This window comes from Myodes glareolus, chromosome 8, assembly GCF_982192425.1.
Source record: "Myodes glareolus chromosome 8, mMyoGla1.1, whole genome shotgun sequence".
Taxonomy (NCBI): domain Eukaryota; kingdom Metazoa; phylum Chordata; class Mammalia; order Rodentia; family Cricetidae; genus Myodes; species Myodes glareolus.
This window is the reverse complement of record NC_142033.1, coordinates 72121114-72233443: the sequence shown is the minus strand read 5'-3', so window position 1 is coordinate 72233443 and position 112330 is coordinate 72121114. Positions and strand designations below refer to the sequence as shown.

The following is a 112330-nucleotide window of genomic DNA, read 5'->3' as shown; positions in this document are numbered from 1 at the left end:
AAAAGTTTCTTATCCTGCCCTATAAATCCCCCCAAACCCCTGCACTGGACTTAACTGTTATGGGATATTTGTCCACTGTGTGAAAGTGTATTTTGCTGTGACTAGTTTAATAAAAAGCTGAACAACGCTCCCCTGTCCCAAAAAAGCACTAAGCCTAGCAGTGGTGGCACATGCCTTTAATATCAGCACTTGGGAGGCAGAGGCAGGCAGATCTCTGTGAGTTCGAGGCCAGCCTGGTCTACAGAGTGAATTCCAGGACAGGCTCCCAAGCTACAGAGAAACCCTGTTTCGAAAAACCAAACAAACAAACAAAAAGCTGGCAGACCAATAGCTATTTAAGAAGTATAGGCAGAATTTCTGGAGAGAGAAAGGAAGAGGAAGAGAAATCTAGGTACAGGGGAGACACCAGGAGATGCAGAAAGGAAACAGGAGGTGCAGGATGGAAGAGAGGTATAACAAGTCTTTCTCTGACTCACCAGTCAGCTCCCAAATAATGACATGGAGACTTTTTATTAATTATGAAAGCTCAGCCTATAGCTTAGGCTTGTTTCTAACTAGTACTTATTAATTAAATTAACCAGTTTCTATTAATCTGTTATGCCTCATGGCTTTTTACCTTTCATTTCTTCTGTATGTCTGACTACCTCTGTGTTTCATTTGGCGTCTCTCTCATATGCCTAGATTCATCCCAAGTTCCTCTTTTTCTATCTCTCTTGCCTACCTATTGGCCATGCAGCTTTTTATTACACCAATCATAGAAATATATCTTCACAATAGTGCACAAATATTCCACAACAGAGTGGTAACACCATGTGATAGGACATAGGTTTATGTAAATGGGTTAATTTAAGTTATTAGAGATAGTTAGGAACAAGCCTAAGCTATAAGCTGAGCTTTCATAATTAATGAGAGTCTCTGTGTCATTATTCGTGAGCTGGCAGCCTAAAGGAAAGTCCAACTACATATAGCATCCAACATATTTCCACATAGAACCTGAGAAAGCTTTAAACAAAAGCTTTAAAAAAAGTTTTAAACACACAAACATGGAAGCAAACACAGCTTCCTAGTCCTGTAGTCTCTCAAGCAGGCCGCGGTGTATAGAACATGGCCCCCAGCCGCTGCCTTCTGGCTTGAGCCAGCCAGCACCATGTGCAGAGCCATATGGTGAGTTTAAGGCTCAGTTCATATTGTCAGAAAAGACTGCAGGTGCACAATAAAGCGGTCCAGACTGAGAAAGTCTCTAAACAGGTACCGTTTAAAAAAAAAAAAAAAAGAGTATAGACAGTCATAGAAAAAAATAGTTTAAAAATAATGAAGTCTTTAAAGAGAGAATAATCTCAAAAGAATAAGACACATAAGGATGGGAGATATACAGGACATCTGGATCCTGTATGGTGCTTTCTTAACTTTGAATTTTTAAATGCTAATGAACAAAAACAATAGCTTCCAAGAGACATTGGATTATGGAAACTACTAAATTAAATCAACCTATATATTTTAAGAATGCCTTAACTTCAGAATGGAAGTCAGGAAATGTGTGTGTTGGGGGAAGAGGCAGTACTTTTGTTTCCACAGGAAATGAAAAGCTATGGATTTCTTCAGAATTAATGAATATCAGATTTGATTGAGGGAGACTTAAGTCTTGACTATAGACATAAAGGAAAAAAGCCAAGAAAGACTACAGAACAGTGACTCATATGCCGATCCCTCAACATGGGAACACCTGAAACTGGGTGAACATGATAAATCTTGTTGGTCACAGAGGACTCATGACTTATTATTACATGCCATTCTTTCATATGGCATGAATAGAGGTTTGGTTGTATAGTCAAAACCAACTTGTAAAACAGATGCCTTTTCCCTGTTCAAACATAAAACAGGGGCTGGAGAGATGGCTCAGAGGTTAAGAGTACTGACTGCTCTTCCAGAGGACCCGGGTTCAATTCCCAGCACCCACATGGCAGTTCACAACTGTCTGAAGATCCAGTTGCAGGAGATCTGACACCTTCACACCAATGAACATAAAATAAAGTTAAATAAACCATAAAAATATTAAAAAAAAATAAAACAAAAGCTTATCTTTAGCATACCGCATATTCCCTACATGTGTTAATACAGATATATATTACCTTTAAAATTTATGTCTTTTCAGAGAAAAAGGACCAGACACCTGTTGTGGAATAGAATATTTGTTTAACTAAGTAAAGATGCGTTACATTTGTTTGTGTTGCAGAATATTTGTTTAACAATACAGAGGTGTTGCTTTTGTTTATGCTGCATTTGCTTAACTATGTAAAGATGTGTTGCTTTTGTTCATACTGTATTTATTTAATTAAGTAAAGATGTGCTCCATTTGCTTGTGTTGCAGAATAATTGACTATGTAAAGATGTGATGCTGTTTTACTTTGTTTACCTAAGGCACCTGGTAATAATTGGTCTAATAAAAAGTTGAATGGCCAATAGGCAGAGGAGGGATAGGCGTGACTGGTGGGCAGAGAGAAAAGGGGAGCCAGCCAGCCAGCTGGGGGCCAGCAAACTAGGGACCAGCCAGCCAGACATGGAGGAAGCAGGAAAGCAGGATGGATAGTATGCAGATGAGGTAAGTGAGCCTCAGGGCAGCACATAGATGAATAGAAATGGGTTAATTTAAGTTTTTTTTTAAAAAAAGAGCTAGGGGGCTGGAGAGATGGCTCAGAGGTTAAGAGCAATGCCTGCTCTTCCAAAGTCCTGAGTTCAATTCCCAGCAACCACATGGTGGCTCACAACCATCTGTAATGGGGTCTGGTGCCCTCCTCTGGCCTGCATGCGTACACACAGACAGAATATGGTATACATAATAAATAAATAAATATAAAAAAATAAAATAAAAAGAGCTAGCTAGAAATGTGCCTAATCTAAGGCCTGGTATTCATGATTAGTAAGTCTCCATGTCATGACTTGGGAGCTGGCGGTCCAAGAAAGCCTGCTACAGACGCCAATAAAGACAAGTAGCCCGGGTGATCCAACCTCTCAGAGTGACTCTGTTACAGTTTCTTCACAGTTCTGCATCCAGAACAATTTCAAGGCTGCTAGCTGAGATGGTCCAGCCTCACAGACTATCCAAACAAGAATTAAGATAAGCTCTAGACTTTCCCATCACACAGAGACTAAACAAAAATAATACAACTAGCTCTCCCAAGACTTGACCCCTATCTCAGTTTTCTCAAGGTCGCCTAAAGATGTCGTTGCCCTCAGACAACAGAAAGTAGGTTTTTTTTTAAAGTTTTATTTATTTATTTACTTATTATGTATACAACATTCTTTCCATGTATGCTTGCATGCCAGAAGAGGGCGCCAGATCTCATTATAGATGGCTGTGAGCCACCATGTGGTTGCTGGGAATTGAACTCGGGACCTCTGGAAGAGCAGTCAGTGCTCTTAACCGCTGAGCCATCTCTCCAGCCCCCAACAGAAAGTAGTTTTAAATAATGACACCCACATTTCCAGGAGGTGGGGTGATGGCTTTTTTTTTTTTGTGGGGTATGAATGTTTGTCATCATTTAGGGGGGTTGTTTGTAAGTCATTATTGGTTATGGTAAGGAAAGAAACTAAGCAAGGAAGGCGAGATTCAAGGATCTCTTTCTAAGAAGGAAGGGGAGGGGATATAGGAATGGTAGGATAAAAGGGTATTGTTGAATCTACTTTGAACTAAAAAGCAACTATTAATATCAAATATTTAACACTGGTATGGATTTTTAGTATATTGATATCAATTTAAGGTTGTTTTTGTTAGGAAATACTCTATATATGTTTCTACTCTTGTTTAAGGTATTTTTGTATTTTAACTAAGTTTCTCTCATAGTAGGGACATTGACCTGCTGTTTCTTATGAAATTCTGAGGCTTCTATTTCCTATTGATAGCTAATAAATTTCATCATTACCTTGAGCTAGAGGGACTGGTAGACCCATGTAGGATCTGATGTGTGTAAAAAGGTGCGGGCCCGCCTGCTTGCCCTCTCTCTCCTCTCTCTCACTGGATGCTGGGTTTGGTTCCTGTTCCTGGTTCGTACAGAGGCCTATGATCTGTGAGTTCCCTCTAAATAAAGAACCCTTTACTACACTCAATTCTTGGCTACTGTGGGATTATTTTATTTGCGTTCACCTTCATTTCTCTATACTGCCAGCTCCCACATAACCACATGGAGACTTCATTATAAAAGCTTGATCTTACCTTAGGCTTGTCCCGTTAGCCCTTATAACTCAAATTAACCCATTTATTTTAATCTATGTCCTGTCATGTGGCTCATTACCTCATCTCTCTTTAACGCTCTCGCTGCTTTCTCTGCGTCAGGCTGGCAACCCTGCCTTTCTTCTTCCCCAAGCACTCTCTGTCCCCAGAAGTCCCACCCAACCTCTTCCTGCCTAGCTATGGGCCATTCGCAATATGAAAACGATCACAGTGACACATCTTTACACAGTGTAACGAAATATTCCACAACACTTAACCTGCCAGGCTTTCCTCTGGCACCCAAAGAAACGTGTATTGATTATTGCCAAAACTTTGAGAGTCATAACATCCTTATCAACCAAAGGTTTCAATCATAAAATTGTGCCCCCTCACAGGTATTTACAAGTCCTAAGCAGGGCACCTGACCTCACTTGGGAATAGGACCCTGGCATACTGTCTTCATAGGAAGAGAAATCAGAAACAGGGTTAAGCGGGCAAGAGGCCATAAGAAAACATGGGCAGAGATTGGAATGATGCTCCCAGGAGCCAGAGAGTGCAGGTAACCATGAGATAGCTGGAAAGAGGCAGAAAGACCCTGCCCAGAGCCTCCTACACCGACATACCGAGGTGTGGAGCATTAGCCTCCACATCTGAAAACCAGTAGCTTTCTTGTTGGGCAAATTCTAATTGGTCTTACTAATAAAAACCCGGAGCCAGATATCGGGGTAAATGCTGAAAGATCAGAGAGACAAAGGAGCAAGCCACAGCCAACTCTTACCTTGCTAACTCCTCAGCTGAAAAAAGGGTTCCGTGCCTGTCTCCTCCCACCTTCTATTCCTCTGTCCACCCAGCCATATCATTTACTGTCTGTCTTTACAGACAGACCTGTCCATCCTCCAGATCTCTATGGTTAACTAGTGGCTAGCTCCACCCCATGAGCTTCAGGCAAGCTTTATCTGTTAGAACGAAAACAAAATATCACCACACTTTCTGTTGTTCAATATCTAAGAAACTAGAAATGGGGAAACCAGATTCCAAATCCAAAGGTAATGCTGTCATTTGGAGATGAACACCTAGAGCTGGGATCCAGCTAAGACTAGAAGGGTATCAGGGAAAACTTTGGAGGCAGGCCTGGTGGGAGCATATCTGTGATCTCAGCACTAGTGTATTTGTAAGTGTATGTAAGACAGAGTTGGAGGCCAGCCTAGACTAGATAGTAGGCCCTGTCTCCAAACAAAACAAAACATGAAAAAGGAAAGAAAGGGGCTCAGAGGTTAAGAGCACCTGCTGTTCTTGCACAGTATTGGAGTTTGATTCCTAGTATTCACATGGTGGTTCTCAACTGTTTGCAACTCTAGTCCTATATAACCTCTTCTGACTTCTGCAGGCAGCAGGCATGCATATGGCACATTTATAGACATACAGGCAAAGCAGCCATACACATTAAATAAAAGAGGGCCAGGGAGATGGCTCAGTATAACCACTGAGTGCTGCTTCTACAGAGGACCTGAGTTCAGTTCTCAGTACCCACATCAAGTGGCTTACAACAGTCTATAACTCCAGTTTCGGGTGGTTGTTGTGGTCTATTTGTACACTGAGAAGAGGTATTGCTGTGGTTGTAAATAAATTTTTACAATTTATTTTTTATACATTTACATTTATAATTTATAAAAAATTTATTAAAAATTTATTTTTTATACATTTACATTTATACATTATACATTTACAATTTTATTTGTTTTTTTGTGTAATAAAAATCTGAATAGCCTATAGCTAGGCAGGAGAGATAGGTGGGACTTCTTGAGAGAGAGGAAGAGGATAATCGAGGCACAAAGGAGACACCATGGAGATGTGGAATGAGACAGACACACAGAACGGGAGAGAGGTAAGAGCCATGTAGCAGAACATAGACTAATAAAAAATATGGGCTAATATAAGTTATAAGGGCTAGTGAAACAAGCCTAAGCTAAGGCCAAAATTTCACAATTAATAATAAGTCTCTGTGTTATTTGGGAGCTGGCAGCCCAAAGAAAAGCTTGATTACACACGGCATACAATATGGGGGCATGTATTTTCACATAGGACCCGAGAAGTTTTAATAAGTTCCCATGGTGACTCACAAACATCTGTAGTGAGATTTGGTGCCCTCTTCTGGCCTTCAGGCATACATGCAGGCAGAACACTATATATAACAAATAAATCTAAAAAATTCCAAACATGCAAATGTACTGATATTTCATTTGTATTGTATATTTAATTATTTGTTTGTTTGTTTGTTTTTCAAGACAGGCTTTCTCTGTGACTTTGGAGCCTGTCCTGGAACTAGCTCTTGTAGACCAGGCTGGCCTCGAACTCACAGAGATCTGCCTTCCTCTGCCTCCCGAGTGCTGGAATTAAAGGCCTGGCTCCATTTGTATTTTAATAAATAAAGCTTGCCTGAAGATCAGAAAGCAAAACAGTCACACTAGTCAGTCATACAGGCCAGGCAGTGGTGGCACACACCTTTAATCTTAAAAGAGAAATGTATTTCCCACTTTAAAAAAACTGGGGAAAAAGCATTACACTGGAGGGATTTGGGTCTCTGTATGATAATATGTTAGACAGTTTGAAAATGCACCCATTAAATGAGAGTATATCTAATTCAGATGGGATTTATGTAATGTCAATTGTAAACACTACCAGCTTTATTATTTTTGTTTTATCACTAAAAATGTGGTTAATCTGAGTGCTAAGATACAGGCCTTTTTGGGAACGTATTCTCTTCGGATGCATACCTTGCTCAGCCTAGATATAGGAGGGAGGGCTTTGGATCTTCCACAAGCAATGTGCCTTACCTTCTCTGAGGATTGGATGGGGGTGGGGTGGGAGGGTATGTGGAGGGAATGGGAGGAGGGGAAGGAGTGGAAACTTGGATTGGTATGTATAATAAAAAAGACAGTTTGTTTTCTTTTTTAAAAAATAAATAATAAAAAAGAAAAATGATATCATTGAAGGTCTGGTAGACACAGATGTGGATGTAACAATAATTTCATCAGAATCTTGGCATCCAAATTGGCCTCTTCAGGATGTAAATTTCAGTTTTTAGGGATTGGAACTTTATCTCTGGTAAAGCAGAGCACGAGATGGGTTGAATGTATAGGGCTAGAAGGAGAGAGAGAAATATTAAAACCATATGTGGCTAACATAGCAATGAGTTTGTGGGGACATGATTTGTTACAACAACGGAATACTCAGATTAACATCCCCTAAATCTCAGAAACTAACCATAGATTAACATATTTCTGGGAAAAATATTAGAAGGTTTTATAATGAACAGTCACTGACCATTTAGGTTCTACAAGAACAGGGCACAGCAGCTGCTGATCTTCCAAAGGCACTAACAGCCCTACCTTTAAAATGGTTGACAGACAAACCTGTATGGGTTAAGCAATGGCCTTTAACTATAGAGAAACTGCAGGCTTTAGAACAGCTGATAGAAGAGCAACTAGATGCTCAGCATATTGAAGAATCACCCAGCCCTTAGAATTCTCCTGTATTATTAAAAAGAAATCTAGAAAATGAAGAATGGTAACATGAGCAGTTAATAAGGTGATTCAGCCAATGAGCTCTCTACAGTCTCACATTCCTTTACCTTCTCTATTACTAAAAGGATGGCCTCTTATGGATTTAAAAGATTGTTTCTTCACTGTACCTTTACAAGAAGACAGAGAAAAATTTGCCTTCATAGAGCTTACTTCTAATAATTCTCAGCCTGCTGAGAGATATCAATGGAAGATTCTCCCACAGGGAATATTAAATAGCCCCACCCTGTGCCAATATTTTGTAAGTCAGTCATTGGAAATGATACATAAGCAACTTCCTCAATCTATAGTTTACCATTAAATGGACAACATTTTACGGCCTGATTCAAACGTAGATACTTTAGAAAGAATGTTTGAAGAAGTAAAGAAAAATTTACCTTTTTTTTTTTTTACAAGTTGTGCCTGAAAAAATACAAAGAGAAGATTCTATTAATTATTTAGGCTATAAAATAGGTTCACAAAAAATTAGACCCCCAAGAAGTGCAAATTAGGAGAGATTGATTGCAGACTCTTAACGACTTCCAAAGATTGTCAAGAGACATTTCCCATCTATGGTCCACTATTGGGATCGGTCCTGATGACCTGATTAATTTAAACAAAACTTAAATGGTGACAAGGACTGAAATAGTTCCAGGGAATTATCAGCTGAAACTGAGGGAGAATTGGCTTTCACAGAAGGCACATGTGGATTATGTGACCCTGAATCTTAATTGCATTCTGGTCATATTACCCTCCAAGCATTCCCCCATAGGAATGCAGAGGGAAGGTATCATCTTAGAATGGATTTTTTTTTACCACACAAACTAAGTAAAAAGTTAAAAATGTATGTGAAAAATGTCTCTAAGTTAATTCTAAAAGGAAAATTGAGACTTTGTCAATTAGCACGAATAGACCCAGCAGAAGTTATAGTACCTTTTAATAATGATGAAATTGACAAATTATGGGAAGAAAGTGGATCATGGCAAAGAGCTTGTAGTGATTTTTTTTGGAAGATCTTAACAACTATTCCAAAAGCAAGAGAATTCAACTTATAAAGAGAACTTACTGGATCCTTCCTGGCATTGTATAGGACATACCAATAAGTAGAGCCCCTACATTCTATACTGATGCAAATAAATTAGGAAAAGCAGGTTACAAATCAGAAAATTTAAGTAAAGTGGATAAAAGACCTTATGATTCTGACCAAAAGTCAGAATTGTATGCTATTCTCATGGTACTAAGAGAGTTTAAAGAACCTTTAACATAGTTACTGATTCACAATATGCATAAAGGGTTGTTTGCATATTGAAACTGCTGACTTTATACCAGATGATACAGAATTGATTTTATTATTTATTTAGTTACAAGATATCAAGAATAGGACTCATCCCATATACATAATACACATCAATCCCATAAGGGTCTGCCAAGTCCTCTAGCACAAGGAAATGCAGAAATCAATCAATTATCGATTGGAAATGTGCTGAAGGCCTCAGAATTTCATAAAAATATCATGTCAATGGAAAATGTTTAAGAAAAGACTTTTGCCTCACATGGCAATAAGTCAAGGAAATAATATAGAAATGTCCTACTTGCTCTTTTCTTTATACCTCCACTACCTCCAAGAAGTAACCCAAAGGGTACTCAGAACAATGAAATATGCCAGATTGAGGTGTTCCATTTTGTAGAATTTGGAAAACTAAAATATGTACACCACACTACTGATACCTATTCAGGTTTTCAATGGGCAACTGCTCGGAGTTTGGAAAAGGCTGATCTGGCAATCACACATTTGCTAGAAGTTATGGCCATCATGGGTATGCCTGTACAAATAAATACAGACAATGCTCCAGCATATATCTCTAAGAGAATGAAAGGTTTTTGCTTTTTATAAAAAAAAAAAAAGCATATTGCAGGTATACCACACAACCCTACAGGCCAGGCAGTTATAGAAAGATCAAATTGAACCCTGAAGGATATATTAAATAAACAAAAAGGGATAATAAATAATCCCAGAAATATGTTGCATAATGCTTTATTAACTTTGAATTTTCTAAATGCTAATGAGAAAAGAACAACAGCAGCATAGAGACATTGGATAGTAGAAAAAAACTATGGAATTAAATCAGTCGATATAAAGATGTACTAAACCTCAGAATGGAAACCAGGGTATGTGTTACATTGGGCAAGTGGTTTTGCTTTTGTTTGCACAGGAGAAGAAAAGCAATGGGTACCATCAAAATTGATAAAGAATCAATTTGAACAATAGACACCTCTTAATTAGTAGAGAAGATATTAATGGTTTATTTCATTAAAACATCAGCATGGTTGTTTAATCTAAATTAACCTATAAAACTAAAAAATGCTTTTCATTTGATCAGATATAACTTGTCAAAAGAGGATATCCCCAAAATTAGGGTTGGAGAAGGGTTTTGTTTCTGTCTGTTCAGGAGAATAAAGGAATGCAGCTAAGGAATCTGAAGACCACTGGACAAACGAGGCATCTGAAGAAAAATGACAAATCATTCAGAAAAAAAAGTCTCGAGAAAAAGACTTAATTGGCCTATTGGTATATCACATTCCTAACATGATAAAAGTTTATAAATCTCCCAAAATCTTTGTTTCTGCTGTTCTTTACAGACATATAATGCAAATGGTCTTTTTGTAATTCCAGTCCAATTAAAGATTAAGGCTGGCTTTGGAGTTGGAGCATGGCTCTCTCTTCTCTAAAACCAAGCATGCTTATTAAAGTAAAATACAAAATCTATGTCTTATGTCAGAGGAGCCACTTGATATGGGACAGAAGAAAAACAAATATTTAATCACCACTTTATTGCCACTTATAATCCTTTGGTTTATAATGACTCTTTAACAGCCTTTCTTACACTTGATCTTAGCCAAAAGGCCAAGAAGCGATTTTTAACAGCCTTTCTTAAGGTAAAAAGACTTATAAGATTAATATGTATATATAGTTAAAGTTTTTATGATGATATTAATGGTCATAAAGAGTACTAATTCTAGAAAATGGTTTCATCTACATTTCTGTACATAATTTTGGATCAGTTTTCTGCAGTGAATCATAAGCACACCTAACAATGACCTTTGAAGTTTCCAAAAGAAAGATGGGGCCCCCCAACGATGAATCCTTCAGGACCATGATAACACCACTAAGTTGAAAAACACCACCTAAAGATTGGCTTTGGAATACAAACTGCCCAGAACAATTTTGAGGTGGCTAGCTGAGATGATCCAGCCTAAGAGACTATTCCAGCCAGGACTCAAGTCCTGCACTTTCTCAGGACTTGACAATTAACCCAAATTTTTCTTTTCAGAATCCCTAAAGATACTGTTGCCTCAGACAGAAGGAATTAAATTTAAGAATATAAAGCCCACATTCCCAAGAGGTGGGGTGAGTGTTTTTTGGTTATTCAATGGGTTATGGATATTTGTCGTTGTTTAGGGTGGTTGGTTACAAATTGTTATTGGTTAGAGCCAGGAGGAAAGTTGAACAAAGATTAGATACAGAGTTTTTGTTTTGAAAAGAGAAAAGGGGGTATAGATATGATAGGATAAAAGGGTAGATTATTGAATCTACTCTGAAAAGAAGAAAGGAAGGATATAGATATGATAAGATAAAAGGTAGATCATTGAATCTACTTTTAAAAAGCAACTACTAGTTTTAAATGGTTTACTTTGGATTGGATTTTTGTATATTGTATACAAATTTTGTATATTGATACAAATTTGAGATTATTTTTCTGGAACATACCATACAAACATTTCTACTCTTTTTCAAAGTATTGTACCTATACAACTCATTCAACAATGTAATGCAAATTTCTAGCCCTTGAAAATTATTATTACCGGGCTGGAGAGATGACTCAGAGGTTAAGAGCATTGCCTGCTCTTCCAAAGGTCCTGAGTTCAATTCCCAGCAACCACATGGTGGCTCACAACCATCTGTAATGGGGTCTGGTGCCCTCTTCTGGCCTGCAGGCATACACACAGACAGAATATTGTATACATAATAAATAAATAAATAAATATTAAAAAAAGAAAATTATTATTACCAACTGTTCAGGATAATAAGGAAATGTAGGTTAATAGTTAATCAGCTACAATAATCGAACTTGTAGTCACATTAGGCATGTTTTCAAAGTCAAACAAAGATATATTTTAGATAAACAGATCATCTTCAAACCCTTCAGAGATAAAAAGAATATGGCATTTAAGATGTTTTAATAACATAGGTTCTTTTTTTATGACAATGAGATATGTCTGCTCCTGGCAGCACCAATCTACTTCAGAGAAGATAACGGATATCGAAGAAACTCCACTTCGAGTCTACTTTCTTTGTGGCAAAAGTAAGCAAGAGCAAGAAAATGCCCTTGCCTCGATTGCTGTCAGTGTGCTGTCTGAATTGGACAGGTAGGACACAAAAGAAAGTGACTGCCAAATTGTTAAGACAAGGATGGAGAGCCCTTCAGAATATCCTGCTTCACAGGAAAGTCTGTCAGATGTGCTAGGCTGTAGGCTGAAGGTGGATGCTCCAACATTTCAGAGGAACATTGGTGACTGTCTATACAGCCAGCTGTTTCTGTCATTTCTCACACTTTTTGGAAGTTGCTTGCTTGAACTTCCTGCTTACTCAGTTAATATTATCTCCTTCTTGTGTCTCTGAGGGAGTTGAAACTAGATAGTTAATAGTTTTTCTTGTTTACTAGATGCAGAAAGCAAGTTATGATAGAAAGTAAATTAGGTACAAGACTTTGGACTCACAAAATAGGATAGATATGGAGTATTTTCTCTGAATTTGTCAAATGTAAATGAACTAGCCATTGTTGATGTATTTATTGTCTGTATATATTGCATATAGTCATTGTACTTATTGTATATACTTTTTCTTATATATTAATTAAAGTCTTTTTATGTTAGAGAAAAGGGAAAATATTGTGATATTTCATTTGTATAATTATTATTATTATTTTGTTTTTTCAAGACCGAGTTTCTCTGTGTAGCTTTGGAACTAGCTCTTGTAGACCAGGCTGGCCCCGAACTCACAGAGATCCACCTGCTTCTACTTCCTGAGTGCTAGGATTAAAGACGTGTGCCACCACCACCTGGCTCATTTGTATTTTAATAAATAAGGCTTACCTGAAGGTCAGAACACAAAGCAGCCAGACTAGTCAGTCATATATGCCAAGCATTGATGGTACACATTTTTAATCCCAGCAGCCACACTAGTTAACCATACAGGTCAGGTGGTGATGGTGGTGTATGCCTTCAATCCTAGTACTAGAGAGGATATGGCGGAATGAGACAGGAACTCACTCTCCTTCAGTGTGAAGATTTCATAGAGGTCAGAGCTCTCTAATGGCTTGGTTGCTTTGCTTTTCTAATCTTCAGGTTGAACTCTAATATCTGTCTTTGGGTTTTTATTATTTGTGTTACAATCATTAATCTCAAATATTTTACAATGGTATGAATTATTTGTATATTGATACAAATTTTTTTAAAAAATATTTATTTATTTATTATGTATACAATATTCTGTCTGCATGTATGCCTGCAGGCCAGAAGAGGGCACCAGACCTCATTACAGATGGTTGTGAGCCATCATGTGGTTGCTGGGAATTGAACTCAGGACCTTTGGAGGAACAGGCAATACTCTTAACTGCTGAGCCATCTCTCCAGCCCATATTGATACAAATTTAAGGTGTATGTTTCTACTCTTGTTTAAGGTATTTTTGTATATTAATACAAATTTAAGGTTATTTTTGTCATACTGTATATATGTTACTACTTTTGTTTAAGGTATTGTACCTATGCAGCTCATTTAAAAACATAATTGGGGGTTACAAAGATGGCTCAGTGGTTAAGAGCATTGACTACTCTTTCAGAGCACCCAAGTTCATTACCAGTACCCACATGGCAGCTCACTACTGTCTGTGACTCCAGTTCCAGGGGACCCAACACCTATGGTAAAATACCGACGCATATAAAATAAAAATAAATAAATTCAAGAAAATGTAATGTATAACTAAGAAATACAGGTTAGTGGTTAGTCATCTATGATCATCCTGTAGTCATGTTAGGTATGTTTTCAAGGTTAAACAGAGATGTACTTTAGAAAGACAGATGGTCAGCATTTCAGATATGGCATTTGAAATGTTTTATTTTTATTTTATTTTTTTAAAGATTTATTTATTTATCTTTTATTTATTATTATTTATCATATATACAATGTTCTGCCTGTATGTTTGCCTGCAACCACAAGAGGGCATTGGATCTCTTTGTAGATGGTTGTGAACCACCATGTGGTTGCTGGGAATTGAACTCATAACCTCTGGAAGAGCAGTCAGTGCTCTTAACCTCTGAGCCATCTCTCCAGCCCCATTTGAAATGTTTTAATACATGACTTTCCATGACAGTGAGACATGTCTGCTCCTGGCTACACCAATTTACTTTAAAAAAGGATAGTAGACATTGATAGTGGACTTTGCTTTTATTGTGGCAAACTTAGCCACGGGAAAAGAAGCTACCCTTACCTTGACTGCTGACAGTATGCTGTCCAAATTGAACAAGCAGGTCAATAAAGAAAGTGACTATGGAAATTTGCCAAGACAAAGTAGAACAATTCTTTAAACTTCCTGCTTTACATGAAAGTCTATCAGATATTCTAGGCCTGTAGGCCAAAAATGGATGCCCCAATGTTGTAGAGGAAGCTTGGGCAACTGTCCAGGCAGTCAGCTGTTTCTGTTATTTATATAGTTTTGGAAGTTTTTTGCCCTGCACTTTCTGTTTACTCAGGTAAAATTATTTGCAATTTGATGTTTCTCTTCTGCCCACCTGTTCCCACATGCCTGACATCAGCTTCCCAAATTAGCACACAGTGGCTTATATTAATTGTAAATGCTCAGCCAATAGCTCAGGCCTGTTACTAGCTCTTACACTTTAAATTAACCCATAATTCTTATCTATGTTTAGCCACATGGCTTGGAACCTTTTCTCAGTACAGCATTCTCATCTTGCTTCCTCTGTGTGACTCCTGGCTCTCTGCCCCTTTCCTCCCATTATTCTTTGTTTGGTCACCCTGCCTATACTTTCTGCCTGATCAATGAGCGTTTTATTAAACCAGCTCAAGTGACATATCTTTACAGTGTACTAGAGGATTATTCCACAACTTCTCCTCCTTTCTGTCTAATTAAAAAGGAAGGTTTTGCTTTAACATAGTAGGATTATATGCAACAAAATAGTTATCAAGTAAGAATTTCAGTTAAAATATCCAGTCTATTTCTATTTGGCAAAATTAGAGAAAATCCTCTATTATCTATTTTATCTTTGTGAGTTTAAAGTTTTGTACCTAATTTATCTTTTATCATAACTAAAGAAAACCATAACTATCTAGTCTTCAGTATACAGGAGGATTATTCCACAGCAATTATATCCTTCTTGGGTCTTTGATGGGGTTGAAAACTAGGTAGTTATAGTTACAGTTTTCCTTGTTACCAAATTTAGAAAAGAAACTTACAGAAGAGATTTTAAGTTTGTAATGTTGAGAAACATAAAACCTTACATTGTCTATTTTAATGTTTTAGGTCCAAAAAGATATTTTTAGGATGATAATACAAATTATGATAGAAAACAGTTTAGGTATAAAACTTTGGACTCACCAAGAAAGGATAGATAACACAACACTTTCTCCAAATTTGCCAAATGTGGATATATTTCTTACTTGATAATTGTTCTTACTGTGCATAGTTTTACTGTGTTAGAGTTAAAACCTTCCCCTTTCCTTTTCTTTTTTTCTTTCTAGACAGTTTCTCTGTGTAGCCTTGTGTCCTGGAACTCATTCTATAGGCCAAGCTGGCCTTGAATTTACAGAGATCTTCGCATCTCTGCCTCCCAAGTGCTGAGATTAAAGGCGTGTGTCACCACCACCCAGCAAGTCTTACTGTTTTATTTAGAGAAAAGGGAAAATGTTGTGGAATATTTGTACACTGTGAAGAGGTATTTCTTTGACTGGTGTAATAATAAGCTGAATGGCCAATACCTAGGCAGGAGAGAGAGGTGGTCCTTTGGGCGCAGAGAGGAAGAGGACAATTGAGGCCTACTGGAGGAGGCACCATGGAGACTTGGAATGAGCTGGATACACAGAGTGGGAGAGAGGTAAAAACCACATGGTAGAATGTAGATTAATGAAAATAAGGGTTAAGGTGGTATAAGAGCTAGTGTGGTAAGCTTAAGCTAAGGCCGAGCTTTCATAATTAATAAGTCTCCATGTCATTATTTGCAAGCTGGCGGGCCAAAGAAATGTTTAATTACTGGTGGCCTGACACTTCTGACACCTGCACTCACACGCACATACCTACAGACATACACATAATTAAAAAAATAAAATTAAGAGGTTTTTCCTTTTTTGTTTTTTCAAGCAGGGTTTCTCTGTGTATCTCTGACTATCCTGAAACTCACTCTGTAGACCAGGCTGAACTTGAACTCACAGAGAACCACCGGCCTCTGCCTCCCTGAGTGCTGGGATTAAAGGTGTATGCCATTGTTGCCCGGCTAAAAAATTCTTTTGAGACACGATTTCTCTGTGTGACAGCCCTGGACGTCTTGGAACTAGCTCTGCAAAGTCAGCTGGATCCCAGCTCCAGGTGTTCATCTCCAGATGGCAGTATTATCTTTGGATTTGGAATCTGGTTTTCCATCACTTGTTTCTTAAAAATTTACTGGTTTACAGTTGTGGAGGCTAATGCTCCACACCTGGGTATGTTGGTGTAGGATGCTCTGGGCAGGGCCTTCCTGTCTCTTTCCAGCTATCTCATGGTTACCTGCAATCTTTAGCTCCAGTGAACGTCATTCCTATCTGTAGACCGGGCTGGTCTTGAACTCACAGAGATCCGCTTGTCTCTGCCTCCTAAGTGCATGTGTCACAATGACTGTCTAAGAGAATAAAATACATCTTGGAAATAAAAAAGGCAGTCTCTCATGTAAGACCTAGATGAATGGGAGAGCAGTTTAGTTTTTTCTGAGTGACACCCAGTAGGAGATTGTTCTCCCAGGGCCTCTGATGGGTTGGGTGATCACCCTAGGAAGCAACCTTGGTAAGAGATGGGTCTGCAGATGTTCTGGGCTGTGGTTTGTGTCTGGAAGCAACTACTGAATCCCAATGGCAGATATCTCAGGCCTCTGAGCTAGGACTTGTATGTGTGAAAAGGGGTTCTCAGCCAAAGTTCTGTCACGTGTTGTGTTCTTCTGTCTGATAGGGACCTTCAGTAAGTGGAAAAGCCTTGCAGAGCTGCCCAGGAATCCAAGAGTGTTCCCATAGAACCCTAGTGTCCCTTGCCTGGGTGGGACCTCAGATGGAGCCTTGGTCTGGAGAAAGTCACTCTCCAGTCTAGAAAGCAGAATGATCAGTTCTGGGGAGGTGGGGGGGTAGGAAGTCCTTCATTGCTTCTGCCTGGGCTCAGGGCCTTCCCCCAACCCCCCTTTTGGAGATAGAGGCTACCTAGGGCTTGGGAGGAGGGGCAACCCAAGCTGCATTTCCACTTGGAAGCCCTCTTTATTTGGCCTGGGACAGAGAAAGACTGGGGTCAGAGTGCACACATCTCCATGGAAACAGCAATGAGCCTGGCCCCTAGGGGACCCTAACCATAGTAGGGGGTCTTAGGAATTTTTTTTTTTTCGTTTTTGGCTAATGGGCCTGGGCAACAGCTTTTTACAAAGTCCCAGTCATGAGGTCTGGAGGAGCAGGCAGACAAGTGGACTTTAGTCAGGGCCACACGGAGCAGAGACTGAGCCTTTTAGGACTGCAGGCTCCAGGTAGGAAAACAGAGTGCAACAGCTAGAATGTGTAGTCTTTAGAGACAAGCGCTGGAGATCAAAGAAGGGTTAGCTGTGCTGTTGTTCCCGCGTCCTGCTCCACTCATGGTCCACCTGGGATCTGAGTCCCACCAGCCTGCCTAAGGCGTCTCTCCAGGAACAGCTCCTCTGATGGTCTCAGAACTTCCATGCTGCTGGTGCATCTAAACAGGCGCCCTACAGAAAGAAAATATTGACTTGGATCCTCTTGGGAAGGATGCAAACCTTGCTGGATGAATTATTTTTTTTTCAGGATTCTACCCGTGGAGTCCTATGTAGGCACCTTTTCTTCCTGGGAGAATTATAACATATATAAAGTACTATAACTGCTCAGGAGTCCTAGGTGAGGTTGGCTAGACTCACTGAAGGAGGCTTATGAAGGCTCAAGTGGAGCAGGCAAAGAACAGCCTCAAATAACATTCAAGATAATTCAAACACACTTGCGGGTTTTGAGTACATCTGCGTGCTGACTGCAGTACTCTAAACGCAGGTTTCTTTTTTTCTGTGTGTGTGTGTTATTTTTTAAATGCTTCTACAGCCAAATCTGACATCAAGTAAGCTACATGGTATCCTACATGTGCTGCAGGAATCTAAAAGGGTCTAGGGAGTAACGCCGAGAGTGGGCCTAAGGGAACAGAGGAGACTTCTTTTCCACTGCCAGAGGAGTTTGACCATACCTTGGTAGATACGTTCCAGGGGTCATGGTGGCCCACGGTAAGCACTGGCATGGACATGGTGAGGCTAAGCATCTCATTGTAACACCCATTCTGCCTGATGAAAAGGGAGGAAAGCTAATAAGGAAGGCCTTGAGCTAGTGTGCTTTGGCCACTGTGATAGCATTAAGCAGACAAGTCTGTTCCAGCTGGGCTCTGCAATCCCGCCCTCCACCCCACCCCCAGCCTTTCCTGGACTTAGAACCTCACGGTTTCAGGTCTTGCTTAGTTTCCCGGACAATGCTTAAGCTTGACAGTTTTTTTTTCCCACACCCTCTCAGTCCAAAGCAGTAGACCAGGAATATTCCTGAGGATTAGGGGAGATTTGTAGGCTGTGGAAATAGCAAGTAAGTATCCTCAGGGATACTGCAAAGGGATGGGGCTTAGTCCTAGGCCATAACCCACAGCAGCACCCAGAGTTGGAGTGTGGACACCAGGTGAACCTGATAGGAAGTGGAGGCAGGAGGAGAGCTGACAGAACGGAGCAGTGGACAATAAGCTTCCAGTGGTCAGAGGGGGCCTGCCTGAGTCCCAAGATCTGAGCGGTCTGGGAGCCGTCTTCGAGAGCCTGAGAACATTCGGCGGCAGGCTTGATCCAGGGAACACCTGGAAATAGAGACTTGGGCCCCGGACTCCAGGGAACCTAGAGACTTCCTTGCGAGTCAGACCTCCCAGGACCACCGCCCTTCTCGCTTCTCCGATCCCACTTCCCCAACTCTGCGCCACGCGCACGCGCTCCGCGCAAAGTACTCGGGCTACCCCGACCGACCACGGGGCTACGTTCCGATCAGACGTAGCAACGCCTCTCTGGAGACTCTGCTTCCTGACGCCTTGCCGGGACGCAAGTCATTCATCTTTGACAAGTGATTCTCCCCGGCTTCTGACAGCCGGTCCGGACCGGCGTCTCAGGACGAGGCCAGGCTCTGACCGCTGGACCTGGAGCACCCCGCGAGCACGCTCAGGGACGCGCGACCCGCCCGCGGACAACTCCGCGCCGCCGTGTCCAGCTGTCCACGCCGGGAGGCGGGCGAGCTCCGGCGCACCACGCGCTGCTCCCGCCAGGCGCTGGAGCTGGAGGCCCGAATACTGGGCGGGGCCGCGGCCTCCCGCGCTCCCCATCTGCCCGAGGCCGTGTGCCCGCGTCCGCGCCCACGCCGGGCTCCGGGGCCGCGCGCGGCGATTGGGCGGTGGGCGTGACGTCACCGCGCCGGGGCTCGCCGCGGTTGCGGAGCTGGCCGCCGCCCTCGCGCCGCTCGAGGAGCGGGAGCGGGAGGCGAGCGGAGCGGGCGCGCGCCCGGCTCCTCAACACCCGCGCTCGGGACCACTGCCTGCCCCGCGCGTCCCACCGTCCGTCGCCCGCCGCCCTCCGCCCTCCGCGCGCGACCCCGGCGCGGATTTGAAAAGCCCGGTCCGCGGGCGCCTAGAGGCGGCAGCCAATCAGCGGAGCGCACTTTTCCCGCGGCTTCTGGAGGCGGCGGCGGCCCCGGCGGCGGCGGCGGCGGGCGGGAGGCGCGGGGGCGGGGTCGGCGCCGCGCGCGGAGAGCCTCGGCCTGGCCGCGCTGCGCCCGCCGCTGCCGCCGCCGCCGCCCCCTCCCGCCGCCCTGCCCTCCGCGGCCTCGCACCCGCCGCCGCCGCTGGACAGCTACTGCCGGACAGCCGCCGGAGGATGCGACGCAGTGCAGGTCACTGGGGCCGCCGGCCAACCGCCGCGGGAACTAACCGCTGGCCGGGGAAGGGAGGTCGGGCGGTCGAGGCCCGAGGGCTGAGGGGGCGGCCTGAGGGGCTGTGGGCCGGGCGGCGCGGGCAGGCCGGAGGTGGACGCACGGCCTGAGACGAGGGCGGAGGATCTGGAGGCTGGGAGGACTCGGCCTGAAGCGCCGGCCGGACGCGCACGACCGGCGACGGCTAACGGGGCGGCGGGCGCGCGGCCATGTTGGGCCCGCTGGCCGGGGCTGCACCTGTGCCGGGCCGGCGGGCGGCCGCCTTTGTTCCCGCGGCGCCGGGCGGGACGAGCGGGCCTTTGTGCGGCGCGGGGCGCGGGGCCGGGAGGCGCGGTGGGAGGGGCGGCCGGGTGGACCAAGAGGCGCTTTTTGTGTGCGGAAGCGTCCGGCGTTGACATTCGGGGCGCCGGCCGTTGGTCAGTGCGGCGCCGAGGTCGCCGGTCCTTGAGTGGCCTCGCAGGTGGAGACGAGGCTGGCTGGACCCGCGGACCCGCCCGGGGCTGTGGCCGCGCCTCATGGGGCGCGCTCCCTCGCTCGGGATGCAGCTCACAGCCTAGAAAGCGCAGGGCGCGGCGAGCCGGACCGTGGTGACCGAGCGGCTGCCGATTGCCTTGGTTTAAATCTCGGCATTTAAAAGATGCTTGGGTTTGACTTCTGGTGAGAAGAAAATGGATGAGGATATTGCTTAGGACCCGTTGCAACACTGAGCTTTTCTCCTTTCTCAGCTCAGGACGAGGTTTGACATTGACGACGAAACGGTATGAAATCGGATGTTCTGACAGGAATCATTTCCAGGTAGATAATTGGGGTGTGCGTGTGTTATAACGGACCCTGTAAGGAGACCAGTCCGATACCGAGGGAGTTCAGAATTAGGGGAGAGAAGTGCCTGAGTACTACCAGCCTACTCACAGACTTTGAAGGCCTTGGCTTTTAAAGGCATTAAATTACAAGATTGTGCATGGATTATTTCCATGTATTTGAAATAAGATCATCACTACAGAAAAGTTATGAAACATTTCAGGAAACTGAGACTTTGAACTCCTACCTTTCCCATGTTTTAAATTCTGGTTACATATTTAAGTTGATGTATATATATATATATATGTATACACATACATACATATATACATACACACACATATATATGTGTACACACATATACATATGCACGCACATATATACACACGTGCACATATATGTATATGCACAGTTACTAAAAGTAGCACAGAGGGAGCAAATCCTGTAAACACTGCTTTTTCTGTGTGTTCTCCTATTCCCCAGACCTAGAGTTCAAATCTTAACTGCCGGCCAGGGACGAATAAGTATACACTCTATTACTTTGAGTCATTTCCTTTTCTTTCCTTCCATTTTCTCTTCTGCCCAGCAGCCTTTATTTTTGGGTTGATGGCTTATACTATGTGGACTTAATATTTGCTTGTGAATTTGAGTACGTTTTTGTGAATGACTCAACATATTCAGAACAAAAATCCTCCCATTTTGGCCTCTGATTATAAGGGTCAACATTCCATTTTTAAAGAGTATTTAGATAATTAACTTAATTTCGAAATATTAATGGACAATTCTTATGTCTCCACAGATGGGGTGTGTTCACTTTAATGTTATAAACTATCATAACTTGAAGTTTGTGGAGACATATAGAGAAAAACAGTCAGGCTACAAGTGAGATTACTAAGTTGTTTTATGCAGCCAAGCTATATGGGGCTTTTAAGCCACTGTCTGCAGAAATGTGAGGAACCAAAAGAAGACTTAAGTCAGAACTGCAGAATGAGTCAGGCGTTAGAGACCCTGTGGGTTACTTAAGGGAGGAGTCTAGCCTTTCATCTACTCAGGCATCCTTTCCAAGAAGTACTCAGGCTTTAAAAAGGTTTACTCACATGGCAGAATGTGAACTAATTAGTTACTTCCTTTTTTACAGTTTTGACAATTCAATGTAAAACGTGAATGTAGGTGGAATTAGACTAAGAAGTGCTGGTGAGAAGATAGGAAACACTAGTTAAATGTGCCCTATATGAGCTGTAAAATTGAGTCTCCTTACCAAGTAATTGCACATGTAAAAAACTGCTAAAATGATCTGAAGAATATAATTTGAATATATTATTCTTTTTAATTTAGCAAGTAACTTTTTTGATAAATTACAACTTTAAGTGGTGAGAATTGAAAGCAGATTTTTTTTGAGACATGGTCTTGATAAGTAGCTATGGCTGACCTAAAACTTGCTATGTAGACTAGGATAGCCTTGAACTTTGAACAATCTTTGTGTACTGAAATTACAAGCATGAAATGCCCAGGTATTGTGTATATGTGTTGCAGACCCTTGACCCTTAGGCAAGCTTTTAACCACTGAGCTACATTTTTATATTGTGGTTTTTTTTATGTATGTATGTATGTATGTATTTATTTATTTTGAGGTAAGTATCTTGGTCCCCTGACTGCACTTTCCTCTTTCTCTTCAGTCAGTAAAATCAGAGTCTCTCTCTTCCCAAATTTGTGGTGTTCTGTCCTCACTCGGGGTCTTCGTGCAGGTTGTTTGGCACGGGCCAGTGATTGTTGTCACTTTCATAGCACAACACACAGCCTTTTAATAACCTCATCTTTTGAATAAGTTCTTGGATATGGGACTCTTGTTAGTCTTGGACTCCCTGGTTTCTGCTTTCAACTTTTCATGTCAGAAATTAGTTAAACTACTAAGTGGGCATATGGCTTAGGGTAAGCAACCCATTTAATGTTAGAATATAACCTCTTTGACTCTCTTTAAGTCATATTGGAGTAGGAAAGTTCCAGAAAGCTGAATATGGAAGAGAAAGAATTGAGCTGAGGTCCCCCTTCAAGTACATCTTAGCTTGAGTTTCATCCTGGAAGCCAAGCCCTGTGGTTCCTACCTGTTTTGTTTGGAAGGCTCTTGTAGGTAGACTACTTCTTGGGGCTTCCCTTGTCTTTATCTGGTCTCTCTTCTAGCTAAATAATTAACAAACAAATAAGTAAATGTTTTAGCTAATGAGGCCAGCCTCTGTTTGCTAGTTTTTGCTCATCATGCTAAATGGAGATAAGTTCTTGAAACATTGCAAGTATGTAAGTGCAGTAAATGACAACAAGAAGTAAGAGTTTCTGTTTTCTTGTTGATTTCTCTATATCACTGGGTTAGGAAAAAAGAACATAAAATATAGAACTATAAAAGCAAAAGGAGTCACTTATGCAACTAGATTAGGCTCAGTTTGCCTATCGGTATGGTTTGTTAGTTTCTCTGGAAATTGTTATTTATAGTGAATATTGTGGGAGACAAGAGATTTAATGTTAGTCCCTGGAGATCTGACACACCTCTTCTGGTTTTCTCTGTCACCAGACATGGATATGATTGCATATACATACATGGAGGCAAAAGGCTTATCCATATAGAATAATAAATCTTAAAAAATTTTAATTAAAAAGATTTATGTATGTGTTTGTGTGAATGTAGACTGGGAGTGTTTGCTAATGTGTGAATGTAGACGGGGTGTATTTGCTGCTCTGGAACTGGAGTTAGAGGTCGTTGTGAGCCTCCTAACATGGATTTTGGGAAGCAAACTCAGGTCTTTGGGAAGAGCTGCAAGTGCTCTTAACACTCGGTGTGTGTGTGTGTGTGTGTGTGTGTGTGTGTGTGTGTGTGTGTATGCAAGTAGAGGTCAGAAAACAATTTTTAGGAGTTCTTCCACTGTGGGTTCTAGGTTTGAACTCAGGACACCAGGCTTGCACTTTTGTTCTTTTATTTGCTTAGACATCTTGTCAGCCCCATCCCATCTCTTTTTGCCATGTTTCCTCTTGGTTAATTTTTATTCCTGTTTCCTACCTTGTATGCATACTCTGCCATGTATGCATGGGTTTTTTTCTATTAAATTCCTTCACTATATCTTAGCTTGAGCCTCATGCTGGAAGCCTGTTTTAGAAGCAGCCTGTTTGGGAAGGCTCTAGTAGGTAAGATTTTAGTATTTGTATATTCCCTCATCTTATTATCTGGTCTCTTACTATCATCTGTTCTAACTATACCTCTTGCCTGCCCTAAACCCTAATCCTGCTGTGCCTCAGACCACTAGAATACTATTTGTTCTTTCTGGAGTGTTTTACAATTGATTTTTATCCTCAGAGGCTTTTGCTCAAACTTCTTAGGCATTGTTGCTGACTGCTAGTTTAAAATACACCCTTGATGCTGGGTGTGGTTGCTCATTCTTTTGATCCCAGGACCCAGGAGGCAAAGGTAGGATAATCTCTGAGATCAAGACCATCCTGGCCTACCTAGTGAGCTCTAGGTCAGCCAGGACTACATAGTGATACCCTGTCTCAAAAAGCAAACAGACTTGTCTGGCAGTCTCTTCAGTCTTATCATTCTCTCTCTCTCTCTTTCTCTCTTTCTCTCTCTCTCTCTCTCTCTCTCTCTCTCTCTCTCTCTCTCTCTCTCTTCCTGGTTTTTTGAGATAGGATTTCTCTGTAGCTTTAGAGTCTGTCTTGGAACTTGCTCTGTAGACCAGGCTGGCCTCTAATTCACAGAGATCCGCCTGCCTCTGCCTCCGGAGTGCTGTGATTAAAGGTGTGTGCCACCACCACCTAGCCCTTGTGTGATATCTTAAAGTGATGTGGATGAAAGGGTTGTGTGAGTGTAATTACTTATCTTGGTATGTGAGAAGAAAGAAGAGCAAGGACTGGTAGCAGAGGTCAGTGAGGAGGTCTGTAGACCAGGACTAGAGTAGAGCACTAGACATAAGAGATGAGCGTAGGAAGAAAGCACAGATGCAAGAGTATGAGCTGATGTGTATGTGTTTTTAAGTTACTTATTTGTGCGTGTGTCCTTATGTGCTCATGCCACGATTCATGTCACCATGCCGTGGTGTGCATGTAGAAGTTAGAGGACGACTAGCAGTTGTCTCTGTCTACTGTGTGGAATGCAGGAACCAGACTCAGGTTGTCAGGCTTGGTGACAAACACCTTTACCTCTTGAGCTGGATGTTGGATCCCTGATGTACTTTTGAAAGGCTGGAAAGGTAAAAAGGAAAAGTGGCCAGATATTATGGTAATTATAGTATGAAAATTGGTTAGTATTGGCCCATTTTTACCTTGCTATAAACCAGTCTGACAGAAGAAGGGCCTAGTTTGTGACCTACCTTTGTTCTTTCTGAAAGGAGGCTTTGATCTTTTTGTTTTGGAAAGTACCCTAGATCCCTCCTAGTGTTCCCAGGGTAATCAGAAGAATCTTTAGGTCTGGAGAATTCCCTTTATTCCTGGACCATCGTCTAGTTAGTCTTTTGTTGTCTTAAGATTACACTGTCATGCTTCCTATTTCTCTTAAAATAATCTTGATTTATTTCTTGAACTTCAGTGGTATTTTCACTTTTTATTTATTAGATTTTTTGTTTGTTTGTTTTTCGAGACAGGGTTTTTATGTAGCTTTGGAGCCTATCCTGGAACTAGCTCTTGTAGACCAGGCTGCCCTCGAGCTCTCAGAGATCTGCCTGCCTCTACCTCCCAAGTGCTGGGTTAAAGGTGTGCGCTACCACCACCTGGCTTACTTATTAGATTTTATTTATGTGTATGGGTGTTTGTTTCATTTGTATGTTAGTACAGAGATCAAAAGAGGTCATTGGATCCCTGGGACTAGAGAGAATTATTGGTGTTTGTAAGCTACCGTGTTGGTGCTGGAAATAACCCAGATCTCTGCAAGAGCAGCAAGTCTCTTAACTGCTGAGCCATCTCTCAAGCCCCCTGCAGTAGTTTTGAATGGCTCATATCTTGTCTCTGGAAAGCCTGCTTTCACTGGTGTTGCATATTTGGAACTGAAGCCCAGATATACCAGATGTACTTGTGCCAAACTTGTTATGGTTGTGTCAGGCCTCCAGCATATTGTCCAGGTTCCTGTATTCTTTTAAAATAGTTTTTTCAAGGGAAGGATCCTGTCTGGTAGCTTGGTACCTTTAGCACCTGGATATAGAAGGGACTCAGTTAACAAATGGAGGCCGGTTTGGGGTATTTTCCAAAGGATTTTTATTTCATATTATTGTATAGGTTTAGTCATCTCCCCGCCCCCCCCACCCCCCAATTAGAAATAGAGGTTTGGCTGGGTGTGTCGGCACATGCCTTTAGTCCCAGCACATGGGAGGCAGGGGCAGATGGATGGATCTCTGAGTCCGAGGTCAGCCTTGAAAATCGAATTCCCTGACAGTCAAGACTGTTACATGGAGAAATTTTGTTACAAAAAAGCAAAAAAGAAAAGGAGAAAGAAAGAAAGAAAAAGAAATAGATTTGTATTGTTTCCTTTTAAATATTTAAAGTTAGAAGTTTATGTCATCTATGTGGAGCTTTGTTCTGTGCAGCTTACAAAACCCCTTTGTGTGTGTGTGTGTGTGTGTGTGTGTGTGTGAGAGAGAGAGAGAGAGAGAGAGAGAGAGAGAGGGAGGAGGAGGGTGGCTTTTGGTTTGCATGTAGGGATCAATTGTACAATTTTAAGGATCCTGGCCCCTCTGCAGCTTTTGAGTTGCAAATCTTTCTTCTTCTTCTTCTTCCTCCTCCTCCTCCTCCTCCTCCTCCTCTTCTTCTTCTTCTTCTTCATCTTCTTCTTCTTCTCCTCCTCCTCTTCCTCCTCCTCCTCCCTTCTTCCTTCCTTCTTCCTTCTTTCTTCTTCTTTTTGATTTCTCTATATAGTTCTGGTTGTCCTGGAACTCTACACCAGGCTGGTCTGTAACTCAGGGATCTGCCTGTCCCTGTCTCAGTGATGTTTCGACGATGGTTTTTTTTTTTTTTAAATTTACTTTAGTATTTTATGTCTGTGAGTGTTTTGCTTGCATGTATATAGATAAACCAAGTGTGTGCCTGGTGCCCAAAACTGTCAGAATAGGGCATTGAATACCCTGGGATGGAATTCAACATAGTTGTGAGCTACAATGTAGGTGCCAGGATAGAACCTGAGTCATTTTTAAGACTCTTGACCACTGAGCCAACTCTCCACCCCTGCAAAATCCTTACCTCACCTTAACTAAATATCACAGCAGAAAATCCCAAAGATGTTAGTTAAATAACTTGCCCAAAATCACTATGCTTTATGTGATAAAGATTGAGCTTTTGCAGGACCTGGAAAATTACTGTTTTGCTGCTCTAGATTTTTTTTGTTTTTTTGTTTTCTTGAGACAGAGTTTCTTTGTGTAGCCCTGGTTGTCCTGTAACTTGCTTTGTAGACCAGGCTGTCCTCGAAATCACAGAGGTCTGCCTGCCTCTGCCTCCCAAGTGCTGGAATTAAAGGCATGTGCCACCACCTGCTGGCCAGGAAAAAGTTTTAACCTAACTATCTGTAAGTGAGGGGTAGAAGAGGAAAAGCCATTACAGTTTTATTTATGCCTCACATTTCCTTTCTCTATATATTTATATTTATATACGTATATTATTGATTTTGATTTGTTTATTTTTAGTTTTTGAGAGAATCTTGCTATGTAGCTCTGGCTGGTTTGGAATTTGGTATGTATAACAGGACAACTTTAAACTGAAGTGATTGGTCTTCCTGTGTCAGATTTCCAGGTGCTAGAACTGCAATCATGTGCCATCATACCTGACTCCTGCCATTCCTTATTTCTTCTTTTATTTTATTATTATTACTGTTAACCGTGTATATGATGCTTGTGTATGAGAACATGTATTCATGTGCCATGGGGTGCATGTAGAGATTAATTCTCCCCTTTCTCGTTGAGGTAGGGTTTCCTTTGCTGTTTCTGTCGCTCTGCATGCCTCAGTCTAGCTAGCCCTAGATCTTTCAGGTGGTTGTCCCATCTCTGCTTCTTATCATGCTTGTTAGAGTGCTAGGATTATAAATGTGTGCCACTGTATCTAGCCTTAAAAAAACAAAACGGTCTCACTGTGTACTTGCTGGCCTGAACTCATTATGTAGACCAGACTAGCCTCAAACTCAAAGAGGTCTACCCGCCTGGGATTAAAGGTAGGCACCACCACACCTGCCCCCAGGTTTTTGTGTTTCCAAAGATGGAATTCTTTGTTAGGTTTGCTTGGCGTGTGCTTTTATCTGCAGGGCTTTCCCCTTTGCCTGCCTGCCTGCCTACTTGATTGATTGATAGATTCATTTTTTTCCCTCCCTCCCTCAACTAACCTGCATGCCTGCCTGCCTGCCTGCCTGCCTGCCTGCCTTCCTTCCTTCCTTCCTTCCTTCCTTGAACAGGGTCTCATATATCAGGGCTGGCTTTGAACTCACTCTGTAGCAGAGGATAATTTTGAACTTCAGATCCTTGGGCCAGAGAGATGGCTCATTGGGTAAAAAAAGTACTTGTGCACAAGTTTGATGACCTTAGTTGATCCTCTAAACTACAATGGAATGAGTGAATTTATTTCCAAAAGTTGTCCTCTGACATACTTGATGTGATATGTTTGCTGTATCAATTATAAACACACATCATATATAAATGCAATAATAAAAATAATAATAGTAATAATTACTGTTTTTTGGACTTCTAATTCTCTTGCCTTCACCTTTCAAGTGCTAAGATTAGTGAATATACTACCATATCCAGTTTTGTGGTCCTAGAGATTGAGTCCCAGGCTTCCTGCATACTATGCTGAATGCTATATAAGCCCTCTACTACCAGTTGAGCTATTTCCCCAGCGTTCTGTCTGATATTTTTTTCTTTTTTGAAGAACTGAGATAAGCCCTGTGACAGTAATAAGCCAGAACCCTTGACCATGAAGTTTAGTGACCCATGAGAGAACAAAACAGGAGGGAAAAAAAGACAAAAGATTTTGTTTTTGAAAACCTGTGGGATAGTCGTGGGGAAAAATATCAACCCCAAGTTTGACGAAATATCTACTTTTAAAAACTGATAAATCTGCTGAAGAGGGAGGAACATTTTAAATTGTGCCATAGTAGTGCCATTGGCAGAAGTTAAGGACACAGGAAACCTCAGGACTAGCAACCTGTTATCTTCTACAGGGAAAGACAGGAGAGGACTGTAGATGGCAAGGGGTCAGTACTACACTGACAATGTGTAGGGCTTATTTGCATTTGTGTCTGGTCAAATATATGACTAAATACCGTTTATATTTGAGGAAATTAGACATTAGAGTGCTGAGTACTGAGGATATAGCTCCGTAATAGAGCTAAAGGCCCTGGGTTCAGTTTCTTTTCACCCCAAATAAAAAGAATTTGGAACAATGTCTAGATTTGTTACTAAGGAAAAAAAATGTTAAAAAATTCTGTAAAGTGTTATAAGCAACACAAGAATGTCTACTTTTAAAACATGCACACAAACATTTACTAACAATGATTTGCAATCTGGGATTTATTTCACATTCTTAACAGGAGAGAGGGTGAGTATGTGGTTAGATCAGAACTGGCCTGTGTGGATGACAATATGAATATGCAGGTTCTGCCTGCTCTGTTCATTTTATGTGTATTCAGAATTCCCAGAACAAAAATGTAACTCTTGAAGGAAAGATCTAGGTACATCTACTAGAGAGGTTATACTGTTGGTATCAGGAAAAACTTCCTCATGGGTTGATTTGGAGCAGAGCTAGAAGTGGTCTGGGGTGTCGACTCAGTAGAGGGTAAGTAGGCATATTCAGGAGGGAGAAAGAAAGCCTGGTATGACTAGAATAGATAGTGAGACAGGAGAGAATCTGGGCAGATGTATGAAATGTTGAAGAGTATCTTTTAGCTGTTGGTATTTTTATCCTGAGACAGTGTTAGGTTCCAGTAGTGTTTTAAGGGAGTTAGGTTATGTGTGCAACCTTTTGTTTTGAAATAGAGTTTCTCTGTGTAGCCCTGGCTGTCCTGGAACTGACTCTGTAGACCAGGCTGGCCTCAAACCTACAGAGATCCCTGCCTCTACCTCTTAAGTGCTGGAAAATAAAGGTGTGAACCACTACTGCCCCCAGGTTTGAAAGCCTGTTTTTTTTTTTTTTTTTTAAATTGTCTCCCAAAAATTTATTTATTTATTTATTCAGTCATTTTATTATTTATATATGGTTTTCAAAACAGGGTTTCTCTGTGTAGCCTTGGCTGTTCTAGAATTCATTTTGTAGACCAGGCTGTCCTCGAACTCAAGAGAGATTCACCTGTCTCCCAAATGCTGGGGTATTAAGGACATGCACCACCATGCCTGGCTTGGAAAGCCTATTTAGAGGGCTCTGGATGGAGGTGATAGGAGGAATATTTTGTTTAGTTTTTGGTTTTGTGAGACAGGGTCTCTTACTGTGTAGCCCTCACTATCTTGAAGCTTACTATGTAGACCAGGCTGGCCTCAAACTCACATACATCCTCCTGTTTTCTGCCTCTTTTTTTTTTTTAATATTTATTTATTTTATTATGTATACAATATTCTGTCTGTGTGTATGCCTACAGGCCAGAAGAGGGCACCAGACTCCATTACAGATGGTTGTGAACCCACATGTGGTTGCTGGGAATTGAACTCAGGACCTTTGGAAGAGCAGGCAATGCTCTTAACCTCTGAGCCATCTCTCCAGCCCCTGTTTTCTGCCTCTTGAATGCTGGGATTAAAGGCATATGCCACCATTAAAAGAGTACTTAGAAATAACCAGTTTACAGTAACCATGTTTGTTCAGGTTAGACACTTTCCAGTTTTCTCTGCTTTATGTGTCTGTTTGAACACCTCATCTCTTTGAAATTTGATGTGGCTGTGTGGCTTGCTTTGGTTAGTGAAAAGTGACATATTAGGAGCTAGAGAGATTGATGAGCAGTTAAGAGTATTGGCTGCTCTTCCAGAACACCCAGGTTTAATCCCTAGCACCCACAAGCTTCCTGTAACTCTATTTCCTGAGGAACTGATGCCCCTTCTTTACTTTATGGGCATTCCATGGGTGTGGTGCACAAACATGCAGGGAAAAATACCCATACATGTAAAAATAAATAAACTAAAAAGGAAAAGGAGTATATTTATATATGTTTGTATTTATATCTATAGTTTTTTGAATGCATGTTATTCCCTCTATGGAAGCCAGAGGTTACCTTGTAGGAGTGAGTTCCTTTTACCATGTGAGTTCTGGGGATTGAACTCAGGTCATCAGATTTAGTGAGACATGTTTTATCTTGCCAGCCCTGTATATGACTTCTAAGTGAAAGGGTTGTTTGTTTGTTTGATTTTTTAAAACATTTTTTTGATCCTATGAGGAAAATCACAGTCTCACAAGTGCACATGAGTTCATGCATGTGTACATGAGTGTGTGTGTGTGTGTATAAAAGGTTGACTTTGGCTGTCTTTCTTGATCAGTTTTCATATTAATTGAAAACATTTTTTACATTCATTTATTCTCTGTGTGTGAGTGATTACATGTTTGACTGTGCATCACACTCATTCAGTGTCGATGGAGGCCAGAAGAAGGCATTGAATCTCTTGGAACTGGAATTAAATTCCTCACCGCTGGAGTTGTGAGCCACCATGTGGGTTCTGGGAACCAATCCTGGCTTTTCTGTAGGAACAAAGTGTTTTTAACTATGTAGCATCTCTCTAGACTCACTGCCTCATTTTTGAGAGAGAGTCTCTTTGTAATCCGGGTTGTCCTGGAACTTGCTGCCCTCCAACTTGCAGAGATATGCCTACCACTACTTCCCAAGGCCTATCCTGGACTTAACCTTATTTTTTGAGTGTTTCTTAATGTTTTTGGGCTAGATTGGTTGGCCAGTGAACCTCAAGGGTCCTCTTATCTCCCCTCCCTGATGTTAAAATTACTGGCACACACCATCACACCTATCCTTTAAAGTAAATGTTAGGGATCTGATCTCAGGTCCTCATGCTTGCAAAACAAGCACTTTACCAAATGAATTATCTCAATGCTTGTTTGAGTGAAAGTTTAAAAAAAATGTATGTTTTATCATTTTCCCATCTTTTTTCTGTTTCTTACTGGAAATAATGGATGTGTACCATGAACAAGAAAGAATCCTTCAGGGGCTGAAGAAATGGCTCAGTGGTTAAGAGCACTGACTGCTCTTCCAGAGGACCCGGGTTCAATTCCCAGCACCCACATGGCAGCTCACAACTGTCTGGAAAATCCAGTTCCAGGGGACCTGACACCTTCACACCAATGCACATAAAATAAAAGATAAATAAATCATAATTTAAAAAAAAAAGAAAGAATCCTTCAGTGTGAGCCACATAACAAATGGTTTTGGGGCTGGAGAGATGACTCAGTGGTCGTTCCAAAGGTCCTGGGTTCAATTCCCAGCACTTATGGGGTGACTCATAACCATCCATTTGAAATCTGTTGCCCTCTTCTCTGCAGGCATACATGCAGGCAGTACACTGTATGCTTAATAAATAAACAAATAAATCTTTTTAAAAAAATAGTTTTGGGTCTGCTGCTATACCATAACCTATATCTGTTTTTCTCAAAGTCTTGTCCCCAATCTGGCAGTATCAATCTGCTCAATAATTCATTAGAAATTCAAATTCCTTGGTTCCATCCTAGACTCACTAAGACATGGGCTCTTGACCATCATCTGTGGTCTAGCAAGTCCTTATTATAGTTCTGACACCTAGGAGTTTGTTGATTGATAAACTAGTTAGGAGATTACAATGTTAGACCTGGTAAGAGATGATGACTGGTTAGTGTTGTAACTAGAATATGGAGAAATGGGGTTTAAGTAGGCAAAATTTTATGTTTTGGTTTTCTTGAGACAGGGTCTTGCGCTATATATATATCTGTTCTGATATCTATCTATTTTCTGGAATTCACTATGTAGACCAGACTGGCTTTGAACTCGCAGAGATCCACTTGCTTCTGCATCATAAGTACTGGGACTAAAAGACGTGACATGACTCAAGATTTTTTTTTGTCTAATTTTATGTATATGAGTGTTTTGTCTGCATGTATGCTGTTGGTGAGGAGCCTCCATGTGGGTGCTAGGAATTGAACCTTGGGTCCTTTGGAGGAGCAATCAATGTGCTTAATCATCTCTCCAACTTCCGGCCTTGGTTTCTGATAAGTCATCATCTATGTTACTGTTTGTAGTTGGACTTCTTTTGGACCACCAGTTCACAAATAACGACATGGATACTAATGAAAGCTTGGCTTTAGCTTAGGCTTTTCCCCAACTAGTTTTTATAATGTAAATTAACCTGTTTCTATTAATCTACTTTTTGTCACATGGCTCCGTTACCTCTCCTCTGTACTGTATGTCCAACCTTTTTAGTGCCTCCTTGGCATCTCTTGGACACCTAGGTTCATCTCTCTGCCCGGAGGTCCTATTCTCTCCTGTCTACCTATTGGTCATTTAGCTTTTTATTAAACCAATCAGAAAGTGCCTTGGCAAAGACACATCTTCACATTATATAAAAAACAGTTGTATTCCACAACTGTTTTGTATTTGAAAGGATATTTGAATTTTTGTTGCTGTAGATTGAGTCTAGATAGAACTGTATACATGCTAGACAAACAAACACTCCACTAGTGAGCTATATCACCCAGTCGATGATATATCTATTCATTACTTTTTTCCACAGCGTGATGAAATTGTATTCTTCCCTCTCCTAATTTTTTTCCTGTTTTTTTTGTTGTTTGTTAGCTTATTTTTGTTTTTTGAGACAGGGTTTCTCTGTGTAATAGTCTTGACTGTTCTGGAACTCATTCTGTAGACCAGGCTGGCCTTGAACTCATAGAGATTCATCTGCCTCTGCCTTCTGAGTGCTGGGATTAAAGACGTGGGCCAGCACTGGTCAGCATTTTTTTTTCCCTGTTTTTAAAGTTTGTGTATTTTAATCTATTTTCAGTGTTTTTGACTTCTGTTTTCTCCTATGTGCTTTAATTGTTTTGTTTTTTGTTTTTGAGATAGGGTTTCTCTTTGTAGTTCAGGTTGACCTTTGAAACTATAGACCATAGGGCTGAAGAGATCACTCAGTGGTTAAAGATGAACATTGTTCTTCTTCAGAATCTGAATTGAGTTCAGCACTCTTGTCAGGCAGCTATAAGCTAACTGATAACTCTAGCTCCAGGGGATCTGACACCACCTGGCCTCTGCAAGCTCATGATGCCTGCATGCACGCACGTGCGCGCACACACACACACATGAATAAAAAAATAAAATATTATTTTAAAAAAAGGAATCTATAGACCAGTCTGCTCTTAAATGCAGAGAGATCCTCCTGCCTCTGCCTCCCAAGTGCTGGGATTAAAGGCTTATACTTCCACAACTAGCTTCCTGTGTGCCTTTATCTTAAGATAGTCTTTTAAGGGGTTGGAGAGATTGCTCAATGGTTAAGAACATTTGTTCTTTTTGCAGTGGACCTAGGTTCCTATTCCAGTACCCACATGGTGGCTCACAATCTAATTCTAATCCTTTGGATCCAGTGTCCTCTTTTGAGCCCCATGGGTACTGGGAACTAAACGCTTCTGTGGTACGTGGACATATGCAGGCAGAACACTGATGCACATAAAATATATCTTTAAAAGAAAATCATCCATTGACATTTTGAATTTTTTTGATACAGTATTTCTAAGTTACAGATTTTCCACTCTCTTCTCTCCCTTTTATCTTTCTCAGTATTTAAGATTGGTGCATACTAGATGGTCAGCCTACTACTGAGTACATCCCTAGCTCTCTATACTTTTTATTTTGAGACAGAGTATCACTAAGTTAACTAGGCAGGTTCTGAATGTATTCTGTAGCCCAGAAAGGTCCTGAACTCATCATCCTAACTCAACCTCCAGTGTAGTTCGGATTATAATCCTACTCTGGTATGACAACATACGGTCTTTTTTAAATAATGTCTGCTTCACTCTTGTAATTTTTAATTAATTTTAATTTAAGTTTTTAAATGTGTTTGGCTATTTTGCTTGTTTATTTGTGTATCACAAATATTCCCAGTTCCTGCGAAGACCAGAAGGGGTGGCAGATACTTCCACTGGAGTGGAAGGTGGTTGTGAGCCACTATGAAGTTACGGGAACTGAAACTGGGTCCTCTTCAAGAGCAGTTAAATGTTCTTAAACTGCTGAGCCAACTCTCTAGCCTACAAATTAAATTCTTAAGTTGGGCATCCTGCCATATTGGTTGTTGGTGATAGTGATATACCTGAACTTTGCTCTCCTGACTCAGTTGTATTTTCCCTTTTACAAATGATTTGTCTTTCCAGTTGTATTATTTGTGATATTAAAATTGTCATCTGTAGCCTAAATTACTATATACAACATCATAAATTACCTCAAAAGACAAAACAGAATAAAATTCAATTTCAACAAAGCTATACAGATATTGGCACATTTATCCTAGCTTTAAATGTAATATGTTGCTTTTTTTTTTTCTCTTTAAACATTTGTAGAGTTCTGAGAACCAAAGCATCTGGGCTGGATGGAATTTAGCATCAGAAAAAGCTCTCTTTCTGTTCAGAAAGTTGTAAAGTGCATGAAGATGAAGCAAGCACCAGAAATCCTTGGCAGTGCAAATGGGAAGACTCAGAACTGTGAAGTGAATCATGAATGTTCTGTATTCCTCAGCAAAGCTCCTCTTTCTAACAGCCTACAGGAGGGGGTCATGCAGAAATTTAATGGTCATGATGCACTTCCCTTTCTTCCAGCAGAGAAGTTGAAAGATCTTACTTCATGTGTGTTTAATGGAGAACCTGGTGCTCATGATGCTAAATTGTGTTTCGAGTCCCAGGAAGTGAAAGGAATTGGGACACCACCCAATACTACCCCTATTAAAAATGGCTCTCCAGAAATTAAACTGAAAATCACAAAAACATACATGAATGGAAAACCTCTCTTTGAATCTTCAATTTGTGGTGACAGTGCTGCTGATGTGTCTCAGTCAGAAGAAAATGGACAAAAATCGGATAAGACTAGGAGGAACAGGAAGAGGAGCATAAAATATGACTCTTTATTGGAGCAAGGCCTTGTGGAAGCAGCTTTAGTGTCCAAGATCTCAAGTCCTGCAGATAAAAAGGTATGTGTGAAGGATTCTTTTCGGTTATGTGACAGTAAATGGTGAGCTTGAGACCCATGTGCCCTACCTTAAAAAGTGTGATGGAAAATGGAAGGGATGGATAACAACCCTGGTGCTGGCAGTCACTGTCTTTTGCCTTGGTCCTGTGCAGGTACTGATTGAGGCTTGGCTCTTGGTTGGTTGTTGGGCTTCCAAATACCTGGAGATACCTGGAGATTACCATCTTTAGACACCATAGCCACTAGTTTTGCCACTTGAAAGGCCTAGTTGGGTTTACCATTCAAGATTAAAATGGCAAAAAAAAAAAAAAAAAAGCAAGCAAGCCAGGTGTGGTGGGCCAAACTTTTAATTCTAGCTCCTAGGAGACAGGGATAGGCAGATCTCTGAATTCAAGACCAGTCAAGGTTACATATTAAGACCTTGTCTAAAAAAAAAGAACAATTATTTCTGAATCTAGGTTTGTCACTTTTCATGACCTTGCTAGGTCTACTGTTTCTTTGGGTTCCATGTCCCAGGTGTTCTAGACCAGCTAGTCAGCGGAGATACATTAGACTTAAGTAGATGCCATATAGTGTATGACGGAGCAGAGCTGTGTTATGCAGAGATACTCGTGTCATGTTTTCTGCATACAACACTGTCTACTTAGTGGTCTCCTCAGTCAAGTGGTTCAGCAGTTGACTGCCTCCTTGACAATTGGGCTATGTTGCACACCTTATTCTTGGTTTTTACTGCAGAGCCCAATACTTTGTATATAAGTGGGCATGTACTGGTTAATCCATCAAAGACTGAGGAGGAAAAGTCCTGACTTCAAGTGGAAAAACATGTGGTTCTTACTCTGTTTGTGTTGCCAGTGTCCTAAAAATGACCTTCAGGGTGGTCCTGATGCTTGAGTTAATATAGATGATCATATAAGACAACTAAGTGACATTGGCCTTGGTGCAAAGAAATAGGGACACCAAAGCAGATCCTTACTCATCCAGGCCTGGAGAAAACTAGGTATTTGTTGACGTTAGTAGCAACAGTGGTAACACAGGCAAAACTCAAGAGCAGGTAAGTTGAAGTTCATAATTTATAATTGTGGACATCATGAAAGTTGAAATATTTATTTTCAAGTTGTAGTTGTGAAAAATTTTGTTACCACAAATAAAGAACAGTTGAAATTTCCTTCAAATCCTTAAATCCACGAAGTACTTTCAGGGTTTAAAAACAGTAGTTTTGAAGATCTATTCTACTCTTGCTAATGTAATTCCAAAGGTAAATCTGTGTTCTTCCTTTTTTTTTTGGAGGGGAGGGGAACATGATCTTAATATGTAGCCCTTGCCTGGAACTCATAGATATCTAACTATCTCAGCTTCCTAAATGCTGGGATTTGGGATTAAGGGTATGTACCACCATGCCCATCCCAAAGGTAAATCTTTTAAAAGGCAAATATAACAATCTGGGCTGATTTAGAGTGTTTTGGATATGCCTGTAAATGTGGTTGACCTTATGCTTTCACAGTTCTTTGAAGAGGCCTCTGAATGTTGTCACAGACCAGACTTTTATTACTAGTTCTGCCACTTGATTTGGTTAAAATTACCGTCTACTTACACAGTGAAGTAATACTGAGATGCTGTACAATCATTTGAGTACTAATATCTCATGGAAGAATAATATGATTCTCTAGTAGCCTCTAGTGCCATGCTTACAAATCTGTAACAGGCAATGAGATTTGAGAGTAATTATGCAGCAGGAGCAGGACCTAGAGTGTCTTGGACCTAGAATTGCCCTAAAAGGATGTTCAGTTTACCCATGTTCCAGAGATTGAGAAACTGAGCTTAGTTGAGCTTTGAGCACTCAAAACACATCCTCACATGTGGGTACAGAGCACTTGTCTTTATTGGTGGGGCTAGGACCCCTGCTTCAGCACAAGAGATTGGTATGTTGATTGAGACACGTATTCTCAAAGACCATCTAACAGATACATATGTGGTCAGAGTAGGGGGCAATATGTTTTGAGAGTTTTTGGATAAAGCACACTGCTATGTGTCCAGCTTTGTGATAATCCTTGAGATGAGAATGAGAGAAAGCAGTTGTGAGAAATGATTGATATTGAAGATGAAATCTAAAATACATTAAGGGGGTCATTCTCTGAAGGTTGAATTCAGGACCTTAAGCATAAAGACAAATGCTCTTCCAGTGAGTTATACCCCCCCCCCAGTCCTCTCCATACATGTTTTCGAACCTTTAATTAACTTCTGATTTTAAACCTCTGATTAATGCTTGTTCTTTATAGATAGAAGACTGAATTTAAGGTAAGTTACTGAATGTTAATATTTGTCTTTTGTTGTTCACTTTTCAGATTCCAGTTAAGAAGGAGTCCTGTCCAAGTACTGGCAGAGATAGCCTCTTGTTGAAATACAATGTGGGTGATTTGGTGTGGTCCAAAGTGTCAGGTTACCCTTGGTGGCCTTGCATGGTTTCTGCTGATCCACTCCTTCACAGCCATACTAAACTTAAAGGTACTAAATTTTGACTCTTTTTTCCATATTCCTTTTCTACACCAAACCTTTCTAATTTGCATGTTTTTCCTTCTTTGCTAAGTGACCTTACTGGCCACTTTTTTAACTTTGCCAAAGGTGGGTGATTGGTTCCAATGTGACACTTTTATTTCCTATGTGTAGTCTTCATCTGATTGAACTAGTACTAACAGGGAAACAAGTGTTGAAGAGAAATTTTTTAGATTTATTTATGTGTGAGTGTGTTTTGCCTTCTTTTTTTTTTTTAGTTTTTTTTTTTTTCGTTTTTTTCTTGTTTCTTTTTCTTTTTGTTTTGTTGTTGTTGTTTGTTTGTTTTTGTTTTTCCAGACAGAGTTTCTCTGTGTAACAGTTCTGGTTGTCCTGGAACTCGCTTTGTAGTCCAGGCTGGCCTCAAACTGACAAGAGATCTTCCTGCCTCTGCCTCCTGAGTGCTGGGATTAAAGGTGTGTGCACCACTATTGCCTGGCGTGTTTTGTCTTCTTGTATGTACATGAACCACATGTATAACTGATGCACATAGAAGTCAGAAGGTATTGACTGTCCTGAAACTGGAGTTAGGGATGGTTGTGAGCTATCACATAGGTACTAAGAACTGAATCTGTGTCTTCTGCAAGAACAGGTGCTCTAAACTACTGAGCCATCTATCTCTAGCTGGGGAAACAGTCTTTACCATTGTATTAGCTCCCAAGTTTTATGACAAAAATTACTACTTAAATGTATAGTGCTTGCTTATTTATAGACTACTATTTTATGATACTAAGTTTGAATTACAAAAATCTCCATTTTACACTTGGGAAGGGACAAAAGTTAGAAATGCTAATCTTTGACTTAGAAAACTTAAATAGATAAATTTGCTCATGAAATAGCTAAGTAATATATTTAAATTGTAGTGTTATTGATACAAAGCAAATACTTAAAAATGATTTAGCACATAAGTATGTTAATTGCATAGGAACAGGTTTGAGAGGAAAAGTAACAAAGGATCTCTAAGTTTGAGTGGGTTTGGTTTTTGTTTGTTTTGTTTGTTTGTTTTAGACTTGGTCTGTGTAGCTCAGACTGGCCTTGTCCTTAAGATCCTTCTGCTTCAGCTTCTGGTGCTGGGATGTGTGGTACTATGCCCCACCAAGGTCTCAATCAAACCTCAAGCATGTTGATGCCTATCTTGTCCTTTGAACCTCTGTGGTCTTTTGTTCATGTGACTTTCTCTATGCTTTATTTTTATTTTGTACATAGTTGGCCTTGCTTGCATTTAGTGCTTCTCTTCGTTCTCAGATTTAGCTCTGAGGTAGTCTTGTGTCTTGTAGAATTGACTGTGAGTACATAAATGCCTACTGTTAACTCAAGAGCTCAGTAGGCTCCACAGAATCTGGAGAGTGTCTCGGCATACTTCTCTCTAGCTCAGAGGGCCAGGGGTTGCACAGTATACAATTGGACTCCTGGATGTTTAAAGGGGACAGGCTCTCTTAAGTACACGTATGGGCAGGGGTCAGTGATGAGCATTTTCATACAAATTGTGATTCATGAATACTAGATTTGCAAAAGAAAAGATTACTAATTAGTGATGCTGAGTAACTGGCTAATTATGTGGTAAAAAATCTTGATGATCTGAGTTTGTTTCCTGGAACTCAAGGTAGAAGGACAATAACTTATGTTGTCCTGGAAAGTTGTGTGTTCTCTCTCTCTCTCTCTCTCACACACACACTCTCTCTCTCACTCTTTCTCTCTCTCTCTCTCTCACACACACACTAAAAATTTCAAAATATTTAGAGTAGAACATCAACTTACCATATGTTAAAATAAATTTCTTTGATAAAATTAAATATTTACTTTTTCTGTTTCTTTGTTTTGTTTGGAGAAAGGTTTTCTCTGTGTAGATCTAGCTGTCCTAGAACTTGCTCTGTAGATCTGACCTCAAGATCAGAGATCTACCTGTCTCTGCCTCCTGAATACTATGCGCCATCACTAACTGCTTTTATTATCTTAATTATGTGCATTTGGTGTGTGTGGGTGTGTATTTATGTGGAAATATGTGCACATGAGTGCAGGATTCTAGAAGGCCAGAGGCCTAGGATCCCCTTTCAGACAGTTGTGAGCTACTATGTGGGTGCTAGGAATTGAATTTGGATCCTCTAGAAGAACAGCAAGCACTCTTAACTGCTGAGCCATCTCTTCAGCTCCCAAATAATTATTTTTTTCAAGGCAGGGTTACTCTGTGTAATAGCCCTGGCTGCCCTTGAACTCAACAGAGATCCTCCTGCCTCTGCCTCCCAGGTGCCTGGATTAAAGGTATGTGTCACCACCGCCTGGCCCAAATAAAGTTCTTACAGGTTAAAGATACTCATAAAAAAGAAAAGTGTGTTGAGGCGTGTCTTTAATCCCAACACTCAGGAGACACAGGCAGGCAGGTGTCTGTGAGTTTGAGGCCAGGCTGGTCTACATAATAAGTTCCAAGGTAGCCTGTCTCAGTGGGGAGAAAAAAAATTAGATTATGTTGGCAAATTTTTAGATAGAAAAGAACTTCAGAAATACTATACTTGACTTCTCTTAGAACTGGAGAGCGAGGTGGGGGGAATGGGGAGAGTGGGAGGGAAGTGGGAGGATGGGAGGAGGTGGAAATTTTTAATAAATAAATAAATAAGAAATACTATACTTAAGCTAAGTGTGGTGGTTTATGCCTATATTTCTAGCACTGAGAAGGTGCTATAAAAAAAAAAGGTTTAAAGTTGAAGTCAGCCTAAACTGCATAGTGAGGTTCTGTCTAAAAGGGAAAAAAAAAAAGTATTAGGGTATGGTGACACACATCTTTAGTCCCAGTACCAAGGAAGCAGAGATGATTAATTCTCTGTAGGCTTGAGCCTGGTCATGACTGCATAGTGGGACCTTGTCACAACAAGGAAAAGTAGGAACTTGAGAGATGACTCAGTGATTAAGAGCACTGGTTTCTCTTCCAGAGGTTCTCAGTTCAATTCCCAGCACCCATATGGTGGCTCACAACTATAATTATATTTAATTCTATACAGAAGCCAGGTGGTGGTGTACGCCTTTAATCACAGCATTCAGGAGGCAGAGGGGCAGAGGGGCAGAGGGGCAGAGGCAGAGGAGGCAGAGGCTTGTTTCTAGTTTTTTTTTTTTTAAACTTAACCCATTTTTATTGATTTATGTACTGCCCTGAGACTTGCTTACTTCTACTGTCTTTCCTGCTTTTTTGTTTCCTTTGTGGCTGGCTGACTGGTCCTTGATTGACTGGTGGCTCTTGACTGACTCCCCTATTTTGTCTGCCCACCAGCCCCCCCCATCCTTCCTTTATCTAGCTATTGGCCAGCTAGCTTTTTATTAGACTAATCAGGTGCCTTAGGCAGGCAGGGTGAAACAACAAAACATCTTTATGTAGTTAAACAAATGCAACACATCTTTACAAAGGAAATAATTATTCTGCAACACATCTTGACATAGTTAAACAAATTTCTATTCCACAGCAGCCAGAGCTACACAGAAAAACCTTGTCTTGAAAAAAACAAAACAAAAACCTTCTATACATTCTTTAACTGAAGTCTCAAGGGATCTGATGCCCTCTTCTGGTGTGCATATATGCAAACAAAGCAGACTTACACATAAAATACATAAATAAGATTTTTTGTTTTTTTGAGATGGGGTTTCTCTGTGTATCTTTGGAACCTGTCCTGGCACTTGCTCTGTAGATCAGGCTGACCTCAAACTCACAGAGATCCATGCTTTGCCTCCCAAGTGCTAGGATTAAAGGCATGCACCACCATGCCTAGCTATAAATAAATTTTTTAAAAGTAGCATGATTTTATAAACTTTGGGCCAAGCTATAGTAATCTGTTTTATCAACAGATAGATACATCAAGATTTTCCTTTCTGTGTTATTAACTGTTTTTATTTTTTGAAATAAGATTGCTCTGTGTAGCCCGGATTTCTCCCAATAGACCAGACTGACTTTAAACTTGCAGAGATAAACCTGAATCTCCATCCTTAGTACTGGGATTAAAGGTGTTTGCCGTCACCCTGTGCTAGGCATTAAATTTTTTTCTTCCTTTAAAAAAAAAATGATTTTTTTTAGGATTTGTGTGTATGTGTGTGAATTTGAATGCAGGTTCCCATTGAGACTAGACACATCAGATCCCTCTAAGTTGGACTTACAGTTAGTTGGATGTGAGCTACACAGTGTGGGTGCTAGAACTTGACTCCTTTGGGAGAGCAGCAGGTGCTCTTAACTTCTGATCCATGTCTCCAGCCTGACATTAACTATTTCTAAATATCACTTAAATTAATAGCAATTCATTATATACTATAAAAGATTCTCTTCACTATGAACTATGATTCATATCTATATTAACTTTCAATACTATGAAAAAATTAAGATACTGGCAAAAGCCACAAATTGCTTGGTGTTCCTTTAGTTTTTTTTTAAAGTTTCTTATTTTTAAAGTAATATTATATACAATATGTACTCCTACCTTCTCCTCCCCAACTGAGAGGTAATTTGTTTTGTTTGTTTGTTTTTGGTTTTTGAGACAGGGTTTCTCTGTTTATCCCTGGTTGTCCTGGAACTCCCTCTGTATATGAGACTGGCCTCAAACTCACAGAGATCCACCTGCCTCTGTCTCCCAAGTGCTGGGATTAAAGGCGTGCATCATTTTTTTAATGTTGTATGAGTATTTGCCTGTGTGTATTTATGTGCATTGTGTGTGTGTAAGTGCTGAAAGAGACCAGGAAAGGCTCTGGATCTTCTGGAACTGGAGTTTTGGACAGTTATCAGTTACCTGGGTTCTGGGGACTGATCAGACATGAGTCCCCTGTAAGAACATCAAATTTCTCTTAACCACTGAGTCATCTCTCTGACTTAAGATTTTTTAAAAGGATTTTATTTATTTATTATGTATATAGTATTCTGCCTGCATGTATGCTTACATGCCAGAAGAGGGCACCAGATCTCATTACAGATGGTTGTGGTTGCTAGTAATTGAACTTAGGACCTCTGGAAGAGCAGCCAGATCTTAACCTCTGATCGATTTCTCCAGCCCTTAAAATTTTTTAAAAAAAATATACTTTATTTCTTTTTATCTTATATGTGTGTTTGTCTGAATGTACGTTTATGCACCGTGTATGTGCAGTGCATATTCTGAAGGCCCGAAAAGGGCATTATGTCCCCTAGAACTAGAGTTAAAGATGGTGGTGAGCTGCCATATAGGAGCTAGAAAATCAACCCAGACATACGTGTAAGCAAAATGCCTATACACATAAAATAAAAATAAAATAATAAAAATAAAAACTAGCTAGGCACAGTGGAACACTCCTTTTATTCCAGTGTTGTTTTAGAAGATTGAACTCACCTTGAGCCACTCTTTTGCAGGGGGCTGGTTGAGACAGGGTTTCTCTGTAGTTTTGGAGCCTGTCCTGGAAACTAGCTCTTGTAGATCAGACTGGCCTCGAACTCACAGAGATCCATCTGCCTCTGCCTCCCGAGTACTGGACTGCTCAGCCATCTTGAACCACTACTGGAGGCATCTTCTTTGGTTTGTTCCCCCACGCTACCAGCAGATACGTTTTTCTGTGTAACAGCCCTGACTGTCCTAGAACTCGTTTTGTAGACCAGGTTGGCCTTTGCCTTCCAGGTGCTGGGATTAAAGGCATGTATCACCACCACCTGGCAATTGGAGGCATCTTTGGAGGCATCTTTGAAAGATTGAATGAAGATGTTTTTCTTTTGGGTACTTTAGCTATCCAGGAAGTCTAATTTTACTTTCTTTAGGATAGGGTAAAGATCTTTTTTTTCCTATTATTACTGAGATCTGCCCTTTCGCCTGGCTTACCTGTGTTTTACCTCTTCTTCAACTCAAGCAAAATTTGAAATTTCAGGATATAGTAGTATTTTTGCTCATCCCTCTGGCTGCATTGAGAGATGTTTCTTCCTGTGGCTAAGAATTATAGTGAGGAGCTCACCTTTAATCCCTGCACTTGGGAGGCAGAGAAGGGCGGATGTCTGTGAGTTCAAGGCCAGCTTGGTCTACAAGAGTGACATCCTGGACAGGCTTCAGAGGTACACAGAGAAATCCTGTCTTGAAGAATAACATCAGGGAATATCTGAGGGGGGTTGCTGTGATTGCAACAGTTCTTTGAGGCATTCTGCTCTTATTCTAAGCAGTGTGTCCATGGTGGCTAGAAGAGGGCATCAGATCCCCTGGAAGTGGGTGGGTCAGTTATCAGTGGGTAGGGATAGATTGGTTACTGAATCCAGCCCAGTGTATTGCCCTCATGCTGCTGTTTGCTCTTTTGGATGTTCTCTTTTGCTGATGTCTTGTCCTGTCTAAAAACCTCTCTAAGAAGATATTGAAAGGAGAAGACAAAAGAATGTTCTTCAGCTTCTTCCTAGTCTACTTTTGTATTTTCTTTGATATCTCTGATTAGTGAATTTTCCTCTTGGGCATGGAATATATTGAAGATAAAAAGGTAAAATTTATGCTGAAATTAATAAACACAAACTGTACCGAGTAAAATAATTTTAAAGCATTAGTAGATTTGCTCAGTTTCATCCCAAATTCTAATATTCATGGTTTTTATTTTTAAAATTAGGTCAGAAAAAAAGTGCACGCCAGTATCATGTACAGTTCTTTGGTGATGCCCCAGAAAGGGCTTGGATATTTGAGAAGAGCCTTGTTGCTTTTGAAGGAGAAGAACAGTTTGAAAAATTATGCCAAGAAAGTGCCAAGCAGGCACCCACGAAAGCTGAGAAAATCAAGGTGATAGAAGTTCCTTTAATGTGTTTTTAAATAAAAAAATCTTAACTTTTACCAAGTTTATTTTATTTTGACCTTATAGTTGCTTAAGTAGTTTCTTATGTTGGTCATGTACCTTATTTTATCTGTCTGTCTGTCTGTCTATTTTGCGCAGAATGTAGACAGACTACTCTTTTGTTTCTCAGCTGCCCAGACCCGAATAATCACACAGAAATTATATTAATTACAACACTGCTTGGCCAAAAGCTTAGATGTGTTCCTACCTAGCTCTTATATTTTAAATTAACCCATTTCTTTTAATCTGTGTATCACCACAAGGCTGTGGTTTACCGGCGTCTGTCTCCTTTGGCAGCCATGTGACGTCCCCTTGACTCTGCCTACTCTATATATCTCTGTTCAGATTTCCCACGTGGTTTTACTCTGCTAAGCCATTGGCCAAAACAGCTTTATTCATTAGCCACTAAAGCAACACATATACAGAAAGGCTTCCCACATCAACTGAATCTTACTGTATAGCCCTGGCTGGCCTGAAATTATGTAGGTTAGCCTGGAATTCATAGAAATCCTCCTGCTTCTGCCTGTGTAGTTTTGGGATTAAAGATATCTGTTATTGGCAGGGTAATGGTGACTCACACTTAATCCCAGGACTTGAAAGGCAGAGGCAGGAGGATCTCTGTGTGTTTGAGGCCAGCCTGGTCTACAAAGAAAGCTCCAATACAGCCAAGGGTACACAAAAAAAGAAAAAAGGAAAAAAAAAAGATGTTAGTCACCATGCCCAACCTAATTTATCATTTACTTTTACCCAAGAATGTTATTTTTCATTTATTCATTTGATGACTCACAGAAATAATTTATTTTTTTATATTTTTTCTTTTTTATAAATTATATTAGGTAAAATTGTTAGAGTTGATTTATAGTTTAAAGAAACAAGAGTTGTTAGCTGAATTATATCTAAAATTTTAATTGGGTTTTTATAGGTTTTCCTTATCTGATATTGTAAAAGTGCTTTTAATTGAGTTACCTTTTATACTATATAATAAAATTCATAATATTTTTTTTCCAGTTGTTAAAACCTATTTCAGGGAGATTGAGAGCCCAGTGGGAAATGGGCATTGTTCAAGCAGAGGAAGCTGCTAGCATGTCGGTAGAGGAACGGAAAGCCAAATTCACCTTCCTCTATGTGGGGGACCAGCTACACCTCAACCCTCAAGTGGCTAAGGAGGCTGGCATTGTTGCAGAACCTTTGGGAGAAATGGTGCACTCTTCAGGGACCAGTGAAGAAGCTGCTACAGACCGTGGGTCTATGAAAGAAGAGGATATTCCCATGAAGAGAAGGCGAAGAGCCAAAAGGTCTAGTTCTGCTGAGAACCAAGAAAGTGACCCTGGCACAGAAAAGAGTACCCCTCCAAAGATGGCAGAGGCTGAACCTAAGAGAGGAATAGGATCTCCTCCTGGGAGAAAAAAGTCCACAGCTTCTGCTCCACGGAGCAGGAAGGGAGACTCCGCATCCCAGTTTTTAGTCTTCTGTCAAAAACACAGGGATGAGGTAAATATGCTGGTGGGTTCTGAGTTCTTTGTCATGCCAAATTTGAGGAACATTCCTTTATTGCCGAATCTTCTTACTTCTTAGTACGCTGCGTAAAAAAACTGTTTAGTTTTCTTCTTTTTTTAATTTTTTCTTTTTTTAGGATTTTATTTATTATGTATACAGTGTTCTGCCTGCAGATAGACATGCAGGCCAGAAGAGGGCACCAGATCTCATTACAGATGGTTGTGAGCCACCATATGGTTGCTGGGATTTGAACTCAGGACCTCTGGAAGAGCAACCAGTGCTCTTACCAGTGAGCCAACTCTCCAGCCCTTGACCATTTCTTTTTCCTTCCTCTTAAATCACATGTTTATGGGGAGAGGGTACAACAGTGTATATGGGGTCAGAGTACAGCTTCCAGGAGTCAGTTCTCTCATTCCATGAGGATGGATGGCAGGCTTGATAGCAAGATGGTAAGATTCTTTAAACCTTTAGTAGTAACATATCACTCACTGTTGGTCAGACAGTTTCAAAGTAGTTTTATAATAATAACTTGACATAGCCCTATGTAGTGGGTACCGTTTAAAGGGTGTATACCCCTAGGATCCTCTAATTCAGCAATTCTCAGCCTGTAGGTCAAGACCCCTTTAGGGTCGCCTAAGACCATTGGGAAAACATTTATATTATGATTCATAACAACAAAATCAGTTATTTCAATAGCAACAAAAATAATTTTATTGTTGGGGGTTGCCACAACATGAGGAACTGCATTAGAGGGTCACAACATTAGGAAGATTGAGACCTACAACTCAATAGTATCTTGGAGTACTACGTGAAAATAGTAACAGGTATGAGTTCGATATTTGAAGGCAGCTGCTGATTTTGAGTCTGTCTTGAATGTGATTTGTCTTGACCAATGTAAATTGAGTTTTGACTCTTTGAGAGCTTCAGGAAATAATCAAAATAAAATATGCTTCTTTCATACATCTTTAATCCCAGCACTCGGGAGGCAGAGACAGGCAGAACTCTGAGTTGGAGGCTAGCCTGGTTTACAGAGTCAGTTCTAGGACAGCCATAGCTTCACAGAAAGCTTTGTTTTGAAAAACTAAAAAAAGTGCTTTTTCAAAACCCAAATTGTACCCAAAATAAATCTACCAAAGTGGGATCCCACAGGGGAAAGGTATGAAGGGCCCAGGGAGACAGGTAGTGAGATACTGGGGCTAAGCCAATTTCAATTCTGAGTCTTGGCAAATGTGGAACTGGGATGCTCAGATGTAGTGCTAGGGTGTACTGAGGGCCGGACTAAGCCTAGTGGGGCCAAACATTGGGCAGGTGGAGTAGAAAAGTAGATCTTCTGTTCTTCTGAGTACCATTCTTCAGGTGTCATGGCATCCCAGTAAGTCCAGTCACTCCAATGGAAATTGAAGCCTTCAAGCAGAGTGATACGGCCAGCTCTTGTAGGCACACAATCGGGGCTTTCTGGGTGGCAGATTTGGCATTTCAATCCCTGGCAGCAACATTACTCCTTGGATAGCAAACCAGCCCCCAAATCGGGAATGTATGCACACACCTGCTATGTGCTGGGTCCCCTATGGGTCAGGATCCACCTCTTGTCGTTGGTAGTAGTAAGCAGTCCCTGCCACATTGGCTGCAGTCTGGGCTAGAATCTTAGGGCGCCGGTTGGGGTGGACCTCATAGTCAGCAATGATTCCACTTGCAGTTCTGGAAACTTCTCTGCAACACTACTCAGGTGGTAGGACATGCACTGATCCACAGGGTCTCTCAGTGGTTGAAGGTGGTAACTCTTTAAGAAGGGTTTGAGGGCTTTGTCAAACATAACAGGTGTGCTGAGTACCAGGAAGGCCAAAGGAAAGCACAGCACTATTCAACTCTAAAAAATTGTCAGTGGTAGTTGTGATCTATTCCTATAGCATATTATATCAGAATGAATTTAGTAGATGTTGAAGAAAGCCAGCTGCTGAATGCTTTGTAGATAGAGTCTGTTGCTTCTGTAAAGTCTGAAGAATACAATATATCCACTCTTTATTTGTACCTCAGTATCTACCTGTGTTCATCCAAAAAGAGTAAGTGGTCAGCTGAGAAGGTGTGTGCTTTTGTCCAGGTGCCAAGTATGCCCAGAGATGTGGTAACACTTAGTAGGAAACCATGGTTAACTATTGGATTTGACATGGTACAGAATACTTAGTAGTATGTGGTCAGTTTCCATGTGGGAAGGGAATGATGATAAGCTCTAAATGGATACCATTAGTATTTGGCATCTAGGCTGGAACATAAATGGTGAGGAACTGTGTGCTCTTATCCTTTGGAAGTTGGGCAGGTCTATACCAAATGTGAACTCTAGCTAGCTATATTCCAGCATGCTCTAGGCTGTTTCTTTGGCATCTAACCATAGAAAAATTAGGTGCCTGCTTAAGAGAAGTGTATGCTCTTTAGCAATTCCCAGCAACCATGTGGTGACTCACAAACCATTTATCATGAGAGCTGGTGCCCTCTTCTGGCATGTAGGTGTGCATGCAGATAGAGCGCTCATATAAAATAAATCTAAATAAATATTAAAGGAGAGCCAGGTGGTTGTGGCATATGCCTTTAATCCCAGGAGGCAGAGGCAGGGGGATCTATGTGAGTTCGAGGCCAGCCTGGTCTACAAGAACTAGTTCCAGGACAGGCACCAAAGCTACAGAGAAACTCTGTCTCAAAAAAACCGGAAAAAAAAAAAAGGAGAATTTAGACTGCTGTCTAAAGACCTCCTCTATTCTTACTTCTTTCTGGGGCCCAGGTTCATTTCAGTTAACCCTTGTGATACTAAGAATTGTAACTGAACTCGTAGATTGGCACTGTGATGAGAACAATGTAGACCAAGGTAAAGGTGTGCAGTAGTTAGAGTTCACTTACATATTCATCTGTCCTGTTTCACTCAAGCCTTGAACTGTGACTGTGAGGCCCACTAGGGCCGTTATATTGGGCTCAGGTGCTGTTCAGAAAAGGATGGCAGTGTTCACAGTTCCTTGTTGTTCATCCCCAAAGGCTGTTTTTTGAGGTAGGGTTTTTCTATGTGGTCCTTCCTGTTCTAGAACTGTCCACGTAAATCACCCTGGCCATGAATTCACAGAGATCTACCTGACTTTGCCTCAGTGCTGGGATCTGGGATTAAAGGCATGCACCACCATGCCCAAGTAAGGCTTGTTGTGTTGCTTGTTGTTGTTGTTGATGCTGTTGTTCGGTTTTTAAATTTTTATGAATATTTAAAAGTATATGAGGCAGAGCTCTGTGAGTTTGAGGCCAGCCTGGTCTACAAGAGCTAGTTCCAGGACAGGCTCCAAAGTGACAGAGATACCGTATTTTGAAAAAACAAAAACAAAACAAAAAGTATGTGTGCATGTGCCTTCAGAGGTTATAGAGGTGTGAGATCACTGGAGCAGGAGTTACAGGCAGTTAACTGTCTCATGTGGGTGCTGAGAATTGAACTTGTGTCTTCTGCAAGAACAGTATATTTTGTTGTTTCTAACTGCTTAGCTATTTCTCCAGTCCTCAAAGCTGTTTTTTAAAAACATTTTAAATGATTTATTAATTCTTATTTTATGTGCATTGGTGTTTTGCCTGCATGTGTGTCTGTGTGAGGGTGTTAGATCCCCTGGAGTTATAGAGAATTGTAAACTGTCATGTGGGTGCTGGGAATTGAACCTGGGTTCTCTAGAAGAGCAGCCAGTACTCTTAGCCGCTGAGCCATCGCTCTAGCCTCTTAAAGCTGTTATAAAAATGGTCTTGACTTAGTCAAGGGCCAGCTTTTGAGGCACATACCTCTCTTAGGCCACCTGAACCCTCTTTTGCTAGGGTTATTGGATAGAAGATCCAAGACTTTTGAGGACATTTGGTTGCTACCTTCTGACTTTGTGTGTGTTTATGCATACGTATATGTTCATATGGATATCAGTACCTATGCATGCACCTATGTGGAGACCAGAGGTCAGTGTTGAGTGTCTTCAATTGTTTCTCCTTCTCCTCCTTCTCCTCCTCCTCCTCCTTCTTCTTCAAAAGTGTGTGTGTATATGTATGGCAGGTCTTGGTGGGTACTCATGTTTTGGTTTATCTGTGGTGGTCACAGGACAACTGAATGGAGTTGGTTCTCTCCTTACATTTTTACTTTGGAGTCTGGTGATTGAACTCAGATCGTGACTTCAGCCTTTACAAATACAAAAGCTCATGAACTATCTTGAAATAAATGGTAGGCTAGAGTATGTTTCTGAACTTAGTATGCCTTTGTTCTTGTGTCTTTTCTCTATTCCTACCTCTTGAATTCAACTGCATATTAGAAATCCTTGGGAGTCTTTGAAGTATAGATGTCAGACACTAGATTGACTTGATCTTAGGTAGGATCTAAACATCATTGGTTTTAACTCTGCGGTTATTGCCATCTGCAGTTAAAGCTGGGAGTTGCTGCTCAGTGATTGCTGTGTGTCCAAACCAGCTAGAAAATGTGTGAAAATGCAGATAATCTTTGCTAGTAGGTTGGGAGGACCTTTAGCATCTTCCAAGGGTACTGATACTCAGTAAGTGGAGAATCTGTTGCCTCTGTAGACCAGTTATCTTTGTGCTGGCTTAGCTTAGACAAAAATTAGGGCTTGCTTGTTGACTGTTGTCTGTATTTCTTATCTATGACTTGCATTGAAAGATGGAGTGTGGCTACTGTAGTTGGTGAGGATGACATATTAGACCTCCATGCTCAAAGAAGCATTTTTGCACAACTTTCTGGACTACTAATTTTTCAAGGATGTCTAGGAAATTATGATTTAAAAAATGACTCAGTGTTTTTTAAAAAGTACTTTTTGTTTCGTTTTGTTTTGTTTTGTTTTTTTGAGACAGGGTTTCTCAGTGTAGCTTTGGTACCTGTTCCTGAACTTGCTCTGTAGCCTGGACTGGCTTTGAACTCACAGAGAACCTCCTGTCTCTAGTTTCTGAGTGCTGAAATTAAAGGAGTGTACTACTACTGACCGGCTGAAAGTACTTGCTTTCTCCTCATCATTTGTCAGTTATTTTTACTTAGAAATTTTTAGTGAATCACTGAATTGGTTATGTGCTATTTTCCTCTAACCAAATTTTTTGGACAAAATTCTATACTGTGGGAATATAAATGCTACATACTCAATCTCATAGGACTATGTATTTGGTTTTATGTAAATCACAATGAATTTTGTGAGTGTAGAGTTCTTATTGTCCTCCTTTCTGTGTTCTTAGGTTGTAGCTGAACATCCAGATGTTTCAGGGGAGGAGATTGAAGAATTACTTGGATCCCAATGGAGCATGCTCAACGAAAAGCAGAAAGCACGATATAATACAAAGTTTTCCCTAGTGACCTCTGCCCAGTCTGAAGAAGACTCTGGTAAACACGCACCTATATATGTGTCTTTTGCTTGGGTATGATGTGTAGCGTGTCACCACATGAACAGTGTGCATGATCCCATTAGTGCATGTCGTTACCATTTCCTCCCTTATCAGCGTTGCAGTTCTTGATGCTCTTTAGGACCCCACTTTATTGTTTACACAGAGTAGGGATTATGGTTGCAGTATTTGAAGGGGTGGTATAGGAGAGAAGAAAAAAGGAAAGGTGGGTGGTTCTAGCACTTTGGCCATGGGTCAGGCCCAGTGGAGAACAGTTGGCAGAACTTACAAGTGAGATGACTGGTTGACCTTCACTTAGGTATCTCATTTCTAGGTTTTCAGTTTAAAACTTTAAAATATACTGCATCAAATACCAGTTTAGGCTATGACAAGATGAGGAAGACTTGGAGAAAATGTGTAACAGTGGTCAGGTTTGTTACGTGTAAGCACTTAGACACACAAGCTTGGGGAAAAAAAACCCTCTTTTAATATAAAAATAAAGTGTAATGTGTTTGAGTGTTAACTAAAAATAAATAGTCTGTAACTCTTAAGGTTCATTATTGAGTTTTGGAGATGCTAGACATCAAAGCTAAGGCATCCTAGGTTGTCCTAGAATAACTGCCAGGTATTAGATTGTGACAGTACATACACTAGTAGCCCCTTTGCATCTCCTGGAGATACTCATCTTAATTTAGGGCTTGCTAGGTGTCTGAGTTACTTTGCTGCCACTATAACAAAGCACCATGGCAACTTATAGAAGAAAGTTTATTGGTGGCTATTCTGCTGTCTTACTTAGTGTTAGGGAACTCCGATTTCTTTCTTTTTGGTTTTTCGAGACAGGGTTTCTCTGTGTAACAGCCCTGACTGTACTGGAACTCATTCTGTAGATCAGGTTGACCTTGAACTCATGAAATCTGCCTACCTCTGCCTTTTAAGTGAGTGCCATTACTGTCCTGCAAACTCAGATTTCTTTATGAAGGACTGTATCTCATCCCAGGTAAAATAGGCAATGCTCTGGGTGTTCATTGGAAAGAAAAAGAATCACCTCACACCCTCACAGTGGAAAACCTGCTGCTGGTCAGTAACCTGGAACTCAGTGTTTAAGGTTGTGAGTGCAAACCAGCTGAAGTGTCTAATTCGGTGTGCCGCATGGTATTCGTGACTCCAGTAATGGCTATGTGAGCTTACTCCTGCTGTCTAGGACTTTGCAGGCAGACCTACAGTGGTGTGGTTAGGAGTAAAGCCTAGTCAAGATTTTGTTAGGTCTTGTTTGTACTAGCTGAGAGTTAACTGACTGCTTGATTCCTTCAATAGTAATTTGAATTCCAGACCTGAGGAACAGCCCTGTGTAGTTGCTGGCACCTAAAGCATGGCACTTGGGCCTCCTCTTGAGGCTTTCTGGACATGGCTGTGCTGGTGTGTTTTGTCCCAAAAGGTAGTGAGTGTGAGAATGACAGTGTTCTTAAGTTTTGTAAACAGTGAAGCCTGCTGGCATAACTTGTAGTCCCAGCTACTCAAGAGGCTGAGGCAGGAGGATTCAAACTATGTCCAGCCAGTATAGTGAGGTTTTTTTTTTGTTGTTGTTTGTTTGTTTGCTTTTTGTTGTTTTGGTCAAAATAAAAAGGAAAAAGATGGCTGGGATATAATTTAAGTCCTGGGTTCTGTTTTCAGTATCATACACATACATACATACAATAGGAAGTTTGATAAGTCGAACCCTAACAAATAGTTATGCAATTGAAAATAATTTGTATTAAAATTAAACATTAGCATATTCAAAGTGGTTGTCTCTCTAAAGTTTATCCTCTTGCCTTCATATCTTTTGAGGTCAGTGACATTTGGATACTTTATCATAGATTAGTGATATTTTCAGACACCTAAAATAAGGCACTGTCAAATGTGTAGCAGGACGCATATAACTTTCAGATGCAGGTGTAATTTTGCTTCTTAAAAAATTTTTATTTAAGAGAACAAATAGTAGCAACTTTTATCTAACGTTTTTGTTTTGTTATTTGAGACAGGGCTTTTCTGTGCAGTATAGCCTTGACTGTCCTGGAACTTGCTATGTACACCAGGCTGTGTAATCGGAAATTTTCCTGCCTGAACCACCTGCTCCCTAATAATTGGCAGCTGCTTCCCAAATAACTAACTTGGAAATTTAATATAAATTATAAATGCTTGGCCAGTAGCTCAGGCTTGTTACTAACTAGCTCTTACAACTTAACCCATTTCTATTAATTTGTGTACTGCCCTGAGCCTTGTGACTTTTACCTCTAACCCATTTTGTATATCTAACTCACGCTCCATCTGGCTGGTAACTCCTCGAACTCTGTCCTTCCTCATTCTATCATTCTCAGTTTGACTTTTGTACCTATCTTTATCCTGTTCAATTATTGGCCAGTCAGCTTGTTTATTAAAACCAATTATAGTGACATATATTTACACAGTGTACAGAAGGATTATTCCATAGCTAGGCTGGCATCTGCCTGCCTTTGCATCCCAAGTGCTGGGTGGTGTGCCACCACCTGGCCTTATTTAACTTTTTTTAGATCTGTTTTGTTTTATATGGTTGAGTGCTTTGCTTACATGTATGTATATGTACATAGAGGCCAAAAGAAGGTGTTGGAATTACAGATGATTGTTAGCTACAATGTGGATTCTGGGACTCAAACCCAGGTCCACTGTAAGAACAAGTACTCTAAACCACCAAACTATCTATCCAGCCCTTAAGTTGTAGTTTTTTTAAAAGTTGACTTAAATTCTACTTGTCTTTACATGTTACTAAATAAATGCTTTTCCTCACCTTGAGACAGTGTCCTGCTGTGTAGCCAATGCTGGTATTGAACTTAAACCTTCTCGTGCTATGCCTTCCTTCTTGTGTGCTGGGATTACCATGTCCAACTGTAAACAATTTTTAAAAAAAGACTAGTGCTATTAAACGATCCTTCTATACACTATGAATATGTGTTACTCTCATTGGTTAATAAAGATCTGATTGACTGGTAGCCAGGCAGGAAGTATAGGTGGAACAGCCAGACTAAGAATGCTGGTAGAAAGAAGGGCAGAGTCAGAGGAGCCTCCAGAAGAGACAGAGAGAGCAAAACATGATGGAGGACAGGTAAAGCCATGAGCCATGTGGTAGTATGTAAATTAATAGAAATGGGTTAATTTAAGTTGTAAGAGCTAGTTAGTAATAAGTCTGAACTATGGGTCGAGCATTTATAATTAATACAAGTCTCTGTGTTGGTTATTTGGAATAGGAATACTCCCCTTTTTAACTTGGTTATATTTAAATTTAATGCTATATTTTTAATGTATATGAAAGTACAATGCTAAGATAATAATTAGGTAAAATATTTGTGGGTCCCTGTTCTGTTTTGCAAAGAATTGATCTGTAAAACATAGACCTTGAACATATACCTGGTTGCTGAATACCTGTCACTGTTTGCATGATGAATGCCAGAGCATGTTGTGAACTCTCTTTTTCCTCTGCATTTATCCCAGTTTTCATTCTTTATTCCAAGGTAATATAAGTGGGAAAAAAAGAAATCATACAAAGAGGACAGATGACCCTCCAGAAGATGTTGATGTTGAAGATGCACCCAGGAAAAGGCTTAGGACAGATAAGCACAGTCTTCGGAAGGTAATGTTCTGGACTTTCCTGGCCTATGAGAATATATGCTATAGAATTCTTGAGATTCAGCCAAGGTGTAGGCAGTGAGATACTCTGGGCTTTTGTCAAAGTGGTATTTAGAAGTAAGGCTTGCTGTTTTTCTCCATTGCAAAGACCACTGAAGAAAGGACATGCTCATTAACAATTAGGAACATCACCACAGAACTATTGATACTAGTCTGTTCAAGAAAAGAACATCCAGATGCTTTGAGTAATACACAATATTTTGATTTTATGTGTTAAAAATTACTCTTAGGTTGAAGGGGGTTAGTTCAATGCTAGATTACTTAAGTAGAATAAGCCCCATGTGTACTTTCATTGCCAATACTAGTCAAAAGCATTTTGTCTATAGGGATTATTATTTTTTTAGTGTGTGGATGAGGTGCATGAAACACATTAAAGATACTTTGCACAGCAATAGGAAATTAAAGAATCTATGATAGACACTGGAAACTGATTACATGAATTTATTTACTTTGTTAGTAATTCATGATCTTGTTTACTCACTGGGAATCCAGTCCGGGGATCATACAGGCAAAATTGAAACTATAGTATGGGTGAAAAGGCAATTCACGGCCTTGAGCCTCAGTATTGCCAGCATCTGTTAGGACAACTTGCTTGGTACCTGATAGGAAGTGAAATTGACCAAGATCCATGTGTGCAAAGCAACAGTGGGTTTCTCTGTCTGCTATTTGAAGCTCACAGAGAGAGAGAGTGAGCCTTTTAGCACCATTTGTTTCAACTGTCTAAGATATCTAAATAACTTTTTGGTAAATTGAATTTAAAGGATTCTCACCATTATGCCCAGAGTTTTTTTTTAAATAGTATTACAAATTGAATCCGTGGTTATGCCAGGCACATGTTCTACAACTAGCTGGTCCCCCTTTTTTATTTTGAATTTTTATTTTTAATGAATTATTTGTGTGTGTAATTGTATTCCGTGGAGGCAACAAAAGGTCTATAATCCCTTGGATATCGAATTCCAGATGTTTGTGAGTTGCCAGACAAGCGGGCTGAGACCCAAACTTTGGTCCTCTGGAAGATCAGCAAGTGCCATCTCCTCAGTTTTTCTTTTTAAAGTGGGATATCACTAAATTGCCTAGCCTGGTCTTGAACTCACTCATTAGCCCAGACAAGCTTTGAGTTTATGATTCTCCTGCCTCAGTCTCCCAAGTAGCTAAAATTATGAATGTATAGTGACTGACTCAGCATGTTGAAACTCTCCCCCAATCTTTAGCTGTGGAAGGTGTTTTACTATTGATCTCTGAGAGCTAAATATTGTCTAAAATTTTGAAATCCCCAGTGTAGTTGCATTATGTGTTATACTAGTAATGCTGGAACTGACATAGAAGGGATGACTATTTGATTGGACCTCTTGAATAGAAAACTAGATTTCCTCTACTTTGGCTTCAGTAGGACGTTTAGGTAGCACTTGAAATATAACTTATGTAAGGTATTTTAACAGAACTATGGCAGGTATTGGCACAGCCCTGCCCACAGTACCCGTCTGACAGCTTCTAGCATAGGAGGTAAGAAAAGAATCAGTTCATAGTATTTAAAAAATCAGTTTGGGAAACTGTGGTCCTCTTGAGTGTGAGGAACACATTTTCAAAGGAAGAAGTTTCTGTTGTATACATTTTCAGCAACGTGTGTTCATTCACATTAGGAGAATTTTTTTCCTTTATTTTCTTTCTCTTTGTCTGTTCCCCCCCTTTTTTTGAATAATAGAGAGAGACAATCACCGACAAAACGGCCAGGACAAGCTCTTACAAGACCATAGAGGCAGCCTCCTCGCTCAAGAGCCAGGCAGGTAATGTGGTCAGGCTCCTTTATACCTGGCTCCTCTGGGTGCCTGGGCGGGTAAGCAGGACAGCCTGCTCCTGATCTTGGGGAGCCTCTAGTGTGGGCACCTAAGAGGTATAGAGATAAATGAGAGCAGGGTTGGGCAGCTCCAGGGATGCCTCAGAAGAATCAACAATTAAGCTAGGATCAAAAACAAGTATGAAAGAAGATCTTGTGGAATTGAAAAATAACTGATTTAATGTGCAAATTGTCATAGCCATATTGAAGTTGCTTTTATCCTGATTTTTCACTTAACTTTTTCAATTTGAAATTTTATTAGAAGAGACATTTAAACCAGAAATACTCAGATTTCTTTATGAGTTGGTACTGTAAATTCTTTCACTCTAATTTAGGCTCCTGATGGTTCATACTTACCAACCAAGAGTAAAAGTCATGACTAGTTGTTTCTATTTCGTATGAATAAGAAAGCAGCTTAAAGGATTTTCTATGAAAAACAGCTAAACAGTAAAAAGGAAAAAAATCAGACCCTTTGACCTGTTAGTGGATTATCCTGTTGAGACATCTGTCTCATAGATTAGCATAGGCGCTCTCCTTCTCCAACTTTGGGATGAGGAGGCATAGTTGAAAAGACTGTTTTCTTTGTGCTGTACAAGATGATCAAGTTTTTAAAAATCAGCTATTTTTTAAGCAAACTTCTGGATGATTGGAAATTTGAACATAGGTCGACTATTTTTAAATATTAAAGTGATATCGTATTTAAGTTTTTACTTTAGGAGGTATACACAAGACCTTTTATGCATGAAATTCTATGTGGAATTTGCATTAGATATAATTGTAGAGGGGGCATCATGGATCCAAGTGTGGATGAAGCTGCACTGGCCTTGGGTTGTTGGTTTTGGGGGTGTGTAGGCGGTAGTAAGTGGGACTCATTGTATAGTTTGCTTTTTTTTTTTTTAAAATACAGTCAAGAGTTTTTTATGATAAAAAGTTAAGCCCTTACAACTAAGGATGTCATCTTTATGACTTCACTTACTTACTTATTTAAAGCAGTAAGGAGGTAGAAGATTTAAGATTTTAGACTTTATAAAATAAACTTATTTTACAGCAACGAAAAATCTGTCCGATGCTTGCAAACCACTGAAGAAGCGAAATCGGGCTTCTGCAACTACATCTTCAGCACTGGGGTTTAGCAAAAGTTCATCTCCTTCTGCATCCTTAACTGAGAATGAGGTAAAATAATGATGATAGTGATATCATGGCATTCATGTGAAGGCCATTAGTTACTCAAGTTGCAATGTGAGTGAAAATCTTATTTTAAAAGAATTATGTTGGTGTTCTCCATAGGATAGGTGAGATTCAGGTGTTCTTAGCCATCTAAAATTCACAAACTTGAAAAAAAACAGTGCACTGAGCACTTTGAATACAAGTACATACATGCACATGGTGAATGTGTAAGTGTACATACATATTTCAGTCTTGTTGCAGAGTAATTGTTGCAATCTGTTTTAAAATGGTATGTTCTGTAAACCTCATTCTGTTTTCTCACATGAAAGGAAATTCACACTGGCTTTACCAGGACATGCTATGATGGCCACTGAACACTGTTGGCCATACTGACACTGGCCACTGTGCACCCACACTGGTGGAACGAAGGGGTTCAAAAACCTGTGGGGAAGCCAAAGGTTTCTTGGTATTCATGCGTTGCGTGTCTCTGGTACTTTGTTCTGACATATTTCAGATGTGAGTGTCGAGGCAAGTTAGAACTGTCACTATATGAAGATTCCTATGTTCTCTGAACTTGCAGAATATATGATAGCAGAGAAGTCGGTGGTACTATAACAAGTTGCTGCTGCCATCACTGTAGTGTAGCATGTAGATGGTGTTACCAGTTCTAAAGTCTGCCATTGCCAAAACAAGGAGCAGCTACAAATGAAGAAAGGATGTTTGTTGTTTTGTTTTTGTTGATTTTTTTTTTTTTGTACAGAGGTAGTTTTAATTTGATTTGATTCTAGTGACTACCTTTATGGATCTTTCCATTTTTAATTTCTTGTTATCTTGGTCCCTATAAATCTGTGGGGTTTTTTTTTTTTTGATTGTAGACTGGAGATTTATTTTCACAATATTTGTAAGGAGTTGATAACCTTGGTCTTCATGGAACAGGATAGTGATGTGGGAACTAGACAGTCCCCTTTCTCCTTTTGGATCAAAGGCAGCACTTCTGGCCTAGCCTCTACTGCGGTCCCTAGTAGAAGGTTGGATGTGTCTTTGCTGTTTCTCCCCATTAGTGGAGGACTGGGCTTCCCATTGCATGATGGTCAGGGACCTGGTTGGCCAATGGAACACCCTTGAGAACTCTGTTGCTCACTGCTCCAAACCTGAAAGTGTGGTGTACGATGTCAGTCACAGACCAACTCAGTTATAATCTCAAGTACTCATATTCACAGGTCTGGGACTTGCTGATAGTTGTTTTATGTAGAAAACTAAGCATTTTGTTTAAGTGTGTACATTCAATTCATTGCTGAGCTTTTATCTAAAATGTTACTAATACAAAAAGACTAGTTTTATACAAATTATTTTCCATTTTCCTCTCTTATTCACATTTAGATTAGCAGTCTAGAAAATTAAATAAAGATGGTCTAAAGTTCCAGATAATCATGTTAAAAATGGAAGGTTTCTGTTCTAGAAACCTCTTCATTTAGACATTTAAGTTGGAATTTTCATTTATGATTTTTTTTTAAGTGCTGGGGTTGGAACCCAGGGACTTGTGAATCCTGTTCTGCCACTATGTTATATTTCAGCCTTACAGAGCTTATAACAAGTTTTTCTTACTTCATATTTTGGTTTAGTTGTCCAACTGATATTTTCCTTCTGCTGTTGTCAGAAATGGGAGAAAAAAATACTGAATTACTGAACTTTTGTCTGTCATTCTTGATCATTAGCATTGGGTATTGAAGGTGATGACAGTGAGGGTGGATCAGGGACAGCAGCTGGTACCATCTCTGGCTCAATAGTCTGAATTTGGAAAGACTAAGATAAAGCATTTTGTAACGAGACTTAGTTGCAGCACCAGAAAGTTGGTAGATGATTTAAGTACATTTATATTATGTAAGGCGATGCATTGAATTAAAATCCCTTCTTACATTTTGAAGGTGATAACATAAATCTCACAGTATACATTACGTTCTTTATATAAAATAAATTTCTAGGCCTTCTCTATTGGACTACTTGTATGACTTGTGTGACTATTCTTTATAGCTTGTTTTATAGAGTTTCACTGTTAATTTAAAAACGTTAGGCGAACAAGTTGATTTATCTAGTATTCGTCAGTACTACTGACCCCCACAGTGAATGTTTACAGGTGTACAGTGCTGAGTGCCTGAAACACATGAGCAAAGCATTAGTGTTATGAAAAGCTGTGGAGACTGTTGAATCTAGTTCTAATGTGAAAATTACTGTTTGGGGAATCAGACCACCTCTTCGCTTTGGAACACTTATGTTTTGCATGTTTATACTTCCCTCCCTTTACACACTTGATTGAAAGAAAGAGGATTATGTAGGGTTGGTATTACAAGACATTTTAGGTCATGTTGTATTTTAAATTCTTGAAAAATGTATATGATAAATTTATATTGGAATAATTATTAATTACATGGTATTACATCACCCCAATGAAGAGATTAAAATTGCACACTTGCATGACAAAGACCTGTGAAGGAATTGATGTGATTTAAGTGTTTTGTAACTTCATTTTTTGTTCCCTTAGTAGAGCAAATTCTTATTTTTTTCGCCTTCACTGGTAACAGCTTTTATGGGAGCCCACATCAGTCAAGTTGGACTTGAATTCAGCCGCCCTGTACTGCACTTAGAATGATGTAATACCCCAAGATGTCTGCTGCAGGTGGTGCATCATCGTATACACTAAGTGACATTTCTATCACAATCATTTTATGGAAGATGTGTGATAATCTGTTTTTACTGGTATTAATAAACACATACAATGAAGAAAACAGATAACAAATTTTAAGACCAAGGTAAGATACCCAATCAAGGCCATTTAATCAATCACATTCATCTCATAATAGAAACACATTCATATCCTAAAGATTAATCTGAAGTTCAAGTTGAGGAGAAGGCCCTCCAGTTGAGGCTGTGTCAACACAGCCCAGGACAGAACTGTGACAGTGGCACCATATTGAAGAGTTAATGCTCATTTTTTTCTCTCTAATTCATAACTTACTGAATTTTTATGGAAAAATGTCAGCATCTGTTCACCATCAATAAGAAAGAATAAACAGGACACATTAAGGGGTCCTTCGTCAACTATTTTCATTGCCAATGAGATGTATTCAGTATTGTAGATAGTAAACCAGTTTCCCAGATAAAAGGCAGGAGGGGTTTTGATTCTGTCCTTTTTTACGTGACAGTTTTACTATGACACTAGACACAGTAGATTTTTAGGGGAAAATGCCATTTACAGTATCATTGTGAACCATTCAACTAATGATACAGTCACTGATATCTAGAAGACACCATAAACAGGTTATTTACAACAACCACATCATCAGTTGCTTTTGTAGAACATCAGCATCTTGTTTTAAATGTTGTGGTCCTGGATGCCCAGCTGGGGCATACTCAGGTGCCCGCATGTTTGCATGGGAAGAAAGGCTCCAGTTGCCCTCAGCTCAAGAAGCAGAGCTTGTGCTGTGCACAGGTGTGTGTCCGGTGACCAGGCCGCTCCACACCGACACCTCAGTATTGGACCTGTGATGAAAGTTTTTGAGAAATAATTTTGTTCCAAACCATTAAATAATGTAACGCATGTAAAACACATAGAGTGCCTGGCACCTTGCAAGGACTCGGTGGTTCACTATTGTGACAGTAATGGTTATTACAATAAAAATAATAAAATCACCACCATTCCATTTTTATCCAAAAGTATAAATTTTTCTTTGGCATGAAAAATGATCTTCTTGACTGCATCATGCATGTGCGGATAAAATAAATCCAGAAGTAGCAGAACCCTAGCTCTGTTTGTGTGACACAGTAGGGCATTGGACTATGAGGTTGTGGTCTGGTAGGTCACTCAGCTGGCTCTGCTCAAATGTAATGAAAGACATGACCTCTGAGAATACCTAATGTGAGCATTGTAAGTTGTACTGTTCTTAAAGGACATGAAAGATCTCAGGTAAATTAATTTTTTAAAAAAATATAAATCACAAAAGTGTGAAGAATTCCAATGATGTAGAAATGAGCCCTGGTAAGAAATGATTTCTCAAAAGACACTATACTGAAAGGTCTTGGACAGAAATGAAGGGATTTCATTTGAAATTAGAGCATGATGAATTTCAAGTGGGTTCCTGGGAAGCAGCTAGTATGCATGTATTCTAGTATTCCTGCTAGATACAGCAGGAATCAGCCATAAGACAGTCACTTTGCTCTGTAGTGGGGAATGAGAACTTCACAGCTAATGTCCGCAACGTGGCACATAGTACCTGCTGAGTTTAGAGAGTATGAAGGGAACAAGAGTGGGGGTCATGGAATATTCTTCAACTAGGGAAGATGTAGCCCACCTGGGGATGGGTCAGAGCAGGATCCTCAGGATTCTGTAGTGAGTGCAGAGTAATAGTCCTCCATGTAGGATTTTCCTGCCCCAGCAACCAGTGTTAGTCTTACAGTAAATAAGCAGAGTTCCATGTCAGCTCTTGACTGACTGTTCCTAGAAGAGATGAGTAGGAAAGAGGTGACTCTTAAACAAGTGTTTATCAAGAAGCAATAGCTTCTCTGCTAAGAGTACAAAAATTACATAACAAATTCGTTATGCTACAAATTTAACATGGAATTCCTTCATTTTCTATAAAAATGTTAAAAAAGCAATGCTACCTCTCTAGCCTTAGGTCTTTTGAACTGCCCAGTGTTGAGTTTTGCTTCTGCTGTACAGAGAATTATTACCATTTAATCCTATTTGGCTTCCTTCAAACCATTGTTTGTATACTATATTTGCCTGGCAAGGGGAGGTAGCTCTCTGATTCGAAAGAGGTGAAGACTTGGGTGAATGTATAAAGGTTTGGATTGTAGCTGTTGTAACAGTGCAAGTGGGCTGTTACACAGAACAGCACACCAGGGAGTAAATGTGCTGGATAGAGGCCTGTGCCCAGCAGCCCGGTCCTTCAGGTGCTCCTCATCAGCCCCTCTGCTCCAGATGGACTTCTGCCTCCCTGGCAGCTTTTCCTCAAATGAAAAGTGAATGTTGTCCTTTAGTCACGATGCCTTTAAGTGTAGTTGTAGCTCAAAACTTTATTATTCATATCTATTTACATCTGTTTCCCAACACAAAACAACTCTGATATTTTTTAAGAGGATGTCCTGAAAACTAACAAGAAATGTAAGCATGATAAGGAAGTGAAATATCATAGGATCTAAGAGAAAAGGGTTCCTGCTCCAATGCATGAGAGCATCCATTCCACCCACTGCCTCTGTAGAGGTATAGAACAACCTGATTCTGGCATGGGGTGGGAGTTTCTAAAGTTGGTCTCTCAGCCAAAATATATCTAATTCTGGGTTTACTTGAGATAGTTCACACAAAAGCACCAGAAAACTTAAAATAGTGTTCTCTGGTGCTGGAAGGCAGATGAGGGACAGGGCCTTTTCATTAATGATAGGACATGTCACAAAAATAAGAAAAAAAAAAAAACAACAAAACCTCACCTGGCAACGTGCACTCATGCCATGGTTGTGTCTGGAGCCTGTGGGCTGGCTAGATGAAAAAGGTTACTAGTTCCCATTAAGGGTCTGTAACAGAAATACAGAAATGCCATATAAAGAAGGAAATAAAAACATAAGTAAACATCTCATTTCTCAAACAAAAATTGGTGCCTGTGTTTATGTAAAATTTAAATGATCAAAGAGTGCTCCTGAGAAAAGGTCTCTTAGCCTGGAGTGATGTCCAGAACTCAATTTTGTTCTGTCTATATCCTTCAGCATTGGTGTGTATTGTATATAAGCTCCTAGCTCACTCGGCGCACTTGAGTGGAATGAGGAACCCCGAGTGAGTGGTTCTTTGTTGGCCTCAAGTTGCTTTATGTGGGCCTGAGATGCTTCATGAGACCATGGCTCCCTTCTTTAGGAAATATTTATCCAGTGGCAGGTAAACCATAGAGTCTTTAATACTTAGTAAGTTTGCTTTGTTTCTCTGTCACTGATTATAAAGTACCATATGTCTTACACACATTCAGACATGTAGGTTGCTAATCTACATTGACACCTGCTGTCCAGGTGGACTTCTATTAGGGACCCCAAGGGCCTTTTGGATTGCTAAATGTGCAGCACCTTATCATCGGTAAATCCATTATCCCAGTTTTTGAAAAATTATCAAGGACTGCTTTTCATCTTTGAGTTAATAAAATCCAAATTATCTTTTGCTAGAGAAAAGTAGAAGGGCCTTTTCCAACATGCTTTCAGAGCTTTTATTGCTTCTTACTGATACTTAGAAAGTTTTTTGGGTTTTGCTTTGTTTTAAGAAACATCAGTTTTTGTATATCTTAGCATTTTTGGTGATTGAAATTTACTTTATTTCTTTTAGGTACTGTTTTTATTGTTAGATTATTAGAATTTTTTCACTAATTTTCTTGTCAGTGATGAAAAATGGTCATCCTAATACACAGAAAAGTATGTTTGCATTTGTCCTTGTACAAGAAGGGTAAGAGACATGCTCTTTTGGGCTTACTAGCAAGGGTGTCTTTCCAGGAACCTGACATTTTGTCAGACCTGTATGTACATCCATATTTATAATTTCTTTTTATTCCATGTAGTTGTTCAGCTTTTAACATGTAACTTTGGCAGTATTTTTAACTTGCTAGCATTCCAGGGGTATTCTGCTTTTAAAAAACAACTGGGATCAGTGGAGTCCTAGTCTTGATACAGGGACATTTTGCCAGTCATGTGAGGTAAGAAAGCAGGTAGACTACTGGTTCTTGTTCTCAAGCCTTCCAGGTGAGGACACATGACCTGTTGCTGCAGCTGACTGGACCAGGCACCTGTACAGTCAATAGAACATTTAGAGATCATGTAAGGGTAAGGACTGGCTTTTATGGGAGCAGTAGCTGGCAGCTGACTGGCCACAATTCTCATGTAGTCTTTGCTGCCCTCTTAGGCTAACTATATAGAAACTGGCATAGAATAGATGAATATGAAGCACAATGACTTTCTGTGGACTAAAGAGTTTTTTGGTTTTGGTTTTCTTTTTTCTTTTTCTTTTTTTTTCTCTCATGTTCTCAGTAACTCATACCTGACTTTAAATTAAGGAGCAACTAAGAGAATTCTAGTCTGTATTAACTTTAATTAAGAAAATTATTTTGGATTCTAGGATTTTAGAATGGTTGACTTAATTTAAAATTGTCTTAATTCCACTCTTAATATTTCACTGTGATGTTAACTGGAAGCCCTGCTTGAGATCAGTCTTTTAATTTTAGATCATTATATCTGCTGAGCACAGGATTCTTAACCATTTGTAAATCTAAAAGTCTGTGAACGCACTTCTACGCTTCTTTCTTTATGAAATCATAACTTAAACATGAAAATAATGTTGGTTATAGAGGTATTTATTGTTCAAGGTCTGTAATTGTGTTTTAAAATGATGTAGTATTCAACTTGTGAAGGGAATTGTTTTGTCAAAAAAATTAAAAACTCAATGTATATCAGCCCATGGAAGGGCAGGGGTCTACTTTGTGGGTAAACCCCAGTTGCACTCATTGAGCTTTTCTGGTGGCCACATAGCTCCTGGCAGGGGGTTGGAAGATGTCTACTGGGTCACATGATGTTTGGTAATGCCATCTTGAAAGTCCCTGTAATAGATGGAGACTACATTTCCTGTTTGTGAAGGAATGTGTGTCTAAGGAAGGTAGGCAACTCAGTACTGTCATAGAGTGTGGAGAAAGTATTTTCAAACTCATGAAAACTTTGGAAAGTCAGGAACTAAGTTACTTGGAAATATGTGCCACAAGCATGATCTTGGTGGACACAGGAAGCCACAGGAAAATTCTTGACAGTCTGTGTCCCATCAGTCAGTTCATTTTTCTTTTTTCAAATACATTCTGTTGGATACTGAATAGATGTTGTAGACTGAGATCTGGGACTGTGTTGGGACCATTCAGGTGATATGTCACTTCCACAAATGGCATCTCCAAGTAAGCTGTCACCTGGTACACGTGGAGGTGGAGCCTGCAGCTGGAGTGAGGCGCACACTTGGCTCTACTTGCAGGTGGTTTGCTGAGCAGAGAGCTGAGGGACCCTCTTGACTGGGTAGGGGTTTCGTCCATTTGTGGGGGAGGATGTGGTGGGTGAAGGTGGACCTTCTACAATCTGTCATGGACTGTGATATTGTAAGGTCTATATTCTGTATGTGGATAACAGACCCAATCAGGAAACGAGCCTTATGTGTGTCATTAACATTTATATTTCCATTCAAAATATGTATTCAGTGTTTATTTCCTCAAACAGACTTTGTTAATTTAGGAAATATCTCCAAGTGGAAACGTGCTAACTTTCTGTAAATCTTAAATAAAAGGTGCTGTTCCTTCCTCTGACCCAGGACTGGTTTGTGTTTTCTGTCTTTCTTTCCATTCCTTTCTCTTTATAGTTTTTAAGTTTGTTTCATTCACACTAAGGGAAGAAGTGGGTTGGTGAATGGAGCATGGGCTCTCTTCCATGGATGCTGTGCTATACATCCTTTGGATCTCAGTTCCTTCATCAGTCAGATGGGTCAGCCTTGTGTGGCTATGGGAGCTGCTCTCTGAGCCAGGACAAGCTATATGACTACTGATTCCTAAGGACCTGGGCTTCCCTAGTACTCACTCCAGTCTCAGAAGTCCTCAGATCCCCACCTGTGATCCCCATATCTGATGGACATACTGATTTGGAGTTTAAGCTCAGAGCATTTTAAATGACCTCTTTCTGGATGTTGATGTTAAAGAAGTGGGAGGTGAGCTGATGGGAGAGGGACTGGCAGTGGGCCCTGTAATTCCAGCTGGTCAACCTCCTGGTGACAGACTTCATGATGTGACACTAATCTGGTGTCCTTAATGCTATTTTCATCCTCCTGCACAAGGTGAGAAAATTGAGTTGAAAGGCCTTTTACCCCCATGACATCCTTGTTGCTACATGTGTGAGTGAGACTAGAACAGGTGATCACACAAAGCCTGTCCCTTGTTGCAGTGAACCATCAGAGCTACAGGAGTCATTGTTAATTTACTGAGAGTTAACATTGAGTTCAAATCTGAAAATGCCTTTTTTTCCCTCTCTTATTGCTCCCAATAATTTCAGTGATATAAATCTGGTAAAAGCTCATCAGTAGGCCTGTATAATCTGGGCCAGAGTCCCTGGTGAGGTTGTTTGGTTTGGTGGTTTTTGTTTTTTGTTTGTTTGTTTTGGTTTTTTAACCTGTTTTTTTGTCTTGGGTTTTTCTTTTTTGTTGTTGTCGTTTTTGTTTTTGTTTCTGTTTTGTTTTTCAACAGGGTTTCTCTGTGTAGCCCTGGCTGTCATGGAACTTGCTTTTTAGAGCAGGCTGGCCTCAAACTCACAGAAATCTGCCTGCCTGTGACTTGAGTGCTGGAATTAAAGGTGTGTGCCACCACTACCTGGCTTGTTTTTAGTTTTTAATGTGGCCTAAATACAATTTCTAGCTTAGTGTTAGCTGGCAAATAGCAAGCCTATAACATAATTACTTGTGATTATTGAGGTAAACAAGAAATGTAGTTAATAGTTTTTTGCTTTGTTTTATCTCCAAAATTTAATTTTTAACACTGTCTAAGATCAGTTAAACCCCCCTACCCCCAATTTAAGCACTTGAATTTGATAGACGAAAGGGTTTTCTGTTTACCCATTTTAACATTTATGACTAGTACTTGTTAAGCAAGGACAGGATGCCCCATGCAGCAAGGGCGACATTGTAACTGGATACTAATCTTTTCAGTGGAGGAAACCCAGTAAAATAGGTGCTTTTCCTCTGTACACATGCTGCATTTCTCCAGTCTTTTTATTAGACTCCAGTGTTAACAAGACAGGCAGAAGTTGTTTCTTGCCTTTCTGTGAGAGAAGAGCAGATGAGCTGTGACTAGTTAGCATGAGAGGATAGACAAGGCACTGAGGCTGCAGTGAAAGTCAGTGACTCTCCTGAGTCTTGAATCGGTTCCAGGGGAGGCCTATGCTTCTGGAAGAGCACGGTGTCCTCAGCAGAGTGAGAAACAGCTTCTGTGAAGTCTTTTTGTGACTTCACGTCTTTTTTTTCCCTTTTCTTTTTCTTTTTTAGTTCATGTCATATTTGGGTCTGAACACATTGGGTAGGAAACTGAAAGAGTATATTGATTCCAGAGCTCATCTCAGTTTACTTAGCAAAGATAATTGGATTTTCATAAGTTGCTTTACTTAAAGGAATATGTCTTGTGTACATATGTATATTAAATATTGAGTAGAATAAGGTCCACTTCTGAGTTTGCTTTGTAGCTTTTGCAAGTTTTATTACTTCCAAGCCAGTGATATATCTATACCACATCACTGGGCAGTAGGGCTGGAAGTAGGCCGTGTCCAAAGGATGTGGCCACCTGTTTTCTGTGGCTAGTGAACTGTCGTCAACCTCCTTCATCTCCAGGTCTCAGACAGCCCAGGAGATGAGCCCTCAGAGTCTCCGTATGAAAGTGCAGATGAAACACAGACCGAAGCATCCGTCTCGTCTAAAAAGTCGGAAAAAGGAGTAGCTGCCAAAAAGGAATACGTGTGTCAGGTGAGGGATAGGCGGTGTCTGATGTGTTGGTGAGGGCTTCTCCTGAAGTCACAGAAGAGAAGAGTGAGTTTCCAGCATCCTCTTTTCCTCTAGACCTCTCCTCTGCCCCATTACTACTCACAGGTAGATACTTCTTTGGAAGGGCTAGACCACTAGCAGAATTCTGGTATTGTCTAAGTTAACATTATTCATTCTCAGGTAGGATGTGTTTCATGTATAGCACCAGTATACATATGGGAATTTGAATAGTTCTTGGGAATGTATGCTGTAAGAAATAAGGTGCTAGGGTGATGTGGTGCCTTGCTGCTTTCTTAGTTCACTGGGAGACCAGTCATGGGCTGGGGTTACCGTGTGACTAGACCCATATCCCAACAGTGGTATTGCCCGGGTCAGTGTCCTACCTGGGCTGGATGCAGAGTTGGTGATCTTAAGAAAGCTTCTCACCTTTCTGTGCCTTAGTTGCTGCACCATTCTGAGTTGTGGTCAGTGCTACTATCCATGCTAGACTGCTGATTTGTCCACAGTTGCAAAATGGTTGACAGGCGCTCCATTGCTGTCACCTGTGGAAGGATGGCTGTATGGTGAAAATGCCATGGGTTTTGGGTTTTTGACATTCACGTTTGATCTGAAACACCCTGAATGCATCCTTCAGGGTTTTGATCTTTTGTTTCTTTAGCCCTTGCTGAGGGACTAACGTCTTTGTGTAACTTGACCTGGCTGTAGTCTGTAATCCTTCTAGGCATTTCACTGTGTACAGGTACTTATGTTCATTTGCATGCCAGAGATGGAATCAAATTGCCCCACGTGGTGAGGAGAGCCCTGAAAGGGCTCTGACTAGGTGTAGGTTCATGCCACCCTCTGTTCCCCGCAGTTGTGTGAGAAGACAGGCAGCCTCTTGTTGTGTGAGGGCCCCTGTTGTGGAGCATTCCACCTAGCCTGCCTTGGACTTTCCCGAAGACCAGAAGGAAGATTCACCTGCACTGAATGTGCCTCAGGTAAGTTCCAGTTTCTGAAGCTGGGGATTGTGTGTGGAGGTTGGCTCTGTTTGTCCTTTTATATGTGCTTCCTCAAGTTGTGTATGAGACATTTGGCAGATTACAAGTTCCACACATACTGACTCAAAGGTTGTATGCTTCTAAGTTCTTCTACTATACTGTGGGCTTTACTATTTGAATGACAGTATCACTGGGCAAGTAGTTCTGGATACAGCGACTGGTAGAGTGAGGGAATAAAAGGCTGTGTACTTTTCCAAACCCTTCCTGTGGGACTAGCATACACCTTGCTCTATAGGTGACGGTTATGGAGTGTGACACTTCCAAACAGTTCTGCCTAACTAGTAGTTAGCTATAGAACACTGGTATTTATGGAATTCTCAGTCCATTTCAAAGACTAGATGTCATTTGTAGCTTCATTTCCAATAACAAGAACTTAATTGGGGGGCTAGTGCTTCTGCTCTACCACCACTCTAGTGCCTCAGGATTCAGCTGACAGTCTAGGATCACAACGGTCCCCAAGAAGGGTCAAGCCGCCCAGACAGCCCAACAGCAGTAGAACACTTTAGAGTCAGTCTTCTCCAGCCAGAGCAAGTCTTTGCTGCACTGGTGAGTGGGCCAGGAAGAAGAAAGACTTTCCTGTATTTCAGGTGAAGCTGGAGATTTGATGACAGCAAACTCAAATGACTAGGCTTTTTTTCTGAAGAAAGCTTAGATTAGTCAGCAACACAGGCTGCTCCAGAAAAGTTGCTTAATTATAGTTGCTCAGAACTGCAATATAACTCTTGTTATCTGCACCTTCCTCTTATCCCTTTCTTTAACCACTTGTTAGGGATTCACTCATGCTTCGTGTGTAAAGAAAGCAAGATGGAGGTGAAGCGCTGTGTGGTAACTCAGTGTGGAAAATTTTACCATGAAGCTTGTGTAAAAAAGTACCCTCTCACTGTGTTTGAGAGCCGAGGCTTTCGCTGCCCTCTCCACAGCTGTGTGAGCTGCCATGCCTCAAACCCTTCAAATCCACGACCATCAAAAGGTACAGATAGATGTGATGGGTCCTTACAACTTGGGTTCACTCGCAGAGTATGGGTGTTCTGAAGGTGGGACCATTGATGTTAGCTAGACAAGTGTCACCAGAGGTTATGAACTCTAATGGTCTCTATTATCTCCTGTTATTCTGTTGACTCATAAGTCAAGCATTTTGTTTTGTTCTTGTAACATAAGACTTGCCCCCATTCTATTCTTTCTATATCAGGACTTTCAGATTCTTAATTCTCAGCAAAGAATACTACCTGAGTTGTCTCTGGATTCTCTTTGCTCCTTTTTAAAGGCACTTTATATATAAGGGAAACTTCTATTTGTAATACAGGAGGCAGAGCCGTGGGCCTAACATACTAGTCAAGTGCTTTATCTCTGAGCTTCATTCCCAACTGGGAAATACTTTAAAATCAGATTACATATGTGGAAGATAAGGGTAGCTGTGTGGGGTTGAAGAGGGCAGGTGCTATGTCCTTTTTGTTACAGGGCTTCTCTGGTGGGATATATGTAGAGGGAGGGAAGCACTCACAACATTTAGGGGTACTTGCTATCAACATCTACTAGGAAGGGTACCCAGAAGAGACTCCCACAAATCCCAAATGATAGCAGCTCTGGTTAAGAATTGCTGGTTGATTGGCAATGCTGTGATGGTGCATGACTTTAATCCCAGCATTTAATAAGCATAGGCAAGTGGGTTTCTGTGAGTTTGAGACCAGCTTGATCTACATAGTGAGTTCCAGGACAGCCAGGACTACAAAGAGAAACCTTGTCTCCAAACAAACACAAACAAACAGACAAACAAACAAAAAGAAATGCTGGTTTGTCCTGCTTTAGAATGTGTCATTTAAATGATGTTTCTCAAACACTGCTTTGAAATACCTTTGCTTTGATGGAGGCTCTTCCATCGTAACTTTCTGAGTCATGGGAGTCAACAATATTTGTAGTCCTCAGGGTGCTTATTTCTTTTAGGTAAAATGATGCGATGTATCCGCTGCCCCGTTGCCTATCATGGAGGGGATGCCTGTCTGGCAGCAGGATGCTCAGTGATTGCTTCTAACAACATCATCTGCACAGCCCATTTCACTGCTCGGAAGGGGAAGCGACACCATACCCACGTCAATGTGAGTTGGTGCTTCGTGTGCTCCAAAGGTAAGGATGGGTTCTGCTGTGTGTGTTGCTGCACACAGAGCTCTGCTGGTTCCAGAGGCCTCACCTCGGGCTTTAAACTAAGTGGATCCCATAGACACAGGAGACGACTTTGGTAAAGCAATGCCATTGGGTGTTGACTTATGGATTGACATACTGACACTCCTGCTTCCATCAGGTTTGTGCCAGTTACAGGCTGAGAGTGCGTGCCTAGACTGACCTGGTGAGACAAACTCAGGCTAGCTTGTTCTCTTGTAGGGGGAAGTCTTCTTTGTTGTGAGGCCTGCCCAGCAGCCTTTCATCCAGATTGCCTGAACATTGATATGCCTGATGGCAGCTGGTTCTGCAATGACTGCCGGGCTGGGAAGAAGCTACACTTTCAAGACATCATTTGGGTCAAACTTGGGAACTACAGGTATGAAATAAAATTCTGTGCTTTTGTGTCTGTATTTATTTAAATGTTTTCGTTTTACTTTACTAAGTATTGAAAATTTTGTCACTGAAGAATCTGTGAATCCTGTTTTTAATGTTTATAATAGGTGGTGGCCTGCAGAAGTTTGTCATCCCAAAAATGTTCCCCCAAATATTCAGAAAATGAAGCACGAGATTGGAGAATTCCCTGTATTTTTCTTTGGATCTAAAGATTATTACTGGACACATCAGGCACGAGTATTTCCGTACATGGAGGGGGACCGGGGCAGCCGCTACCAGGGAGTCAGAGGAATTGGAAGAGTCTTCAAGAATGGTATGGAGATTTCCCAATGGCGTGTAGATGGCATTCTTATATGCTTGTTAATCCTAATTTCTGTTCTTTTGAAATTTGATCTCTTTAAAAATTCCTAGACTAAACATTCTATATCTACTTCTGTAGTAGAAAAAAGGAAGTTTGCAGTCTGATGTGTCTCTTAATGTATGCTTATGCTATTTAATAACTTTTACAATATTAGCTTATAATTAATTTCATTAAAATGAAATAAGGCTTTTTTGCCATACAGTAGTGTTGTACACCTTTAATCCCAACACTTGGGAGGCAGAGGCAGGAGGATCTCTGTGAATTCGAGGCCAGCCTGGTCTATAGAGTGTGCTCCAGGACAGCCAGGTCTACACAGAAAAACCGTGTCTTGAAAAAAACAGTAAATAAAGACATAAGTAAATAAATAAATAAAGCTTTTTAAAAGATATACTATGTTTAGAACTAATTATAAATATTTCCCATAACTGGCTTTTTGTATGGCAGCTCTGGAGATGATTTTCCAGGATTGGAACCTTAAGTTCTAGCTCTCTGTTTCTAATTCTTCAGCAGACACAGTTGTACCTTGGGTACCTTACACAGTGTTAGAGTGAGCAGACCAACCGGAATGCTGTGTCTGATTCCACAGTCTAGGAGATAGTGTCAAAAGTGTAGTTAAGTTAGATAATGACTGGGTCAGTAAGGAGATAGGAGAGAGAAGAGTGATGTTGCATAGTAAGATTCAACATTTTCTCTAGATGCATAGTGAGTGTGGACAGTAGGAAAAACTTCAAGTGCTTACATTATTTATGCAGGGAGAACTAAAGCTTTGCCCCTGCTTGTTGTAAGGAGGTTGCTTGTTCGTTTCCCAGCTGCCCAGACTCCCAAAATAATCACACAGAAACCATATTATTTAAATCATTGCTTGGCCCATTAACTCTAGCTTCTTATTTGCTTTTATATCTTAATTTAACCCATTTACATTAATCTGTGCATCACCACAAGGTCATGCCCTACCAGCAAAGTTTCAGCACTTCTGTTTTCAGCAGCAACTCCATGACTTCTCCCTGACTCCACCTTCTTTCTCCCTGCATTCAGTTTAGTTTTCCCTGCCTAACTCTGTTCTACCCTATCAGGCCAAGCCATTTCTTTATTCCTTAACCAGTAAGAGCATCACATAGACAGAAGGACCTCCACACCATTTCCCCTTTTCTGTTTAAATAAAAGGGAAGTTTTAACTTTAATATAGTAAAATTACATGTAACAAAATAGGTATCAAGCAAGAATTATGGTTACAATATTTATACCTACATTTATCATAACTAAGGAAAACTTTAATTATAACTATATATTCTTCAACTCCATCAAAGACTCCAGAAGGATATATTACCTAAGTAAACAGGAAGTGCATTGTAAGCAATTGCCAAAACTCTGGAATTGGCAGAGACTTCTTGCTGCCTGAACAGTCACCCAGAGTTCTTCTGTATCATTGAAGCATCAATTTTCAGCCTACAGGCCCACAGTATCCTGCAGACTTTCCCATGAAGCAGGAAATTTCGAAGATAGTTCTGCCTATATTGGCAGTTTGTCAGTCACATCTTTCTGTGTCCTGCAGAATGTCTAGCAGACTCTTTTATGAAGCAGGAACCCTAAAGGATGGCCTCACATTTAGGCAAGTTCAGCAGTCATTTTTCTGTGGGTCCTGCATGTTCAGTTCATACATTTTAGCATCAAACAGTCCAGGCAAGAGCAGTTTCTTGCCAAAATGGCTAGCAAACTCTATAAGGATCCTCTTCGATGCCCATCTTACTCTTGAAGTAATTGGTTCTACCAGGAGCAGATGTGTCTCATTGTCATGAAAAGTCCTAAGTTATTAAAACATTTAAATGACACATTCTGAAGGTCTCTGAAAGAATTGAAGAATATTTATCTAACTGAAATATATGTCTATATATCTAGAAAACCTAACATGACTACAAGCTTGACTGTTTTACATGATTATTAACCTATATTTCTTAATTATACATTACTTTTTTTTAATTTTCGAGACAGTCTCTCTGTAGCTTTAGAGCCTGTCCTGGAACTAGCTCTTGTAGACCAGGCTAGCCTCGAACTCACAGAGATCCGCCTGCCTCTGCCTCCCGAGTGCTGGGATTAAAGGTGAGTGCCACCACCACACAGCTATACGTTACATTTTTAAATGAGCTGCACAAACACAATAATACCTTCTTAATCAAGAACAGAAATATACATACAACAAAATTGATCTTAAGTTTGTATCAATAAACTAAGATCCATACCAATGCAAAGTATTCATCTTTATATCATATCCCCCTTTAAAGGTAAACAAACATTTACAAACAATATTTGGGAATTTGGGCATAGTTCTTTCCAAACTGCTTCCTGCTTTTTGTTGGATGAAGCAATTTTGGGGGATGTTCATGGCGACCTTTTGGGGGGGTCTTAGTCTATCAAACCACATTAGTTTTGAAGGATTCCACAGGTTGTCATCCTCTGGAAACAAAAGAAGAACTTCTTTGGGGGTTGGGGAGATGGCTCAGCAGTTAAGAGCATTGCCTGCTCTTCCAAAGGTCCTTAGTTCAATTCCCAGCAACCACATGGTGGCTCACAACCATCTATAATGAGGTCTGGTGCCCTCTTCTGGCCTGCAGGCATACATGTAGGCAGAATATTGTATACATAATAAATAAATAAATATTAAAAAATAAACATTTTAAAAAAAGAACCTGTTTTCCAAAGCCACAAATCCTTAGACCTGAATTTTGAAGTCAACATACCTTTAGGGTATATATGCTGGTTTAGTTTAACAGTCTGTACAATGAAATGTCTCTCTGTACTTAGCTCATTCACAGTTAAAATATTCAAAGAAAACACAGTAGTATAAATAATCCAGACTCTCTGTGAATTTTCCATCTTTATGTGACTTTTTTTTTACTCCTTTTAATGTATGACTGTCTGTATTGTGTCTCTTTAAAGACTTTGTTTCATTTCTTTTTTAAATGATTTACTTTTTTTCCAACTCTCTGTACTCCTTTTCTCTCTCCCAAGCCTATGTACATTTTTCCAACACTGTGACCCATCTAGAGGTCTTTTTTATTTGGATTTGTCTTTATTGCGTATCTGTAATCCTTTTCTGATCAGAAGTGCTTCTTAAAATGCCAAGCCCTTCTTATGAACGTAAGCAGCGGCATTGCTAGGGGAAATAGGGCCCTGCCTGCTTGCCCCACCAGTCCGACATGGCAGAAGTTCGTTCACTGCCTCTGAGACTGCAGGGTACGATCCGTCCTCACCACCTCAACTCTGATAACCATTTGGCCCATGCAAGTAATTTGCAACATGCTGCCCAGAAACCCCATTTAAATGCTTGGCCTCCTGAAAGAGCCAGAGTTCTCACTCTGGCAGCATGGCCCAGAAAACCGCCATTTCAAAACCACTTAGCTTTTTTTCTGCTACTGTTGAATCAGGAAAACCTCTCTTAAAGGAACCACAGCATTAAGCAGTGCTAAACTCTGTTTTTTCTGTGTGTGTGTGTGTGTGTGGCTCAAATTACTTTTTAAGCTTTCTGGGTTTTACATGGATTTAGTCAACCACAGTGGGATTTGTCATGGTATATGAAAATGTATGCCAACAGCTCCTTGCTGCTGAGAGTTTAGCAGATATCAAGCAACAGCAGCCTGTCCTCTTTCCTTGATGCCTCAACATTTGGGGGCTTCAAGAGGACTGAGTAAGAATGGATAGCTATTAGCCTGGCAGTGGTGGTACACACGTTTAATTCCAGCACTTGGGAGGCAGATGTGGGCAGATCTCTGTGAGTCTGAGGCTAGCCTGTTCAAAGCAAGTTCCAGGACAGCTAGGACTGTTCCACAGAGAAACCCGTGTGTAAACACACACATACAACCAGATACCTATCAAAAGATAACTTGAAAATCATCAAAGGAGAGATTCTGGTAGAGATTGGGAACCCAATGAGTTTGATATGGTACCAAGTGGTGAAGGCGGGACCCCAGGCTCCTGACTCCTGATACTGACCTGCTATTAAGTTGTGCCTGCTAATGACTGACTAGCAGCTGCCAGCTCAGCTCAGCCACTGACCTGGCCTCACAGTGAAATTGACAGTTTGCAAATTGGGTGTTGATATGTCCGCTGTTGATCTGAACTGGTGCTTCTTCTCAGAGACCTTTTACTTTAAAAGGAATAAAAGTTCACTTTTTTTTTCTAAGTACAATATGTTCAAAGCACTGATACTGTTGCCTTATCCTTAGAATTCAGTACAGAAAGTGGGTCATGCTTGATAGAAACTCAGCTGCTAGGCTTTGTGTGGAGCTGGCATAAATCAGCTCCTAGTGTTTAGTCACTGGGGAGGTGACTATCTGCCTTTTACAGTGTTTCATAGCCCTTAGCTTTAGGGAAACCAACAACAGTACTTAGCAGTGAATATGGAACTCCTTAAAAGGTCAATATATTTATTTACTGAAATATATTTCTCATATTCTATTGACTTTTTAGCACTGCAAGAAGCTGAAGCTCGTTTTAATGAAATCAAACTTCAGCGGGAAGCCCGAGAAACACAGGAGAGTGAGAGGAAACCTCCACCATACAAGCATATCAAGGTGATGGGCATGTCAGGATTATGTGTATATGTGTGTGTCTTCCTTCTCAACGAAGTGGTTTTGATGTGGCTCTTGGGCTACAGATTTTTCAGTCCCAGGTTATGGCCATTAAGAGGTCTGTCAGAAACTATCTCTGTGGGCCCAGTCATGATTATCAGAATGCATGTTTACAAGGTGGGCCCTTGAAGGCACAGTATGAGTGTGCAGGGATCCAGGACTCTATTTACAAAGTAGAGTCAAGACAACTTGTTTTTTTCTTATAGGTGAATAAACCATATGGTAAAGTCCAGATCTATACAGCTGACATTTCTGAAATCCCAAAGTGCAACTGTAAGCCCACAGATGAGAACCCCTGTGGCTCTGATTCAGAATGTCTAAACAGGATGCTGATGTTTGAGTGCCACCCGCAGGTGTGTCCTGCAGGTGAATACTGCCAGAACCAGTGTTTCACTAAACGCCAGTACCCTGAGACCAAGATCATCAAGACAGATGGCAAAGGGTGGGGCCTGGTTGCCAAAAGGGACATCAGAAAGGTATGCCATATGTCCCCCTGCTTCTTATACTGTGTAGTGATTCTTAAGTGTATGTTTGTGTATGCATGGAATGTGTGTGGATATGCATATGCCCTGACATATATGTAGAGATCAGATGACAAGTTTCCGGAGTCAGGTCTCTCCTTCCATGTGGGTTCCAGGGACTGAACTCAGGTCAGGTCCTCAGACTTGGTGGCAAGTACTTTTACCCACTTCATCATCTCACTAGCTCGCTCTTCCCCACTTGTAAGAATTAACGGCTCACCTCATTCCCTCCCCTCTTCCTCCCTCTCTCCTTTCTTCGATTTTGGTGGCACACCTTTAATCCCAGCACTCAGGAGGTAGAGGCAAGCAGATGTCTGTGAGTTCAAGGTCAGCCTGTTCTATAGAACAAGTTCTAGGACAGCCAGGACTTCACAGAAACCCTGTCTCTTAAAAACAAAACATAAACAAAAATTAAAAAGATTGCTGAGATGCACTCTTCTCCAGCCTTATTCCTTGGTTGCCTCAGCTGTTGCTTCATGTAGACTTGCTGTGGAGCCTGCTGTCAAGTTCTTCATAACCTCTTTCCTATTAGAAACCTGCATGTAATTTACTACGTATATGGGTAGTGGGTTAACAGAAATGCTCTTTTAAGGCAAGACATTGTAGAAAACAATCTGGGATGTTGCAACTCTGAGAATACATGATTGTATCTGCCACTGACAATCTTTATTTATAAATATGAGATTATTTGAATTTGAACTTAATTAAGGAGCTCTAGGAACTACACCCCTGAGGTATTAACATGTTATCCTAGACTAATTGATGGTGTCTTGGTATCTTGAACCCTGATTCTAAGAATTGGCCGGTATGTACTCAATTATTACATTCTTCTGATTTCCAGGGAGAATTTGTTAATGAGTATGTTGGTGAGCTGATTGATGAAGAGGAATGTATGGCAAGAATCAAATATGCACATGAGAATGACATCACTCACTTTTACATGCTCACCATAGACAAGGTATTGAGAAGCGTGTCTTTGCTGTTCATTTGTGACATCTTGAACATGGACCTGGAGGGTTCATTACCTCTATAATTGGCCCTTGTATTTTGGTGATAATTCTCATTTCATCTCCTTAGTAACTTTCCTCAAACATCTGCATATTTTTTTCTAAATGTAGAGCTGCCTTTGGCTTTGAGCATCCTAAGAGCCATGTGTGTCCAGTACAACATAAAAAGTATATCAAGATTCTCCTTAAGATCAAGGGGGAAAAGCATAGACATGAGCATTGCATGTTATCTGGGCTACATTGTAGAGTGGTTTTGGCTGTGTTGTGCTCTATTTGCTTATGAATCCTGTGCTTTCCCTCTTTTTGTGTGTTTCCAAGGCTCGCTTCAAACGTCTGGGTGCAAGCTCTTGTCTGCCTCAGCTTCCCAAATGTGTGGAATAAGAGGCTTGTGCTACTCCCTAAGACTTTGTAATTCATAGTTTTAAACATCTGGAACCTAGTTGCTAGATGTTTTTGTTATTCTCGGAATGAAAGTAACTAGGTAACTATGCCTAGGTAGAAAAGTGCATCAGAATGGTACTCTTGTGCCTTCTGTTACCAGTAAGCTCAAAACTCAGCAGAAAAATGGGGCTCTGTTTAAAAGACACGACTAAATAATGCTTGAAAACAAGATAGAAAATGGCTATGAACCAGGCACTTTGATTCTGGTATCTGGGACTATAGGGCCTCTGTAGAAATTGGAATGGCTCCAAAGTCCCCAGCCAACAGTCCCTCAGGAAGCTTGACCATTCTCAGTCTATGGAGTAGTATTGGGTTCCTGTCATTTGCTATAAGCTGTGGGGATTGCGCCTTTTAGTGAAGTCATTGTCAGGACAAGAAGATTAAAATATTTTTTTAAAAAAAGGTACAGGAGATACCCAAGCCAGGGATGATGGTGCATGCCTATAATTCTAGCTCTTGGGAGAAATAAGGCAGTAGAATCCTGAGAAATAAGGCAGTAGGATGCTGAGGGGGTGAAGGGAAAGTAGGGAGAGCAAGCAAACCTATATATAGGAACAGAGCAAGATGTTCCCAGCTAGTCCTGAAAGGATTGGTGGTGGGTAGTGGTGGTGGTGATGTGTGTCTGTTTCTATTACATATACATGTATGACATGTATGTCTGTGCATACATAGTAAAACAAAAGACAAAGTGAACGTGTCAAAATATTAACAGGTGGGTGGGATGCACTAATCTGCCATTTACATTTCCCCACTGGTGGATTTGAATTTAAAAAAAATAAAATAAAAGAATTGGTTGCAAAAGGTATGGACCCTAGAACTTAAGAGGTGAGTAGCATTCCCTACAGGCTCTGCCATGACACAGAATTAATAAGATCAACAGTGAGCAGGTTCAGAGTTACTATATTACTAGTTTTAAATGTCCAGTTTTCAGCGGGGGAGGGGGCGGAATCCTAAGACCTAAAAAGAATAGAAAAGAATTAATTCTAAAGAAGATCTTAGCTCTCTAAGCAGAAAACTTTGAAATAACTTTTGTTGTTTTTGTTTTAAATGTTGGAGAATCCAACTCTAACTCTATAAATTCTAGACAAGTGCTTTACCACTGAGATAGATATATCCCTAGCCCTGATTTTGAACTAGCTTTATAGTCCACACTGGCCTTGAATTTTGGAATCCTCCTGTTTCAAGCCAACCTAGTGTGGAAATTACAGACACAGGCTACTGTGCCTGGTCTGTATAACCAAGGCTTTTAAGCTAATTAAACACCTCAGAGGACTAAGCATGGTGGCCTATACCTATATTCCCAACATTTGAGAGGTAAGGCATAAGAATCCTTCCCATGTATGTAAAGAATTGAAAGATTAAAGAAGGTACCCTTATAAATGTATTTATTACAATTAATTATACACTTAAAAATGCTTAAGATGTGGTTGGGCATATGGCTCTGTAGTAGAGTGCTTGCCAGCGTGTGCAAGGCTCTGGGTTCAGTCTCCAGACACACACACACCAAAACACAAAAAGCCAGTAAACTTTTATGTCAGGTATACTTTAAAATAATAAAAGAAGTTGAGACTGTTTTAGTTGGTGAAATACTTGCTGCACAGAGCATGAGGACCCAGCATTCACATAAAAAGCTGAGCATGGTAGCACACTCTTTATAGTCCCAAAGCTAGGGAGGGGGAGACAGGAGGATCTTTGGCTTGGTGGCAAGACCAGGCTAATTGGTGAATCCTAGATTCCAATGAAAGAATTTATCTCAAAAACAAGATTTGGTGGTGAGGTAAGATCACTCATCGGATAAAGGTGTTTGGCAAAAACCTGATGACCTGAGTTTGATCCCCAGGAACTACATGGTGGAAGAAGAACCACCTCAAGAAAGTTTTCCTCTCGCCTCCACACATGGCACACACAACAAATAAATAAGAAAGGAAATGGATATTTAAAAGAAAAAAGGACAGAAAGTTTTAGAGAAATAGCATCTGAAGTTGATCCTCTATGTGTATGTACACACATACACGTACACTAGAATTTTTTTCTGGAAGACCTAAGTTCAGTCCATAGAACCCACATTAGGCAGCTCCCAATTGTCTGTAACTCCAGCTCCAGATCTAACACCTTCTGGCCTCTATTCGTACTCTCACCCACATGACATATAGTCACAGAGAAAAAAAACCACATAAATAAAAGTAACTTTTTAAAAAATATTCAGTTGGAAACTCTCAAGTCAGTTAGCCTGGAGTACATGGTGCAGTGTTAGAAACCAGAAACCCTGTCTCAAAACGAGCTGGAAGAAGAGAACTAACTTCTAAACAGTTGTCACACATGTGTCTGCAGTCACATTGTGCACTTTTTAAAACATGTATTTACTTCGTGTGTGCATAAGTGTGACTGTGCATGCTATGGCACACTTGTGGAGATCGGAGACAACTTCTGGAAGTCAATTCTTTCTTTCTATGGTATGAACTATAGGGGTTCAAACTGAGGTCATGGGCTTGATGGCAAGTACCTTATCTTGTAAGCCATTTCACCAGCTGATAAATGTACAAATACAGCTGAGGTTGATTCAGTGATAGATTGTTCATCTACTGTCTAGAAAACCTTGGAGTTTAAAACAACAACTAGTATAGTAGACAGCAGATCGTTGAGCTACAGCTTTTATTCTTCTGAGGTGAATTCTGAGTTCTGGGCTGAAGTGATATCCTTTGTTAGCATTCTGAGTGGCTAGGACTGCAGCCATCTACCCACCAAGTTTGACTTCTGTGCTTACAACAATCAATGGGTGCTAACTTTGGAGGTTTCTCAAGGGACCTATGTATTTACTACCAAGAGAAACCTCCAAAGTTAGCACCCACTGGGTGGTGCAAGCATAGTTTTCCAGTGTGGTTGCTTTTGTAGTGCTCTGTGGTTCACAAGGCACAGCTAGAGGTGCTGTTGGCATAGATTCATCCCTTTTCGGACATTTTTGTACCGATTCATTTTTGATCTCAGAAATAAACACTGAAGAGCAGAGATCCTACTGAACTGTATATTTGGTCTAGACGTTTTCAGGGGAGAAGCTACAGCTGTGTATCCACCTGCCCATCTTCTTTCTGATCTGAGCCATAATAAGTGGCTCTTATTCTTCCATAGTGCTTGGACCCTTGAATTTCAGTGAGCCAGTTCCCAGGGCCACTGTGTGCTTACATTTATGATTTTGCAGACTGCTATCTCCGAACTGTCAGTCTGTGCCTGTCCCTCTTATGGCAGCATTGCATCAGCATCATGGATAAAGTCCATTGATTCCAGCCAGTGGGAACTTGAGCATGCTGTGCTTGTATCTCCTTTGCTCTCTAGGAGTGGACGCTGCTTGTCTATTTTTAATGGAGTTTGCTGTTGTCTGGCAGTGCTGGTTTTGTATAGGCTCTTGCTGCCCTTCCCAGATCTGTGACTCTTGTATTTCTCCTAGCTTACTTGTTGCTGGGGTGGTGTTATAAGTGCCAGTTCACAGTCTTCGTGGTGAAGACTCTCACTTGGGCTCAGTCCTCATGTTCTGCCCTTACGCAAGAATCTTGACTGGCTGAGGGTTGTCTGGTCCAGGTGGACAACAGGATACCAAGGTTTTCAGTATGACAGATAACACTGTGTCATCCGATACAACCTATGGCATTAAGAGTCCCTTTAGAGATAAGATGTTAGCTGGGCATGATGGCACACGCCCTTAGTCCTAGCAGAGGCAGGCGAATTTCTGTGAGTTTGAGTCTAGTGTGATCTATAGTGTGAATTACAGGAAAGCCAAGGCTGTTACAGAGAGAAACCTTGTCTTGGAAAAAACAAAATGAAAAAAAAAATTAAAGATATCCTTGACTTTTTATCCTGCAGGACCGCATAATTGACGCTGGCCCTAAAGGGAATTATTCACGATTCATGAACCACAGCTGCCAGCCCAATTGTGAGACCCTGAAATGGACAGTGAATGGGGATACACGGGTTGGCCTGTTTGCTGTGTGTGACATTCCTGCAGGTATATCACTGGGGTCCTACAAGTTTCTGGAGCCATATGGACAGGAAGAGAGGCACTGGCTGGTAGTTGGTGTGGTTGGGTTTGGAAAGACTCTTAGGATAGTGATTTGGAAGCTTTGTTTGGGATATCTATTTTAAACAGCAAATTGATGAGGTATATGAGCCATGCCAGGGTGCATGTGAAGGGGGTACATTTTCTTGAAACTGATTCTTTGACATCCACTGCCTCAGGAGAACAATGGCCTCTAACATTGTATTGTGTCTCTTTTAGGGACAGAGCTGACATTCAACTATAATCTTGATTGTCTGGGCAATGAAAAGACAGTCTGTCGGTGTGGAGCCTCCAATTGTAGTGGGTTTCTTGGAGACAGACCAAAGGTAAGGACATCACAGCCTTCTGTGAAGCTGAAACACAGCTCTGGTGGCATCGTGGCATCTAGGAAGATTGCAATCTAGTGAGCGGTTGCTGTGACAAGGGCAGGATCCATGTAGCATGTGGGTTGGGGTTAATGAGGTCCTCTCTCAGTATAGGCTGCTTGTTAAGATTTCTTCACTGATGCAATTCCTGTGGGGATTAGCCTAATTAAGCATCAACAGATGTGTGACTTAAACATCAGAAACATGGATTCAGTCTTGAAGGCAGGTCCACATTTGCTCCTGAGTTTCTTTGAAAGTCTTTCAGGCCTCTTTTCCAGCTCCTGTTGGTGACTAGTGATCTGTGTTGTTCCTCAGGTTATAGAATCCTTACTCCAGCATTCTGCTGCTTCACATGAGGTGCCATGTGGTGTTTGTTTTGTCCACTTCCCTCCATTGTCCTACTACTTATTTGTTGTTTACATTGCTGTGTATAGATCTTTCTCAGGGCCCATACCTACTAGGCAAGTGCCATCCCACTGAGTCACACCTTTGGCCACCAGTCCCTTTTAGTGTAGTTACAAGTCATGCTTGCTTGATGTGCCGGTATTGTAATTATATGCATTTTAAAATAAAGTCATGTTCAAGTCCTTGGACGGACATGAATTTTGGAGCACCCCTTGTTGGAACAAAGGTTAGGACACTCATAGGCACTTTCAATCTGGGCACACCCTATAGATGTTTTCTGAAAGACTGCTTCTTTGACACTAGTTCGCCCTTACATGTTTTTGTAGTGAGGAGCTGCGGGCAGGCCTGCTTTTCATCCCGCACGGCTTCCGCACGACTAGCTTAGCCCCAAAAATAACAACACACAAATTGTATTCATTAAAACACTGCCTGGCCCATTATCTCTAGAGATTTAGTTACTGGCTAACTCTCACATCTTGATTAACCCATTTCTAATAATCTGTGTAGCACCACGAGGTGGTGGCTTACCGGAAAAGATTCAGCATGTCTGACCTGGTGGCTGGCTCCATGGCGTCTGCCTCATTGCTCTCTTCCCAGCATTCTGTTTTGTTTCCTCCGCCTACCTAATTTTCTGTCCTATCAGAGGGCCAAGGCAGTCTCTTTATTAACCAATGAAACTAACACATAACAGAAGCCCCACCTACATCATGTTTTAGTTAGGGTTTTATCATTGTGAAGAGATACCATGACTATAACAGCTCTTATAAGGGAAAACATTTAATTGAGGCTGGGCCCAGAGGTTTAGTCCATTTTCATCATGTCAGGAAGCATGGTTGCATGCAGGCAGACATGGTGCTGAAGAGGTAGCTCAGAGTCACATTGAATCCACAAGAAGAGAAAGCCACACTGGGTGTGGCTTGTGCATTTGAGACCTCAAGGCCAGCCCCTACTAACACTTTTCTCTAACAAAACCTTATCTACTCCAACAAGGGCACACCTCCTAGTAGTGACACTCCTTATGGGCCTACAGAGTGGCTTTACTCAAACCACCACACCTACACTGCTCATAATTGAGTTCTTAGCTTCTATATTGTGTTTTTGTTTTGTTTTTGTCTTAGCAGGAGTTGCCCAAGGTATAGTGGGTCATGACCTGCCCTTTTATTTTGTGATGCTAGAAATGGAATCTAAAGCCTTTAGCTATACCTCCAGCTCAGATACCACTCACCATGTTGGAACAGCCCAGAAATCTGTATCACTTTGGACCTTCCTTTTTGGGCATCTTTGTAGTTTCCTTTTTTTTTTCTTTTAACTGCTTCCATCTATGTTCTTTTAAGTGAACTATGCTTAATTCTTTATTCTAGACCTCAACATCCCTTTCTTCAGAGGAAAAGGGTAAAAAGGCCAAGAAGAAAACCAGAAGGCGCAGAGCCAAGGGAGAAGGGAAGCGGCAGTCAGAGGATGAGTGCTTCCGCTGTGGTGATGGTGGACAGCTGGTGTTATGCGACCGAAAGTTCTGCACCAAGGCCTACCACCTCTCCTGCTTGGGCTTGGGCAAGCGGCCCTTTGGTAGGTGCCCAGCACCCATGCAGCTTCTGACAACTTGCAGTGCACTTCCTTATTCTTATTCAGCCTCTCTTAATCCATTGGGTCTTACCTAGTTGCATATTCATTGGAAGGTCAGGTGGTAAATGTTCCCACTTCAGGGAACCAGCTAGAGCACAGGGTGGGAGCAGGCAGTAGCTTCCAAAGCCCAGTGTTGAGTGGTCATCTCATTAGTGCCAAGATCTAAAGTGACATACATCAGGGCTCTACTGGAGAAGATAAGTTCTACTACAGCAGCCTTAGCAGGACTGGTTTTGTCACTAGGAGGCCTGGTTGTAGGACATGTGACCTAACTTCCCAGGATTTGTAGGCTCTGTCCTAGAGATGACACAGAACTGGAAGACAATAGGCTTTTCCTCTTACATACTCAAGAGTGGTCACAGCATCAGAACGAAAAGTTAGAATTTCAAAAGAAAAATTATAAACACTTGACTCAGAGACAAGAAACCTAATAATGGTTTTACATATATATTTAGATTTGACAGTTATCCCTAACCCTAATCTTCAGAGGTTCATATCTAAGCATAAAACTATTTCCTTATAAATAGGCAAGTCCCAAGCTGGGTGTGATGATGCACACCTTTAATCCCAGCACTCAGGCATTGGCAGGTGGACTTCTTGAGTTTGAGGCCAGCCTGCTGTACGGAATAAGTTCCAGGACAGCTAGGGCTACACAGAAAAACCCTGTCTCAAAAAACAAAACAATAACACAAAAGGGCAAGTTAGAAGGCAGCTGTTGGTATCAGTAGACTCTGCTAGGGACCAACAGCAGTGAGCTGCCCTTGGTGTCTTGTGTAATGCTCCAGCTGGCCTGTATGTATACTGTAGTCTGCAACACTTGGTACCTACCTGGCCTTTGAGCACCAACTACTAGCTTCTCTCTGGCAACTGAAATGCAGTCTCTTGTGTTAATTTGCATTTATTTGACTAGCCAGTCTTATTTATTTATTTTCAAGGCAGGGTTTCCATGTACTTTTGGACCCTATCCTGGAACTAGCTCTTGTAGACCAGGCTGGCCTTGAACTCAGAGATCTGCCTGCTTCTGCTTCCCGAGTGCTGGGATTAAAGGCATGCACCACCACCGCCTGGCTGAGTAGCCAGTTTTAAAAGTAATTTCTAGTTAGGTATGTTGGTACAAGCAACTCAAGCGGAAGATGACTAGTTCAAGGGAAACATACTTTGTGGATATTAACTCAGTACGAGATCACATGCTTGAGTCCCTTCTGGGCTCAACCTCAATCTTTCAAGAAAATTACTCTCAGCCCTGAAAACATTAAAGCTTGTTTGCTGATGGTGTATTTTGTTTTGCAGGGAAGTGGGAATGTCCTTGGCATCACTGTGATGTATGTGGCAAACCTTCTACCTCATTTTGCCACCTGTGCCCCAACTCATTCTGTAAGGAACACCAAGATGGGACTGCCTTCCGTTCCACCCAGGATGGGCAGTCCTACTGCTCTGAGCATGACTTGAGGGCAGAATCTGCAAGAAGTACCAAGACTGAGAAATCGTTTCCAGAATCACTGAAGTCAAAGGGGAAGAGGAAGAGAAGACGGTGTTGGCGAAGAGTCACAGAAGGCAAATAGCGCTTAGTCAGATCCAGGGGTGGCATGGGATAGCCAACCCTGCCTGTAATGAGAAGGCAAGCATGGCACTTGCCCCAAGGACCCAGCTCATAATGCTATGACATGTATAGGCCTCCTTGGGTGGGAAGGAGCACCTTCTACCACTGAGCCATCCTCAGCAGCTGTGCTGCGTCTGCACTGATGCTTGTCAGCTGCACACTCAGCGGTCCAGGACAAACAAGCCTTACTACGCAGCATCACCGCTACACTTGAATCCGAGACCCAACGTCAAGGTGCCCTCCCATTTTTATTTTAGATTAAAGTTATGATTGAAGATTAACTGGCATGTGAAATGCTTTTATCTTACCCAAAACGTATAGAATAGAATTTTCTAAAGGTCACTATTAGCTCTATCCTGGTGGTTCAGGCTTCTACTCACATACTGCCCCCACTCAGGACAGACTGGGACTCAGGCCCTGGGCTACTCCTAATCAGGATTGATCATTATTTTGCTCTTTTGAAACAGCCTATGTTCTTCATACTAATGTGAATTTTTCCCTCAGTGCTGTTTGCACTTTGAGTGGTTGTGGTGTTGCAAGATTCCTCTCATGACTTTCCTTTGTGTGGACTCGACAACCAGTGATGGCAGCGTGTCCTGTGGAGCAGTGCAGCTGCCTTCGTTGTTTTCTCTGATGTCTTCTAAACCCACATTCTTGGACCAATATTTGGGGGAAACCCTTGTATATTTTCTTCAATTGGTTTTTCTGTTTCTGGCATTTATTCCCAATATACTTTTGCTAAAACTGTTTCACAAATTATTACCAGCTAAAATGTATTTGAGTTGTCATGCAGATGTGAAGTATTGAGCAAGCACGGAGGACACAAGGCACACAGCCTGGGCTAATGTGCTCTCTCCTCTTTGCATCTGAAGCTGAGCCCAAGCTTCGTTGCTCTCTTTCCACCAGAGCACCACCTGGTCTCATGGTAGACAGGTCTGATGGTACCTATTTCCCTAATGAAATTTAAATTTCTCTAAAAGCCCAGCTCTTCCTTCTGCCTTCTCAGGAGTATATCTTGGCCCTGGAGAGCTTGGACACTAAGAAAGGAGATCTCATGCATTCCATTGGGGGGGTGTAAGCAATGCAGCAGAAATTGGTTTTAGAAAAGCCACAAAGCAAAAAAGCTTAAACTCTATCCATTAAGTCCCTAGCAGGGTTTGCTACTGATGTCCTGCTGCCCTCCAGCCTTGGAGAACTGCAATCACCATTTAGAACAGGATTGACCATTCTTAGTAGTCTGGGTTGTGTGTCAGCCATGACACTTGCAAGCCAAGCATGTCATGACCACCCCTTTGACCCTTCTCTAGTAGTAGTCCCCCAAAAGTTAAAGCAGCTTTGCAGGCAGCCTATGGCTTGGCTTCCATAGGCACAAGCCTAGTAACTTCTGGAGACATCTGTTTGAGCAGATGAGACAAGGAGCATTTTTCAGTTTAGAACTCAACCTGGTTCAGACTGTCCTCTAAAAATATTAGATTGGCTCATAAATTTGTCACCTGTGCCCTAAGTTTAGAAGGCTGGTGTGGTGATAGGCCAGACAGCCTCTTTACATGCACACAGCTCCTAGGCCCCAGGGGCCCCCTGCTTCTGCGAAAGAGCATCAGAATTGGTTTTGCAGCACATTGTGAGGGATCAGATTAACTTTCTTTTTTAATGTTAAATACATCTTGGGAATTTTGGTTCCAAATTACTATTTATGATCTTTCTGAAGGAAATATTGTGAACTTTTTAGACAACTTATCTTCCCAAATAGTATTAATGAGTAAATAACACTAACTCTGAAAACCAACCGAAGACCAGTATACAAATCTGAGTAAAGTAACCCCCTGGGGTGATGGCCTTTCCCACAGAAGGACCAGCCACAGGGCCAGCTGTGACTCGGGATGTGCCAGGTGCTCTGATGAGCCTGAAAGATGTGTGTGACTTTCTGAGCATCAGCTCCAGTTGTTGTTTTCTTTAATGTGAAACAAACCAAATGAAACCTGCCCAGATTCCATGTTCCTCAGGCACCTTCAGTATCCAAAAACCAGCTAGCTGTTCCCTAACCAGTACACACCTATGTGTGTGCCTCTGCAGGGTAGCAGGCAGCCCAAGGGACACAGTCAGTGTCCACGCCAGCATTGGTCTAAGAAAATGTGGAACTATAGCATTTAAACCTAGGCACCTGTAAGGCAGTGCATCTCAGAGTAACAAGGATTCCGGTGCTAGTTCCTGAGGAATTTCCTGGTACTAGCACCTAGGACTCCTGGATCCCAGGCAGGCACACTCAGGTTGGCATTTCTGATGACTTCCAAGTGATACCTGTAACACGATGTGTGAAGGGCCCATCTTCCAGAGCTACCTTATTTTCAAGAATTAAAGATAAAAATGTTTTGATTAAAGTTAATGCAAACAACTGTCAGTTGCCAAATCTCTTCGTCTACAAAGGAGTGTAGCTGATGACTGTTAGTCAGTAGAATAAACGCTGTGTCCATATGTATCATGGTGTCCCCGTATCCTGTTGAGATGTGAAATGACCTATCAGAAATTAAATTTAAGTTTAAATGTGCCTATTGGTGTCTAAACTTCATACAATATAAAGTCAGGTTCCTTTTAGGAATGCTGGGTACTGTCACCAGGTCTGATAGTGAAGGCTTAAAAACTTGAAGTTTGGGAGGGAGGGGGGAAGTAATATTGAAATATAGAGAAGAATTACCAGTTGGGGGAAAAATAGCATTTAAAATGAAAAGTTGTGTTTGGAAAACTGTATTGAGTATTTTTTTATTAAAAAACTTTAAAGGTCTTTTTCTCACACTTCTTTTATATGGGACTGTGTTTGACTCCTCCAGCTTCCTGGGTGCTATGAATTCAAGGCGGTAGGCTTAGGCCCATTTCCCAGTGCTGTGGCCTTGACTTTCCTGTTGCTGCCTTTGACTGTGGCCTCACTCTACCCCCAAGGCTGCCTTGCCCATTACCTACCTGATTTTGTTTTGTTTTGTTTCTCCAGATAGTCTTGTTATCTCCCAGCCCTGTTTCTTCTCCCCTGGGATTCTGACAGCTGTAAAGGAAGGGGTTTAGTCCCAGAGCAGGGAGTCAAGCTAGCTTGAAACATAGCTCTGTGGGCTTTCTTTAGAAAAACTAAACTTTAATACACATAACATTTTACAATGAAAATAGGTACCCAGAGACAGGTTTGAAATGTTTACAACTATACAAAATACATATACAAATCCCTGGCAGGCAGTGGCATCGAGGCTAGTTATAGCCCCCCTCACACCCTAGCCTGCCGGGTGTCACCTTTGGTCCCCTCAGCCTTGTGAGGGAAGGCATGCACAAGCAGAGGAAGTCCTCTCAGCCAGTGCAGTTTTTTAAAGAAAAAAATAAAAAAAGGTAAAAGTCTAGCAGGCACTAAAATGAAGTTGTAACTTTTTTGGTTTAGCATTTAAAGTGTAATATTGAATCCAAAAAAAAAAAAGTATCTTAATCACACAAAAAACTAACCCGTTATAATTTAAAAAAAAAAAAAAAGCCTAAACTTCCCAGAGAAATGACCTAAAACTTAAAACAGCCCGGGGCCCAGTAGACTGTGGATGGCAGGTATTGGGTGGAACACATCCTTCGGTATCTGCTCAGGTCACTTAGCATAGCCAGCAAAACTTGTCTTCTGGCTTGATGCAGATCAGCAGCAGAGATGGCACTTAGGACACATTGGTCATGGGCTTGTACTTCTTGAAGCGTGTCCACTGGCCTGTGGCGTAGTTCATCTCGAACACTGTGTCCACTAGCATGGTGGTACTGCCCTGGCCGTCTGCCTTGGGCAGATCCTCTGTGTGCTCGCTGAGCTTGATCTGGATCACATCACCCTGCTCCGGGCATGGGTTCTCTGTAAGGAGCAGGGGCTGCTGAACTGGTGCCTGGGGCCAAGGAACCCATCTCCCACCCCATGGGGGTACCTCCCCAGGCTAGTAACACAGACACACCTCGAGAGCCAGCCATGAAGCCCAGGATGAGGGCCTTCTCTGGCCGAGTGACCTTGTTTGCTGTCTTGAACATCTCCTGCGCAGCAAACATCTGTTCTCTCTGTAAAGAGAGGATGTGGGTATGGGGGCTGCTGGGCCCACCCATTGGCCCTGCCAGGCTCATCCCATAACAACAGCTCCCACCCCCTGCTGCAAACAGGCAGAGATATGCCATCCACCTAATGGCTATGAAACCTGACAGGGTACCTACCGTGAGAGACAGGTTCTTCTTAGGTTGCTGCTGAACAGGGGCAGGTGCCTGGGTCTGTGGGGCCACCATGGCCACTGGGGGTGTCTGAGCAGTGGGGGTGGCAGTTGGGGGAGTAGTAGGTGTGAGAGGCGAGGTAGGTGCTGCAGGTGTTGGCGTAGCTGGGCTCAGGCCACTGTTATACATAGGTGCTCTTTGTTTAAATTGAGCTGGCAGTGTAGGACTTGGAGCATTGGGCTCCTCAGGGGGTCGGCTGGCCTCCCGGGATGGAGGGGCTGCAGGCAGAGCAGGTTTACTAAGGAGAGTTATTCAGGAAAAGGAGTATACCCCAATTCTAGTCATCCCAGTCTTCAGGCGGCCTGCTCCAGACATCAGATTCTGGAGAGACAATAGGCTCAACTCAAATCTTCTAGGTTCTGACAGCAACTGTGTCCAATACCGGCCTGCTCTGTCTTGCTCCAATCACTGCTGACCAGAAACCCTTGCTGGCCTTCGCAGCTAGGGACACGTGCGTGCCTTGTGCACTACTATCCAGCAGGGCAGAACCTATGTCCTCAGGCATTTCTAGATCCAGAGATTAAGTTATCCAAGACTCTGGTTAGCCACTGACCTATGACGAGTTCCCCATAAACAAGGCACTGGAAAGCAATTCTCCCAGGCCTAGCACCCTTTTTGCTCAGCAGGGCTTCTTACATGACCCTCAACCCACTAACGAATAGACAAAGCTGAGCCCAATGGAACCAGCCTCCCTCTCCTGCGAACAGCTGACAAACCCAAACTTATGTCTGACCCTGAAGGAATTATCCCCTCTACAGTGTCCATCAGGGAAGAAACAATCCTCATGACCCCAGCCACCCAGAGATCAAGGTGCCAAAAGAGGCAGTCTTGGCAGCCACTCATGCACTCAAATCAGGACTTCGGGCACATTTCTTGGCCAGGAGGAGTTCCCTCCACGCTGCCTGAGATCAAGAGACAATGAGACAGGCGCCTTAATGCTGAGCAGCACCATGTGTGCAAGCTACTTCCTAGGTGTGCACACTAGGGCAAGTCCTTGTGTGGGCTTAGCATACTGCAGGCTACTCACCTGGGGGAGTTTCAGAGCTGGGGATGTAAGATGAGGCAGGTACCACACTGGGGGTAGAGGGCAGATAACTTGTGGAGGGAAGTGCTGGCTCACTATTCAAAGATCCAAGTTTCTGGAAGACAGAGGCCATGATCCCTTCAGGCAGATCTCAGGGTTTTAGTACACCCCTCAGACAGCCTGCATCAGCCCCTGCCCATCAATGGAGCAGGACGACTCATATCCCCGGGACAGGGACAGTGGCTTCTCCAGGCCTTTGGTTCCTGGTTTTAATGATGCCAGCCTCCAAACTTAAGTCAAGGCTACCACCCCATGATCCCAAACTGACACCTGGAGAAAGAACTTCAGCAACGCAGTGAGCTCAGAAACAGAGACCATACCACGCAACAGGGCCACACTGCCTCTACACATGCAACCTCTGCACCTATGGCTCTGAAAACCTATTTCTGTTTCCACAGACAGCCTCTGGGGAAGAGCTATGCTGGCTGACTCACCTACATGCAAGACCTGGTCTCCAGGGCACTGGGGACTATACCCACTGGACAGAGAGGAAAATGAGGCACAGAAGTATGAAGACAGCCCAGGCAGTAATTTCAGTATAAAGTAGGAATTCATTCCAAACACGTGGCTGATGCCCAAGTCAGGCTCTGGCTCCCTTTGCCACTCACATTTACACATATACACACCTGCATACATGTACACTTTTACAGAACACATCTTAGTGGCTAGCAATCAGGACAAGGTGGGGCATATTATTTTGACAGTTGAAAATGGTATGTAGCATGCATGCCCATGGCTGCACTGCATGGAAACCCTACCTGTGTGGACACCAGGCCAGCAGCATAGTCAGGGGTGGCATTTTCAACAACTGTCTCTTCCTTGGTGGGCTTTTCCACCACTTCTGTGTCTACCAATAAAGAGAGTTGGTTAGTGACTCTGACACAGCTCCAATTCATAGGTCACAAGTGTCCCCTGGTCTCTGCAGAGAATAAATGTAATCCTAACACTTGGAAAGTTACAAGCTTGAGGCCAGCCTGGACTATAGTGTAAGTCCTTGTCTCAAAAGTCATTCCTTCTCTCCACCACCACCCCCCTGCAAAGAAAAAGACTCCTGGGAAAAGTCCCATTACCACTGTGGTAAAATAAAGCACTCAGGCTTACTGGACCCAGAAGGAAACCCCAAAGCACCGAAATACTACTCAGGCAGAACTAACCATAGCACACTAGGCTACAGTGCCTCTAACCTCCCTCCAGACTTGAAATACCCCATACACACCTAAAGTCTTCCTTCTCCTCTTTGCCTCACGGCCAGCACCAACCGTATTCAGCTCAGAAATATCTAGTAGCTGCCAAAACAAGTACATTCCATACTTAATTATAGAGCGAAGAATCAAGACTTGGCCTTGCCAGAGATGAAAAGGGATGTCCCACCTTCACACCCCTTTCTTTCTGCAGTGGTGTCCTCGAAGGTGGTATTGGGGTCCGGTTCCCAGAGGGACTGAAGACGCTAGGTGTGGTGGGACTTCTGAAGGGGGCTTGCTTCGGGATGCCTTTGAGAGGGGCTACAGAAAAGACTGATGTTAGTGGAAACAGCAGCTTTTGAGCACAGGTGGGTTGAACAAGGCTGCTTTGTCTTGGGGAAGCCTCATACAAATTAGTCTCTCCTATCACATTTTGTGTTTTGTATATTTCATCCTGGGCTAAACAGAACTCGAGGCTGGGCCAAGGGTGGTAGCACATGCTTTTAATCCTAGCACTCAAAAGGCAGAGGCAGACATATTTCTGAGTTCAAGGCCAGCCTGGTCCACAGAGTGAGTTTCACAACAGCCAGGGCTACACAGAAAAACCCTGTCTCGAAAAAACAAAACAAACAAACCAAACTCAGGGCTGGAGCAGTGGCTCAGTGGTTAAGAGCATTCTTCTAGAGGTTCAACTCCCAGCCCCACTGCTAGCTCCAGTCCCAGGGGATCTGGTGCACCCTTCTGGTCTCCAATAGCACTGTATACAGGTGTAGACATATCCAGACAAAGCTCCCATACACATACAATAAAATAATTTTTAAAAAAACAATTAAACAACACACTCAGACTGTTTTTGCCAGGGTCACTATGGTGAAGGGACACTGGTTCAGACTCTACAAACCTAACAACATCTCTGAAGGTCTGCTGGGAAGACCCAGGCTTGATACTCTGGAAGTTCTTCACTCATATCCTTTCTGGGAAGGCTGGAGTAATGGAAGATAACAGCTGTCTATGACACCAGAGACCTCCAGACCTTATAGGACAAGAGCTATCCAGCTATCATCTCTACCCAGAAAAGTGACGACACCAATGTATACCTATATACATCTGTCATCACGTGGGAAGCCTTGTGCTACAAGCTGGTTGTCAAAAGTGGACATATAGTGATCGTCAGACTTCTCCCTTTAAAGAACACTTTCTGCAGTGCCTGCCCTCAGGGACAAGGAAAGCAAGGCGGAGTCTATGCTGTGGCAACAAACGGCAGCAAGGGAAGAGCCCTGTCCTGCAGTAATAATGGTAGAATGGTGACCCGTACTGCAGACTCCCCACTACTAGGTCTATGTCTGCTTTGGGGTTATGGGAACTTGGTATGCCAAGACACCAGATGACCCTCATTCTACAGCTATCCTGTCTGCTGGGCCCTGGACATGGTTCGAGGAGTCCTGTCTTCTTGTACTTTACAGAATACAAAGCAGACATTCATATAGACAGATGCATGAAGAGCCAAACTGCTGTGTGACAATCCATCTTGGAAACTTGCCCTGAGCTCTCAGCCTAGCCAGCCAGCTGTTACAACTGTTACACCCAGGAGGGTAGCTACAAGTGACAGAGAGCGACAGCAAATGTCTCCTCCAGCTGGTCTGCTGCTGGTTCAGCGTGACACATGGCCACCTCCCTCAGGACTCATGTCTGAGTGATTTTCCTGGTGAGGAAAAGCCATACCTTTCACATTAAGTCATCCTGCCTGGCAAGCAACCACAGCACTGGCCTGAACATACGAAGCCTTACTTGTCGTGTCCATCTTGCGGAGCAGCCCCCGGCCCTTGGCGTGGAATGGCACCCCGGCACTTCTCTTCAGCTGCTGGGCTGTCTCAGTGGCTGTGTAAAAAAAGCCACAGGGTCAAGGGTCTCTTAGATCATAGGGTCTCTCAGCCCATAAAGTAACCTCAACAAAAGTGATTCATAAAAATACCCAAGGTAACTTCTTTGTATAACCCAGCAGGAATGCAATCAGTAATGCCACTGACCTTACAGCGAATATTCCTTTTTTTAAAAAAAGGAAGGACTGTTTCCTGGTGATTTGTAAAACAAATCATTATATACCTACCCATATAATCTAACATTAAGTGAAGAATTAGTGGAAATTTTTTGCTACTCTGTCAGAGCTTCTAAGAAGTCTATTTCACTGGGTAGTGGTGGCGCACACCTTTAATCCTAGCACTCACGAGGCAGAGGCATGCAGATCTGAGTTGGAGATCAGTCTGGTCTACAGAACAAGTTCTGGGCAGTCAAGGCTACCTATTCAGAGAAACCCTGACTCAAAAATACAAAAAAGTTTATTTTTCTTTTATTTTCATCACCGTTCCCAGGATAGCAAGATGAAACAGAACGGTGATTGGTGACAGGAGACATGGGCTACAGCATGTGGCGGGAAAGAAGGAAGTGGCCAACTGCTCACCGCATGGCTTCTGGGGTGCCAAGTCTCATCCTGGGTGCATGTTTCTAGGTGTTTCTGAGGATACACTGATGGGGCAACAGTTAGTTAAGATCAACTTAATTTCCACTACATCTCCTCCAAAAGGGAGAGCACTGCACTCGTTTGTGGCCATAATTCAATCCACTGAGGCCTTCTCTTTGCTTTGGTAACCAAAGTTTGTTTTGGGACAGATCCTGGCAGTAACAGATGGACAGAAAACAGAAAAGTCTTTCCCCTGGGATGGCCCTGACTTGGCTGCCTGTCTTCATCTGTGGACTCTCAGACCCCTGCCCAGCTCTGCTCCATTCACCAGGGACTCTTGTGGCCATGGAAGGACTAACACCAGGGCTAGTATGGCAGGCGTGTTTTCTCTTCTTGTGTCCCTTAACAGAAAATAGTAAATTTCCCTCTTAACTGCACTGGCTTTCTAAAGGGATGACTTAAGCCAAGAAAATACCACTGACGGGGTACTCAAGATTGCAGCAAGATAGATTCTTCCATTAGCACAGAGTGAATGCCAACTGTGAAAGAGCTGAATGTTAAAGAAAAGGAGATGATTAAAGCCGTAATAAAACAACATCAAACAATAAATCCGTCAGTTGTAAGTGTAAGATTTTAGACAATTCTGAAGCCATTTCTGACAATTCCAAACCCTCTCAGCCTCCGTGCCTTAGTGCTTCCCCTCCTCCCCTGGGAACCAAGGACCTAACAGGTACACATGCACGTACTCAGTTCCTGAACAATTACCCATACACGTATGTTTTGACTCAGTCCCTGGGAAACGGGGTCAAAATGACCTCTTACCTCATCTGATCTGACAATAGTTCTCCAGTCAATTATTGGTATTAGCCCTTCTCGAATAAGCCAATCATAATGGTCAAGGAACAACCCTCTTGTTTCTATGGGGCCTTCTCCTTTAAAAGCAGACTGTACTAGCTAGTCGGGGTCTCTCAGCTTCCCGAACGCTGGGGGACCCTGTCATGACAGAATTAATAAAATCCTCATGCTTTTGCATCGGCTGTGGTGTATGAGGTGGTCTCTGGGGGCGACTCCTTCTCGGTCCAACATAAGCATATGTGTCTAAACCTCCCCAGTTCACTGAGTAGCTTAACACAGCTTAAATGCAGCCGAGACTGTGTTCAGAAATTTGCATGTAAGTGGCCCCAGAAACATCACAGCCACCTGCTGTACCCCAAGGAACCTGGAGCCTGAGAGGGGCTGGTACCTCACAGGTCCCTCCAGCCGTCTTTACAGCAGGCCCAGGCCTCACAGGGTTCTACATAAGTCTGAAAAACAAACGGATTATCCTGAAGTGGCTTGGGAAAGCTGCAGGGTTGGACCGAAGGCAGTGGCCGTGCTGCTGACTGTCGTCAGCAGAGACCTTTCAGAGCAGCTCAGTCGACCTGCACCACAGACCGCAGCCCTCTGATACAGCTGGCTCCAGGCTCTTCTCAGATTTCTCCAAACCATATTTGCTGGGCTTGGTGCAGGTCTGTGATCCCAACACTCAGGAGGCTGAGGCAGGAGAAGGCAGAACTCAAGCCAGCTTAGGCTACCCAGTGAGACTGTATTCCAAAAACAGAACAAAAAACCAAAGCTATTTACAAACCTTAGTAAATGTTAACTGCACAGCTAAAAGAACAGTTAATGACCCGGGCAGTGGTGTGCACACCTTTAATCCCAGCACTCAGGACACAGAGGCAGGTAGATATCAGTGAATCTGAGTGAGGCCAGCCTGGCCTACAAAGCAAGTTTCAGGACAGCCAAAGCTATATGGAAATTTATGTTTTCTATTTTTAGTCCTTTTCATTTTTTGGGCTTTTGTTTGTATTGTTTTGCTAAAATGAGGTATTGAGCTGGGTGTGGTGGCCCACACCTTTAATTCCAGCACTCAGGAGGCAAAAGCAGGTGGGTCTCTGAGTTCAAGGCCAGGCTGGTCGGTAGAGCTTGTTCCAGGACAGCCAGAGCTGTAACAGAGAAATCCTGTCACAGTCTGAGCTCAAGTGATCTTTCTGCCTCAGTATCTCAAGAAGCTGTGACCCAGGTACACAATACACCCGACTTAAAACCCATACTTCAATGTTATTTAGCTAAAGGACACTTTCTCCAGCAAGTAAGTGCCTTCTACACAAACTGTTGTAAGACATGATTTAGGAAAGCACTTAATGAAATCCTTCAACCTCTTCTATAATAGAGGCCAGGTCAGGACACAAGCAGCAGTCTCGCATCCCGTCTTGGCCGGCAGATTCTACTTTGTGAGATTACAGACACCACACTGAAAACCCTGAGGTCTTGCATGCATGTTTCTAAACAGCAGTGACCCGATACAGAAAAGACAAGCTACGCTCTTTCAAGACAGCACAGAGGAAGAGCAGGATTGTAACCCAGGTACTCACACTTCTGTAGTAGCTCTGCCCGCAGAGTGGCACTCTTGGGCTTCCGCTTCAACTGAAAATGCTTCACTGGTGGGGTGAGGGGCCCGGCAAGGGTGGTCAGGGCATTCTTGTTCAGGTACTGGCACTCCAGTGGTAGCATGGCAGACGCCTCACACTCACCCACTGTGGAAAGCCAGAGGGTCACAGGAAGTCAGAGAGAGCCCTTGCACCAGGGAGCTCAGGCTGTTTGTGACCCTCACAGCTCACATGCCAACAGCTCCACGTAGGCTTTCATTTTACAGGCATGGCAGCTTTCTGCTTTGGTTTCAACCCCCAGTGGTTCCCATCATTTCTAGAACCCAAGATCATCCAAGTGGGTCAGGAACAAATGATAGGCCTGCTAGAGGAAGGCTCATCAGACTCTCCAGGGGTGTTTTAAAAACAAGAAATGCTAGAAGACAAGGATTCCTCAGTTATGTCAACTACAAGCCATGAGACTGCAGTGGTGCAAGAACCACAGCATACTATGGAGAGCAGTATCCTGTGTCCTAACGACAAGGCAGCCTCAACACCAGGAAAGCCCTCCCCCTTTACCTCTAGGGTGACTACAGAGCACCAGTGGTCGGTCACCCTAGACACTGCTCAACTGTGGTCTTAAAACACTACCCATGTGTGCCCCTGATTCAGTGTGCTCACCAAGAGGTCAGAGCCTGAAAAACTCCAAAGAGTTGCCCCAGTTACATAACAAGAGAAGTAGATTCATGAGAAGTTGCTTCATCCTTCTGCTCCCAGGAGAATCAGCTACCACAGCAATGGGGATGTGTGACCTGTGTAGGCCAGTGTTCCTAGACTGCAAATAAAAATCAAAACCCCAAAACGTACTAGAGCCTCACAAGCAGCCACGAAGGGTGTGTAGCCTCAAGCCTTTATTCTCCAAGGGAGAGTGCACTGAGGCGTGGAGACTCCCACTGTCGCTTCTCTAGAACCATCTCAGGCTCTAGCAAGTTACGTGTTATTATGTAGGACAGAGAATGTTTTAGATTCTGAAGACATAACTTGCAGTGTTCACCCTCATGGAGCTTACGGAGAGACAGCAAGTACACCATGGATGAGTCATCTGATTGCAGACGTAGCATGCAGTGGAGACAGGGCTGTAGTAAGTCAGACTGCAGCCATGAGGAAGGAGAGCCACTGTCTGAGGAGCCACAGCATGCCACACCTACAGTGTGATATGGACAACCCAATTTCTAAAGTGAGACCCACTTCTTCTCACTATAAAATAAAGCCAGACTACTTACCTTTTTCTCTAAGTTCTCCTAGGATATCTTGAACATTGGGGTTCTGCTCCTCAAGGTCTAGATTCAGTGAGCCCGTGTCAGGAAAGGATTTCAGAATGTCAGCAACCATAAGGACCCAGGGGTCTGAGTCCAGGGTGGCCAGTTGGATAATATCCATCAGAGCACCCTTCATCTGCCAAGACAGAAGATGCCAATTACATAAAAGTTACCAGTCCCGCTTCCCTTCCTGGAACAGTGACAGCTTCAAATGCCTCCTGCCGCCAATCTACCCATTTTCACACTGTGGCCTCTGGGTGGCCTGTGACAGTAATCACTGTGACAACCTGTTCTGAAATATTACTTTAACTATGTAAAGGTGTGTTACTTTTGTATATGCTGCATTTGTTTAATTATGTAAAGATGTGTTGCTATTTCACTTCGGCTAAGGCACCTGACTGATGTGAAAGGCTGAGCAGCCAATAGCTAGGCAGAAGAGGGATAGGTGGGACTGGCAAGCGGAGAGAGTAAGTAGGAGGAATCTAGGCTCAGGATTAGAGAAGAAAAGAGAAGAGAACAAGGAGAAAGAGAAGGATGCGTCAGCTAGCCAGACATGGAGTAACTAGGGAAGTAGGACATACAGAAGAAAGGTAAAAAAACCCCAAGGCAAGACGTAGATGAAGAGAAACAGGTTAATTGAAGTTGTAAGAGCCAATGGGACAAGCATAAGATAAGGCCGAGCATTCATAATAATCAGTCTCTGGGTCATGATTTAGGAGCTGGCTGGTGGCCCCAAAGCCTGTTACATTTAGTATTCCAACATGTGGCCCAAATTTCCACATAGGGCCTGAGAAGAGAAAAGAGAAGAGAAGAGAAGAGAAGAGAGGAGAAGAGAGGAGAAGAGGAAAAAGAGGATACGGTTCCTTTAAGAGGCTCTGCAGAACCAACAAGCTAAGTAAAATCACCTGCCACAGTCCCAGGCACCAACACCCCAGAGTTGGGGCAGCTGAATACAACTCCTGTTTGACACGGACGCCGTAGTCTTAAGGTTGGCTGTAATGGACCTGAGAAAGGAGCAAAGGCAGTCACCAGAGCAACACAGCAGTAGCTTAAGGTTTGGTTCACACGGTCAGATGGAAGAAAAAACTCTAAATAGGTTAGTGTGCTTAAAAGTATGCAAAATGGCTCAGAAGTTAAGAGCACTGACTGCTCTACTAGAGGTCCCGAGTTCAATTCCCAACACCTATATGGTGGCTCACAACCATCTGTAATGAGATTTGGTGCTCTCTTCTGACATGCAGCCAGGACACTGTATACATAATAACTAGCTAAATCTTTAAAATAATAATAAAGTCTTTAAACAGAGAGTAAAGTAACTAAAAGGCACATAACGGTGGGAAATAGAGTCTGGATCCTATGATGCTGACTTTGAATTTTTTGAATGCTGATGAGTGAACCACAGATGCTGAGACATGGAATTGTAAAAGGGACTGCTGAATTAAACCAGCCTAGAATGCTGTGGGATTCCCCTCTCTATGCTGTGACTACATTGAATATCATTGGTTAACAAAGAAGATCCTTTGGCCTATAGCAAGGCAGGATAGAGCCAGGTGGGAAATCCAAGCAGAGATACTGGGAGAAGAAGAGTGGAGTCAGGGGCAGATGGTAGCAAGCCACCTGACCAACAAGATGTACTAGAGAACAGGTAATGATGAAGCCACATGACAAAATACAGAATAGAAATGGGTTAACAATGTGCGAGAGTTAGTAAGCAGTAAGTCTGAGAATATGCAAAAAGGCTTGTAATTAATATTATACCTCTGAGTGATTCTTTTAAAAGTAGCTGCAGGACCAGGCAGGACAGAAAAGCATGTTTACAAGATACTTTACAGATACCTTCACTTTAATATGGAATTCAGAGAATGTATTGTGTTGGGGAAGACATTATGCTTTTGTTTCCATAAGAAACAAAAGGCTGTGGATTCATTCCTTCAAAGTTAATAGAGATCAGGTTTGGTCTGAGTAGACCTCCTGAAAATTTTGGCTACAGACATAAAGAAATAAACAAAGAAAAAGTACATCACAGGTGGCATATATGCTGAACAGTTCTAAGACTGGACAACAAAAATTACAGCTACTTTTCCCAGGAGTTGACCTTTACCTCAATTTCCTCAGGGTCCCCTGAAGATGTCATCATCCTCGGGCAACAGGAAGCAATCAAGAGAACACAACATCCACATTCCCAAGAGGTGGGGTGGGTAATCTTTGGTCATTTAGTGGGTTATAGATGTTTGTCATTGTGTAGGGGGGGGTTAGAGGAATATAGGGTAAAAAGACAACTATTAACCTCAAATATTTTACATTGGTATGAATTTTGGTATAGTAATACAAATTTTAAAATATTTTGTTATACTGTATACATGTTACTACTTTTGTTTAGGGTAGTAAACAAAACTACCACTCCTGTAAAAATGTGATGTATAATTAAAAAATGCAGGTTAGCAGTTAGTCAATCTATAATAATCAAACTTGTAGTCATGTTAGGCATGTTTCAAGGTCAAACACATATTTTTAGATAGGTGATGTTCAAACATTTCAGAGACTTATGGAATATGGCATCTAAGACGTTTAATAACCTAAGGCTTTTCATGACAGCAAGACACATCTGTTCTGGCAGCACCACTTTACTTCAGAAAAGGATGATGGGCATCAAAGAACCTCCATATGGAGTTTGCTTTCATTGTGGCAAAGCTAGCCTCTAGGCAAGAAACTGCCTTGCCTCAACTGCTGAAAAACTGGACAAGTAGGACACACAGGAAAATGACTGCTAAACTTTGCCAAGACAAGGTAGGTCAGTCCTTCAAATTTCTTGTTTCACAGAAAAGTCTGCCAGATATTCTAAGCCTATAGACTGAGAATGGACTCTCCAACACTGCAGAGGAATCCTCAGTGGCTGTCCAGGCAGCCAGATGTTTCTGTCATTTCTATAGTCTTAGAAGTAAGTGACTTGCTGTTGTGGATTATTTTAACTATATAAAGATGTGTTACATTTGTTTATGCTGAGGAATATTATTTTAAGTGTGAAAAGATGTGTTACACTTGTTTATGCTGCCTTTGTTAACAATGAAAAGATGTGTTACATTCATTTATGCTGTATTTGTTTAATTATGTAAAGATGTGTTGCACTTTTTTCACCTTGCCTGCCTAAGCCACCTGATTGGTCTAATAAAAACCTAAATGACCAACAGCTAAGCAGGAGAAGGATAAGAAGGGCTGGAAAGCAGAGAGAAAAATAGGAAAAATCTAGGCTTGCAGAGAATGGAGAGAATGAGGGAGAAAGAGAGAGACATGGGTCAGTCAACTAGCCAGGCAGCCGCAGACAAGAAGGAAGCAAGAAAAGTAGAACAGATAGACAGACAAGAGAGAGAGTGGAAGAGAAGAGAAGCAAGGTAAAAAGCCCCAAGGCAAAATGTAGATGAAGAGAAATGCTAAGTTATAAGAGCTAGAGGGACAAGCATAAGAAAGGCTGAGCATTCATAACTGATGAGAAGTCTCTGATTTGGGAGCTGGTTGGCAATCCAAGAAAGTCTGCTATAGAGTACCATCCTATCCAGGAGCAGCACTTCCCATTTCCTCAAGCCCTTTAAATTCACTTTAAAAGCACCATCAAGTCAGTTTCTGTTGTCTCTGCAATCATCAGCATGCTTACACAAGGTATCCTTACTTCCCAGCCACACATTAAGGTGTTAGTAACGCCAACTAATTCTGCATCCCTCACTGATTCACCGAAACACCTTTCTCTTTGATGAAACTGGTTGAAAACCCTGGACCCTGAATTTCTTGTAAACAACTTGTTATGCTTGCAGCTGCTCTGAGCAAAATACCTTGTTTTCCTGTGTTTGCATCTGCTCTGAACACAAGACCCTCAAGAGTTACTGAAGAGTTCCCTCCATGACAGACTTTATAAACTCATGCTGAAATAAGTGACTCCCTAAGTAGTTTTTAGTTAAAGTATCTTTTTAAAGAATCATTCATCCATTCGTTTATTATTGTAGAGTGTTCTGCCTGCAGCCAGAAAAAGACTCCAGATCTCATTACAGACGGTTGTGAACCACCATGTCGTTGCTGGGAATTGAACTCAGGACAACTGGAAGAGCATCCAGCACCCTTACCAGTGAGCCAACTCTCCAGCCTTTGTTATGGTATCTTATCACAGCGATAGAAACCAAACTAAGGCAACAATATATTAATTACTTTTCTATTGTTGTGATGAACATCAAGACCAAGGTAATTTACAGAAGAAAGAATTACTTGGGTTTAGGGTTCCAGTATTAAAGTACACCATGGCAGGGAGGAGTGGCAGCAAGCAAAAAACATATGGCTGGAACAGAGCTAAGTGTTCACATCCTCAACCACAACGATGAAGCAAAGAACGAACTTGAAATGGTCAGAGTCTTTAAAATCTTAAAGCTCACCCCACCCTCAGTGGCATGCTTCCTCTAGGAAGGCCACACCTCCTAAGCCTCCCAAAACTGTGCTACTAACTGGGAGCCAAGTATTCAAACCCCAACACTCACACCAAGAAAAAAGATAACTAAGCTAGTATTAATGTCAGATAAAAACTGTGACAAAGGCCAGACATGGTGGTTCATTTCTTTAATTCCAGCATACAGGAGGCAGAGACAGATGGAGCTTTGTGAGTTCCAGGCCAGTAGGGGCTGCACAGTGAGTGAGACTCTGACCTAAGGGTCAGCAAGACAGCAAGACAGCACAGCAGTAAGTAAAGACACTTCCAACTAAGCCTGAGAAGCAGAGTTCAATCTTTGGAAAGAGCCTGCTCCCACAAGGAGTGTGTGACCTCCACATATAAAGTGTGCAACATAATAAGGAAATGTAATAAAAATTAAAAATAAGGGGAGATAATCTTTATGAACTCTTATTTTTAAAAGACCTAAGGAAAAGCACTGGCAAATACTCAGATCTCCACCTGCTCCTCAGCTCACAAGGTAACAGCAACAACTACCACGTTATACATATCTATTAACATGAACCTAAAATATACAAAGCAACAGCTGCTATGGAGGAACAGGCAAATTCAGGATGCTACAATGGGGAGGATCAACAGTACAGTAGATGAGTACAGTAGGATAAGAAAAAGAAACCAATAAATCCCAGTTACACAAAGAGAACAATCTTTAAATAAGATCTCCACCCAGAGCCAGGTGTGTGCCTTTAATTCCAGGACTCAGGAGGCAGAGACAAGTGAATCTCTGCGAGTTCCAGGCTGGCCTGGTCTACATAGTGAGTTCCAGGACAGTCAGGACTATCTAGAGAGATCCTGTCTCAAAAGACAAAACCATCATCAACAAAAAAAGACAATCTCAGCATAGGTGCTATTCAGACTTCTTACCTAATGTATTTCTATATATCATTAGCACATAAAATATGAAATATATGAATACAGGTGAATCATAGAACTTAATGATGGTTCTAAATAACTGCCCAAACCTATATGTGATATATATGATATATATATATATACATACATATATATATATCATATATATATATATTGAGTGTGTGTGTGTTTGTTTTTCAAGACTGTTTCTCTTTGTAGTCCTGGCTTTCCTGAATCTTGTTCTATAGACCAGGCTGGTCTCAAACTCAGAGCTCTGCCTGCCTCTGCCTTCCAAGTGCTGGGATTAAAGACTTGTGCCACCACCTCCCAGCAAAGTTCTATGCTATTAAGACTATTTACCCTGTGAGCTGAAAGTCTGGCTCAGCTGGTAGAGTACTTGCCAAGTGTAACATGAGGGCCTGCTAGTTGGGGTTTCTGTCCTGCCCAGTTTCCACAGCCGGCAAATCCCAAAGAAAATCACACAGAGGTCTACATTAGGTTATAAACTGATTGGCCCATTAGCTCAGGCTTTGTATTAGCTCTTATAACGTCTATTAACCCATTAGTCTTATCTATGTTAGCCACATGGCTCAGTACCTTTTTCAGCAGGGCAGGTCACATTCTGCTTCTTCAGTGATCTGGGCGGACTGGGCTTCCTCCTTCCTAGAATTCTCCTGTTCTCATCACCCTGCCTCTACTTCCTGTCTGGTTGACCCACCTATACTTCCTGCCTGGCCAATCAGTGTTTATTTAAAACATGATTGACAATTCTCCTGCACCAGCCCCACACAGGAGCCTTGCTCAGTGGGTACCCGGCTATAATCCAGCACTATATAGGTGGAGATTGGAAGAGTCCAGGAGTATGCTGTGGAGCAACTGAGACTGACACCTAATCTGGACTCTGGCCTCAAATGCATGTATGCACATATATTTTCACAGATGTACACATATGAATGAACATGTAAACACAAAGAGACAGACTGATACAAGTGCTAGGGATTAAGAAAAGCTGAAGCCACTCCTGAAGGTGAGGTGGAGGCTTTACCCTGTATGTCAGTGTTGCAGGATATCTGATCACACTGTGAGTCCTGAGTTTGCGTTATTTACTGGAAAAACCTGTTTCTAGTTGTGGTGTGACTCAGCCCTAGCACACACCTTTAATTCAAGAGCTTTCTGCTTGAATATTGTAAACAGGATTAAATAAAGTCAACCACAGGTTAAGAGGTAGAACAAGCAACCAGCTGACAGGAAGTCAACATAGGATTATTAAAAAACCATAGAGAGTCTTCACAGACCTCAAAAGAAGGGTACTCAACTTACCCTTCAAAATACCAGGATAGCCAAAACAATCCTGTACAATAAAAGAACTTGTGGAGGCACCACAATCCCTGACTTCAAACTCTACTACTGAGCTACAGTACTGAAAACAGCCTGGTATTGGCATAAGAACAGACAGGAGGACCAAATAGAAGACCTGGATACCAATCCACACATCTTCAAACACCTGATCTTTGATAAAGAAACAAAAAATATCAAATGGAAAAAAGAAAGCATATTTAACAAGTGGTGCTGGCATAACTGGATATCAACATGTAGAAAAATGAAAACTGACCCATATCTGTCATCATGCACAAAACTCAAGTCCAAATGGATCAAAGACCTGAACATATAAAGCTGGTGCCAATCACAACAGGACAAGTTAACATGAAACAAAAACACGAATGAAAACACTAGACACAACCTAATCCATGTGCAGTGTGCTCGGAGAACGGAAGACCATGATGCACGAAAATCAAACTGCAGCAACTTGGAGGAATCTGTTCAGGTGTTTCCCGACAGAAGACACACCCACACCACACCGAAAATTTGTATGTAACATGGCAACAAGTATGTTGCCATACTAAGTTCAAATGAGGCAAAAGTAAATATTCGTGCTAGGAATGTACACACAATCGACAACCCTGCATAGATGATGGACAGACAGACAGATGTTTGCTCTCGTGGGGAAGAGAGAGGGAAACATGGACGGGCTATAGAGAAACCACCCTTGTTCTCTTGTATGGAGGAGATAACGAGTGGGTCGTTTAGCGATTAGTATTTGATAAACTGAAAAAAAACATGTAGCTTTGTTTTTTTTTATGGCGCAACAAAGACCAAAACCAACCTTAATGATATAACAGTAACCAGAAATGCTAAAAAAAAAACAAAAAAACAAAAAAACTAGGGTGCTTCGATGTAGTGGCCCAGCTCTGCAATCCCAGCCCTCTAGACAGTGGATGCAGGAGGATACCAAGTACGAGGCCACCCTGGGCTACACAGTGAGAGACCCTGGACACATATCGTTTGTGTACATGTTGCAAGGCATCGTATATTTTGCACAGAGTTGCAACGTGGAGTAAGAATGCACTGAAAGAGACGACAAAATAGAGGAAGCTAAGCAGACTGACACCCCGTGAGACAAAAGCAACAAAATTAAGGTCAGCAGTCCCCTGAAAAGTTACACTAAGAGCCCCAAACCAAGGGGTAGCTTCGGAACTGCGGCGTCCAGTGCTCCGCTCCGGGCCAGCCTCGCTGAGGGCGGTTCGGGCCTTGGACCCACGAACCCGGCCCGCAGACAGCGTCCAGCAGTGGAAGGCACTACGGCGTCAGGCCGGGTGGGGAGGCCCGGCGGCGCCCACCCGGAGATGCGCGCGGCCAGCGGGGAACAAGGAAAGGCACGGCGCCGGTGCCGGCTGGAAGCGAGAGCTGCGCTCCGGCCCGCGCCCTCACCTCGTCCACCGTGCGGCGCGGAAGATGCAGCGTCCCGAGGAGCAGCTTGAGTTTCACAGCCGAGGAGAGGCGGTGGAAGCAGAGGCGGATGTTATCGATGACCGCGGCGGTGAGCAGGGACGCGATGCTGGGAGGCGCCCACAGCTCGTCCGTGGCGCCCAGCTTGTTGTGCAGCCACAGGCCCGTGTCGCTCTCCCGCATGGACGCCATCTTGGCGGCAGCGACGCGCGCGAGCCGGCATCTTACGCAGACGCCTACGTGTCCCCAGCGAGGACCCCCAACATGGCGGCGCCCGTGGGAGCGGGGCGGGGCCTGGAGCGCCGGACAAGCGCAGTGGCGGACGGCCGCACCCTCCCGAGGCTTCTAGCGGAGGCGCGAGAGGGTGAACGATAAGGCGCGGGGGAGGAGGCCTGTGGTTTTCCGTACCGCATCATGGAGGCGCCCAGGCGGGAGCTGGGCAATGACGTAGTCGGTCGCATCCGTGCGTGGTCGAGGTGCTCCGTAGACGAGGGTTATCGCTCTGTTTCGCGTCCGGTGCTCAGTGGGCGCAGGTCTACAGAGGCTTTTGGCCTCGATTCTCACAGCCTCGCTTCGCAGCCTCTTCCCCTTGCCCATCCTGCAGGCAGTGCTGCGATGGGACCTTTAAAGTTATTTATATTTTTACATAAAAGTAGGTCTTGGGGATGAATGAGAAAGGAAGGACTGTGGCTTAAGAGTAACGTGTTTGTGTGTCAAGTTGACAAGAGGTTGGGGACTGCTGGTGTTGTGTGTCCACTTGACATAAACTAGACTTAACAGAAGAAGGAGCCTCCGTTGAGGAAATGTCTCCTTGCGATTCAACTTTGTAAGGCATTTTCTCAATTAATGATCAATGGGGGAGGACCCAGCCCATTGTGGGTGGGGCAATCCCTGGGTTCTATAGGAAAGCTGGTTGAGAAAGCCACGGGGAGCAAGCCAGTAAGCAGCACCCTGCCATAGCCTTAACATCAGCTCCTGCCTCCAGGATCCTGCCCTGTTTGAGTTCCTATCCTGACTCCCTTCAATAATAAACAGCAAATAATCTCTTCCCTCCCCAACTTGTTTTTTGTCATGATATTTCATTACAACAATAGAAACCCTCAGACAGGTTGGTACCAGGAAGGTGGGTCCGAGTACAAGACCGTTCTGTGTATGAGACAGAGATGCCCAGGTCGAGATGCCTGTTGTTAATCAGGAGAGTTACAGACCATTGCTTCTACCCCAGAGTGGAGTAGATGTGCCCGGAAGCCCCCACCTCCCTGATGCTGAGGTTACCAACAGGTGCCACAGCCTGGCCTGTTGCTTTTTTTGGGGGGGCGGGGGGTGATTTTTCAAGACAAGTTCTTACTATGTTTATAGCTCTGGCTCTCTTGGCACAGAGATCCGCATGCCTCTGCTTCCCAAACGCTGGGATTAAAAGTGTGCGCCACCATGCACTTCCACACTTCCTCTCTTTCCTTTTTAAAGGAAGTGCAGCGGAAGTGGCAATAGCACGTCGCTCTGCTCACAGCTACCCATGAGATTGAGAAGAACAGGTTGAGCCCAGGAGATAGAAGCCATCCCGGGCAAAGTAGTGAAACCCTATCTCTTAAAAAATTAGGTATTGGTGCTGGAGAGATGACTCAGTGGTTAAGAGCAGTGGCTGCTCTTCCAGAGGTCCTGAGTTCAATTCCCAGCAACCACATGGTGGCTCATAATCATAATAAGAGGTGTATCATAATGAGATATGGTGCCCTCTTCTGGCCTGCATGGACAAATGCAGGCAGCACAATGTATACATAATAAATAAATCTTAAAGAAATAGATATTATGGGGGTGGTGGTCTGTTATTTTACTCTTTGCTTCTTTTGGGGGATCCACATCCCAGCTCCTAAAGGGTCCAGGAATAGAAATAAAAACTATAAATTTGTAAGCCTAAAAGAAATGGGAGCTGAGAGTCATCAGCACTGTCAGTAGCAAGGGATTAACTTTTAACAATGGCTTTTTGCCTTACAGTTTACCTCTGTCAATAGCCAGGGGATAACCCCTTGCCTCTTACAACCGACAACTGCCTGGACTGAGGTTAACTTTTAACAAGTTGTTCCTCTGTGACTTTTGGCTTTACATTGTTTCGTGTCCGTCCCTGCTATGGAGAACCGGTTGTGCCAGGAAAGTTGTAAAGTTCATTACAGACACTATCAGCTGGGAAGGAGGTCTGCAGGCCTCTGCAGACATCATCTTAGCTGAAACCTTATTATCGAAAACTGTAAATCTTAAAATGCAAATGTCTGGAAGTTTTATCTTGAAATTGTAAAAATTCCTTTGTCCATGTTTAATGTTTACTTATTACTATAAAAAAAGAGGTCAGTGTCCCATTGCTACAGTTTTAGAAGCCTGAACTCTGGCTGTGGTCTCAGCTAGCTGATAAACTTTTTGTCCTCCATGGTGTTTTTTTTTTCTAGAATTAAGTTTGCTTCTGATTTTATAGACTTTGATGATCTGTCTCCATCATTGCATAACCCCAGGCCCAACACTCCCAAATAATCACACACAAACACCCTCTTATAAATGCCCGGCCTTAACTTGGCTTCTTTCTTTCTTTCTTTCTTTCTTTCTTTCTTGCTTGCTTGCTTGCTTGCTTGCTTGCTTTTCTTTTCTTTCCTGGATTTGTTTAGTTTTAATTGTTCATTTTTAAATAGATTTTTATTGAGCTCTACATTTTTCTCTGCTCCCGTCCCTGCCTCTTCCTCCACTTCAACCCTCTCCCAAGGTCCCCATGCTCTCAATTTACTCAGGACATCTTGTCTTTTTCTACTTCCCATGTAGATTAGATCCATGCATGTCTCTCTTAGGGTCCTCATTGTCTAGGTTCTCTGGGATTGTGATTTGTGGGCTGGTTTTCTTTGCTTTATGTTTAAAAATCACTTATGATGAGTACATGTGAAAATTATCTTTCTGGGTCTGGTTTACCTCACTCAAAATGATGTTTTCTAGCTCCATCCACTTGCCTGCAAAATTCAAGATGTCATTATTTTTTCTGCTGTGTAGTACTCCATTGTGTAAATGTACCATATTTTCCTTATCCATTCTTCGGTCGAGGGGCATTTAGGTTGTTTCCAGATTCTGTTATGACAAACAATGCTGTTATGAACATAATTGAGCACATGTCCTTGTGGCACAATTAAGCATCCTTTGGATATATATCCAAAAGTGGTATTACTGGGTATTACAGCCGGGTGGTGGTGGTGCGCACCTTTAATCCCAGCACTCGGGAGGCAGAGGCAGGCGGATCACTGTGAGTTCAAGGCCAGCCTGATCTACAAGAGCTAGTTCCAGGACAGGCACCAAAGCTACAGAGAAACCCGGTGTGTGTGTGGTGGGGATTGAACTTGACTTCTTTCTAGCCACCTCTTCTTAACTTAAATTGTTCCATCTACCTTTTGCCTCTGGGCTTTTCCTTTTCTTCCTTC

At 41.9% G+C, this 112330-nt stretch overlaps 2 protein-coding genes, 1 long non-coding RNA gene and 1 pseudogene across 7 annotated transcripts; 1 reads left to right on the top strand and 3 right to left on the bottom strand.

Moving 5' to 3' along the window:
- Positions 1 to 15712: 15712 nt before the first annotated feature.
- On the bottom strand, positions 15713 to 19416 carry LOC148121187 (uncharacterized). The gene is made up of 2 exons (XR_015738590.1): positions 18309 to 19416; positions 15713 to 17808 (listed from the first exon to the last, which is right to left on the bottom strand). It is a non-coding gene; the product is annotated as an uncharacterized LOC148121187 (long non-coding RNA).
- Positions 19417 to 19889: 473 nt separating this feature from the next.
- Nsd2 (nuclear receptor binding SET domain protein 2) lies at positions 19890 to 90591 on the top strand. Of its 3 annotated transcripts, XM_087909114.1 has the most exons (23): positions 19958 to 20026; positions 20791 to 20860; positions 35372 to 35994; positions 38336 to 38495; positions 45108 to 45274; positions 46335 to 46817; positions 52053 to 52197; positions 55721 to 55839; positions 57598 to 57679; positions 58778 to 58902; positions 69314 to 69445; positions 70317 to 70440; positions 71270 to 71470; positions 72442 to 72621; positions 72877 to 73033; positions 73158 to 73363; positions 77876 to 77979; positions 78243 to 78512; positions 79399 to 79515; positions 83861 to 84002; positions 84273 to 84379; positions 86185 to 86389; positions 87737 to 90591. In XM_087909114.1, the coding sequence occupies exons 3-23, from the start codon at positions 35401 to 35403 to the stop codon at positions 88006 to 88008; spliced, it is 4092 nt and encodes a 1363-aa protein (XP_087765240.1). In that variant the 5' UTR covers positions 19958 to 20026; positions 20791 to 20860; positions 35372 to 35400; the 3' UTR covers positions 88009 to 90591. The 3 variants fall into 3 exon arrangements, with proteins under 3 accessions (XP_087765241.1, XP_087765240.1, XP_087765242.1); XM_087909115.1 differs by lacking the exon at positions 20791 to 20860 and having other exon boundaries at positions 19890 to 20026; XM_087909116.1 differs by lacking the exons at positions 69314 to 69445; positions 70317 to 70440; positions 71270 to 71470; ... (8 more) ...; positions 86185 to 86389; positions 87737 to 90591 and adding an exon at positions 61476 to 67253.
- LOC125387568 (cyanocobalamin reductase / alkylcobalamin dealkylase pseudogene) lies at positions 48031 to 48636 on the bottom strand (annotated as a pseudogene).
- A 555-nt stretch (positions 90592 to 91146) lies between the features above and the next one.
- On the bottom strand, positions 91147 to 109119 carry Nelfa (negative elongation factor complex member A). Of its 3 annotated transcripts, XM_048415339.3 has the most exons (12): positions 108864 to 109002; positions 101662 to 101760; positions 100721 to 100892; positions 99444 to 99605; positions 96360 to 96449; positions 94762 to 94892; positions 94607 to 94676; positions 94149 to 94237; positions 93334 to 93445; positions 92253 to 92524; positions 92003 to 92102; positions 91147 to 91905 (listed from the first exon to the last, which is right to left on the bottom strand). In XM_048415339.3, exons 3-12 carry the CDS (start codon positions 100890 to 100892, stop codon positions 91721 to 91723), a joined length of 1383 nt encoding a protein of 460 aa, XP_048271296.3. In that variant the 5' UTR covers positions 101662 to 101760; positions 108864 to 109002; the 3' UTR covers positions 91147 to 91720. The 3 variants fall into 3 exon arrangements, with proteins under 3 accessions (XP_048271296.3, XP_048271295.3, XP_085548165.1); XM_048415338.3 differs by lacking the exon at positions 101662 to 101760 and having other exon boundaries at positions 108864 to 109119; XM_085692039.2 differs by lacking the exons at positions 99444 to 99605; positions 100721 to 100892; positions 101662 to 101760; positions 108864 to 109002 and adding an exon at positions 97030 to 99362.
- Positions 109120 to 112330: the final 3211 nt, after the last annotated feature.

What these genes read in the sequence shown, in the direction of transcription:
- Nsd2 (XM_087909115.1), top strand. Translation starts at nt 35,401, where the DNA reads ATGGAATTTAGCATCAGAAAAAGCTCTCTTTCTGTTCAGAAAGTTGTA. An exon ending in CATCCTTAACTGAGAATGAG is followed by an intron (nt 58,903 to 69,313) that starts GTAAAATAATGA and finishes CTTCATCTCCAG; the next exon opens with GTCTCAGACAGCCCAGGAGA. An exon ending in TGTGTGTGACATTCCTGCAG is followed by an intron (nt 84,003 to 84,272) that starts GTATATCACTGG and finishes TGTCTCTTTTAG; the next exon opens with GGACAGAGCTGACATTCAAC.
- Nelfa (XM_048415338.3), bottom strand. Translation starts at nt 109,073, where the DNA reads ATGGCGTCCATGCGGGAGAGCGACACGGGCCTGTGGCTGCACAACAAG. An exon ending in GGCAGAGCTACTACAGAAGT is followed by an intron (nt 96,450 to 99,443) that starts GTGAGTACCTGG and finishes TTTTTTACACAG; the next exon opens with CCACTGAGACAGCCCAGCAG. An exon ending in GAGGAGAAGGAAGACTTTAG is followed by an intron (nt 94,238 to 94,606) that starts GTGTGTATGGGG and finishes CTTTATTGGTAG; the next exon opens with ACACAGAAGTGGTGGAAAAG.